Genomic DNA, 141,164 nt, shown 5'->3' with positions numbered 1-141,164 from the left:
AAGCGCAGGACAGAAGTAGCACCTCCTGCTGGAAGGTGCTAAATGGAGGTAAGCAGGATCAGTAAGATTTGAGCTACTGCTTTGTTTTAACCGACAGAACATTTACTGCTTTCAGCAGCTGTATATATAAAAAAGTAGAAGTCACAGGTAAGGCTTTCTTCAACACTGTGCTTCCCCCTGTTGATTTCTACTCATTAAAAGCAGAGAGTTTCCGTCCAATGAAAAGTAAAGGCCACAAACCGAGCTGAATCACAGAGATTATCCCAGGAGAAAGTGGGCAGGTGGGAGGTAATGCCTTGGGGGAAGTATTCTATAGACAGGAAAACTGGACCCAGTGGAATTAAAGAACTCCTTCCCACTGCCCCCCGGTGACCATGCAACAGGCAAACGCTCAGCGTGCGGAGCTTTATTCAGTATTCAGGTGATGCAACACTAGGGAAAGCTTCATCTGTTGAGTTTGGGTTTATTTAATCATGCAACTCTTAAAGGCACCCGGTCTTCCAGAAAAACGTAAAACACATTGATCGTCCAAGGTAGAACAGATTTGGAGCAGGGATTTCCCCAACCCCATCATACGGTATATATATCTGCCACTCTTTCCTACAGTCTTTTCCAGACTTTGGTGCCTTTGGTGCACAAGACAGTTAGGCTTTTTACAAGGCCCAGAAGACTTGGGTGTTTTACAAGCCAAGCAGCTTTTTATTTTGTCCATTAAAAAAACAACAACAACGGACTAGGTGCCAGCTTTTCTGTGCTCTGTTGTTTGACAGTGTTGCTTTAACCAGGCTAGGGGATGCATTATAAGGCTTGCACTCACCTAGTGGCCCCTGGGCGCTTGTTGTCTCTCTCTCTCTCTCTCTCTCTTTTCCAGCCAGGTTCCTATGCAGGTGAGAAAAAGCACATGACTCACAGGGGGAAAGAGCCCCACCTTTTCCTCCTCCCCCATCCAGCTACCCACCATGTCAGGCAGCAAGCTGGGAAGCACAAGAGGCACCTATAAAGGCACAGTGGTGGCTGGCTAAGGCTACTGCAGTCTAAGGGACTCAGGCCTGGAATGAAGCAAAAGTACAGGGCTTGCAGATGGAAGAAATGGTTCCTGCCTCCTCAGACAATGGAGTTGTCCTAGACTAGCAAAACCCCAGCACTAGGGGTTGGTAACTTTTTTCCCTGGCAGGGAAACACCTGCCACCCCATCAGAAGTTTCGTGGGTTAAGCTTTCCTCATCCATACATCAGGAAAAGCTGAATTTCTCCTTGTCACACAGGTATTAAAGGCACAGGAGCCCTGCTAGGGGGAAAGCTGGCAATCCCACCAGTCACTAGTGCAGGTATGTGAAGAGATGCTTGCAAAGGTGTCTGCAAAGCAGGATGTTTGTTTTTTCTTCCCAGACTGAAAATATGCCACAAACAACATCCATTGTTAAGCCTGTGCAATTTGAACTAGTAAATGTTTATGGGTTTATTCACATGTCTGAACTAGTCCCTATTCTCTCTCCAAAATTCTCAGCTAACGCAACACATTTTCCATTCTCCTCTTGGAAAATCACGCAGCAGAATTCTGAGGTAGCAAAGTGGACTGGACCACTTTAGACTTGTGGGCAGGGGAAAGGGGAGAGGGAATGCAATGGTTAAGTGCACAATGGAAAAAAGGGGGGGACCATAAGGAGGAGACAGTTTCTAGCCTAGCTTGGTACCTGCTGATGGATACTAGTTTCCTACCATTTTGAAACAAATGTAAGGGAGCATTCAAAACTATGATCCACACCTGCAGTGGCGCAGCCCAGCTTATCACTTCCTTGTGCTGCCTGAGTTAGACTACATACCTACCAGGTTCTTCACCATTTCTCTCCCAAAGATTCCATACTCTGGTAGGCATCTGCCCTTCAGCTTCCTAACCTCCAGAAAACTTAGGAAGTCTTTCCTTGCCTGTTTATCTACTGTCAACTGCAAGATCCCATCATACCCCCCCAAAGTAATTGTGAGTCTGGGTCTCTCACCTCACCCCTTCAGAAACAAAGCTTTCTTCACAAAGAGGCATCAGTAGACCAACAATAAGGGTGAATTTGGGTAACCCAGGAAGTTCCTAACATTTTCCTATTCCAAGCAGGAGACCTGGGTCAAAAGCCAGCTCTGGAATAAAAGCAACTTGGTTCGGTGCATGTCTACTCAGAAGTAAGCTCCACCAAGTTTGAAGGGAATTATTCTCCAAGTAAGCATGCACAGAATTGCAATTTTTGGAGTTTCCAGGTCCTCACTTGGAGATGGTACCTATACCTCTTACCTGCTGTGGAGGGAAATCAGAATCTCACAACAAGCTGGGGAAGCGGGCAGGGAGGGCTTCACTGGAAGAACTGGGCATTTTTAAGAAAATTAACCAGATGCTGTTCCAGTGCCCTTAAAGGCAGGTTCATCTGCAAACATCAGCAGGTGGCTATGCTTCTTTTCACACTACGAAAAGCTTCACCTGCCGATTTCTGCATATCAAACTGCCATTAAAGGCACAGGAGTCCAGGCCCGGCCCTCTGATAACCTTAGACCAGGGGTGGGGAACCTGCAGCTCTCCAGAGGTTGCTGGACACCAGCTCCCATCAGCCCCAGCCAGCACAATCAACGATAAGGGAAGATGGGAGCTGTAGTCCAACAGCCTGAGAAAGAAGAAAAACAGTAGTGATTTGCTCACTGACAGGAACAGCTTGGTGAGCAGAATCAAAAGTAAAACAAAACCCTTACACTAAGCAATGGTGACACCAACATCTAAGATGGCAAACTTGGGCTTTTACTGAAACTATTGTAAGTTATAGGATTCCTTCTGGGTTTTTGTTGTGGGTGTTTCTTTTGGTTTGTATTCTGTTCCTGTGGCTGTCATAAAACAGATATTTACAGGCTCATGTCGGTTACTTACATCTGGCATACTGATACAGCTCAGTGTCTACATTTTCTACATTCAAGGAACAACCCCAGTTTGCCAAGGAAGCACTGCAAAAGATTGTGGGGCATATTCTAGAGTAAACAATTCAGTTAATGTGAATCACTGCATCTTGAGCAAGGGATTCATGTAGAAAGCTGCCCTATACAAAGTCACACTACTGGCCCATCTAGCCTAGTAATGTCTACACTGACTGGCAGTAGCTCTTCACAGTTTCAGACAGAACTCTTTCCCAGCTTGGAGATGTCAAGCCTTGAACATGGAGCCTTTCACATGCAAAACATGTGTCCTACTGATGAACTACGAACCTTGTGTTGTATATAAGCAACACTTTCTGTTGTCTAGCCCAACTGATTTCATTGCCTGAGTAACCGAGTTGTAGTGTTTTGGGAAATAAAACTCTCTCGAGCCGCACTGTACATATCAACCTACCTAACGCAGCCCCAACAGCCCTCTGACTTGCTGCAGAATATGTCCTACATGCTTTCCAAAGGTCTGGGTTTTGCTTGATGTGGAGTGACAGGGGGTTGGTGGAAGGAGGCATATCTGGAGAAGACTTACAGCTGGATCCCATGCTGTATCTGACATGGAAGTGATTCCCACTTTGTCCAATAGGACTGAAAGCATGTTTAGAATTTCAGCCTTAGAGGCACTACCCTCATGAATAGTGACCGCTGCAAGTGTCCTGAGGCTTTCGCTACATTTATGTCACAGTTCACTGGGCTTCAATTCTGGAGTGTTCTAAAGCTATCTCTGCGTTTATGCATCCTGTAAAGTGCACCCCCTGGAAATATTTATTTTTATATATCCTTTATATTAGTTTGTAAAAACTGCTCTGTGCAATCCCCATAGGATTTTTTTTTTTGGGGGGGGGAGGGAATTGCTGCAGAGGAGACCACAGATAAAAGAAAAACCTAGATTGACACACAGTCCTGAACCTCTGGTACCCAACCGAAAGGTCCCATTTGCAGAACATGTACCCAATGTGTGAGTGGCCCCCACTAATTTGTGACCGCCTGAAGGAGGCAGCCAAGCTTAATGCAAACAGCCTTGCTTCTTTAAGTGTGGTGTAGAAGCTAAGAGTCTGAGCTGCGATTCAGAAAATTCAAGATTCGAATCTCAATCTCAATTATGAACTCGCTAGGTGGCCGTAAGAAAGCCACTTTCTCTTTGCCTCACCTGGCATCTGCAATATGGGGATATTAGTATCAAAGGAATTGGATGAAGTGGGCATGGCTTTTTCTTTTTAACACATGGGGGGGGGTTAACCACAGGAGAGAGGAACACACAAACCTTTGGAAAGTTAAAGAAAAATCAAGGAAGGCAGGAGACGGCTCGCAAAAAAAGAGATTGGAGATGCTTTGGCATTGATGCTTTTTTAAAGGGCTAGATGAGTGCTACTGCACTTGAATGATGAACAAGCTCAGTCCCAACATATTTATAGACCTTAAAAGAAAGAGAACTTTTACTGTGATTTATGTCACAGGTAGTGACCAAGAGATAGCTAGGCCCATTGAACAATTCATACGTAGATGCAATCGATACTCTATATGGAGGAAAATGGCAATTTCCGACCTATAGTTTTGAATGCTGGGTAAATGCAGTTCTCCTGCAAAAGGACCACAATTTTTTTTACAGGGACATCTGAATCCTGTGCCTTAACAACATCTGGAAAGCCCCCTTCCCACCCCCTGTCAGCAATAGGGAACACTGTCATCAAACTGTTCAAGATTAACATTTACTAACAGAGTTGATATATTAGCATTTTCCAGAGTCAAAGGTTTAAGGACAGCCTTGCCATCAGGTTACCATAAGCTAATGTGGTCCAATCCACCTAGGAATTCAAATCCCATTTCAGTTGCGGCCTCAGAGTGTTCCCCACAGATGAGTCATTACCTCTCAGCCTCTAGTCCCTGACCTAGTACTGTCTATTCCAATGGGCAGTAGCTCTCCCAAAGCCTCAAGCAGTGGCCTTTCTTAGCCCTGCTATTAAGGGATAATTTGACAGTCACAATTGAACCTGGAACTTTTATGAACTTGCACATCCATTTAGATCATTTGGAGAGGCCCTTCTCCATCTCCTGCTGTCATCAAGAGATTGGGCTGGTGGTAATGTAGTAAGCAGTTATAGAATCTCCTGCACCAGGAAATGTTATTCGCTCCTACACTGCTGGTATTTAAAGACCACCTGAAGACATAATAAATATTTTAACAAGCTTTTCAATTTCTGCTTTTTTTTCCTTTTTAAAAATCTGGTGTATTGCATTTTTTTAAACTATGTTGTGTTTGATATTTTAAAATATTTTTGTTGTAATCTACTGGACAGCTTTTATGAATACATAAACAAATGCACATATACTGTATAGGCTAAGTGCATTTTCTACCTTCAAGCCTTCAACATGTCCTGAACCCAAGACCTGAAAAAATAATAATACAGGGATTCCACCTATGCACATAATCACTGAGCTATTATGGTACAATATTAATGGTGTGCCTTACAGAACAGAAGAAATATTCCAAGTTCCTAGGATCACACACAATTTTTAAGCATCAACCCTGAGGAGAAAAGGGAAATTCAATATCTTAGGTAGTAGCCTCAATTTGCAAGCAGCTTAGTAGTAAAGCACACGTTCTGCATGCAGAACATCCAAAGTTTTATCTCCAGGTAGGACAGAGAAATACTCCTTTCTGAAAACTTGGGAGAGCTATGACAGGTCAGTGTAGACAATACTAGACAGACCAATGATCTGATTTGATAAAATATGGCTTCCTGTGTTTCTGCCAAGCTACTGAGATTTCACTAGGTCTAACAGCTGTAAGGCTAACCAAGGTGTGACCTGTAATGTACTTTTTACATTACAGTCAGTGACTGGCTATAGTACCAGGCAAATCTGGCACTGGGGGCAGAATTCTGAATCTTAAGAATCTTCACTTTCAATGGGGTGGGGGGGGAATGTATGTTTCTAGCCCTTAAGTCTGCAAAGTGTGCAGGTAAAGGCCAATGAAATCTCAAAAACCAGCAAGCCTTCCCTTGGATAAGAGGCGGCAGCTTCATGCCTCTGCCTACTTACTGCCTTGTCTCTGCCCACAACTAGCAAAAACCAAAACCAGTTAGAGAAAAGAAGCAAATAGATATACAGACTTGTTGACAGCTAGCTACACATTCCTCTAGTAATTCATTACGAATTCTTATCACTCTGAACTCTTATAGTTAAGAGATGCACTTATATGCTCCCCAGGTGCACAGACGCCCCTACAGGACTCTATAACACACATCCACACACAAGCGGGGGGGGGGGGAGAGGTGGCTTTATGAAAGCAACGTGTTTTTTCTAACGGGTTCCTTTATTTCTTTTAGCTACTTCAGCAACATAACAAGCATTGTGGAACCTTAAAGACTAACACATTTGATTACGGCATAAGCTTTTGCAAACGAGAATCCACTTCATCAGATGCCACAATGCTTATACTATAATGAGATCTGTTAAGTCTTTAAAGTACCACAATACTACTTTGTTGTTTCTGCCTAAACAGACTACCCCCTATAGGAATCGTTTCAGTAATAAAGATCTCTCCCTCTCTCATACACACACACACGCGCGCGCCTCTCTGTGGACCTCTCCAAATCAGGTATAAACTATACAGTATGTGCAAGTTTTCCAGGTGATCACAAGGACCCACAACCCTCCTTGGCTCAAAGTAGCCCTCATCACACGGCGCCCGCCCCACATCCTCCTGCCAGAGGCTCTCGCTCCACCCCAGGCGCCTCTTCCCCACAGAGGCATGTGGGCCTCACATCCTATAGGTGCAGGTCCTACCTGTGGAACCGCATCGTCCCCCCGCATCCTCCCCAGCAGGGCGCCGTTCGTGGCCCCTGCGCACCGCTGCAACCCCAAACACCTAGCCCCCAACAGAGGCCCCCTCCGCCTGCAGCCCCTCGCGCAGCAGCGCCTACGGAAACACCTTCCCCCTATACAGCGCCCACCTCCTATAGAGCCCCCTATAGACCTCCCATTGGCCACGCCCCCTACGGAGCTCCCGTAGGTACTCGTAGGCCCCGCCCCCTAGGCTAGGCCCCGCCCCTTCTCGCTCTCTCACCGGCGGCTCCGGAGTCTCCGGGTCTCTCTCTCTCTCTCTCTTTTTCCCTCTCTCTCTCCCTCTCCCCCCTCTCTCGGCCTCCGCGGCATCCAAGATGGCGGCAGCCTCCCCCCCCTCTCCTTCCGCTCGACCCGCCTCTGGCTAAACTCCATTGGACGAGTCACCCGCCCTTCAGGACAGTCTCTGTTTCTATTGGGTGGTGGGGAAGGGGCTGGTGGAGGGAAACCGGGGCGGGACGACGCGGCGCAGCCGCAGCTGTCATTTACATAAATACCTTTCATTTATTGGTTAAGGGGAAAAGTCCGTCAAAGCGTATCCGTATACTGATTGGCTCAGTAGGTACGGATGTAGCCAGTGTGACCACGCCTACCAGCCCGCGGAAAACAACCCGAAGGGGCAGGGCTTGTGGCAGAACAGATCGCCTAATGGTCATAAAAAACGTCCCTCAAGTCTTATTCGTTCATGATTGGCTATACTTCTTCCAACGAGTGCACTCGTGGGCATAGAATCATTTATTGGATAGCAGTTCTGCCACTCAGTCTAATAGTATTGCTGTTTGGCTGCTAGAGGGATTCGGAGACGAGGGATATTTCCAAGCGGTAATTCTCTATTGGCTGTAGCGAAGCAAGGCTGCACACGTTGGCCTCCCATTGGATGGCTGTTCTGCCCCCAAAAGCCCTTCTTCCTTTGTACTGGCTTGCATAGTTTGAGGCGGGTCACAGTGAAAAAACGTGAGGCGGGGGCGAGGCCAAGGAGTTTTCCCAGAATCCTGATTGGTACAGGTAAGTGAGGTACCCTGTCACTTAAAATCACAATAGCCAATAACACTGGAGGGAATGAGCTCACTCTAAGGTGGGTATTGATAGACTTCTGTCTCAGCCAACATTTGCCAACCTAGCGCCTTCCAGATTTGAACTACAGTTCCCATCAGGCCTTGGGAGCCTTGTAGTCCAAAACATCTGGAGGGCGCCAGGTTGGCGATGGCTGGTCTAGACATCACTATTTTCACTCCTAGCTGCAGCTCACCTCTTTTAGAGGGATAGTTGTAGCCTTACTAGGATAACCTCACACCCTTCATCATTCACTGCCATGCAACTGAGACAAGTCCACCCCTCACAAAATAGGATGTTCTATTAAAAGACGCCTGCTCCTTGGGAGAAAAGCAATGACAAACCTAGACAGCATCTTAAAAAGCAGAGACATCACCTTGCCAACAAAGGTCCGTACAGTTAAAGCTATGGTTTTCCCAGTAGTGATGTACGGAAGTGAGAGCTGGACCATAAAGAAGGCTGATCGCCGAAGAATTGATGCTTTTGAATTATGGTCTGGAGGAAACTCTTGAGAGTCCCATGGACTGCAAGAAGATCAAACCTCTCCATTCTGAAGGAAATCAGCCCTGAGTGCTCACTGGAAGGACAGATCCTGAAGCTGAGGCTCCAATACTTTGGCCAGCTCATGAGAAGAGAGACTCCCTGGAAAAGACCCTGATGTTGGGAAAGATGGAGGGCACAAGGAGAAGGGGACGACAGAGGACAAGATGGTTGGATAGTGTTCTCGAAGCTACCAGCATGAGTTTGACCAAGCTGCGAGAGGCAGTGGAAGACAGGAGTGCCTGGCGTGCTCTGGTCCATGGGGTCACGAAGAGTCGGACACAACTAAACAACAACAACAAATTTAATAATAATAATAATAATAATAATTTTATTATTTATACCTCGTCCATCTGACTGGGTTGTTCCAGTAACTGTAGGTGGCTTCCAACATATCAAGGAAATAAGAAAACATTAAACAGGGCTGCCTTCAAATGTCTTCTACATGTTGAATAGTTTGGCTCAGGGGCCGCATAACTCCATAGACTCTGATGAAAATAGGGAAACCCTACTATACCCTTCAACATTTCTCCGATTAAAATAGGGATCTCCTAAGGAAAAGTGGGGCATTCTGGGATCAAATAAGAAACCGGAACAGCTTGTGTAAATCTGGGACTGCCCCTGGAAAATAGGGACACTTGGAGGGTCTGTAATCACTCCCACAAGAGCCAGCGGTGGTCACCAACTTGGACTGCTTTAAAAGATGAATCAAATTCATGGAGGATAAGGCTGTCAGCCTCCATGGCTATGCTTTGCTTTCACAGTCATGCCTCTTTATGCCAGTGGCTAAAGGATGCTGTTGTGCCAATGTGCTGCTTGCGGGCTTCCACAAGCATCTGGTTAGCCACTCTGAGAACATGATGCTGAACTATATTATTATGACCGGCAGTGATGGCCAAACTTGGCCCTCTAGCTGTTCTGGGACTACAACTCCCATCATCCCTAGCTAACAGGACCAGTGGTCAGGGATGATGGGAACTGTAGTCCCAAAACAGCTAGTGGGCCAAGTCTGGCCATCACTGTGTGAACCCCAAGGTCCCCGGGGTGGATTACAACAATTAAAGCACAATATTAAAATCAGTTAAAATGACACAAATAAAAAGAGGGTCCTAAAAATATACACTTCACATGTTGAATGTGGGCTGCTGGCCTGATCCAGCATTCTCTGATGTTCTTTGAAAGAAGCTTCATAGTATTAAGCAAATGCATTGGGGGTCCCTGAACCATTCACCTGAAGAAAGAAAAGGGGGCATTCACACTTGCACCTCTTAACACCTGCTTGCCCCACTTTTGTGAACACTGCAGAAAGGGGCCTTGCCTGCGTATCTGAATGCATAAAGCTGCCTTATACTGTTGGAGGGCACCTAAACGTTCCGCAGCTCAGCTCTTTCCCCCATCCAGGTGGTTAAGAACAAGAAGAGAACCCTGCTGGATTAGACCAGAGGCCTGCCTTGCCTAGCATCCTGTTCGCCACAGTAAAGCAACCAGATGCTTGTGGGAAGGACGCAGGCAGAAGATGAGTGCAATGAGCCCTCTCCCGCTGTTGTTCTCTAGCAACTCTGCTGGTGGGGGGCAGGGAGGTAGGAGGGTTAAGCACATGGCTTTTTCCTCCATGAATTTCTCTAATCCCTTTAAATCCATCTAAGTTGGTGTCTGTCACCCACATCTTATGCCAGCAAATACCATAGTTCTAACTATCTGCTGTGTGCAAAGTACTTTCTCTAATACCACACGTAATTCTATAAACCTCTATAATGTCTCTCCTTCCTGATTTTTTTTAAAAAAAACAACCTAAAAAGCCTCCAGTGTTGTAGCCTTTCCTCATAAAAGGGAGCCGCTGCAGCCCCCTGATCATTCTGAATGCACCATTTCCAGTTCTGCAATATCCTTTTCAAAGCTGGCATAATGAGCTATACACACTATATCAAGTGTAGTCACACCATAATTTACATCACGGTATTATGATATAGGCAATTGTATTATCTATCCCTTTCCTAATGATCCCTAGCACTGAATTCATAACTTTCACAGTTGCCATTCACTGGGTTCAATTTTTTGTTGAGCTTTTCCCTACAATCCCAATACAGTACCAGTCAGTGAACATCTATGTGGTTAGGATTTTTTGCCCCACACATTTGCTACTTTAATGTTCACCCCACCCCCCACAACCTCTTTATGAACTTTAACATCACTGGTTCTAATACAGATCCTTAGTAGATCCCACTTATACCCCTTTTGTCAGAACTGTCAATTTCCCCCCAATTATCTGCTTCCTATTATTTAACCCAGCTACCAGTCCATCCAGTCCAAGGCCCTTGGTGAGGGGCTTTGTAAAAGCTTTTTGGAAGTCCAAGAATACAACATCTAGTGGATCACCCTGCCCACATAGCGCTTTCAAAGAACTCCTAAAATATTAGTGAGACAACTTACACCCACAGAAATCATGTTGATTCTTCTTCAATACTTGTTCTTCTAAATGCTTGATCATTTTATATTTAATGTTTTTCACCAGTTTACCCTGAACAAACATTAAGCTAACTACTCTGTAATTTCCTGCATCCCTCCTGGCTCTTTTTAAAAATTAGTTTTACCTTGATTGCTTCCCAGTCCCCTGGTACAGAAGCTGATCTTAGGAACCAGGTAACTTTTGTTGTTGTTAAAAGACTAATAATTTCCACATTTGAGTTCTTTAACAACTTGGGAGGTGAGAGAATCCCATGGTAGGTTAATTTTTTAATTTGCTATTAAGGCCTAGAACTTTGTCTCTTGCCACCACTGTTGCGCCTAGTTCTTCCGACTCGCCTTCCTGAGGAAGTCAGCTCCAGCCCTGCGGTGAAAACGAATGCAGATACGTAATTGATTCAGCTTCTCTACAACCTCCTCGCCTCCCGTTTAAGAGCAGGAATGAAAGTTGTGAGATATCCCTTAGGGTGTTTTGTGGGGGGGGGGGGGATTGCATCCCTTTATTACTTGCTTGTGTTTCTTTTGCCAAAGTTTATGTTCCTTTTTGTGTTCTCATTTGGACAAGGCTTCTATTTTCTGAAGGGAGCCTCCTTGCCTCTCACAGCCTCCTTGCCTCTGCTCATCAGCTATTGCTTGGGCATTCTTGCTGTGAGGCCGTTATGGGTGCAAAGCAGGGATGGAGAACCTGAAGGCTACATGCCCTTTTGGGCACCTTTCCAGCTACCACATGCCTGCGGTAAGTGGAGCAATATTATGTTTTCCCTTTGTACTGTAGATTGGCTTCTACACACGTCCCTCTTTATCCTCCACCCAGACACCAGAGTTCAAGAACACATTCCAGCCAGACAAAAACACTCAAGGAGAGTGTGGCTGGGTAGGGAGCGTGGCCTGAAAGTCTAGAGGGCTGGGTGGAAAGGTCTGGAGCGCCACACTCAGACCTGATGTTACCCATGTGCTCTAGCACTAACTTGTGGCCTATTCCTTCCCCAGGGAGCTCAGAATACCCAACAAAGTATGATATGTTGTTGTTGTTTAGTCGTTTAGTCGTGTCCGACTCTTTGTGACCGCATGGACCAGAGAACGCCAGGCACTCCTGTCTTCCACTGCCTCCCGCAGTATGATATAGTCATGACAAGATACCAAGTTTGGAGGAGCTTGGTGCAGGACAAGCACAGCAATAGCAAAGAGCTGATTTAAATCCACAAAGGCTGAGCTAATTCGCCCAGCTGATTTAAATCCACAAAGGCCTAGTCCTCCTCCTACCTTTGTCCCACCCCTGCAGCTGCTGGAAACTTTATGTAGGTCCTTTAGGTAAAGGTAAAGGGACCCCAGACCATTAGGTCCAGTCGTGGCCGACTCTGGGGTTGCGGCGCTCATCTCGCTTTATTGGCCAAGGGAGCCGGCGTACAGCTTCCGTCACGTGGCCAGCATGACTAAGCTGCTTCTGGCAAACCAGAGCAGCGCACGGAAACGCCGTTTACCTTCCCGCCAGAGCAGTACCTATTTATCTACTTGCACTTTGACGTGCTTTCGAACTGCTAGGTTGGCAGGAGCAGGGACCGAGCAATGGGAGCTCACCCTGTTGCAGGGATTCGAACCGCCGACCTTCTGATCAGTAAGTCCTAGGCTCTGTGGTTTAACCCACAGCGCCACCCGCGTCCCATGTAGGTCCTTTACCACCTAGCAATAAGACAACTACTTAACAGGCTGTTGTCTAATAGGCATCACTAATTCTTCTCTAGGCAAGCAGGGGTTAAACAACAAGCCTAGAAAAAATAGCAAAGAGGCAAACCCTAGAATGCTTTGCGGTTACTGGGCAGAGCAACCACAGCCTCAGCTCTGGATTGTTGTGCTATGGAAATGTAAACAACCTGTTTAGAACCAAAAATAAGCTTGTTTTAGAAAGGCAAATTCTATGCCCAACACAGGAAAGCAAAGCCCTGCCTGAAAAGTAGAGGTGTGGTATGGAAAGGGGTGGAGGAGGCCTTTCATGCTGCAAAGTTATAAAAAGCAGGCTCCTGCACAAAAAATCTATATGGAGTTTCCTTAGGAAGTACTACCCTCCCCAACCCAGAAAGATCACAAACACAGACTCCAAAGGTGCCATTCTATTTTTTCCAAAAATGTACAGGTTACAGACAATGAAGTTTCATGCTCCCACTGTCAAAACAGACACCCCATAAATCCTATATGTCTCTCCCCACACCCAAGGCATCCAGAAATCAGCATGAATTTAGAGTTTTTTCTAGACTGCAGAGAGAAAACATGGCATCTATACATCAAGTCTTCCTCGACTGTGCTGGCTAGGGTTCATGGGAGCTGTCCAAAACATCTGGAGGGCATCAGGTTAGGGAAGGGTGTCCTACATGTAGCAAACATAGGGCCAGATCTAATTTACCCTCCAGCAAATTACATCTCCCTCCTGCCTCCCTCCCTGCAGTCCCTGCAACTGTCTCACCTATGGAATCAACCAGTCACTTCTCTCTCACAGGAGAAAAAAGTCTCTTATTCTTTAATAACTATTGCTTTTTCCTACCACATTAAAACACATCTGAAAGTCAGACACCATGAGAAAAGTGTGATTCCCTTAATGAGCCACTCATTTACACAGTAAGAAATGGAACCAGTTACCTTCAGATCCCCCGAAGTTGCCAGTCCTGCACTCAGAGTTCCATGTAACTGCAAAGCTATTTATTCTACCACTCCAGCACATTCATACATAGATATAACCTTCCATAGAACTTGAGCACAGAGCATTTTGAAATTTCAGTTCCTGCCAAATGACAGCACACACACAGCACAGTCCTTTTACAGGACAAACTTGAATCTACTTGTATGGGGAGAGAGATACACGCACTATAACCAGTAAATCTGTTGTTTAGTTCCAGATCGTGAAACAGGACGAAGGGTTAGTAACTCCTAAACCAACACAGCAAGGGAGAAGCGCTCTGGTACTATCCCAAAGCATTACATGTATTCATGCTGGTATTTTTACAACCTCGGTTTCATTTAAAACTTGGGCTAACAGTGAAGAGGATCGTACCCAGGATGATCTAAAGCCATGGTTGGGATGTTGTAAGTTCATTCAAGTTACTCCTTTAAGCTAACCACTCCATGCCCTTATAAACAGCTCACACCTTCAATAGCCTGCTTCTGAATACTGCATGAGACCAGGGAAGAGAACTAAATTATCTCTACTGCGTGCCTCCCCCTGCCAGAATACTAGGCTCCCTGACAATGACGTTTCTCAATAAAGAAAAGCAGGGTAGGGAGAGAACCACAAGGTACCACTTGGGCCCGGGAGAATGGAGAGTTCTGAATGCCAGGCCGCCTTTGGAACTCCAACAAAGGCCTGTTTTCTGTGCAAAGGCTCCTCTTCTTGAATTTGGTTCACGGTTCAAACTGCTAGTCAAAGGGGAGGGACAGCGTCCACGGCAAGAGGGCTATGTGGTGGACATGATGCCACTTTTCTCGCTCTTCACCTTCAAGAATTCAGCCATGCTGGAGAAGTACTTCTGGTTTGCTTCGGCTACCTTCTTTTCAGCCGCCTGAGGGTTCACAATCTCCAGACCCTGGAAACAAGAGGAGGGGGGGAGGTGAATGTGAGAGAGAGAGGCTATTTTTTTTTTTTTTTTAAATGCAGAGTCCAGAGATCTTGCTGCTTTTAGAAAGTAGGAGAGGCGCTGAATTATGACAACACACGCCCTCCAAATCTCCAGCTTCTACGTCTTGGACAGAAGTAAATTGCTTGGTGTGCTCCTAGTTGGTGGAACGCTTTCCCAAGAGAAACCTGCCTAGCACCATTGTTGTATTTTTTTAAGTGCAAGGCAAAAGACATTGTTATTTACCCAGCCTTCAGTTTTTCACTGGGAGGGTAGTTAGCTATGTCCAGGGCCATTTTTGCACTCATCCATGCTGTGGGTACGATTTCTTCCTTGAAATAAATTTACAGTACTGTATTTAATTTTTTCTGTATTGCTGTTTTTATATCTGGCTTTAAAGTCCTGGTCCTTTTTGTTTTTACTGAGACACCTTAGTGCAAAAATACAACTACCGTTGTTGTTATTATACGGGGCCTGGCAAGGATGCTGTTGTTGTTATTATACGGGGACCATTATTATACAATAACAACAACCGATATTGCACACATGAGCTTATAATCTTTCCTCCTCAAGTGCTGCAAGCAGAACAGTGAGGGTGGGGAGACAGAGAGGGATTAGGGTTTCAGCCAAGAAAAATGTATTATAGCATTTTATAACCCTCATTTTTTATAACCCTCATTTAAAAAAAAAAAAGACTACAGCAAACAAAAAAGTATTTAAGAACCAAAGAACCCTGCTGGATCAGAGGAAAGAAACATAGCCCAATATCCTTTTCCCAGTGTAGCCATCCCGATGCTCCTCTGGGAAGCCCCAAGCAGGACATGAGCACAACAGCACTCCCCACAAAGGTTCTTCTTTCATCCATTGGACTTCTCAGCATCCTTGCCAGGCACACACTCAGTTCTCCAAAACTCCTAGAGCCCAGCACACCCAGCTCTTTGTACACCCAGCCCCCTCCTTCAAAGACGTCAGTGCCACTTACATGTAATTCAAGGAATGCAGAGCCAAGTGCGGTGCTTACCTGTAGCGGAGTGAAGGCCACGCTGGACGCAGTGCCCGAGGAGCGGTCCCGGATGGTGGACTTCCCTCCATACACCATGCTCTGCTTCTGGAGAGTACGCTGGTTGGGAGGACAAATGCAAAAAGGCATGGGTGTTAGGCCTTTCATAGAGGCGGCAGTGGAAAGAGAGGGAAGTGATGCTAAAGCACGGGGACCACCAAATGGCTGGCTGTCCAAAGGCACGCCCTTCATTTGTTACCTTCCCTAGAACCAAAAAGCATGTCAAACGCACATGACACTCATATCCTGTCCTCCCTGGCTCAGTAGCCACTCCAGTAGCCCTGGCACATTCTTTCGCCAATCACAGACAAAACCTAGTGTGGCACCCTTCACCTCAACATTAAAAAGCCACTTGGAACAGGGAAATTGCCTACCCTTATCAGAGACTAATGGCCAGCAATGTGACCATAGAATTAGTCTAATTCTGTGCCTGCTGAAGCTCTCAAGGGCTGCTCCACACGGAGCTTGTTGGCCTGGGAGTATTTTCTGAGCACTTTGAGTAACAATAGGACATACATGCTCGGCATAATTAAACTGCAGTAAGAGCTCTGATCTGGTTGCTCAGTGTAGCTGTTTGCCGAAACCTCAAGAGGACAATGTGATGCTGCCTTCAGGAATGAACAGCCCCTGCCCAGGTCCAGAGGCTTTGAAATACAGCCTTGATGGACCCAGTCATAAGATGATTTACAGCTCCCAGCACTCCACATCCAGTCCCCATTTCCTTACTTGCAGCGTCTTTGAGATGCGGGCCTTCGTGGCCTCGTTGACTTGTGTCTGGCGGACTCGGCCGCTGCCTGACTTCCCCAGGTGGCCCAGACTGAAACCAAGGTCTTCCTGGTAAGCATCTTCTTCAATCTAGCAAAGGTGTGGAGAGAAGAAGCGTAGCACAGAGAAGAAAAGGCCAAGTTTGGATTAGATAGTACAGGACCAATGACCAAGTTGACAGTCTCAATGAGAATGCAACCCCTTCCCTCCCCCCCCCAAGTGGCTCAATAAGGGACAACAGGTGCTTTTGAAATTTCCTTTTTTATTTTAGCCTATAGATCCAAAAGACAGCCCCACCACTAATCCTGCAATCTAGGAAGAGGCAAATTGGTCCCTATATTTATATCCAAGAGTGCTCACTGGAAGAACAGATCCTGAAGTTGAGGCTCCAATACTTTGGCCACCTCATGAGAAGAGAAGACTCCCTGGAAAAGACCCTGATGTTGGGAAAGATTGAGGGCACAAGGAGAAAGGGACGACAGAGGATGAGATGGTTGGACAGTGTTCTCGAAGCTACCAGCATGAGCTTGACCAAACTGCGAGAGGCAGTGGAAGACAGGAGTGCCTGGAGTGCTCTGGTCCATGGGGTCATGAAGAGTCAGACACGACTAAACGACTAAACAACAACAAATTTATATCCAAACTTTCTTCCAAGGTGGTCAAGTTGACATAAATGGTTCTCTCCCTCCATCCTCACAACAAGCCTGTTGTAGGGTGATCGGCACAAGGTCATGTGATGCACCTTATGACTGAGCAAGGATTTGAATCCTGGCCTGAGTCCAGCACTCTGATCACTACACGAGAGCGACTCCCCTGGCCACAAAGGTAATTGTGTGCCAAGGTGAGCCTCCCTGAAATGGCCTGGGTTGGGTCACATGCAAGTACATCCGAAGCAGAGGGGAAAGAAAACTTATTATTAGTCAAGGCTATAAATACATCTAGTTATCTGTCTGTTCCATCAGCCTTCTCAGAACCACTTCTCATCCTATTTATCTAATTTAAATTAAATTTATCTAATTTAATCTGTGCACACATAGAAGAAGTGTGAAGCCCACCTGTGGCCATATAACACATAACCGCCACCCAAACTTAAATATTCCTGCATGTAGATGTGGGCAGACGTGCAGCTTCTGTACACAGCAAAATGCACATATCGCTTGTCAAGTTTAATGTTTTGTATTACTTGGAAGTACTTACTTTACATAAAATGTAAAGCAACCCGGAGATCCCTGCCCCGCAAAATATTTCTGTTACTTCCCCCATTCCATTGTACCAGTTAAAAAGGCACAGTTGGGGAACAGAGTCTGAACTGTCCGAAACTCCCAGTTTCTACTCCTGCCCTCCTGAGGGATTAGACAGCCCCCCAACACCCAAAGACCAAGAGAAATCCTACACAAGGAGACCTTGCAGGATTCCTTACCTCTCCAAAGCTCATCCGGTTTGCCTGCTTCCGGATTTCCGTTAGACCGAGACGCTCCTTCATCTTGCGATATCTGAAGGAGCAAGGAAAAGCACTTTTAAGATTGGCAGCTGAGAACTGAATGATGCCAGAACAGAGTGTTGCTGCCAAGAATGAAAGCAGTGTTTGGCATAGAGACAAAGGGCTGAAATGCCAGGATTCCTGCGTGCATCTCAACGAGACACACAAGTTTACAGAATTCTGATACAACCTGACCTGACCCTCTCCTACCTCCATTAATGTGGAAATTGAAACTTTCTTATACTCCACACCTCCCCAATATTCTGGCATAATTCTGGGCTCAAGAAACATACCAGTGACTGTATTATGAGGAAAAATAAGTTTTAAAACTAATGTTTTGAAAAAGCAAAATGAATTGTTGCATTAAAATCTTTTTTTCCATGAGAAAAGAATATTTGATGGAAAAGATAAAATGCCATTATTCTGGTTTGATTTTAACAGGTGTGTATATATTAAAAGTAGATCCGGGATTCCCTAATACAGTCATACCTTGGATCTCAAATGCCTTGGCTCCCAAACAATTGAAACCCGGAAGTGAGTGTTCCGGTTTTTGAACAATTTTTGGAAGCCGAACATCTGGCGCGGCTTCCGACTGGCTGCAGAGTTTCCTGCAGCCAATCAGAAGCCACACTTTGGTTTCTGAACGTTTTGGAAATCGAACGGGCTTCCAGAACAGATTCTGTTCGACTTCCGACTGTACAGTTCCAACTGTACTTATTTCCTAGCACGCTTAACACCACCCTCCTGGCTGCCTCAGCCAGCTCAGCCAACTCTCCCGCCCACCCTGCCCCTGCCGCAAGACATCTCTTCAATTCTCTCCCCCGCACCTGCGTCCTCCACGTTTCTTCCTTTGTCCATCCAAGGGTGCTGGCAGTGGCTTCACTTGCTTGACAGGAGGTGGCTCCTGCCACTTGTCAAATTTCCTTTCAATTTCCTCCTTGAGGTCATAGCCAACCTGAATGGTAGCAGAAGGATAAAAGAGCAAAAAGTGTTTACAAAGCAGCCACCCCCTTGGGGCCCTCCGTTATGCCTCTCACACCAGCCACTCCCCCAGGATCCCGGAGCTTTTGCCTTGTACCACATACCTTCCCTTCAGAGCTCTCGTGAAAGCTGTCCACACGCGCTGCCAGCGTGCATTTTGCTGACACCAAGCGAGCTGCCTTCCTTCGCAAGTCCTGCAAGGAGGGAATCAAAGGCACATGTTGGCTGGTTGCTGTTAGGAAACCCCTGCATCGACTCAACAGAGAAAGCAGGAGGGGCAGACTCACTCACACCTACCGGAGGCAACGACTGTACAATGTCGCTGTGATAGATGTAGCCAGTGTGAGGCAGCACCGAAGTGCTGGAAAATCCAGACAGAGTCTTCCTCTGTGCCCCCAGAAGCATGATGTTGCAGGCTGGCATCTTGGAGAGGTTTGTGAGGCCACCGGCAATGCCTTGAGAGAAGGGAAGGCAATATAGAATGAATGCTAGTTGTGGGACCAAGGGCCAAGGTGGTTCAAGGTTTTTGATCAGCCAAACCATGGCTTCTCCCTGTCCTGTTGGGATTTGTAAACAAAGTTCCTCTCCTTGTGCGCAAGAAGAGCTCTTTGCTGTTCCTGGCCACAGAGACCTGCCAGAACTGATCATACATCAACAACATGACAGATGCTGCTAAATTTCTTGGACCGTTTCAATTCATGGCTTCAAGTTTATAATTTTTTTACACTAGCACTCCACTGTTCTTTTGTGAAATACAGTACTTTGGCTGTCTTTGGATTTGGAAAGATGAATTGTAAAAATTGGACGGGTGTTTGACCCTTTCAGAGAAGGCTTTACATTCCTTTCAGAATCTAGGGGCCTTTGTGTCCCTCTCTGCTAATGACAGACTTACTTATACATCCAACTAAATTACACTAGCATAGACCCATTTACATTAAAGACTTAAGCTAGTCACATCCATCAATTTCAATGAATCTGCTCCAATTCCGATACAATCCCAAGTTTCCATATTCTGATACGCAAGGACCCAAGCCCACAGAGCTCCACTGAGAGTCTCACCCATTATTTTAGCAGCAGTGGAGGCCCCCACAATGATGGACAAGTTGGGGGCGATGAAGGACATGCGGGACTCCACATATTCGTAGATGCGGTGTTTAGACTGGTTCAGCTCCAGGGCCATGTCACAGGCCTCCTCAATCCGCTCCAATTCTTCCTCAGTTAACTGTTGCCTGCAGCAGGAGAGAGGCAATGCTTGAGGCCGAGATACATAGGTCATCAGGTCTGGTTCACTACATCCGCACCATCGCTCCATGCCAAGAGTGTGGCATTTGTTTCAAAGCTCTCAGGACCACTCTGTATGTTAATATTCTATCTCTGAGCATGGATCCTTACATAGCCAAAAACGACACCATCCACATACACAAAATGGGAGATATCTGTAGATGTTGAGAGCCCCACAGTTTGCAGTCATACAGCAAAATTGTTGGAAAGCCCAAAGGCAGGGGAGCCCCAAAACCAGCCCTATAAAGACTGAGCATGCTCAGTGGTCATGGAATGCTGGCTAACAGTTGAGGATGGGGAACAGATGGCTGGAAACCTGAATGGGAACGATTTGCATTGCAATGTTTTGCTGCAGGTCCCCCCTGCGTATTTTGATTTGCAACCCCACACTCTATCTCCACCAGCATATGTAAGCCGTGAGTCATCAATAAGTTAACTCATACCATTTATCATGTGATCTGGCAGGTGCATCCTGTCTCTTCATGTGATAAGACAGACCGTAATTGTCTGAAGGCCACTCTCTTGACAACCAAGCAGTGACCTAAAAGCCACTCTCTCATCCGAAATCTATTCTCTGTGCTAAAATCCCATAAAGGGAAAACTGCCATGATTCTGGGCTTGCTCTATAAACAGTGGAACAAGTGGTACAGTAGACTGTAGTACTCCATACTGCCAGAGATAAGATATTATTTTTCAATGCTCCCCTATATATCAAGAGAAATCTGTAAAGGGAGGAAAAAGCACTAGCACACCAAGGGGAAAAGGGCTAAGCTAGACACTGTCCCTTCAACATAGGAGTATTCTTCTTACAGGGAATTTTGGAAAGTAATCCCCCCACCTGCAGCCTGGAATGGTACAGCACCATTTGCAAATCCAGTCTATATCCCTCTCCCAGTCCAGATGCCCACCAATCTCCCATAACCTTCCAAAAACCTCCTCTTTTTCCTGTGCAGAGCCTTACCCCTGGGTAGTGGATGCGGTGACACTGACCACCATGATTGTAGCGTTGGTGAGGATCTGCTGAAGATTCTCATTGTTCTTGCATTTGTCCAAACTGTTCCCTAGTTCCTGCAAGGTTCAAATGTTTTAAAACAGAAGTTAGCCATTGAAGAAGACAGAAAGCACCTCCCCGAAATGCACAGGTGGGAGGCACTGTAACCATGTTTAACTGAAGCCCCAAGCTTACTTAGAGAATCCTGGTCTCAGTGCCAGGTTTTGTTCGTTACTGAGAAGGACCAAGGCTGCTCGAGGGTCAGTTCTAATTTGCGTCAGCAATTCTCGGAACGATTTGTGGATCACATGAATATTCTTTTCCTCCAAGGGTGGAATATTTGGGGATCTTCCCCCGGCCCTCCACACACACAATCCTCATTTTTCCTAACCTGGAAGCTAGTTTAAGACTGAGCAATAACAACTTCTCAAAAGCAGCCATGTGAACTTCCCGGCAGGATAAATATTTGAACACAACTCATCTGCTAGCTTTACCCACCACACCTTTTAGGTTAAAGGTTGATTATGACATATTAAAACCATGAATTAACTGTGGACTTGAAGAATACTCAAAGAGATTTTTGGTCACTGTGGTTTTTGAACAGTCGGTATTACTGTGTGTTTACTTACCATATTTTTCGGGTAAAACACGCCCCCCGTGTATAAGACTATTTTGGGGGATGCAAAATTGAAAAAATGGGGGGAAACTTCCCTGAGTTGTTGAGCTTTTTTTAGGGGGAATTGTCGAAAATTGCTCACCTGCATAACCTACGCTGCCACACGCATGCATCGTAAAAGCCACCTATCGTCTGTCCCCGCGCTGGCAAAAGCTGCCAATAGCCCGCCCTACTGCCACAGTGGCAGCCAATCAACAACAGCCGTTGCCACAGCGACCAATAACATGCAAAATACCCGCAGACAATCTCCCCACATCAATCAATCCCACACACCCCCTATGCACAATCCGTGTATAAGACGACCCCCAATTTTTAACTTAATTTTTGAATTAAAAAAGGTTGTCTTATACACGGAAAACTACAGTATATATTATCTGAGTTACAATCTTAATAGCCATTTGAACATAGAGCACCTCCGCTAAATGTGGCAAAAGTTATATGAGGGTTGGGCTAGTCATCGATGCAAATGTAAAGAATTGACTTTGCGAAGTTCAAGACACGGACAGACACAATACCTTGACAGTCCGGATGTAGTCCAGTGCATTTGGAACAAGGGATTCTAGTTCAGGAAACCGCTTGGAGTACTTGTCTCGAATGAACTTGTGAATAATATCTGAAAAGAGAGAGGCAAAGACAACCTTTTACAAAACAGACAGAAACGTAGAGCGTCATTACACTAGTGAGAATAAAAGTAGGCCTCCCAGAATATACTAGCTCAGAGACATTTTAATGCTGAGCCGTATAGCCTATTCAGAGATTGGCCAGCCTGAACCTTTTCTCCTGCCCAAGAAAGAAAGTGCTCTTATCAAAACAGTCCCTGTTCTACTGTGACACCAACACACAAATGTCCTTTGTACCCCAAAACTCCTGTGAAGGTTTGTCTGGCCAGTATGTGCCCTTCTATTTACTAGATCGCACCCCCTGCACCAATGAAGCCAGCCTTTCCCAATCTCACTACTTCCCTAACTCAGTGTTTCCCAACCTTGGGCCTCCAGCTGTTTTTGGACTACAACTCCCATCATCCCTAGCTAGCAAGACCAGTGGTCAGGGATGATGGGAATTGTAGTTCAAAAACAGCTGGAGGCCTAAGGTTGGGAAACACTGCCCTAACTCATCATCTGCCACCCTCACAGGGTAGCAGCTACTGTATTGTTTTCAAAGCCTTCTCAACCTCCCTCACCCCAAAGCGAGTGGCTAAGGTTTGCACTTACTTAGCTCGTTCTCAATCTCCACTGTGAGGTTATTGGCATCCACAATGACTCTATATTCGGGAGCAGCCTCTACTGGACCTAGAACTAATAAGAAAGGAACATGCAAAGTCAAAATCCATACAGGGCACCTCACTATAAGGTAACAGGGGGATGAACATAAGGGGTTCATTAGCTCTGTACTGCAGGACAAGGAAGTCCTGTAGCAGACTCTATACTGCAGGAATCAGACTGGGTGATGTGTGCATACACATCTGTTGGGTGACCTTTTTTCCAAAGGAAATCTCAGCCAGAGACTCTCAGTACCTTCAGATGCTTTGGGCTGTTTGCTGATGTATTCCTCAATCTTCAGCAGGATTTCAGCAAACTGCACAAGAGAAAAAACAAAAAGTTGAGTCTTACTTTTTGAAGAGGGCACCTTTAAAGGGTTAATTTCCCCAGAAAGAACTACACCCAGAAAGAACTACACCCAAAAAGGAAAAGGCAATTTATAGAACCAGTGGACCCCAGGTTGAACACTATTTTGAAAACCATCGCTTCTATACATTTTGGCCCGGCAGCCAAGCTCATTTTCTCTCACCGTCTTACTGTCCCAGAGCTTGGCAATACTCTTGACTGAATCAGTTGCCAGATCCACTTGCATTTCCTCCTGGACATCCTCAATGGGAGGCTCATCCTCTTCATCTGCAAAGCTGCCATCCTCTTCTTCTGCTGCCTCTTCGAGGTCAGCCAAAAGCTCATCCGCCAAAGACATGATGGATCAGGCTGCAAAGGAGAAAAAGGGAGGGACACAGGAGAAAACCATAGTAAGTGACATAAATATCCAGACTCTTATTGATCTGTTATTTCCCGCAGTACTAGACCAGGAGAAATTCTAACCACTATCTAACCCAAGGGTAGCCAACACAGTGCCCTCCACAGGTTGTAAACTGTAACCCCAATCATTCCCATCCATTAGCGAAACTGGCTTGGGCTGAAGGCAGGTGGAGTCCAACAGACTGCTGGAGGCCACCACACTGATCTAATACAGTGGTACCTCAGGTTACATACGCTTCAGGTTACATTCGCTTCAGGTTACAGACTCTGCTAACCCAGAAATAGTGCTTCAAGTTAAGAACTTTGCTTCAGGATGAGAGCAGAAATTGTGCTCTGGTGGCGCAGCAGCAGCAGGAGGCCCCATTAGCTAAAGCGGTGCTTCAGGTTAAGAACAGTTTCAGGTTAAGTATGGACCTCTGGAACAAATTAAGTACTTAACCTGAGGTACCACTGTACAACACTTATGAGGTAGCAGCAACCCCTAGAGAGCCACACACAGTTGCTAGACACCCATCAACACAAGATCCAGATCCACTGTGCCCCTCAGTTGAAATGTGTCCTTTCCTTAGCCCCATCTCCAAAAACATCTCTCCCTTTCCACAAATACAAGTGCTCCATTGGAAGCCCCTTCAATTTAAGAGACCTCGAGTTAGCTCTTCAGTTTCTAATTCACCCACCTTTTGCCTTATAGAGATTTTCTTTTTTAAAAAAAAACTGATTCGGATTTCAGCACTATTTCACAATAAGCATAAATACTGAGGTACCATGTCAGTCACCAAAATTCTTCGCTCCAGGTATCTCAGCCCAAACATCCAAGTTTCTAATTTCTGTCACTTCAAGGGCTACATCGCCTTTGCCCATATTCCACCACTATCAAGACAGGCTTCTCTGTGTTCTCTCTGGTTTCAGAAACTCTTACAGTGAAAACTTAACCATGCCTATGCAGAAATAAGTCCTACTGGGTTCAGTGGGGCTTAATTCCAGGTAAGTAGGACTGCAGCCTTATTTAGTACCCCATCAAACAGAGAGCAAGTCCTGTGGCAAAGGAAGCGCACGCCAGGAAGTCTTAGTTTCAAGTCTCAGCTCTAATGTGAACTTGTGTGGTTGCCTTAAGAAAAGATCCATCTCAGAGTTCTCATCTGCCAATGTAAACCTACTTTGCAGGAATTAGCATAATCTTGGAAGCCTACTGCAGCATCTAAAAGGCTAACGAATTTATTGTGACATACATCAGATACACAATGAAATGCTTATAATCTGTTAACAAAGTATACATTCTCAAACACAGGATACAGACAGAAAAGGCAGTGTAGGTTTAGCAATAAAAAGTGCCAGAAGGGTCCTCAATGGAAGAAATATAAGTGTTCCATGACTATGCAAAACACAAATGAAAAACAAGATACTGTCCAAACAGCAAAAAAGCCAACTAGAAGGATGAGCCATGACATATTCCCAACCGATAAGAGTATGGAAGAGAGTATTACTTTTGTTATTTCTACTGTATTATTATTATTGCCGCTACCACCACCAGAATAGGCCAAACCCATCTAATCCGAGAGCCACTGTAGTGTAGTGACTGGGGAGACCAAGGTTCAGATCTCTGCTAAGCAACCAAGTTACTGGACAACTTGGGGCTAGTGGTTATCACTGAGCTTGACCTCCCTCACGGGACCCTGAGCTTCTCAGGGAAAAGGCAGCACAAGTGGTGCAGCAAACAAACAGACAGACAGACAAACCTCTCCACCTTTTCTGCAACCACCGAGAAACCTCAGTCTACAGCGCAATCCTCACCGCGTTTGCGCAGGAGGAAGTCCTATTGAATTCCATGGTGCTTACTCCTAGGTAAACGGGTTTAGGTTTGCAGCAATACTGTAGCGTCTCTCTCTCTCCCCCCTCCGCCCCCCAAACCTTAAACTTCTCTTTACCCCTTAGGAAACCAAAGGCCAGGGCTCCTTTTTGGTTGCTCCCCAGTTAACCTCTCTCTCTCTCCCTCCCTCCTCACCTTCTTTTTCTTTCTTCCACTCCTCCGCCGCACAAACGAACTCCTCACGTTCCCTCTTTCAGGCTCACAAAAAGTACGTCATGCACCGGGCGCCCTTAGTGACGTCATCAACGAGCGCCTTCGCTCTGCCGGGCATTAAAACGCATAGAGATAGAGAAAAAGGAGAGGTTACGAAGTGAGTTCGCGTTCAGCTTCAGCCCAAGTGCCGCCATATGCGTGGCACCAACCTAGGCCAGAGTTGGGGTGCCGTTCTAATTTATTTCTCTATGGCATTGCCTATTGCGTCATCTCTTCGCACTGGGTGACCCACGCATATGCCAAGGGGAGCCGGAAGTGTCTTTAGGGTTTCGAGTCAATTTCTTTTGAAATACAGTACTATTTATGGCAGCACCCCAACCGTAGGTTTCTAAAACGCTATACTGAACTATGTCACTATGTCAACTGACGCTTCCGTCAGTTTTTCGTAATTTTTCCTCTGACTTACCTATTGGTCATAGAGCTAAGAGAAAGGCAAAGAATCACCAACGGCAGCTTTCGATTTTTACCGGAAGTTTACTCTATTTACTCTGTGTAGAGTTTACTCTGTGAGTTACTCTATTTTTCCTATCTCTAAGGCCAGGACGCATCCAAACGCTTGATGACGCAACCGTACTTCACCGCGCCTACCGGAGAAACGGCGACAGGGATGCGACCACTGTTTACGTTATCACGGCGCGACGAAACGCTAGGACATTCCACAGTGGACTCTTCTGTAATACGTAATAAACGCGCGACACCTTCTCTTCTACCCTGGCTTACTGTAACCGAGGCGTCTCGATAACTCAAACGCTTTTGTTGTGGGCTTACGTCACCGGTAAGCGACCGCCCATCCCATTACCCTCATTCAAGGGTTGCTCATTTCGCCTATAGGATCGGAAGGTATAAGGTACGTCTGATGTGCTAGGAAATCCCATTGCAAAAGGAATCGGGCAAATTAAAATCGCCAATTGCCATCCTCCTCCTTATTGGCTCTGGAGCCTTCTTTCCCTGGAGGTTCGCCAGAAGCAGAGCCTGAGCTCCTTTAATTGAAGTCGAGGTGCTAAAACCAAGTTTTATTCAGCTTCTTTTAAGCCTGTTCATGTACTGCATTGCAGTCTTTTCTGAACCATAGAGATGGATAAACACGGAAAATAGTGTGACCAAAGTATCTTGTATTCTCCAACTGAATAAAAGGAACAGTTGTGTCTGCTTTCTGGCAGGTAAAGGCACCCCATATTCGCCTTTGCCTGGACTTAACCATCCGGGGTCCCTTACCTTTTACATTTACTTTCTGGCAGTATATTGGAGATTGTGAATAATACATTTTTAATTTTGCTGGGACACCTACTCATAAAATGGGATTGCGGCAACAGCAAATGGCACAGTGCCTACCCATTTAGATAACATGCTGTTTCTCCTACTTGGAAACTAGAAATCTCAATATTTTATGGGTTGATGAAATGATTTTTTAAAGGAACTTTAGTATGTAAGGAAAATTTAAACTTCTGAAAAAATGAGTATTTTTGGAGATTGTTTAGGAATATAGATTATAGAACATTTAAATATACATTTGTGCATCCACAGAGAGCCGTAAGAAAAGGCATCTTAAGGCAGCCCTGTTCAGGGATGTTTTTAATATGTAATGCTGTATTGTTTTTAATACTGATTGGGAGCCGCCCAGAGTGGCTGGGGAAACTCAGCCAGATGGGCGGGGTATAAATAATAAATTATTATTATTATTATTATTATTATAAAATATATTTCACTGTTTGCTTTCCCCCCCCCCCCTTTTAATTGCAGGTGGATTATGCTCCCAAGCCCATAAAAGTGGCTGCCCCTTTGGTCATCTCTTGTCATACTAATACCCTTGTCCTTGTTAATCAGCAGTGTGGAGCCTGTGGCCCTTCAGATGTTGCTGGACTGGAACTCCCATCTTACGCAGCCAGAATGACCAGTGGCCAGGGAAGATGGGAATTGTCATCCAGCAACTTCTGAAAGACCACAGGTTCTCCACCCTTGTTGTAAATGTACCTGTTTCCTGTCTCACATGACATAGGAAATTGGGGTGTAAAGGGAATGTAGCTTTTTGAGTACCACCATTAGATCTTCAGATGGGGGGGGGTTTAATATTGGTTAGTATGTCAGTTTCTTTCTCTTTAAATCTCCAGAACACAATCATGGCTGGTGTGGGCTTTGAAGAATTCTCTGTGCCCCCTGGATCAGAGCTGGCACTGCCTCCTCTTTTTGGTGGCAATATCCTCGAGAGTGAACTGGAGACTGAGGTGGAGTTTGCCGATGGTGGAATACCAGAAGAGGAGGAGGAAGAGGGGGCACTGAGGCAGCAGGAAATGACACGGCGCAAATGCCAGGCTCTTGCTCGGCGCTGCAAGGAGTTAGAGCAGGTAAGGGATTGGCTGGAGATGGGGCATCATTTTAATACACCAGCTGGAAAAATTAACAAACAGCTGCCACAGTGGGCTGAGCTCTGCTTTGACTTCAAGTATGAGCTCATGGAGCTGCCTTTTTATTCATTTATGTAGTCCAGGACTGTCTGCTCTCATTCGCAGGAGCTCTCGTTCTTTCCCAGCCAGGGACTGGACCTGGGACTTTCTGCCAAACATGTGCTCTTCCAAAGTATTTGGAAACCAGGGACACCTTGGGTACAAAGATCATCCGAAGATCACAGGGTGGTTCACAACATAAAAACACACAATGAGAACACAAAATGCATAATAAAAGAAAAACAAACCAATAACCCCCTCCTACAAAGACATTTAAAAGGTCATAGAATGTTAATCAGCCAAGTGCCTGATTATAGAGAAACATTATCACCTGGTACCTAAAGATATGTAATGAAAGTGCCAGGTGAGCCTCCCTGGGGAGAGCACTCCACAAACAGGGAGCCACCACAGAAAAGGCCCATTCTCATGGAAGAGGCACACAAAGAAAGGCTTCAGATGGTGATCAGATGAAGATATTAAATTTATTCCCAAGAATCCTCTGAGCAAGGTAAAACAAGAGACAAGCCCTAGCCCAATGTCCCCCAACATCTTTGGGGGCTGAGTAGAGTTTTAAACTTGGGTCTGTACTCTACCCACTATGCCATACTAGCTGTAGGTGGACCAGAAGGAAGAAATTCTTGGCCATGGGATGGTAAACTGGACCAAATGAAGATCCAAACAGAGACCAAGGAGGAGTTATAAAATAATATGTTTAATACTAAAGAATATTTAAAGTTGTTAATGTTTAATTTAAAGGGTATAAAAATTGGGATTTGGAAAACCGTTATAAGGATATGCAATGAAATTCAACTAAGGGGAAACGAGGAAGTCACTTTACAAAGTTAATAACTGTTATTTTCAATAAGGTTATGATTTATGTTTGTTATGTTTGTTTTGTGTTTTTGTTTGTCGTTAATATTGTAAAAACCAATAAAAAATTTTGGGGGGAAAAGAGACCAAGGAGGAGGGACCACTGCGTGGGTGAGTGGAATACAAGGCTGGGTGTGGGAGAGGCAAAAGTCTGATGTGTTTTGGTGACATTACCCACAAATACAGGTGAATGAGAAGATGTTAAACCGACTGCACCAGGTCCAGAGAATAACACTTCGGCTTAAACAGGAGAGAAGGTATGTCTGGTAGTATGTCATGGGAGTAGGAGGGGTGGGGAGATTTAAATACCTTTCCCTGAACAAGGAGGATCTATTAAATTTTCATGCTCAGCAGACAAATTCTCCATGAATTCGTCGGATCCCTCATTTAGAGCCATCCAAACTGACAGCTGTTACCACATCTCATAACAGTGAATCCCCTACATCAACAACACCTTGCAAAAGAACAGTTATTAAAGAGGATTAGTGGGGATGTCTTGTCTGCAGGGTATCTTTCTAATGGACTCTTACTTCCCTTCAGGTTCCTCATGAGGGTCCTTGATTCTTATGGTGATGATTACAGGCAAGGCCACCTCGATATTGTCCTGGAGGTAAGAAACACACAGCTGGTCTAAGGAAATAAGGACATGTCCATGTTACCTTCTTATGGGTGGAAGGAATGTTAGGATGGAGGAGTTCTAGCTGAATCATTTTCTCTGTCTAGGATGAAGGTAGTCACAGCACTGATGCTCCAGCTCCTGGCAACACAGAGAATGAGCCCCCCGAGAAAGACACCCCCAGGTGTCTCTCGGGTCCTTTGCCTGCCCCAGAGGCTGAAAGCATCTCACCTACTGAGGGCCCCACCAGTAAGAAGCGGCGGCGCCACATGCGAGAGGAAAAGGAAGTGAGGTTACGCCGAGCAGCCCAAACGTTGCTTCCTATGGAAGAGTTTCCTGTGCAGGTACGGGAGAACTTAAGAGGCTTTCAACTTTGAGAATATATAGATGACCATACAAACTTAACCTACACACTACCTTTGGGGGTTAGGCGGGGAATGTGGCCAGATATAATTTTAGACAGGCATATTACCAGGTTATATATTCTCCAGCTGTCGGCTACACAGAATCTGCTACCATAATACAAATTCAGGAGTTAGTCTTCTATTTTTAAACAAGCTTCTAGTCCTGCTGGTTTATCACACATAACAGTTTGAAAGCATCCCCTTTCTTCCCACATCGTGCAGAGCGCTTCTGTTTAGCTTGAAACTGTGTTTTGAATCACTGTTTTGGTTTTTGTGGCTGCAGATAAAGTCTGAAGAGGATTTCCAATGTGAGCAAGAGGATGTCCTCACTCCTGCCTGGCAGCAGTCTAGTCCTCAGGATAAGTTACTCCATTATTCAAAGTTCTCTAGCCCAGGGGCCTGTTCTGATTTTGACTGAGGCTGGCCACTCACCGGTCCTCACGAAGGAGACTCTATATGTATATCTGAACGTCAGCTGCCTCCCTCCTAGGTTAAAGAGGCCACTGCGCTGTCATCTGGGGATGTGTTTTGGACTGAAAGGAGCACAAGCACATTTTAAGAGCCAGCAAGAGACGGACTGTGGAACTCTCAGCCACTTGGAGTGCGCTCAATCTGAACTGACACTGGGCGGCTGAGGGGCAGGCGCTGGAAAACAAAATGGACTGCACTAACTTAACAAAACTTGAAAGCCAGTGTATTAATAGTGTTCAAGCCCATCTGCATTAGGGAGATGAATAGATTATGCTACCAATGTCCAAAAGCTTAAGTATGGGGTGGGAATGGGTATGTATGTAGAATTTGTATGTCTTACATGTCTTGGGCTGCCCAATTTGTGAGTTTCTGAAGGAGTTAAGTGATCTCTGACTGAGGCCGCATGGGCACCATATGTTTATAAGCACTTTTATGCCATTTTAAACAGTCTTGGCTTCCCCCAGAGAATCCTGGGGACTGTAGTTTGGTAAGGCTGTTGAAGTTGTTGGGAGCTCCCTATTCCCCTCCCAGAGCTACAATTCCCAAAATTCCCGGAGAAGAGGGATTTCTAAACCACCCTGAGAATAGTAGCTCTGTCTAGGGAATTGGGGTCTTTGGAGGAAGCCACAACTGCCCCCAAAAGTGGCATAATACTGCTTTAAATGTATAATGCAGATTGAAAGTGGTGTGCAGGAGCTGGCTTCCATGCACTGTTCAAGAAAGGAAACAGAAGTAGCTGCTGTTTGTGTGACACATGTTCTCAGTGAATGAGGAGTCTTCTTACAGCTGTGAGAGAACTCTGCTGCTTTGCTTTCCAAGCCAAGATTTTTATGTGTATCTTAACCATGAGGCACAATATATTAAAGCCAATTCTGTACTAAAAACAGTAGACTCCTACAACGTGCAAATTATGCAAGATTAGCAAATTTGTCAAGTGTTTGCTTATTTTCTCTGCCAGTCAGAAAGAGCAAGGCACTAAATCCCCCTCCCTCATTCTTTTCCGAAGCAACAGAGACCAGGCACTTCTTCCAGATCTACTGCAGAGCAGTGGTGCCTGGATTAAATTCTGCCCACCCGTTAAGTTTATTTTCATGTTTCTTTGAGGGCTGCAGAATACTGCACACTTTGTTTTGGGGGAGGGGGGTCACAAAGAGAAAGGCTGAGGGAGCCTGCTTTTAAGTTAGCAAGTTTATTATATCCTGAAAATGTTACACATGTACACAAAAGAGCAGAGAGCAGTGCAGGCCTGGGTTGCCCCTTCAGTGTTGTTCTCTAGGCCTGTTCATCACAAGGGCCCGTCTCAGAAGTTCTTTAGCCATTCAAGACTTGGTCCTTCCTTGTCACAAGGGTGGGAGGGAATATCTGGCATATTGCCATCATCCCGAACTGGAACTGGAGAGAGGAAAAGAACAGAAATCAAGTGTATCTATCTCCCAAATGCAGCTTGGATACAATCAAATACTTCTGTTAGGGAAGGACACAACAAGCATTTGACTAAGAGACCCTGTACAGAACAAAATGGTGCCTCAACACAAAGTAGACCACTGGCTTGTCAGAGAGCCACCTCGCCAATGCATCTCCACTCTCGTTTTTGGAAAGTGTGTGCGGCCAACGCTGACATTTTTCTTCCTGACAAAAGCTGTGCTACAGGGAGAAATGCTAGAAATGCTCCTACTAGCATAGAGACACAGTGATGGAAAAACTATGCCTATTCTGGTTTTGCCAGCCAATCAGCTTGATTTATAGGTGCAGACCCTCTGCCCACAAGTCAGAGTGTAGGGTGGTAGTATTTAGCGGTACACTGCCTCTTAGTTACCATGGATTCATTTTCAAGAATGTGTTTGCCAACTTTCAATTCTCCTGTAAGGAGGCCAATTGTAGTGAAAATTTGACTGTTTTGTTAAAAGGTGAACAATATGACAATTGAGCTATTTTGTGAGTTCTCTAGTACGTGCCTTCCAGACCTCGCAGTCGGTTATTTTATTTGGGTGTGTATGCTTTCGTTTTTTATTTGTCAAGTATCCCAACAACCACATCACATATCACTTCTATTAGATCTTCAGTTGCCTTGCTCCAAAGAAGTGGCTCAGCAATAGATTCCTGTCTAACATCAGCTGCACTAAACATGGAGTCAAATATTTCATGCTGCTCTTCTGCTAAGGAACTGCCTTTAAAGGGATAGGTGTTATACCTGGATATGTATATGGTACAGCCTGGGTCATCATGGAACTGTATTTTGTTAACGGACTGACCCACGGTGCCACCAAAGCTGAAATCGGAAAGGAAAACTTAGATGTGAGTCAGAAAGAAACTGAAAACATAAATTGCACACCAAGCCACTAACAACAAAAGAAATAAACTCAAGAGTACTGCTCTCTCTAGGTCAGTATAGGGATGGGCAAGACTTTAGCCTCGAGGACCTGCTTTGTTTTCTAAAACTCGAGATCCGCCAACCAGAGTCCAGTGCAAAAGGCTTCAAAGTCAAGAATTCTGAGTCCAGGAATTGGTTTCTAGTTCCAGAAACGAGCCCTTCCATAGAAGAGTTACCTCTGGTTACCTGCTTTCTTGGCTTTCTACATTTCAACAGTATAACTTGGGCAGGAGGTTATCTCAGAGTTGTCATTTTTAAGCAACTGGGAGTAAGAAATAGTCGCCAATCTACTTCAAATTACACAAAATGTGAAGGAATTTTTAGTTGTGCTTTTGAAAAAAATATTTAAAAATCAAAGCAACAAATTTTAGCCCTTAGCTCTTAATGACATCATCCACAAAGGCCCTCATTTGCTACACCAAAAACTTATAACCCTACTGCTAGAAATTGTGAGTCATTGGAGGGCCACAGGTTCCCTGTCCCTAGCCTACACAAAGGATTTCTTCCAGTTTCCTGGTAGAGTATGCAGTCCCAAAAACATCCCCACTGCACTCTCTTTGATCTGGCTGCACCTTTCTGAAAGTCTGCTTGATATCTCCAATACCTGAAAACAATCGCTACGCATTAGTGCACACATGGAATAAATTTGGTATGTTTCTGAAAAAGTACAATTTGACAGTGATGCCACTGCAGTATGGGTTGTATGCTGCAAATTGTGTAAGGCCAGAAATTGGGGGCTAGGTCAGTAACATACCAAGGATGTGGTCTGAAGACCCATAGTGCAGCACCCTTTCTAAAGCTAAGCAGGACTGGCCCTGGTCAGTGTCTGGATGCAACAAGCTCTGGGACCCCATACACAGCACCCACAAGCAAACTGCAAAAATGCATTAAGTAAGAAAGTGGATTCCTGGGCTGCAGGGAAAAGTAATGCAAACTCACCCATAAAACCAATGCCGAAAGAGAGAACGACAACTGGATCCTTTCCCCATGCATTTTTCAGAAATGGGATAATTTCTGTGGGATAAGGAAGCATGCACACTTATTAGAACTGTTTTGAATTCTTGCTTCTCTGACAATGTTTGGAGGCCTAATAAGTTAGAACAGGAGAAGGCTATCAGAGTATTTGGGAGGACAGGAATTTTTCACATCTAATATTTGCCTGCCCCTGCAGCTTACCAACATGGCAGGACCAGCACCTCCTTTTAAAAAACAGTGTCTTCTTGCTAGTGGCAAAGTAGGGAGTTGGCTTGTGCAGGCAGATCAAGGACAGATTTTGGGGCATCTTTTATTCATAATTTAAGAGGGTTGGGAACCAGGAGTTGCACGAGGCACTATGGTAATTAGGCCTCAACTGGGAGACCGTGAGCAGATCTGTCATTCAGCGCCTCACTTTTCCCATCTGAAAAATTGAAACAACAGTGGCATCTTAAGACTTTAATTATAGAGGCTCTGTTCTAGGTACCCCAACTTTTCTAAGGTGGTGACCAGAATTGGAGCCTTTTCTATGTAGGCACTGCATCTTTCGAACAACAAGATACTTGCTTGGTGCCTACACGCCAGATGAACACTTTTATTTCTCCGGAGCTATTCTTGCTCCCGCTTCCAATGTTTGCTCTTGGTTTTTCTGATCATTTATAATACTGCACACTGCTTAGACACATTATTAATGGGAAAGCTGAAACATATTTTTTTTAAGTAAGTAAAAATAATGGATGCACAGTGGAACCTTATGAAAATCTATTCAGAAGTTAAGTCCCACCAAGTTCAATGAGGCTTAACCCCTGGTAAGTGTGAAAGGGGTTGCCACCACACTTGGCTCACAAGATAGCTGAGAGAACAGGTTTTGTAAGGTGTCTTGTGCTCAGGACTGAGCACCTACAGGTCGCTTTTCCTTCATTAGGGGTTTAAAAGCAGAGGGAATGTGGCTGCCTATCAGAAATGCTTCTGTAGCGGATTTTCAGTATCTGCAATGGGTTGAGCTAGATGCCTCTTGTGATCCCTTCCAACACTATGGTCGTGGTAGACTGAAAATACACAAAGTACTCGTGTACCACCTGGCAACCCTCCCCCGTGCACACAGTTTGCACGAGCCCTAAAGACTCCGCCACGTTCCTTCTCCACCGACCCACTTAAGAAGGTCATCCTCTTCACAATTTGAATGTCCTTGTTTATCTTTACAACCCGGCCAAAAACGGATCCCCACTTAACACTCATTGCCATAACTCTGGCTCCCTCTAGCAAAGGGGGGAAACCCCTCCACGAACCCCGCGCCACTCAAAAGACACGAACCCACCAGCCGAATAGGTAGGGAGAAAGAGAAAAAGAGACACAGTTGGGGCACTTACTGCTCAGCGCAGCCATCTTGAAAGGAAAGCGGAGGAGGCGCAACGCATTGTGGGAACTGTAGTTTTATAGAATCTCTCTCTCTCTCTCTCTCTCTCTCTCTCCCCCCCCCCATGCATTTCCAATTTGATTTTGCACCCTTTATTAATACTTGTTATTATTATTATTATCGCTACTTTGTTTCTTTAAAACTGTTATAACCCGTTTTTCTTCGACAAGACTGGACGTTTGCAATGCAGGATAATGCACGCCGGCTTTTTCTCACATCGTTAATGGATTTCTTACATCTCCGGATGTTTTCATGCAGGTGTTGCTTTGGATTGTAATATGAATGGAGAACACGGGGGTGGGGAGGAACCCTAGTAAGTTGCCCAGTGCATCCGTGCAATTTTACAATAGTTCAAACTCTCGGCTCACCCACCCCGCGTTTCTTTGCTGCAGTGCGTTCACACGTGCATATGAATAACGCCAGACGGCCAATCACGTCATCCTGAAGGTGCTTTGCTAGGGTAAAGAAGGCATAGGGGATTTCTTTTCACTTGGTGCACGTTTGCCCTTTAGTGTCTGGCTGTGAATCCAGGTGGCTAGAAATGCATACACACACCCCCAAAATCCTGGGAACCGTGGTATGTTAGGGGTGCTGGGAAATGTAGCTTTGTGAGGAGTAAACTACAGGCCCCCATATTCTTTTGCAGGGGGTGGGAGATGTGCTTTAAATGTATGGCGTGTCAGCTGCAGAGAAACCCTGCTGAAGTTAATAAACTTAAGTTCATCACGTTCATTGGTTTCAATGGGCCTGCTCTTGTTTTGACTCAGATACAACCCAATGGGCATTTGATTGATGGCAGGTGGGGGGGGGGAGGCAAGTAGCGGAGTCAGATGCTATACAGTGGTACCTCAGGTTAAGTACTTAATTCGTTCCGGAGGTCCGTTCTTAACCTGAAACTGTTCTTAACCCGAGGTACTATTTCTGGGTTAGTGGATGTAACCTGAAGCATATGTAACCCGAGGTACCACTATACTTTCTTTGAATGTCCTGAAAAATGTGAAGTTGCATGATATTATCATTGCTAATGTAGCGGGAATGATTTGATGACTTAAAAGAAAAAACTTGCAACAGGACACTCTGCCCCAGAGCATGTGCAGAGTGTATTTCCCTGACCACTGCATAATCCCCTTTACAGCCCTGGGGATGGGTTGAGCTGTGGATGTGGCATCCTTTTAAAAAATTAGCCTCTGAACTTCTCTGCGATTAATCATTCGGGACCAATTTCCTTCCAAATAGCGATATTTCCACCTCCTCGGTCAATGCCAAAGACACTGTCAGCCCAACTAACACACTGGCAGCTGCTTCCTTTTGAGTCACCTCAGGGACTTTCTGGGTCTAAGATAAGGAAGCTTTCGACCTTGTTTGACCGCAAAACTCATTTTTTGACATACTGTCACGTTCAGTTCCCCTTTGAAATGACCAGTCTGTTGGATAAAAATATATTCTACAGGGGTATATTCTAGAGGCAAACAAAAAAAGGGTGGGGGATCTTTTTCAGCCAGTAGGTCACATTCCCTTCAGAACAAACTTCTGTTCTGAGGGCCACCTGCTAGTGGTGGATAGGGCCCGAGACCAAAGGCGGGGGGAGCAACCATCTTAAAGGAGGCTAGTTTCTATACGCACACATGCCTCCCTTTCTATTACTCATACATTATGAGATTTGCCAGTTTGGGCAAAACTACTTCAGAAGGGAGGCAAATACTGGGAGAGTCTACATTTTGTATCTTGAGAGCTCTGCTGCTGTTTGCCAGATGTGTTGCACAGCTGGCTCAAGTAACCAAGAGGCCCTTCCTTATTATCACTTCATTTATTCCCAGGTTGAAGGCCTGGTCTGGCACCCAGCCATCAGGCAAACTCCAAGTTTCACATGTGACATGCTTCATAACACGTTTGTAACGCATTTGATATTGTTACATGCTGCCTCAGTCTCCACCGACGGCTGCACGGGGTTTGTGTTTCCTTCAGAAAATTGGGCACAAGGGAGGCTATAGTGTTTTATTATTCTACAGTGGTTGTTGTTTAGTCGTTTAGTCGTGTCCAACTCTTCGTGACCCCATGGACCAGAGCATGCCAGGCACTTCTGTCCTCGGGTTAAGTACTTAATTCGTTCTGGAGGTCCGTTCTTAACCTGAAGCACCACTTTAGCTAATGGGGCCTCCTCCTGCTGCTGCTGCTGCGCCGCCAGAGCACAATTTCTGTTCTCATCCTGAAGCAAAGTTCTTAACCTGAGGTACTGTTTCTGGGTTAGCGGAGTCTGTAGCCTGAAGCGTATGTAACCCGAGGTACCACTGTACCACACAACCTAAAACTGTTGCTGGAGGGGCTCACAGCTACAAAACGGCAACAAAACATTGGCAGAGGTTGGGAACGGATCCCAAATTCTGGGGTTTGTAGTTAATGAATCTGCCCCTGACTTGAGTATCAATTACTCAGTTGTGGGGGCACAACAAACTGTGGGGTTTGAAATGACTCTAAAACATTGACACAGGTTGGAGTGAATTGGACAATGTTGGATTTCTGGGTGTTAACTACAAACTCCCATTTGATGTTTGCTGTGCGGAACAAAATACATGGATCATTCTACAAAACGCTACAAAATGATTACAAAACCCTACAAAAGTTTGGAGAGGATCCCAAATTTTGGGGTTCATAGTTAATGATGCTCTCTCTGCCTCCTGGTTACATTACTTCCCCCCTGCTTTATCTACAGAGGGAGGACTCCATTCATTTGCATTCTAACACCCAAGGAAGTTTGTCTGACTTCATTAACACTTGTCAAATTAGCTAGGATTACACTGTCCAATACACAACCCAGGAAAATTCCTTCCAGTAGCACCTTAAAGACCAACTAAGTTAGTTCTAGGTATGAGCTTTCGTGTGCATGCACACTTCTTCAGATACACTGAAACAGAAGTCACCAGACCCTTCTATATAGTGAGAAGGTGGGGAGGGGTATTACTCAGCTGCTGAATTGCAACTTATTACCAAACTTAAAACCATGGAGAGACCTGGTCTGAACAAAGACATTGGATTATTATCTCATTATACATGACAAAGCCATTTTTCACCTTCTCACCCCTTGCTTTTTCCTGTAAGACCTATTGCAGTTGTTAAGAGTCGTCAACAGGCTCATCACAGCTATCTGCCAATCACCCATTCCCACCACCCTTCTGAGTAATACCCCTCCCCACCTTCTCACTATATAGAAGGGTCTGGTGACTTCTGTTTCAGTGTATCTGAAGAAGTGTGCATGCACACGAAAGCTCATACCTAGAACTAACTTAGTTGGTCTTTAAGGTGCTACTGGAAGGAATTTTTTTATTTTGTTTTGACTATGGCAGACCAACACGGCTACCCATCTGTAACAACAACCCAGGAAGTGTTTCTACTTAACTAGCTTTTAGTGTCCTAATAACACAAGCTTATCAGTGGGTCCATCACACCTCTTACTACCCCAATGCACACTTGGGTCTAGCTCCGTGGTTCCCAACATGGGGCACATGCCTCACAGGGGGGCAATTTGATTTTAAGGGGGGGGGCAATTCGAGAATGAGTTATTAACAGTTAATGGCCTTTTAGGCTTCCTCCACGTGAATAGGAGTTTACTTTTTGAATAATAAGAATTACAGTATATGTCATGGTGGGGGGCGGGGATCAGGATTTTAGAGATGCTTAGGTGGGGAATGGCCAAAAAAAGGTTGGGAACCACTGTTCTAGCTATTTCCCAGTTCTAACATACCAGTTTCAATTAAATTCTAACATTTATTAAATACAAGCATTTAGCACCCACAGATCTATAATGAAATATGAAAGTCGGTGTGTGTACGTAGGTAGGCATGGGTTTATTTTTAGATAGCAGTCCATACTGCATTGTGTGAACAAAAGTTGGCAATAGTGTGCACAAAGGCAGAACAAGATATTTGTTGAAAGCAGACTGCTGCCAAGATGTTGCCTTCAGGGATGTGCTGCCGTGCTGTTGTTGAAACAACAGACAAAGGAACAAAAGGCTGAGTGTGTACGATGTGTGGCAAAATTATTGCAGACGCATATGGCATGAAGTTTTCCTTATAAAGCTACCTTGAAGCAGAAGCAAGTTGGGGAGGAGGATACTGCAGCTACAGAAAGGAGCCAGTGTACTTTTACTGAATCTCTGGCTTCCAATTTTTTGCTGCCTCTAGGCCACACAAACCACACACTTAAAGCACTTCAAACAGTCATGGCTTCCCCCAAATAATTCTGGGTGCTAAAGTTTGTTAAGGGTGCTGACAGTTGTCCGGAGGCCCCTATTCCCCGCAGACAACTACAATTTCCAGAGTTCCCTGTGAAGAGGAATTGACTGTTAAACCACTCTGAGAATTGTACCCCTGTCTTTAGAGCAACTGAAAACATCAAACGAGAAGCCATTTATTGCTGCCTTTGTCAGAAAGGGAACTGTCCTTTTCCTTTTCTCTCTCTCTCTGTCTCTCTACCCCAGCCCAACATTATGACTGATGATGGATCATCGTTTCCTGGGCATCATATTTATATACTGGGATGTCCAGACACTCGGGTTCTTATTTGAAGACTGCGTGTTTTAAGGATGCCTGTTACTCTCCCCTTCTTACGATCTGTGAGTATAGTTTAGCTTAATGGGGCGGGAAGTAAAATCAGAGGGGCATTGAACTCTGGGACTGCAGCGGCATCAGCAAGGAGAAGAGAAGTGGCTAGGGCTATCTGAAGATGTTTCTTGCTGCCTGATGAAACCCGGGTGGGTGGGTAGTTAGATGAGAGCGAGGATTTGAGTTGCATAGACACAATGCATTTAAAGCGCATTCAAAGCCCACATGCCTCAAAGAATCCTGGGAACTGTAGACATGGGATCTTGAATCAGCATTCCTGGGTTTTGGCAATCGGCCCTTCTCTCTTTCAGCCCTGCCGAAGCCCTCTATCTTCTGGCTCCAGGCTCCGGATGCAGATGAGAAGCACCACCTCCGATGTACAGCTCAAGGGGCATATTTCGGCAGCTGGTTCTACCTGTACCAGGGAGGGAGCCCGGAGGCCGTGGCTGAAAAGAAAGCCTTGCCCACCCAATCTGAAGTGACCTTTGAGGTGCACAGCTTTGGGCCCAGGGACCAATTCCGCTGCAGCTATGAGATCTGGGAGAAAGGGAAGCCCATTCGCTCCCCGCTCAGCAGCCCTGCAAACATCACAGAGGGTAAGTGTTGGGCCGTACAACTCAGTGACCATACTGGGAAGGTCATGCGCAATAATAGGCCCAAGTGGTGCATGCAAGGAGAGTTGGTGTGAGAACCAATGGGACTGGGACTCGTCTAGGAATAGGACTTTATGGTAGTGAAGGACTTAGGGCAATGATGCTGGCCTTTAGCAAGGATGAGGAACCTGTGGCTCTCCCAACGTTGTTGGATTCCATCAGTCAGGATCTTGAGCTTGATGGAGATGACACCCTGTGAGGAAGGCTGATGAGAAGAGGTAGATTTTTTTTGAACACTTGTGATGATTATTTAGGCTTGCCATACGTCAGGAAAATTCTTGACGTGTCCTGGTTTTCGGGTGTAAAAATGGCATTGGCGGAATTTTGCCGAATCTGCAATGACAGGGAAAACCTGTATGTATGGCAACGCGAAGGAAAAAGCAACAGAAACAGCTCCAAAAGCTTAAAATCACTATTTTGCGGGGAGGTTTCCCTAAAAAAGCCCAACAAGGGTTTGTTCCCAAAAAGCTGAACAATTTTGGGTCTTCCTTAAAAAAAGGTCAACTTACTTTGAGAGTGTCAAGAATATAGCAACCCTAGGATTGCTTATACTATACCCTATACTTACACGATCAAGCTGCTATGAAATGTGTGCACTTTTAACTTTTAGTATTTACAAATCATTTGTACACTTTACAGTATAGATCTATTTATTACTATGTATTTTATAACATATGTTCAAGCTTCTGGTCACTATGGAAACATAAACATTTAAGCCTCTATGAAAATTTTCACATACATCGCTAGTTTTTGTACCATTTGGTCCTGCCATGCAGCAGCTGCTGGTTATATTATTATTGACATGCAATTGCACTGGAATGTGCATTATATTTGTAATTAATTGATATCTTTAATGATTGATTAAAGGACGCAGGTGGCGCTGTGGGTTAAAGCCTCAGCGCCTAGGACTTGCCGATCGAAAGGTCGGTGGTTCGAATCCCTGCGGCGGGGTGCGCTCCCGCTGCTCGGTCCCAGCGCCTGCCAACCTAGCAGTTCGAAAGCACCTCCGGGTGCAAGTAGATAAATAGGGACCGCTTACCAGCGGGAAGGTAAACGGCGTTTCCGTGTGCGGCTCTGGCTCGCCAGAGCAGCGATGTCACGCTGGCCACGTGACCCGGAAGTGTCTCCGGACAGCGCTGGCCCCTGGCCTCTTGAGTGAGATGGGCGCACAACCCCAGAGTCTGTCAAGACTGGCCCATACGGGCAGGGGTACCTTTACCTTTACCTTTTTAATGATTGATAGTTCATTTTATGATGGCTTTAAAATGTTGCAATGTTCATATAATCACACAGAGTTATTTGCTGGATTGTCATACTATATTTTGAAGAGATTTAGTATTTGAGCTATTCTAAACATATACTGTACTGATTTGCATTTTGTTGTTCTGCTGCAAGCTGCTTTGAGCACATTTATAATATAAATGTAAATAATAAACAGAAGCACACAAAGGCAGTATGTTTGAACCCCTTCTCTTTCCAAAGGTTTGTCGCTACTGTTTTTACTGTTATAATTTTGCAAACACACTATGTACCTTTAAAGCACATTCGAAGCACGTTCTTAACCTACAAGAATTCTGGGCACCTTAGTTTACTGCTTACAGAGTTACAATTCCCAGCACCCTTAACAAACTACAGTGCCCAGACTTCTCTGACGGTGTGTGTGTTTCAAACATGCTTAAAAGGTATAGTGTGTATAGTGGTACCTTGGTTCTCAAACTTAATCTGTTCTGGAAGTCTGTTCCAAAACCAAAGTGTTCCAAAACCAAGGCACACTTTCCCATAGAAAGTAATGCAAAACAGATTAATCCGTTCCAGACTTTTAAAAACAACCCATAAAACAGCAATTTAACATGAATTTTGCTATCTAACAAGACCACTGATCCATAAAATGGAAGCAATGATCAATGTGCTGCACTATAAGATAAATATGACAGTATTGTAGATGATAAAAATTAAAATTATTTCCCCCCCCCCCTTATCTGCATTGATGATAGTCATTGTTTGGATGGGGGCGGGCTTTTTTCCATTTCCACAGTCACACAATCAATCAACCAGTAGCTGAACTGGGTTCCACATAGTCACAAAAAGAAATTAACTGGAAAAACCACAAAAACGCAAAATAAACAGCAAAAACAAAAGCACCAAATTCAATCCATTCTGGAAGTCTGTTTGACTTCTGAAATGTTCAAAAACCAAGGTGCAGCTTCTGATTGGTGCAGGTGCCCCAGAAACAATAGCCGACAACCACATCGGACGTTGGGCTTCCAAAAAACATTTGATAACCGGAACACTTATTTCTGGGTTTTTGGCGCTTGTATGCAGCTTGTGTATTTTGATATGAATTGGTTTTTGTTGTTTTATGGGGAATGTTTTAAAAATGATATTGATATTTTTTTCAGCCACCTTGTATTACTATGCAAAAAGAAGCAACCTATTATTATTTTTATTAACAGCAGAGAATAAGGTCTGAGGCCCAGTAAACAGCTTTTCTCTCCCACTCACAGACCATTACCCCAAGCCATCCATCTCTGCGAGTCCCAGTACTGAGGTCCTTGCAGGGCAGGACTGGACTGTCTGTTGTCAGGCTCCATTACTAGGGGTCAACTTTGTCCTCTACCAGGCCAGGGACTTTCGGATAGAGGTCACTCCTCGAGGGGACTCTGACACCGCTGAATTCTCCTTGAAGAATGTCACCATGGCCGATGCAGGCCGATATACCTGTTATTACCACAGCACCATAGAGCCCATCATCTGGTCAAATGCCAGTGACCCAGTGCAGCTGAGAGTTATCGGTGAGGAAACCTTTTGCTATCTTGGGGGCAGAATTTCCAACTTTCTTTTTCTGTGCCTTCAGCAGACATATGGTAAGCAGAAATTACATTGGCTGAGTTTTCCTTTCTTTTTCTGGCATGGGAAAAACCAGAACCCATTGAACTTTTGCTTGTTGTGGAGCTGCTAAAGGATCCCTGCCAGGAAAAAAAAGAGAGAGAGAGAACCTTGTTAGGTGGAGGAGTGGTTTTAGGGATGGGACTTGCTGGTTTGGGAGTGAAATATACAGTGGTACCTCAGGTTAAGTACTTAATTCGTTCCGGAGGTCCATGCTTAACCTGAAACTGTTCTTAACCTGAAGCACCACTTTACCTAATGGGGCCTCCGGCTGCTGCCGTGCTGCCGGAGCACGATTTCTGTTCTCATCCTGAAGCAAAGTTCTTAACCTGAAGCACTATTTCTGGGTTAGTGGAGTCTGTAACCTGAAGCGTATGTAACCTGAAGCGTATGAAACCTGAGGTACCACTGTACTTGGAGTCAAGTGTGGATTTCATGCTCTTTATTCAGCTCATAGTAGTGAGGAATGCCAGTTTCCCCAAAATGTCTGCTTTATATACATTATTTACACAATGGGCCCCTTGTGATTGGCTAATTCCGGGATTCTTCTGTAGGCCAATCAGGTTGTGGATTCACTCCCACTTGGAGCTGGATTGGGTGGCTCCTGCGGACCAATCAGACTGCTGCATTTTGGATCCTATTCAACTCAGTACATAACAGTAGACAGCAGAAGTTGAGAGGAAGGGAACTGAACTGATGCAGATATGGGACACCATCCTTTCTGGATTGAGATTTAAGCAATATATTCACAGTCAGAAAGCCAGTGTGATGTGTTGGATAGAGTGGCAGATTGGGAACAAGAATGCCCGGATTGAAATCCGTACTCAGCCATGATGCTCACTGATAATAACCCTTCGCCACCCACTTTGTCTCAGTCTAATTTACCTCACGAGGACGCCATGGGAATAAAAGGCAGTACAATGTGCATCAGCCTGAACTCCTTGGAGGAAGGGCAACACTGGGCTAGCTAGACACCTCTCTTCAGGCATTATAATTAATACATGAGTGTGGGGTACCAGGGATGAGCACAATGGTTCAACCTCCACACACACCCATTACTGTCCCTGTTGCCCTCCAACTAATGGAGAGTGCACTTCTGAAGCAGAAAGCCACCCCCCTCCCATGGAGGTTCCTCATGTGCTTTAGGACATTACAGAAAGTTCCTCCCCACCGTATATAATAATAATAATAATTTACTATTTATACCCTGCCCATCTGGCTGGGTTTCCTCAGCCACTCTGGGTGGCTCCCAACAGAATATTAAAGACACGATAAAATATCAAACATTAACAACCTCCCTAAACAGGGCTGCTTCAGATGTCTTCTAAAAGTCAAATAGTTGTTTATTTCCTTGACATCTGATGGGAGGGAGTTCCACAGGGTAGGTGCCACTACTGAGAAGGCTCTCTGCCTGGTTCCCTGCAACTTCACTTCTTGCAGCGAGGGAACCACCAGAAGGCCCTCGAAACTGGACCTCAGTGTCCAGGCTGAACGATGGGGGTGGAGATGCTCCTTCAGGTATACTGGGCCAAGGCCATTTAGGGCTTTAGGGCATCTAGTGCATCTTCTACAAGTTGGAGAGTGACAAGGAATGCAACCTGGGAGTTGAGCTAGCAACAGTCATCTTCAGTGCTCCCCCAGCTTGCGTACTTAACTCCTAATTATAATGCCAGCAGAGGACTTCTCATCTTTCTATCTGCAAATATTTTCCCAAATTCCCACAATCAAGGCACAGGAAGAGTTTCAGCATTAAAACTCATGGACTTGTTACTTTTTACATAGTTTGGAAATAGAAAACTCCAGAGAATCCCAGTAATCAAGAAAATAGGTCTGCAAAAGCATTTCTTGACAAAAGCTACAGCCACCTCATTTGTCCACTGACATTCCAGGACTCCCAAGCCCGAAAAGCAGATGACAGCTAAAAATAAATTATGAGTTGTATTCAGCTAACTTTTACTCAGGATAGGCAACCGAAAGCAATGGAACTTAGGCATGGTCATTAATTTTAATGGGCCTTTGTTGAGTAAAAGGCAGTTGAATGTAGCCCTATAACCCAAAAGTGAAACATTAATATTAATTGAACTGTACTCAGATTTTACTAAAATGTCTGAACTATCCTGATCCTACAATGGAGATTTTGTGCGTTTACACTTTTTGTATCATTTAGTGTTGAATTCCCAATTTTGCACAAAGTGCCAAAGGTTGCGGGGGAGAGAAGGATAGGTTAGGGAAAGACTGGACTGGTTACATTTTAATCATGCCCATTCTTTTCTTTAAAGAATTGCAATTTATTTTGCTTACGCATTCCTTGCCCTTCCATTTATCTGTTGTATCCTGGGGCATTCTGAGAGTCCTGCTTGATTCTCAGCCATCAACCTTGAATTATGGGAAATTCCCATAATCTTTGCGGTGGCTGTAAAGTACTAATCTTCTACTTAGAATATGTATCTATGGCCACAAGGATTACAAATGTGTTTTTAAAAAAAGAAAAAGAAAGAAAGCCAGATCAACACTGAGCATCCCTTAAGCTATATATTTTCGTTTTCACACTTCTCCTCTTCCAGATGCAACTGTGGTCCCCAATTACCTGGAGGTGTTGGTGGACTCTGCAGGAAGATATCGAGTGAATTGCTCAGTCCCTTCTGCTGCTGAGGGCTGGTTTTATCTTTACCAAGGTGGGCAGCTCTTTGCTGAAACCAAAGCTTGGCAAGATGGGGCGATTGCAAGCTTCAACCTCACAGAAGAGGCCATTAACATTACCGTAGGAGAGTTGAGCTGCCAATATAAGGAATATCAGCTCAATGACACTGAAGCGTGGACAGAAGGTGAGTCCAGGGGGGATGGGAGAAGTGTACACTAGCAGAGAGCTAGCCTGTGTAGCTTTGAAGCACATTCCACACACATTCTGCCCTCAGAGAATTCTGGGCACTGTAGTTTGCTGGGAATTGTAACCCTGCAAGGGATAAACTACAATGCCCAGAATTCTTTGAGGTAAATAAAAGTGGTTTGAATGTGCTATAAAGGTATCGTGCACAGCCTTAGGTGATGATGATAATTGTACCATTCATGGTGCTTTACAGAGTAAAAGAGGATAAGTTCCTGGTCCCAAGGAGCTTCCAATCTAAAAATGGATTTGAATATGGAAGTATGGAAGATATTGTGAGGTTGAGTGGATGCCCACAAAATGAACGACTGGCTGGAGAATCAAACACAAGCATATTCCCACAGAAAATAACTTGGATGGGTGTGGGGTGGGTGGGACGGACAACACATACAGTCCTATGTAGCAGCAAAACAAGGTTTGCCACTCCGTCCTTTGGTGCTACCCACAGCTGGTCATTGGTATGCAATCTGATTGATAGGTCATGCTGCATGTCTCCTTTAACGTCGCTATTTTCCCTACATGGAAAACTCTGTAGGAAAAAGCAACATACAGCTGTATGAAAATTTTCATCTGTGGCAATCACATGGGCATGTGTGTGGTTGAAAAGCTTACAGTCCTGCACAGTAAGAAGCCACCATTAGTTGCTGCTTTTCCATAAAGGAACACAGCACTGGAATAATTTCATGTGATGTTTCACATCTAGACGTCACGCCACTTCTCTTCCCCCGCCCCCTTGCACTCGACAAGTGCTTTCAACGTATGTAAAGGATTGCTGTGCGATGGTTCTGGTGGTGTCATTGTCGCCACTGGAATGTTGCCCTTTTCAGATTATATTAGCACAGATGATTCAGGCTGCAGTGATAAGCACACTTAGCTGGGAGAAGCCCTTTGAACAGGATGGCACTGCCAGTTAATGGCTGCCAAGGAAACCAAGCACAGGCAAGTGGATTCAAGGCGGCTCCTATAGTGCTAATGCCCCATTCATTTGCTGCCTGCTCAGGGGCAAATCCATCTTCATGGGGGCAGTTCTCAGGCTGCGTAGTGATTGATGAAAGAAGAAAACCTGCTGTATACCGAAAACTATTTTTACATTGATATGCGTTTTCTAATTTCTCCAGACTCACATTCCCAGGCCATGGATTTCACTGCAGCCAACTCACTGCGACTTGGGATCGGGGCCTGTGTCCTCTTATTAGCCCTGTTCTTCATAGCTGAAGCATGGTGGAATGAGAAGCATCAGGAGAGCTGGGCCAAATGAAGGGATCCTGGATCAGCAGGATCCCACTAAACTGACCGAGTCTGGTTTGAAACCGCAGGTTCCAGTGGCTGCTTTTGATGGGAAGGAACATAATGATGGATTGGGAACCGCGCACAGAGATTGTCAGACTGCAAGTCCTCACCCAATTTACCTCACAGTCATCACATCATGGCTCCTCAGAAACAGGAGCTTTGGCCTACAGGAATAAGGAACATGCAGGCCACCAGATGTTGTTGGACTCCATCTCCCATTGGCCCCAACCAGTATGGCCATTGGTCAGGGATGATGGGAGCCATAGTTTGGCAACATCTGGAAGGCCACAGGTCCCCTACCCCTTGCTGAACCTGAGGCAGAACTCGGAACCAGTTTTGACCAGCATAATTCAGCCCTAGATCATGTCCAGTAATTATCAAGAAGAATTTGCTCCTGGGCATGCACAGAATGCCTTTGCCTCACCAGTGAGTAATCACAATCTGGGCCTTGATTTCCGGAGTGACATAGACACTAGCACCTCAGGCCAGTGATAGGATAGGAGCGGAAATTCTTATTTGTTTAAGTGTTTTCATCATGAAGTGTATTGCTTTCATGCATGATCCTGTAGTTACGGTATATACAGCTTCTGTTCTTTTGCATTTTTTTGCTGTAACTCTAGATGCTTTATTCATTTTCAATGTTGTTCAACTCCTGTTTTATAATGTTATATCATCCAGTGCTCCAGAACAGACAAAGGGCAGGATATAACAATAAATGATTGAATGAATATTAACTGAAGGGAGGGACAGAATGAAATGTGTGTTCTTTGTTGTTCAGAATTGGTCCTTTGTCTCCTTTTGGAATCCTAGATAAACAACATACCACTATGTTGGCACAATATGAATTATGTGATCATTTTTTATCATGTTGTTAATAAGAACCATTTAGAAAAAAGGAGCAACTCCAGAAGAGGAGAGTTCTCTGCCTGAAGGTAGGGGGGCAGAGCAAGAGAAGGGGCAGCTGCAGCATATTAAAAATGACTGCCTTCTCAGGTAAAAATGGTTTGCCTTTACTGTTTGAGGGGGCTGGTATAAATTGCTACTTAGGGCACACTGGTGGATAGAAATACTGTAATGATTGGTTGAAATCACGACTGTGCAAGTGAGAGGAAGGAAAATGCCTGTTCTGTCCTTTTAGATGCAAAATAATGGTGTGTCATGCCAACTTAGACAATTGCCTGTTGGGCATTTGGGGGAGGAGGATGGAAGATAAGAACTAAGAAATACATGCCTTAACAGCCAGCCTTGCTGTGAAGTAGCCTGCTTTGGCACCACTGCCTGGGGAAGGGCATGACTGGTATCAAGGGTTTGTCATGGTAGGGCCGCTGCTGAGGGACCACGCTCCTGCAGGGAACCCACTGACAAAGCCTCGTGGAGTGGCTGTATTGTGCAGGTAGACTTAACTGAGTAGGGGGCGGGGAGGGTCACCTGGAGGTGACCCGTAGTGGTATAAGGTGAAGGCAGGAATTAATATCTGAATTGTACAGTGGGATATTTTTTTTAAGTAAGTGTTGGTCCTGGAGGCAGAGGCACTATTTGGACTCTCCTTCAGGCGGGATATTGAGCTAAAAGCTGTTTTAAGCATTACCTGCACCTCTGTGCCAGTTTGTGAGGTGGCACTTAAATTTGAAAGCCTCAGTTCTATTAAGCACACTTCAAAAACACTGCCTCCTCCTTCCTAAGCTCAAATGTCCAGAACTCCCAAACATTTCTTCCAAAGGTTAGAATTGAACCATCTGAGAATTCCCCATCTATCCACAGGTCTTGTATGACCTATAGCTCCCTCTTCAAGATTTCTCCTCCATAAAGGGGCAGAGGCAGAAGAAACTTGCTTTAGATCTCCCTAGTCCGATTTCTTCTGAACCGGATTCTGATTGCAACTCTTTTTTTAGACAAGCCTATCCAATTTTATAGACTGCTGATATGTGTTTAGTTTGTTTTCTGAATGTTTTAAATATTTGTTTTAACTGATTTTACTGATAATTTTATTCTCTTTTTTCATGTGTGTGTGTGTCTACCATCAAGCGGTGTAGTTTCTTTTTCCAAACGGTATATAAATTTTGTAACATATATAAATAATTATGAAGTCCTTCTGGTATGTCCTATAAAAATAAATATGTATTAACCTACTAATGAAAAGAATGATATGACAGCACCAGTTGTTCCTCTTTGGAAAGAGTGTTCTAAAGTTGGGATATATGCATTGCAAACTTGTGGTAGGAAAAGCATGCAGAGAAGGTCTTCAACCAAACATATTAATGCATTAAAATGAATGACAAGTGACTGGAACATCAATTGATAGTAATATTTGATAATAATTAATTGTACATGACAGCAAACGACTGGACGAGGTAACTTTTAGGTGGATTTGTAGCTGGTTGACTGACCAAACCCAAAGAGTGCCCACTAATGGTTCCTAGTTATCCTGCAAAAAAAAAAAAAAAGGGACAAGCGAGGTGCCACAGGGTTCTATCCTGGGCCCATTGTTGTTCAGCCTCTTTATAAACGACTTTGATGAGCATCCCCTCAATCCCTTCATCCAATTTCCAGGTGACACCAAACCGGGAGGGGTAGCCAATGCCACTCAACATGGAATCAGGATTCAATATGACCTTAACAAACTGGAGAACTGGGCCAAAACTAACAAAATGAATTTCATTAGGGGCAAATTTAAGCTTCTACACTTAGGTAGGAAAAACCAGCTGCACCAATATAAGATGTGGGACACCTGACTTGCCAGTAGTAGATGTGAAAAGGATGCTCTTTTTTCCCTGTAACAGCAGAGGGCTCAGCTGCTTCCTATCTACGTAGCTATTGCTTGTTATGCAGGTAAAGTGCCCCCTCTATTGCAATGGGCTGAGGAGGTGAGGCTATGGTTTTAAATAAGTTGTGATTGGGTCTGAGTATGGCCCTTTTTCAAGCTACACCCTTTTGGGTTAATTGACTCTTGCCACACCCATACAAATGCAGGTTTATTAAAGGGGCATTGGTAGTGAAGCTCATCCCCCGCCCCTTTAATTGTTTGTGGTTTTCTTCAGCTTGAAAATATTTTACTTTTCTTTGCTTTTAAAGGAATAGATTTGTCTGGCTTGGAGGAGAATGCAGGTGGGCTTTGTGCTCTCCTCCCAGTACCCTGACTTGCAAGGGTAGCTGAATTTTCTGGAAAAGTGTTGAGGGTTAGGCAAGCCTGGGGAGGGAGGTGAGAGGATGTTATGAGCTGAGGCCCAGATTAGGACCATGGAAAAACCGCTCCTGGAAGTTGTGGTGCGATCCACAGAAGAAGACCTCTGTCAGAAACGCCCAGCGTCTGAGGAAGAACCACCTGTTTATAAAAGACTACGGATGGATTCGCCAGTTCATCCAGTCCAGTCAGAGGCCTCTCTACCACCAGAGAAGAGTATGTGGAGCTATTCTAATTGTGGGGAAACTGTTTTCCCCCCCTTTAAATTTGATTTAAAGATGGGGGATGCAGCAGGAGTGTGATATGGGTGTTGCAAAGAAGGATTGTCTCCATGGAGGTGGTAACTCCTATTGATTAACGTGTATTCAAGATTACTTAACGTTAGGCCCCATCTGCGCTAAACATTTGGTTTCCAGCAATGACTCTTTGAGAACTGTAGTTTGTTAAGCTTGATGAGAGTTGTTTGGAGACACCCCCCCCCTTCTCCTTCTGAGCTACAATTCCCAAAGCTCCTTATAAAGGGTGATTGAATGCTTATTTATTATTTACTTTGTACATTTATTATCCCGCCTGTTAAACCACTTTGGCTTTGTTAAGCCACTCTGGGTTTAAAGCAACCTACTACTGTGCAAATGGGGCCTTCGATTAGTTATTCATAACAGCAGCCTCTGGCTTAGGGGTCAACAGACCAAGGCCTTGGAGCCAAATCCGGCCCCTGAGCTGGGACACCTGCAGCTTCTCCAGAGGTAAGAGAAGTTGTGGGGAGATGGGTTTGAGTGGCGATGTTTCTGTCGCTGATTTTGCTAGGTGAGAGGAGGGCCCCCAGTCCGCATTTGCTCCTCACATAAAACTGGCCGTGCCCTTTTCTCATGCTATGTCCCCTTTTCTCATGCTTTGGGTGGCTTGGATTAATCTAAAGAAGCGTAAGCGGAAGGTGAAAATGCATTTGTGCTCCTCCGGGAACAATTGTGCCAGAGTTAATGGAAGGGTACTTAGGCTGTAGTGCCATAATGTATGGGGGAAAGCAGGGTTGCATTTTGGTATAAAGGAAACAGTGCATGAGGAAAAGATAGGCCGCACTCTTTGCTTCCAGGTCCCGTTCAAGGGTGCTCACATTAATGCTGAAAGCCCCAAATGACTTGGGCCCCAACGACTGCTTCTTTCCCTACAAACCCTCCAGGGGTGCTAAGATCAGCAGATGGGGCCCCCTTGGTAGTTCCACCTCCCTCAGAAGTTTGGGGTGGTTTTCAACATGGAAAAATATTAAAATCTTATTATTGAATAATAATACTGTAATTAGTTTGGGGTGGTGGCTCAGGGAAGGGCATTCTCTGTGGCAGCCCCAAGTTGTTGAACCTCCCCCCCCCCCCCCGAGGTGTTTCTGGCTTCTTCACAATTCAGCTCCTGGCAAATGCTGCAGACACACTTTTTTACCCTGGGCTTTGGCTCATGAGATGTCTGTTCCCAGGGTCCACCCTATTCCTGTAATTTTAATCTGCTTTAACTGTTGTTTATTTTGAATTTTAAATAGTGTAGTTGTCATTTGCCCTGGGATCTGCTGGTGACGGGCGGGGAATAAATTTAGTAACGATCATGATGTTTAATAGCGAGCAAGATGTAGAAGGCCATAAAAAAGGTCTCGCTTGAGACTAAGCCTGTGTGCAGTTGGAGGAACTCGTGGATTTGGTGTTGGTTTTCCTCATACAGCAGTTTTCTGCTGAGGAAGAAATAGGCCTCCTCTGACAGGAATAGGTTTTCTGCTAGTGGAAAGACACCTTTAGGATCCAACTCAATACATACGTAATGTGAAAATGGGGATTCCAGACATTCTTGACTTTTTAATGTTTTGTATCCAAATGATTTGTAGCTTCTACTCCAGCCTGCCCCAAAGTGCCCCCTCCAGCCTGCTCCACACCTTCGCCTTTGTCCACACACCAGTGCAAGAAACCTTCACGCAGGGCTGCTTATCATCCCTTTGATTTCACCTCAGACGAGCTGGACCCTGCCTATGAGTGGCCAAGGGAATCTTCTTCTGCAAGGCAAAGTAAGATGCATGGAGGAGCTGACTAGTAATGTTTGTATGCTCTTTGGAAGAGATCCTGGTATGTGAGCATGGAAAAACAGGAGATCTAAAACGTGTGGTTTTTATGCTAGAATGGGAGAGGTGGTGAAGGTAAGAAAAGGAGACTGGTCTGTTTGAGAAGGTGTGGCCTACTGCTACACATTTAAGGGAATGAAGTGGGGGAATGGACTGCATCAGATTACAGGAGGGTGGGGTTGGTTGTCCACTTTTGCATACTTATCCTTTAAAAAACACCCACCCATCCCAGGAAATAGAACACATAGACTCTAAGCTGTGTGCTACCTCAGCCCTTTCCTGCTCTGCTGAATTTATCATCATGTAGAAATCTTAACATGAGGAAACTTTCAAAAATGTGATGATTTACTTGCAGTGTGAAGAGGTACACTTTGTCCTCCCTGTTCAGCACACTCGTTTATCACCTCGTTCTGTGTAGAGCAGGCTGGCCATACCTTCCCCACCTTCAGCAGGAAGAATATCATCCAGCTTTCTGAAGAATACCCTCATCCTAATGAAGCCTGTTTCAGTTTAATATCTGATCGGAGGTTCTGTAAATACTTCCTTAACTGGAGAGAGGCCTCCAGCAGTTGCAATGGGAACTGAAGCCTAATGAGGCTAAGGGAAAAGAAATATAATAAAAGTCAGGAGTCCTGTGACTTTGACAGTTTGTAGTATAGTCGAGAAATAATCAAGAGGAATTTGGCATGAAGAGCACAAAAACTTGTGTGCAAGTAAAGCACTGGTTCCACACTTAGCACCCACTGACAAATGAGCTAGCTGTTCCAGGTAACTGAGATCCATTCGAAACAACATTAAAAAGTAGGGCTGTGGGGCCACTCTGTCCGAATTCTAGATCCTGAGCCAAATTGGGCTGATTGAGGCAGCCCCAGGTTAGGTCCACCCAAAGTGATCTAGAGCTGTTTCCAAAGGGGTGGTAATCGGGTGGCAAGGAGCAGGATGGAGGAGAAGAAAGAAATGCAGGCAGCCTGTCTGTGTCTCTTCCCCTGCCCTTGAACCATCTATAAAATAGGGTTTAAAACCACAATTAAACAATGTGCTAGGGCCCCAATTTGGGGCCCAGATCCAGGTCAAGTCTACCCCAGAACGTATCTGGAACAACGGATCAGGGGTGGGGCATGCACAGTCCTACTTAAAAGCCTTTTCATCATCATCAAGGCCTCTTTGTATCTTTCAGGTGGTGTGGATGTGATCCCTCTCCTCCGAAGCACTCTGGGCCAGTTTCCTTTAGGTTTGCGTCTGGATAAGCTGGAGGCCCTGGTGTGGAAGGAGCACAAGGTCAAGCTGTGGAAACTGTGCTTGGAGCGAGGCTACAGTGACAGCCTGAAGTTCTTGGAGGTGTTACCTGGGATCAGGCTGAAACCCTCCGGCAAAGGGACTTTCCGGTGCCTTGTGCTGTTGGACCCAGGTGAGTGTTTCTCTCCTCCAGGCTGACCTTGTGTTCTCTCAGGGGAGCTACGGGACCCACAGCCTGGCAAGCTTTGGCCTTAATTTTATGCTTTTCTAGGTCATTGAAGGTTTGTATCTGAACTCCAAGAAGCAACTTGCAAATAATCTACAGGCCTAATTTTATTCAGAGGTTGTCAATGCGGCACCTGCTCGCCCCATGGTGCCTGCCATAGCATCATACGGTTCCTGCAAAATGTCTCAGTAAATATCATCTCACAAAATGTCTCGGTAAATATCACCTCAAAAATCCATAATGCATGAGAGCCTGATTGCTGTATCTGCTCATTTCCTGTTTGGGTTGGCTTTGTTGCTATCTTACTTCGAACACACACCCTTAAATGTGCCCATATTTTTCGGGATGCCAGGATTGGACACCCAACTTCCCATCCATTCTGAGCAGAGGAAAGATTCAGTGAGCTTTTCACTGTGAGTGTATATGGCAGTGGCTGATACACATTCTTTTGTGAGGCATGCCCACTGCTTTTTGTGATCTGGGCTGATTTTATGCTCCTTTGGATGTGGCATCCCTTTCATGTTATATCACGCCGTGACAACACTTCCTCATAATTCCACATGTGCCCCCTGGCCCTAAAAGGTTGGTGACTCCTGTTAGTCTGCCTGATTTAAAGGGATCTGGGTGGGAAGCAGTGGGTGGAGCACATGCTGTAAACGAAGAGGGTCCTGTGATCAGTTCCCCAATATTTCTAGCACAAAGGAATCAGATAGCAGCTGATGCAAAGGCCTCTGCCTGAGATGTGGAAAGGCCACTGCAGGCAGTGTAGACAATAAAGGGCCTGTAGTCTGACCTGCTATAAGGAGGCCTTGTTTTGTTTTGTTTTGTTTTGTTGTTTTGTTTTTTAACCCTCCTTTTGAACAGTGGGAAAGGGCAAAATCAACAAACTCCAATATTTAAAAGCCCTTCCAGTCCCCAAGATTAAGAGTACTCTGTAGCACACCTCACTCCACTTGCTTTTCTCAAGTCTTGCTTTTATAACCTGCCTTTAGTACAGAATGGAGCTCAAAGTGGTTTGTGTGGGGTTTCAAAGTGGGCCCCCATCCAGGCACTCTCAAGACCAAGGTCTGCTTAGTTCCAGAAAAGCTGCTGTTGATGCTGTCTGGAGGTGGCAATATCTTTCTGCTCAGCTTTTGTACACCTCCAGGCCACTTCTCTCTGCTGGTTTCTCCACTCTGCTTTTCCCATGTTGCTTTAGTCTTCAGTAAGTAACTCTCAGTCCCAGTGGATTTGCACCGCCCATTTTGGGAAACTCCTGAGGCTTAACTGTACGTGGGCAGGAATGATTTTATTCCACTGGGTATTATTGTTGCAAAGGCTGGCTTAAAAAAAAATGAGCTTGGTGAAATCTCCAAAGCTACTGGCTGTGTGCATGCTATATACATTTAAAGCGCTTTCGAAGCACATTCTTTCCCTCAAATAATTCTGGGCACTGTAGTTTGCTAAGGGTTGCTGGGAATTGTAACTCAGAGGGGCAAACTAGAGTGCGCAGAATTATTTGAGGGAAAGAATGTGTGCCGAATGTCCTTTAAACGTTTAGTGTGTGCATAGTTGTCAGGAGGCAAGGCTTCACTGTCCCCCAGGAAGGAAGCTGCCTTAAACAGAACCAGACCTGTGGTCCACCCAGCTCAGCATTACCTGCACTGACTAATAGTTGCTGTCCATGTTTCAGTCAGGGGACATTCCCGGTGCTACTTGGTGTTGACTTCTAGAACTTCTACCTCACGGTTGGCCTTGTTTGCTGCATGGCTCTCGGTTGAGCTGGCAATGTTTTGAGAGTTACAGTTGCACAGAAGGAGGTGACAGAATTCTGGTTATTCTTCTTGATGTAGTTAAGCTATCACTGGAGGGAGAAACTGTGTATATACATATATACACAAACATGAATTATTATTTTTTTAATGCAAGGGGAGCGTTGAAATTTGGTCCTCCCCCACCTGCAGTCTGAACTGGTGTAGTCCAGAAAATTATACCATCTCATTCTGTGTTGAATGGCTGTTCTGGTTTAAAGGATATAGTGCATCCTCAAAGAGGAATGGTTGCAACACAGCATCACAGCACACATTTTACATGCAGAAGGTCTCAGGTAGACAGTCCTGGTCTAAAGGTAAAGGGACGCCTGACCGTTAGGTCCAGTCGCGGATGACTCTGGGGTTGCGGCGCTCATCTCGTTTTACTGGCCGAGGGAGCCGGTATAAAAAGCAGCTTCCTACGCGGGTGGATCACTAGTCTGAAGGTAGCTTCCTATCTTTGGATTTCTGTCTTATGACCCTTGGATATCTTGAGTGTGTTGTCTTCTGCCCCTCCCTTTTATAGCTGGTCCTTATCGTTTGTCCTATCAGCCTGCAAACACAGCAAGCAAGGAACTGTGTGGCACTGCAAGAACCGTAATGAGTTCTGCTTTGCCTTTGCAAGGATCCTGATGCCGTGAAAGAAACTGGATTCCAGCATCAGGTGGACTTTGTTGAACGGTGCTGGTTTCATTATGACCAGCTTCTCCCCCCCCCCCCCAAAAAAGTGAATGCATTGGGTGCCCTGCATTACTACCTTGATTCGTCAGACTTGGGAGTTGTTGGTCTTGAAAAGAGGTGCCTTTAGGGATCAAACCTCTAGAGGGAGCAACTTCCATATTTTTGTGTGTAAACCCCCCCCCCCCCCATTTCTTTGGCATCTTAATAACCTAGTGCTTTTATGCCTGGTGTTAATAGCTAATGGAGGAAAGTATTTAAAGGAGCTTTGGAAATGGATTCCCAGCACTGGAGCACACCAAACATTTATTTAACAGTAAGGGAAAGGAAGATAACTTAAATTGTGAAAGCCTGTGTCATTTGTGCTACTTTGTAAGGAACACTTAGTATGCAGCTGGTAGGCATCTTCCCTCGGGGCTATTGGCTTTATCAAAAGGGTGGGGGAAGATAGTGTCTCTGATTAGTGATGCAGTCATAGGTACTAGCCAATAGATTTGTGCAGCCACAGTCTGAACTGCACTAAATACTCGAATTGGTGCAGTGATGGGATGGGGTAGACGTGTTGCATGATAAAATATCCTGCATCTTAAGTGCTGGAGAACTGCTTTCCCTTTGATGCAGACATTTCTTTGAAAGAAGGCTTCTGAAATCCTAGGACTGGGCCACACTGCCGCAAAAAATGTGGACTTGTACCTGCCTTTCTCCCCAATAATGGGAGGGGCATCCAGATGAGACCCTTCCCATCCCAGTGTTGTCTTAGAGGGGAGACAGGCAGGAAGGTTGTGTGTGTGTGTGTGTGTGTGTGTGTGTGTGTGTGTGTGTGTGTGTGTTCCTTGCAAAGTCCAAAACAGCCAGGATCGAAAAACCCTGCATTTAAAGGGGGACGGATGCAGGACAGCATCATGTGGGAGGCTCTCCATTAGTAGAGAGACGGGTGTAAGTCCAGTGTAAACAAACCCTGAGATTCTTATTGGCGTCTTGATTTCCTGACAAATATGAAGCTGGGGGTTCTACCTGCAGGATACAAGATCCAGGCCCTCAAAGGACTCGCCTGCCCTTAAAAGGGGCACAAGAGCGAATATTTTGCTGCCTCAAGCTGCTCTTCCACTATCAGCATAGACGAAGCAACTGGAGAATCTGCACCTTGCTGGAATTTTCCCTTCTCCACAACAACTGAAGAGATGAGAGCTCTCTTGAATCTGGATCCTAGCAACCATAATTCACTTCAATCCATGCTGATAAATTGTTCTATGATGCAACAGTATGTTATTTTTTCCCTTTGTCAATGAGTCTCAGGCATCTCTTCCCACTTGCTTTAGGACACTGCAGTGGCAGAACACTGGAGCCTTTGAACAAATGGGTAATAGTCACAGATGGACCGGCCTTCAATAAATCATCTGGGTTGTGTCTGTTCTCCCTTTTTGTAGCTTAGGTTCAAGCATGTATGAATCTCTTTCCAGTTCCCTCTTTTAATTTCCATTTCCTTTTTCTAGATCCAATGAGGGAGGGAAGGATTTCCTTGCCTTACTTTACTTTACAGAAGATGTCTTTTGCATGCTGTTTATCATCTGCCCTGGGTCAAAACCTCTGGGTGTGTATAAACCTTGGAACAGTCACTCTTCCTTTCTAAACTCTTCCCTTTACCAAACCAGTGGGGTTCAGTGCAATTAGTCTAACCTCTTAAACGTCAAAGCATTTTCTGCAGGCTGCTTTGATCTAGTGCCGAAATACTGTATTTTGATCATGGAAGGAGATTTTTTGTAATACAACCTAGTGTCTATGGTTCAATTTAAGAAAAAAAAAACCACAGCACGAACTGTTCTGTATGAATGTCTTCTATTTTTACAAACATTGATTTGAGGGCTGGAGAAATGTAATTCCAGATTCTGCTAGTATAACCGTTTATATATTCTTTAGTGTCTCAGTAGCTGCACCCAGCATCCCTTGAGCAGCTCATCAGTGTAAGTTTACAAACCTCCTGCTTGTTCCCAGTTCATCCTACACAAACTTGAATTGCTCTAGTGTAGTTGCATTGAAGGAAAAGTGTTTGGCTTCCCTCATTGGCAGATGAAACTTAAAATCTCACTAAAACATGCTTGTCACAGTTTAGGATCTCATTCTGCAGTTCACTGGGGTCAGTGTTCATCAGATAGAAAAGTCTCCCAGTATATTTTATTAAAAGCTAGAAACCAGTCTTACAGCCATCCCTGACTATTCTGTCCTGTCACATGAATAATCTCTCTGTAAACTGTTGTTCCTCTAGGAAATATTCCAGCCTGTTCCAGATTATCCTCTCAGTATTTTTTTTTCCTGCCTTGAGATTTTCAGAGAGGTTTCAGTATCGTAGCTGATGGCCGTACTGGAATTGTCCTGGGTGTGGCCAAGCCCGGGATAGACCTGTACTGGCAGGATTATGATACAGCTGTCCTTGTAGTCTTCCTAGAGGCAAGTAGCCAGAGGAAGGGGTCATACGCCCATGTGCCAGGTAAACGGGCATCCTTGGTTCTTCTGGGGCATAGCCAGTCCCTCGCTGTTTCATCAGCTCTCTTGCTGGTGTGTCCTGGTAACCCCATTTCTGTGGAAAGGTTGGAAAAAAACAACACCTCCGAATTAAGAACCAGTGTGATATGTGCACAAGCTCATGTACAAGTAAAATAGGCAGTACTTGCCATGCATTGTAGAACTCCTCTTCAGACATAGATTTCTAGTTCTTATTGTTAAGAGCACCTGGGTTTGCAACATGGCCTAGGTTCTTTCATGTTGTTCTCCACAACCTTCAAAAATATACTTGCTGGTACAAATGAAATGAACATCTTGGCAACCCACATGAATTACAACCAGGACTTACCAAGGAGTCCCTCCACCCCTGTATCTGTTCTGAACTATGTGAAATAGTAGAAAGATGCAGCTTCTGAGCATGTACAAAGTAATTTCTCCCACTACCACCTGCATCTACAGATCCTAAGTTGAGGGGCAGGGCTTCTGTTTCACCCTGTTTGGCTTCCAGGTATGGTTAAACCCTAACTCTTCTCTACTTAGAAATTTAATCACTGCCTATGAGAATCCTGAATTTGAGGCAGAGTTCTAACATTTATGGTGTTGATGTTCCTAGATTCCCTGTGGAGACTGCTAGGCACAATAGCTGCAGGAAAGAGGAAGCGAATTTGTGGTAGATGAGGAAGCTGTGGGGGAATGGGGAGGATAAATTTGTATTTTCAATATTGTTATGCTCCTTTCATGATTCTCTCTCCAAAGCATTTAATATTAAAGCTATTAAAGTTACAAGATGTAACATTATAAAAACATGATTTCAAACATACTACTGCACCTAAAAGAACTATATCTACAAGTAGTGTGAAGTTCAAGTGGAGGAGAGCAACTTCTTTTTTTCCTGACAAGGTGACTGTGCCTTAACAGTTCCTGGTACAAGGCATGGCGAAAGCCTTACCTGTTCAATGGCTGGCTGCCCTGCATAAAAACATTCAGGGTATAGGAGGGAGGAACCTAGCTGATAAGTACAGAGGGACCTTCATGCTTCTAAGGCTCGTCATTCTAGAGTTCTCCCTCCCTATCATAGGTGTAGCCTTGATCAATATTGACCGAAGGTGCTGTCTACAGCAGTTCACCCAAGCTCAAAGCCAAAGGAAGCAGAGTTTTCTATTAATCTAATTTGTCAAAAAACTCCAGAGGTAGGCCTAATGCTTCCTCGAATCTTCTGCTCTAGGACCTGCCTCCTGTCCTGTGCCCAGCTGTTGCTGGTGGCAACCAGGCACCCTATGAAAACAGGGACATAGGAGCTGAGGTCTGGGTACCACCAGCAGGGTCTGCTCAACACAATTTAGTACTCAAGGCAGAAAATGCCCATTACCCACTCTCATTATGGAGTATAATCTGTCATCCTATAATAACCAGGCATTTCCTTTTCAACAAGGTTTGTGGGTCAGATTAGTCTGCCTGCCACTCTTCCCTCTTTAACAGTACCAAGATGATATCTGCCACTTCTCTGGCCACCAGAAAGTGCTAAGAGCTAGTGTTTGGTCTGTGTGTGGGACTGAAATCTAAGGTTGCCATATTTTTAACAGGCCACGCATTGTTAAAGCTACGCCGCACCTTGTTTTTAACCACCTGTTGGCCAGCTGTTAAAGTCACGAATTCTGTCAAATAAAACAGCTGCCCTTCCCTGAGGCCTGGAATTGTGGTGCAGAGGTTGAGCCATGATTCCGGAAGGCCCCACTTTCAAATATGGCCTCATCAAGTGGCTCTGGCAAACCCCACTCAGCCCCACCCCAATCCCTGCAATCTAAGGATGCTACTGGCCCATCATTTCAGGGCCATTGCAATGATTACAAAAAATGTATGTGACATGCTAAGGACAAAGTCCCATCTCAGCCAGAGGCTTACAGCTAGGCCTTGGGGAAGTCATAACCTTTTAGGGCTGTTTTCAAGCACCCTGGCTCTGTCCTTACACAATCACCAAGTACCTACTGGGCCGCTGGCCTCTTCAGAAACTTGATTTTGGTTAGGAAGTAGGGACATGCATAATTTATTTTTCTGTGACAAAGTGTAACCTCAGGGGTGTTCTGACAACATGAAAATGCTCTCATGTAAGGGAATTGATATCCTCACTATCCTGTAAATGAAATGACTGGGTTTGCTTTGTTTTAAGGGAACAGTATTATTTATCATTTTTCAACCTTATTTGGTACCTTTAAATTTATATATTCAACACCCCTTTGTGATTGGAAATCAAAATATTGATCCTACCCAGCCATGGAAAGCTTTGTGGGGGGGGGAGGTTGCAGGGCGAGACAGAACAAGTTGGTTCCCACAGTAACCAGGACTCAAGATCAGGAACTGGTTTCTGTAGCAACTGGAATGTCTGAGGGAATGTTGAGTGCTGGAATTGATGGAGAACAAAACATCTGGAATTGATGGAGAACAAAAACTTTTTTTGTTTTAAAACCATCCAGACTTCATGGGGAAAACAGTGCTCGAGTCCCCAAAGTGACTAGAAGCGATCATCACGGCTTTTTCCAGGGCGTGGATTTACAGAAATGTACACTTTGACCTCCTGCAGCACAAAGCAGGATCAGAGAATATTGAATTCTTTTGTTCCCATGGAAACCTAAATTACTACCGAAATGTTGATTCGCGAGGGAGTCAGAGTTTAGACTGCACAGCAAAAGGAATGTCTTGAAAATCAAATGCGTTTTTTCTCACAGAAAGAAACACTGGGGAGGGAAAACCAAATCTCCCTCTGGAAATTGGTTCCTGCATCTTTCCACAGTGGCTGTTAACATGGGGGGCAGGTGTCTGGGTTTTGCTGTGTTGCCCCCAAGTGAAAGTCTTGTAGGCAGACCTGCAAGCATTTAATTGTCTGGTGCAGGTGGGGGTTGGAGAGACAAATGGGCAGGTAAGAGAAAGGTGCTTACTCCTCCCCCCACAACCCCTCCCCCAGGTTATTCTCCCCTCCCCACAGCTGCGTTTATCCCTGATCTTAGAACAGATCTGGAGAAAAAAGGAAGAGACTCAGGATAATCAACAAGGGGGGTGAGAGAGCTAAGTTCCCCTGGCACCGACCCCACCAAGTCTCTCCCCGAGAGACCCTCTGCCATGTAATGCTGCTGTAGGTGCAAACATGCATTTAGAGGGCCAGCTAGAACGAAGACCATAGCGGCCATTGTATGTACCGCCCTCTTGTTCCTGCTGCTGAGAGCCAGTCGCTAGCCAGGCTGGGTTCTGAACGGAATGTGAAGGTTACTCACAGTAAAAAGTCATGAAATGCATGTGGCAACAGAGAAGTTTGTTGCGACATCTAAAAATAGGTCTGCCGGAAAAAAGGATCTGGCTGAAATGGACTTGGGCTGCCGCCAGGCTCATTGCCCTCTTGTATTTTCCCCTTCTTGTCAAGCAACATGCAAGAGGGATCAAGCACCTGCCTAATTACTATGGCTTCTTACCCAGCTGCTTTAGGAGTAGATCTGCTTACAAGGAAGAGCTCCAGTCTCTTAATTTGAAAGACGGGGTGGGGGCAACTCAAGGCAGTCCCTTATTGAGTAGGCATGCAAGCCTACCAGTGTGGTATAGTGGTTAAAGTGTTGGACTAGGACCTGAGAGACTAGTGTGCAAATCCCTGCTTGGCTGTGGAACTCGCTTGGTTGACCCTGGGCTGGTCACTGCCTCTCAGCCTAACCTACCCTGTAGGGTTGTTGTGAGGATTAAGTGAGGAGGAGGAGAACCACATGCGTCGTCTTGATCTTTGAAAAAGAAGTGGGATATAAATGCAGTTTATAAACAATACCACTTGATGTGTTAGTCCGGGATACCTACTTGTGAGTCGCATGCCAGCCCTCTGTTTCAAGTGCCACATAGGCAAGGCAGATTTTTATTAGATGGTTGGGGTTGGGGGGGTTGGGGTGCAAAGCCTGTCCAGCCATCAAAAGGACAGGTGGTGGAGAACGTACAATACAACTGCAATAATACTGCGCTGTGGGGCCTTAAGCAATGACAGTGCCCACTATCAAATGTGGAGTACACTTCAGATATCTCTTGGGACACAGAACAGGAAAGATGGTGTAGATGAGAACTGGATGTACTGTGGGATGGAGACTGGGTTCTTAGGAAAGGAACTTGGAAATAATTGGTTTGGAGCATGAATGGGGCTGTGCATTGTTCCGTTTCTAAGATGAGAAGGCTCAAGTGTGGAAAGACTTGACCCCTAACCTTACACAAAGAAAGGCTGGCTGATGATATGCAATGATACAATAAACACACTCTGCACATGCCTAGAAACACCCTCTTCTTATTCAAGGGTTCCAGGATATACTTCTGGTGTTTTTATTTTAAGAGGGTTAAAGGATCCCAGGATCCTTTCCTCTAATGCACAGGACATCTACTTCCCAAAGAACCCTAATCTCCTGTCTTGTTTCTGTCTTGTATCCAGGGGAGAAATGGTGTGGTGAAGCAGACAGAGGATCAGACAGAGAGACCTGGCTTCAAATCCCCAGTCAGCTATGAGGCCCCTCTCACATGGCTGCAGTGCTCTGTTTTTAATGTTTGGTGCTTTATTATGTTTTATATATTCTGTAAGCTGCCCAGAGTGGCTGGGGAAACCTAGCCAGATGGGCAGGGTATAAATAATAAAATTGTTGTTGTTGTTACTTTAGAGACAAATGGGTGACCCTTTTCTGTGTATGAGAGGAAGGTTGTTGTTGTGTGTGAGTTGGGCTGATGCTGTAAGCTGGGAATACAGACAGAAGACTGCTCTGTGCTGGGCTTGGTTACCCTACTAACCTAAAGGAGAAGAAGGATCAGTTGGGGTGTGGGTTCTGCAAGCCCCTCCATCTTTTGCTCAGGTTGTATATATGTGTAAATAAAACCACATACCCCAAAGACACCATAGTCTCTCCCGACCTCCATTCCAAGGAAACTGAAGCCTGGGGAAAGCGCTTGGAGCCCGTGGAGTTTCTTGCCACTGGCCAATTGGGGTAATGTGTAACAGTATAATGGACAGCTTTATAGTATTGGCAGGGTTTCCCTCCCAAGATATGTGGCCACTCTAGAATGTACCGGGTCCTAGAGTTGGAAAATATAGGTGAGGCTTACCTTGGCTTCTTCTGCTGAGTCTATCCCATTCCACCCCCTTCCTGTTGTGCTGGTTCCAGAGATCTGGCTGAGGTCCCACAGGGACTTACTAGCACGAGCCCCTGTGGTCTTGGCTGCTGAACGCCGAGTCCGATGTACGCTCTTAAGTATATCGCTAAGAGCATTCTGCCCATCGGGGGATCCGTGCAGGCCTCCTCCTGAAAGGTCTGTGCCACGCCATGCTGCCAGTTTGTTTCGAATAGACACCTCTGGAGGTGGAGTGGGTAGCACAGGGTCTTCTGCCGTAGCAGGGGAGGCCAATACTAACTCCCACTCTCCAGCATGGCTCTTGGCCACGGGTTGAGGGGCCACGGAGCGTCGCTCTGCAATGCGGTTGGACAGCTGCACCCCATCCAGGACGCTGACGTACGGAGTGATATCTGGCCCATTGGTACTTGGTAATGGAGCCAGGCTGGAAGCAGGCTGGAGTCTAGGTGAAATTTCTAGGGCTGGCAGGGGACACGAGGCAGCATATAAGATGCGGAACTCCCGGTCAAATGCCCCTGTCACTTCTCCTGTAAGCTGAGTGACCAGCTGGCGGTTCAAGCGAGCATCTGTCCACGTGAAGCTGTTGAGAAGAAAGGGGTTGGGGGGGGGGAGATAGGAAAGGGGTTTTAGCCATGGATCATGTGCAGTGTTAGAAACTGAGATATAGAAGCCTGGAGCTAAATGGCCCCTTAAAACTAGGTTATGGGCACAACAACGAAATGTCTAGGCGCGCTTTTTTATAGCAAGAATACAAAGCTGAAAATGAATGAACTGCAGCTAAAATATTATGTTCATTTTTCACATGCTCCAGTCCTTCCCCTGCCCACCCCCTAATATTCTTAAGAGGGTCTTTTCTCCAGTCTTCAGAGAGTAGCTGGAAGTGGAGAGGCAGAAAAAGGTCTTCCTTTCCTTCCACCTGGCAGTTTCAGTCTGAAATTTTAGGCGCAGTACTGCGCCCAGAACTCAGAAACTGCTCGTGCTAATGAAATTCCCTGCCACAAAATGCACCTAGAACAACGGGAGTTTCGAACACTGATCATGTACATTTTGGGCAACTACTGTCTCTTTGTGTGGAATCATGAATATAAGAAAATCCAAAAAGCTGAGATTCCAATGACACAATAATGGACAAGCCATGCTTACTTTGTATCCATGTGGAGCTCAACAAGGACATTTCTAGGTCCTTGAAAGACCTGGGAAACAGGTCTCTGATGCAAATTTGTGTATGCTGATTTATATATGGTAATTTAGGCTGTCTTTCAGAGGGAGAAAAACAAGCTCTGGCTGTCTGAGCTATGAGCTAGCAACAGGATTTTCTGACCTCGTGTGCACTGAATGCTTGGCCTCACCTGCAATCGATTGGCAAGAAGGTTGCTTCTCTGTGTACTGCAGCTAAAATGAATGACCCTGGGCAAATCAAGAGGGCAGGTAGAATGGCAGGTAGAAAGGGGAAATGGGGAGGAAAGCCAGACCTCAGCACAAGAGACTTGCGGCTTGGACAGACCCCCGGGGCCATTGTATAACAATGCTATTTGAGCTCAGTCTGGAAGCTAGGGTGGCTCTGTGTCCTGCTGTGTACAGAGGCAAGACCTCTGCTTGAAGTGCTGTCTGATGTAAGTCTGGTTTAAGGAGAAAGAACCCTAAGAAGGGAGAGCAGGAGGGGCCTTGAAGTCTTTCATCCACAGTTTTAGCAACCCTGCTCAGTCGTCCCTACTACTGTACAAGGAGATGTGTTGTACAGTGGTACCTTGGTTTAAGAACAGCATAGTTTATGAACAACTCGGATTAAGAATGCTGCAAATCAAGAAGTAGGTGTTTTAGTTTGTGAATTTCAACTTGAAAGCAGAACATGCTCCGCTTCCTGTTGAGTGTGTTCCATTTGTAAATTGGGTCCCCTACTGCTATGGAAAGCACGCCTTGGTTTAAGAATGCTTTAAGAACGGACTTCCGGAATGGATTAAGTTCATAAACCAAGATACCACTGTATTTTTGTCTTAATTACAGTAATTATTTCTAAATTTGCCTCTAAACTTATACATTTGCATATGATATGCTTTCTTTTTTAGGGTTGCATTTTCTCTCTTTGGGGGGACATGTGTGACCAAACTAGAGGTGCCCTAAGGGCATATCTACATCTCAGGATTTCTCAGTTTCATGCCAGTTTAACTCTCATCGCTTACCCCACAGAATTCTGGGTATTGTAGTTTGAAGGTGCTGAAAATCTCCACCCCACCCCCCAATGCCTTACAGTTCCTCAAGGAGAACTAATGACTGTTCAGCCAGTTGAAGTTTGTAGTGAAGATAATCTGGATGTTGGCCACTTTTATATGTGGGGCAAACAGATCAATGGGCAGGGCTATTGGATACTGTAGCATGCTTAAAAAACCCCTGTAGAAAGTACAGAGGCCAATTATTTTACTGTGTTCCATTCAGCCAGCTAGGAATGTGTGGTACTAGGATGTTGGCGAAAGTTGCCTGATCATCTGACTGGATTCAAGAGGTGCTTGACTTCGCACATGCTTGTCATCGCCCTGTAGCAAATTTATGAAGCGAAAGGCCTTTTGTATCTAGGCCCAGAACACTTGTAAGGGATAGGAAGATGCTAGCACCACTCTAACTTATAATGTGAGAAAACAGTTTCTGGACTGTACCAGCTACCTCAGAACTGAAAGCTCTTTATATATATATATAAAATAAAACAACAACAGGACATGGAAAGTAGATGTCAGGGAGAAGGGTTGCAGCCTCTCTTTCCTGACATGCTGGTTTTCTACAGAGAGATATTTTAGCATTCAAACATGTTCCGCACCCCAACTCAACTGTGGTCTGTAATGGTTTCAGTAACACTGTTTAGGAGGCAAAATGCTTCTAAAGTATTGTGACAACATACATAGAAATTCCTCATTTTATCTTCAAAACAACCTGTGAGGTAGATTAGGGCTTAGGTATCAGCCTGCCAAGCCATGAGCTTCATGGCCAAATGGGAATATCTTAGACATGTTTTCCCCACATCCAAACCCAGCGTTCCAGCCATGACACTGCATTGATTTTGCTATACCGAACCTCAGTGCTACAAAGAGCTATAGCTAGCAATAAAGAGATTAGAAAAAAGATGGTTAGAAATGAGAAGTTAGAAAAAGAGAGGTTAGGAAAAGGTAACTAAGAGGAACATAGCAGAGATTTACAAAATTATGTATAGTGTGGGTAAGAATTTTTCTCCCTCTCTCGTGATGCTAGGACTCAGTCATCCAGTGAAATGAATGAGAAGTAGATTCAAGACAGACAGGCATAAGTATGCACAATTAATTTGTAGAATTCAGTGCCATAGCGTGCGGTGATGGCTATTAGCTCAGATGGCTTTAAAACAAAGCACAGTCCTATGGCCCTCCAGATATTGTTGGACTCAAAGTCCCATCAGCCTCAGCCCAAATGGCCAGTGGTCCAGGATGATGGGAACATAGAATGGGACAATGGCCCATCTGGTCCAGCATCCAGTTCTCACTGTGGCCTCCCAAAAAATCCAGGAATCATAGTCCAGCAACAGTTTGGAAGGTCACTTCTTCTTCCCCACTCTGCATTTGATAAATTCATGGAGAAAAAGTCTACCAGAATTATTAGCAGCCATAGCTGAATAGAACCTCAGTGTTCAGAGGAAGTAGGGCTTTCAATCTGCTTGGGGAGAAACAGGTGAGGGCTGTAGCCTTCATAATGGGTTGTCAGGCTTCCCAGAAGGGTTTGACTTTTTTTTTAAAATAATATTTATTCAAAGTTTTGAAAATTACAAAAAGAAAAAAGAAGAATAGAAAAGGCAGAAAAAATACAATAATTTAAAAAATAAAAAGAACAAATTAAACCTTTACATAGCTTTCTTCCTTTACTTATTTCCTTGACCTCCTCACACCTCCCATTTTTGTATTCTAGTTCAAATTGTTATTTCAGCAAATCCTTCCAACCTTGTTTTTATCTTAATAATTTGTTTTAATATACTGTAATTTTACGTTCTCTCTTTCATCAATTCATCAAACCCAGAAGGGTTTGACTTGCCACTGTGGGAAATGGGATGTGAGATCAGACACACCTTTAGTCTGATCCGGGAAGGCTTGTCTTTGGTCCTTAGGAAGGATTAACTAAAAACCAACCACACATCTCATTGTTTATCCAACTCATTGTTAAACTGCCCATGAAATGGGGTGGGGACTCTGCACCTTTTCTGTGTAACTTGATCCTGGCCTTTCACACTTATCTTCGCATCTCAATTAATTTCCCAAAGGGTGTATTGTGTGTGGTGCTCCCTGATGCATGCCTAAGACTTTATCTTCAATTATGAGGTGCTAGTGTGGAGTGGACCCATGTGAGTGACAGGCGCCAACTTAAAATGCAGTTGTGTGTTTTCTTAGTATGATCCAGTTGTGCCCAGAGATTGAAGGAAATTACCTTCAGCACAGGTAAAATTTTGGACAAGAAAAGTAAATTTATCAGAAACAGCAAGCAGAAGTCCTGTTTGGCCAGCTTCAGTATATCTGTTTGAAGAACCAGGTAGCAAGCGATAGAAAAGTCTTGTGCCTGAAATGTTGTAAAGCAGCTGAGCTGGATGAACCAATGGGCTGGATGAACCAATGGGCTGGAAGGCAAGCTTTTCCATTCATTGTCGTCTCTGCTTCTTAATGTCATTGTCCGTTTTGCCATTTCAGCATATTCCATTAATTTAACTTGCCAATCTTCTTTAGTTTATTGCATATATACAGAAGCATTGTACACAGGTTAATGCATTAGCAGGATTTAAAAAGTACTTGTAATTTTACAGTGAATGGATAATAGTGATTTAGATATGCTATAATTTAATAATGGACATGCAGCATGTTGACAAATAAGGGACTAGAGGGAAGTCAATTTGTTTTTCTTTGTTTTTGTATTGTTGGGGGGGTTGTTATTTTTGGAAAACCAATAAAATATTATTTTAAAAAGGCAAGCTTTTCACTGTTATCTTGCCATCTGCTCACATAAGAATTAGAGTTGCACACATGTATGTCTCCTGAGAGACCCTGCCCCATGTGGTACTCAAATCCCATGTATTCTAAAAAGCAAGGGACTTCCTCCTTCTTTTGAGATGCGCAGACCTCAATCAGACCCTCATGGAAGGCTGCATACAAAGAGGTTCAGGGTGCAAAACTGAACCCAGGGAGGAAGAAGCGTGCAGCTGGTAGGACAGAGGATAAATCCACCAAGCCAAACTCTGGGAGGCAGAGAATTAGGATTATATTGCAGGCTGCGTGATTCATTGCCATCAAAAAGCGACGAGGAGAAATTGTGCCTGAACTTGGGAGACTGCAGAGGTGGCATCGTTCCACACAGCAATCTGCTGCAGCCACCACAGGGAACAAACTGTGATGTCTTAATGGACACAGAGGACTGAGCCATAAACATGGCATCTACATGTTCAGGATGGATTGTGCTGTGCTAGAGAATTCTCGGGTAACTCTTTTTGGCATCCCAATAGTGCTGCTGAATTATTAGTGTAAGGGAGCAGCGTGAGATACGCCATTATTTTTCACACAACTGCCTAGATGCAGCCATTTCTGAGTTGGGACGCACCATCATACCACAGGCACAAGGACTCAAGATTCAAAAGTGTGTGAAGGATTTTATTGCTTGCAAAGTCAGAGGAGACCCAGCACAACAATGGCGGGGAGGGCAAGCTGGAGCAAAAGAGGAGGGGCTTTCAGGAACTGAGCTGCATTGCACAAATTCCCCTGGCAGCAGTTGGTGACCAAACTGTAGGTTACCCCCATGTGGGCAACAGGTTGCTCTTTGCCACAGTTGATGGAGCGAGTACAACCCTTGTTTTGGATCATTGATACCCCCAAAGCAGCTCCTTGACCCACAAAGCAGTCTTCATCTTCGGCACAACTCATCTTGGTGCCTGGGCATTTGGCTGAGGCAGTGATGTCACAAAAGTAGCATTCCTTGGAAAATATGGAGGGCAGCACACAGACCAGAAGATATACAAGGCCCAGGTGCACAGGATGCTTCATCACTTGCCGCTTGAGAATAGGAGAGTTATTTCCTAAGTAACAGAATTGAAGATGCTCGTGACTTTCTAAAATCCTCTCCTCCACCAGCTGTTTTATTTTATTTCTCCACCTCTCTTTTTTGTGGCTTCAGAGAATTTAGAAGTAGAGTTGTCTTGTTTTTCAAGCCCTGTTTTCCAGTAAAATGAATCGTCTTGATTTCCTGGTCCCAGAAAAGAAAAAAATTCTCAGCTGGTGGCTGCAGGTTTTCTGAAACGCAGAAACTTGTTTTTTCAACAGGTTGGATCCCAGCTTTCTCTTCTTTCAAAGGAAGCTCTTAACCCAGGTTTCCTCTACCATGTGGTTTTCAAAAACCAATAGTACTACTACCCAGCTTTACTTTATTCATCACTAAACCAGATTCCTTACATTTTGTAGATCTGGCTTTTCTTCAGATACAGGAATCTTACACAGAGGAAGAGGAAGCTTACTTAGCTTTGGAAATGAGCTACAATGTCAGATCAGTCTGTGCTTCCCAAATAGCAGCTTTCTTTCCAGGAGCAAATCACAGAAACAGCTTTAGATCTCCTAGTTCCAGAAATGTAAGTCCTCACTGATGAACGCATAACTCAAAAGTCCTTATGACTGTCTGGCCTCCAGTGGATATACTCCATGCCCTGCAGCTTCACAACAAATATTTTGCTTGATCTGCATAGGATTCCCAGAAAGTCAGTGTCAGATGGGGGGTTTTTTTGAGCTTCAGTAACTCAGTACACAAATCTCCAAAACCAGGTCCTCACTCTTGTGTTTCTCTGTCTACGAAGCACGTGGTACCAATAAATCACCAGCCCTGCAACTCTGACCCACTCAAGGGATAGAATGAACGTTGGGCATCAGCCTAGCAGAATTTGATGGCTGCTTAAGCAACAGCATCACAATGGATGCCAAAAGCTCATTGGCAGATTCCATGGAGGACTTCCAGTTTAAGCCTCTTGAGGTCATAGGTGGTGACATCACTTTGATGACGTTACAGAAGGAAGGAGAACAACACATTGCGGAAGTATCACCATACATGGAAGACCAGGCAGCGGTGTAGGGCAAGTGTGGTACTGCTTCACCAACTTCAGCCTCCCCCTCAGCCAGTTCCCCGCTTTCTGCCTGCCTATATACAACAACCCCAGATGTTGGTCCTGACTGTCAGCTTCCTTCTCTTTAGTAAAAGGTAAAGGGACCCCTGACCATTAGGTCCATTTGTGACCAACTCTCGGGTTGCGGCGCTCATCTCGCTTTACTGGCTCCCTTTTACTGGCCAAGGGAGCCGGCGTACAGCTTCCAGGTCATGTGGCCAGCATGACTAAGCCGCTTCTGGCGAACCAGAGCGGTACGTATTTAACTACTTGCACTTTGTCATGCTTTGGAACTGCTAGGTTGGCAGGAGCAATGGGAGCTCACCCCATCGCGGGGATTCAAACCGCCAACCTTCTGATCAGCAAGTCCTAGGCTCTGTGGTTTAACCCACAGCGCCACCCACATCCCACCCTCCTCCTCTTTAGTTTTACCTAAATTCAGCAAAGCTAGAATCATTTTGCTCTGCTGCCACCTGCTGCTGGCCTCCTTGCCTTCTGCGCAACCAGCTCCAATGGGCAGCAGCCACCACTGTGTCCTTGAGAAATGAGATACAGTGACTTAATTCCTGGGCTCTTAGGGCTCTTAAGCACCATCTGTGGTTTAGAGCTGAGTGGAATGTGGAAGAAACTAGGAAATGAATCAGTTTCTGCTGAAACTAAAGATTGAACTATGGCTGAGTTGTCACTCTCTAGGAAATCTGCTAATGGATGCCAGCAAGTCCTGGAACCAATTAGGAAGGAGTCCTGTCAAGTAATAATCCCAAATCCCTGGCCCAAATCCAGCTGAATTTCAGCACCGTCACAGGCTCTCTCTGATGACAACTGAGAACTAAAGCAGAAAAGGCCGTATTTCCAGTCACATCAAAACAAATACTAAAGTTTCACTGAAACAAACAATAAATCATATGATGTAATTTGAAGTCCCTGAGAGAAGGACGCTTTGTCGGTGGCAGGTATTTCGTGCCCCAAGACATGCATCAACCCCTCATGTGGGAGGTTGTAGTCACAGAGATCCATCTCCTATATGGGATGCCATCTTTTCTGCCATGCAAAGAGAGGCTCTTTAACACATTAAACATGTGTATGACAGGCAGAAACGGAACAGAGGCAGCGTTCCCCAGCAGTGTGCTGTCAAAAAGCATCGCTTGTTGTATTCTTGCCTGTCATGTGGCTCGTTAAAGACACAGAGGCTGCCTCTACAAAAGGTGGTAACTCTAGTTTTCTACCGAGTTTGGCAGTCTTCACTGTGAGTAATTATAGGGGGATCAGGAGCTGAGTATGTAGCATGAAAATAGAATGAGATGCAATTATTCCAGGAAAGAAATGGGGGAGGGTGCAACATCCATGCCAGCTCCAGATTTTAAGGGCCCATGGACAAGATGTACTCTGTGGGTCCCCTTAACTTGAAAGAGGCAAAGTGTGGAAGCCAAAACATGGTCTCAGGCAGCTTCCAATCTTGGAGTAATACACTCAGAGCAGGCGTAGGAAACCTTTGGCCCTCCACATACAACTCCCATCAGCCTTAGCAAGCATAACCAATGGAGCAGTAGTTCAGGAACTTCTGGAGGGTCAAAGGTTCCTCACTCCAGAGGCATGATGGGGACACTTTCTCCAGTGCAGCCACTAAGGCCAAACCACCAGGCGTAGGTGCAGGACCTTGTAGCCCCTTCCCTTTCCCAAGCAACAGTGCCAAAATAGCCTTCAGTCCCCTCCATGCATTTTCTATAGCAGGCTCACTTCTGCAAATGGAGCAAAGCTCAGAACAGCTGCAGCTGCCAACTTTAGCTTCTCAGAGTGGGGATGGGTGAATCTGTCAGCCTCTTAGTTTACAACAGTTTATTATGTTTATGTTTATTAAAGTCCTTATGAAGATTCATTAGAATTTAAATGCAAATTTATCTCAATATACACATTTTTGTATGCAATTTTGCCTGATGTACACATTTTTGCAAAAAAGTTTTGCCTAATGTAATGCATTTTTATATCTTATTTCCCCAAACGCCTGCATTTATCTACACACTTTGCAGTACAATGTGCAATTTTTGTATACGTTACTGTCTGGAGAAAATTCAGAGGAGTGTGAATTTTGAAGGCTGCCTGTGTTTTGGTAAGGGCAAATTAGGTAAGTTTGACTTTCAATGCAAACTGAATCAAATTCCCTCCCCCATCCCTTCTCCAAAGTGCCTCAGAGTCCCACATGGGTCCAGAGGCACCCTGAGTATCAAAGAGTGCAGGTGTGACTCTTTAAAGCTTTGCTCCATTTGCAGCAGCTCACGCACTGCAAAAATGCTCTTTAAGAAGAGGTAAGGATAACTCCTTACCTGTAGCTGCCAGTGATCACGACTTCCCCATCAACCAGGACAAATTTCTCCTTCACGGTCCCTGTGACCTGCTTCTGTTGTCTGCTTTGAAAAGTGCAACCCCGGATGACTCGGACTCTCAGATTCTAAAAAGGGGTTGAACAATTATATAGAAACAGCCACTACATTTTCCCTGCACTTCATTGTTCAGTCGTGTCCGACTCTTCGTGACCCCATGGACCAGAGCACGCCAGGCACCCCTATCTTCCACTGTTTTCCTGCACTACTTCTGGGCAAAAGGAATGCTTGCATCCCACTTACAAAAACCCAACTTGAGTAAGGAACTGGTCCTAGAATTCCCCCCAAACCAATTAAAAAATACCTGCTTTGCTGCTGCTGCTTCTTTTGAGGCTGCAATCCTGTACCCAGTTACCTAAGAGTAAGCCCCATTGAATTCTGCGTGTCTCACTTCTGAGTAGACTATACAGGTTTGCACTGTGTATCTAAATAATAATAATAAAGGCGGTATCCCTTCTGATGCACCTCCTTGGGGACCTCATTCCAAAGGCACCACAAACCAACCTTTGCCCCTATTATTTTAGCAAAGTCGGCTAGTGATTCCTTGTTTTTGGGAAAGCACAGGAGATGAGAGTCAACTGAGATGCAGCTGCCTCTGCCTCTGGGGGTGGAGAGACCTGCACAGAACCAAAGCCCTCCCCATCTCACCTCTGTGTGACGGACATTAAGGCACGTTTTCTCAGCCATGGTGAGGAAGGAGGCAAGATGCTCTCTGCTGAGAATGATGTAGACGGGGACTCGGCGCCTGAGCGCTGCATCATACAGATCTAAGAGGATGTCGGGGTCCGTGAAAACATCCATGACAATGGCAATCACCTGGAGGACAAACGGTTTGGCTTGTGGGATATATAACTAGACAGAAGTCATGCAATTTTGCTTTCAGAATTAAATATCCCCAAATCAACAGTGATGAAGAGCCAAGTCAGGTGTGTGCATTGTATACACAGTGACTCGATTTGCATCCTTACTGTTGAATGAGCAAATATATCGCTGGCTTTTGTTCTGAGTCTTCCCCCTCCCTCGTGAGCCTCCCTTCTGGTTGCTTACTGAATAAGGAAATTTGAGATTTCTTTCCAAGACGGGCTTACAAAGAAAATGATTAATTCAAGCATCTGGAATGCCAGTTATGTCCATTTATAGTGGTGTTGCAACCCTTAAGTGATTGATCGATCAGATGCATTTATTTAAAAAGCATTCCCCTCTTCACTCTCACACAGGAGAGAATATCTCTTTTAAGATGGTGCCTGCTGCAACATATATGTACATTGCCTAAAGCAGTGTTGGGGAATCTGGCCCTGCAGGTGTTTTTTGACTCCAGCTTCCATCAGCCCAAGTCAACATGGCTAATGACCAGGGCTGATGGGAGTTGTGGTCCATTACCATCTGGAGGTCAACAGGTTCCCCATCTTGAATCTAAAAACAAAAATATAATTTCTTTCATTAAACTGCCATTTTAACCTTGTATAGATTTTATTTTTGTATTTAATTTAATGAGATTTCTTAATTTGGGTGGTAGTATGTTGGTACTGACATTGATGCTGTGTGTGTGTGTGTGTGTGTGTGTGTGTGTGCAGCTGGAAAGCAATACTTAGACGTGATTATAATACTAACATGGACTGCATGTTTGCTTCTGACCTCTGTCCTATTTGCTGAACCTGTAAATCTGTAAATACACCAGTACAGAGCACCATAAATCTCCCATCCTCTCACTTCCAAGGAAATTGATTAGGGTAAAAATGCTCTGAATTTCCCTCCACTTTGTGAAGGGGGAACACAAACATAGGAATGATGACAATAAATAAATAAACCCCTGCACAGACAAAAATGGCTCTCAGCATGCTTTGAGGAAACTCTCTAGAGGTGGAGTGGAGTGGAATTTAGAGCAAAATCATGTATGTGTCTGTTTGGAAAGTAACTTTACCAAGTTCAGTGCTGCTTACTCCCAGGTTAGTGATTATAGGATCACAGTCTGCATCTGCTCAACTGAGCTGCAGCAGAAAAGTTCTCCCAAGTGGTGGTGTTTTAATTTCATTTCCCAGAGATAGAGCTTCCTTGAAGCACACTGAGAATCAATACTATTTGTGCCACTGTTTTTGATCCTTTTTTACTGTGGATCACATATCACACTCACAAGATAGGGGGGCAGTTTTGAGAGAGATGAGAGATAAAAAGAGAAAGAAAGCGGGGGTTGTTGTGAAGTACGGTAATTATGTGGAAATGTATGTTTTAGAAATGCACCTTTGGCTAATGTGGCTATTCTCCTCCATATCCACAACATCTAGAAGGATGCTGCTACCTTTCCTCAGTACCTTGTTGGCTTGCTGGATGTATCTTCGCACCAGCTCCTTGATGTGGGGCGCTCCCTCTCCTGGTGGGTGGGTATAGACCTCCACACGGGTAATCCCTTTCCAAACGCTGTTCTCCGGCCACCCTAGCTCCAGCTCTGGAGTAGGCTCGTCCGAACGTCCAGGCCAGTAGCTGAGACTTGATCCCTTGCCCCCGTGGCCGCCATTGCCAGTTCCACCTGGCGAGGGAGCCCGCGAGTCTTCTGCAGCTGCCTTCAGTTCCTGCAGCTCTCCATCTGACAGAAAGGGGCGCAGCTTTTCCTGGGAGACGCACTCCTTAAACGCCTCTTCGCCTTTAGCGAGCAGCGCTTCGAGAGCTACCCGCTGACCCTCACAATAATAAAATTCAGGGTTCGATTCCGTTACTTTAGCATACGGCTCTTCGCTCTCCAAGCAGAGGACCTGGGAACCTGCCATGGCCTTTGGGGAAAGGGCATTCAATTATACAGTACCCACAACTCTACCCTGTAACCAGAGCGGGCCTTTCCAAACCCTCTGGGTAAGCAGCCATATAATCTTGCATCCTTAACCTAAAATTCTTCCGTCATGTCGAAAAAGAAAAAGCGTGCCCTGTTCCTGCCTCTTTAACAGAACTTCTGTGTGTGGATTTTAGCCTCTGCAGCTGTTGAGGGCATAGAAATAAGAATGATCATTGTTCATGGGACAGCCCCAGTGGCTAGTTCAACCATAACTTTCACCGTTTTCAGGTGACCTAAGCACCTTAGTTTCACTTTCTAAACCCTGATGGCACACTGGATTATTCTAATGCTGGATACCAGGACTCAGGACCTCCTTCCACCCCTTGTTCAGATAAGCCTAACGTTGACACTGCATCTCAGTTTACCACATCCATAACTCCTTATCACCTGCTCTCTATTTACATTCATGGGAACTATCCAAAGGTATGAGTAATGGTAGTTATCCTGGTAATCACTGCTCAAAAAATATGTCCGGGGGTGGATGGAGAACAGCCGTAAAATACAAAACAAATGCCCAAAGTACCAGTTGTACTAACCAGTGCTAGAGCTGGTGGCCACACAACTGTTTGCCTGTTACTCTAGCATCCCCTTGAATCATAATTCAAGGTTGTGCCACCTTTACACAGGACACAGGACATTTACAAACAAAAATAATCTACTAGAGCTGTCACCCACTTCAGTTTGTGAATTGTCTTCATTCCCACTGGTGAAAATTATGGGAAATTCATTTGAAACTAAGAGCCTATGGAACAAATCTCTAGTTGGGCTATCAGCTCTCTTGTATGCAACTGGACTCTGCAATCTTTATGGGGGATGACGAGATTAGCAGAATGTGGGGCAGGAGGAAACTCTTGCTTAGTAGGCAAAGACTAAAGGGAACCAGCAAGCTGTGTGACACTTGGGTGGGCAGGGAGGTCTAGAAGGTTAGAACAGTGAGAATAATACAAGCTGGGCTCTCTGACTGCGGGTTGAGCCTATTGGGTTTAAAAAACAGCATCCAAGAGCATAAATCTCCTAGGTTCTCTTGTTGAGTTTGTGAAACTGTGCATCAACCGGCATATTATCATCTTGTCTTGCCAGGTAACCTTTCAAGGCACATCTCGAGAACAGTAGTTCTTGCTCTGACGTCTTCTGCCAGTCTGTGCAATCCTCTTTTTTGCAGCTTCAGATGATTTTTTTTTTTTTACAAAAAGGAAATACACCTCCTACACATTCACAAAGCCAAAACCTTCTTCCCAGAAGTTCATTTGGAAAAACCACTACTTGTCCTTCCACTTGCAGACACTTTCCCACACTTGCAGAAAATGGCTGTGTGAGAGTGTAGAAACATCTCAAAATGATTAATCAAAGAGTTCCAACTTTCCTAGATCCAGTTGTTTCTGGTGAGAAGTTTCGTCTTCTGTTACGGGCCAAAAGTCAGAAGTTATCCTCACCTAGGCAATGAGAATATTCTGCACCAGTTATCTGCTAGGATGATGGCTATTTTCTGTGAATAAACAACTGGGAAATGTCTCTGGCTTTATTACTTTCCTTAAGTGATTGAGCAGTGGGAAGTACTTGGCTAAAGCAAATAATGTGTCAGCTTTGAGGGTCTAGGTCACCCCAAAGGTAGAAATTCCCACAGTCCTTGGTCAATGGCAGTCTGTCAGTTCCTGGAACAAGTGCCTTAAGCAGACCCAATGAATGAAGAAGAAATTAAAATCCCATGCTGGCCAGACTCTCCAGCCAATCAACCAGTGAAATAATATTCTGTTCTTAGCCTATGAGGATGAAGAGTGCATCCCTGCTGACTGGTGAATTAGCATTATGAAATCTTTCCTCCTTTTATCCAAGGAAGAGTTTAAGGTTGCCGATTCTTCTTAGCCAATCAGCTTTCGAGATTAAGCACTGGGATTTTCATCCAATGAACAGGAGCACGTGTCCTCTTTTTACCTGCTCAGCTTCTTAGATCTCAGCCATTCAGATGTGTGACAGGTTCACAACTGTACAGGTACATATCTTCTGCAGGCTGATTTTCCTGTTATGCAGTGGGTGGGAATTGCTTTCCCAGGGAGGTGACGAGGAAGCCACCAGTTTAAAGAAGGGTGTCCTTTCACACCTGCAGGTGCATCTCCTCGGTTGAATTGGGGGCCATCCCTTTGTACAGCCACAGTTCCTAAAGCATACAAGAAGAGTGGAGGAATAGTATAATGAGATTGTTCTGCTCGTGTTTCTCCAGAAGAGTGAAGGAAATAGTACTTTACAAGGTTGTGGTGGACTTCCTTGAGAAAACAGCCACTCCTGTTTCACTGCCTGTCCAACCCAAGCCTGCCAGGTACATTAGGTGCCACACAGGAAATTGCAGATAAGATTATATTACGTTGTTTATTTAGAACCCCACCTTTATGGTGAGTTAGAGGGCTATATAGAAACCAAAGGAAGCAGAGACTCTTGGGTCCTCTACAAAGAGAGGAGGGTGTAACATACAGTGCGGTGGTTAGACTGCTGGGCTACGATCTGGAAGGCCAGGGTTCAAATGCCCACTCAGCCATGAAACTCAGTGGCTGACATGGGGCCAGCCACCATCTCTCAGCTTCTCCTACCTCACAGGGTTGTTGGGAGGGTGAAATTAGGTTGGGGAGAACTTGGCACACCACTTTTTAGCTCCTTGGAGGAAAGTTGTGATATGAAAGCAATGATAAAATAAATATTAATTAAGGAGCCGTAAGTCAGGATGATTTTTTTTTTTTAATTGTAAGGCCATCAAACCATCCTGGAGTCATGTTCCCATGCCACCCATTCATTTCCAGAGAAAATCCTGGACTATGTCCACCCGCTTTAGAGACGCCACACTTTTCAGTCAGGAGTTTTCTCATAATCTGTCTCTAAATGTCTGTGACAGGAACTGATGCAGCGATAGGGAAAGTTTGCCCAACCTGTTGAATTTCTGCCAGCTTTAAAAGCACAAGAGCCACCCAAGCAAATGGGGAAAGGCAGGGAGGGGGAAAGCTGTGATTCTAATCCATTAAAAAGCCTCCCCCTAGGGTGATGGATTATAAGAAGATGTAGCATAGATGCCTTTTACAATTGCAGAGAAGGCCAGCAACACAACAACTTATGTCTCTGACACAGCTATTAAAGGTACAGGGTCCCCTACCTATTTTACAACTGGGTCACATCACTTTCCTCTCCAGCAGCCTGTATTCTTCCATCCTTCGTTCCTCTCCTTAACTCTGTAGGACTCAAACCTCCCTTCTCCACAAACGCATGAGACCTAACTTAATAGCTGCTCCCCCAAGTTGCTTAGGTGTTGTTGTTTTTCGCCTTTACCAACACAGCAGGCACCAGCTCCTTTCCGAAGGAGTAACAAGCAAAAACCTCATGCTCTCCACCCACCCTTTCTTCTAGGAGACCTCGCTAAACTATCCAGTTCATTCTTCCTTTTTCACACCGCATACCTGCTTGCTTAGGAGTTCCGGGTGTATATCCTCTTTTAAGTCCCCTGTTTATTGCTCTTCCTCATGAGATACTGTATCCAGGACTGTGCTCAGAGGGGAGCCATGGAATGCCCAACACACACACACACTCTCTGTCCACACCGACTTATGGAGTTGTCTTCAGCAGCTTCCCTTCCTGCGCTTGTTGCCAGGTGGAGAGTAGAAGCAGCTCACCGATCCCGGAAGCCCAGGGATTGATTATTTGCAAAGCACCTGTTAGGAGTCTGGCTGCCAAGGTAGCTTAGAGGAATCGCCCTCCCCTGTAAGCAAACAATGCAGCCTGCGGAGAATTTTAATTAATGAGACAATTGCATACCAAGCAGGGGTGGGGTGGGAGAGGTGAGCTCTGGTTGTCCCCTTCATTTGCATGACTAGGGGTGTAGGAAACACCCCCTATTTTCTACTTGGCTCTTGGGATATCTGCATGATCAGATCACACTTGGAGCCATGTCTCCAGACACAGGGCATTTATGCACAAACATTGCTTTGGAGTGTGGGTGGTAATACGCATTTAGTTCCCATTTGTTGCACCTGTATGCACTGTAGCCCTCAAGGCTGCATGAAGGTGATTGTCCGCTTCTCAAGAGCACCGATTGGCTGCTTTCTGTGACATCATTCATTGTGAGTGATATAACTTCCCCTTTGTCCAAGTACCCATACGGTTTTGGAAATTTTAAAAATTTAATTTACATATCCTTAATTCTGCAGATGTTGTGTTTTCTCCTAGTCAACGATTTGGTGGTTGTGCTCATCTACCATTTCATTATAAATTGTGAAAGGGCAGTAAATCGACCCCACTCCGATGCTCCACCAGTTTGGGAATTTTAAACCTCTTTGGAGACTGTGCACAGGCCATAATTTGATGGCAAAGCATCTGCTTTGCTTGGAGGTCCAGCTCTGAGGGCCTTCTGACAGTTCCCTCACTGTAAGAAGTGAGGGTACAGGGAACCAGGCAGAGGGCCTTCTTGGTAGTGGCTCCCGCCCTGTGGAACGCCCTCCCATCAGATGTCAAGGAAATAAACAACCATATGGCTTTTAGAAGACATCTGAAGCAGCCCTGTATAGGGACGTTTTTAATGTTTGATGTTTTTAACATTTTGTTGGGAGCCGCCTAGAGTGGCTGGGGCAATCCTGTCAGATGGGTGGCATATAAATAATAAAATTATGATGATGATATTGATGCAGAAGATTCCAGATTCAATTCCTGGCCTGCAGGTCGGGCTAGGGGACCACCCTGACTGAAATCCTGGATTGCTGCTGCCAGTCAGTGTATACAGCACTGAGCTAGAATGAGCAACAGTAGCAAAGCAACCGTCTTGCGCTAATATGTCGCTTATATGTGCAGATAGGGATAGTGTGTTACTGTTATAAACAACTTTTGCAGAGACCTTTGCAAAAGCAATTGCAACATTACCAGCATTCTGGTTTCTCATGTGGCCTCCCCATTTCCCTTCTCAACTGTTCTGTCTGCCCAGGGAGATGTCCTACTACATAATTTGTTAATCAAATGGATCATCCTTTAAAATTTCTCTCTATCTCACACACACACCTGTGTTTTGAATATATTTGGGCTTCATCTCTCTTCTACCTCCCTCCCATTTATCTCTTCTATACACAGGGTCCTTTCTCAGAGGGAGACCAGCAGGCTTCTTGCTTGGGTGCTGGCTCTGTTTGCCCATCCCAGGATACAGCAGATAGCATTCTGCAATAAACTGTGAAAAAATACAGCAATTTGCAAGAGCCCATCTGAGCCCAAGCCATGAATAACTTGAATGGGAGCTGGCTTTTCTGCCAATGTTCCTGGTATTGAAAAAAACAAAAAATTATTCACATTTGGGGTTACTCACTGGCATGAGGAAACTATGCCCCGATCCTAGTAGAAAGAACACGATACTCTCTGTTTGTGGCTCCAAGGAGGTGGATAATTGTCAACATTGCATACCAGTTTACTCTCTTTGGAAAGAATTGCTTATAGATCTTCTGTTCAAACAACCACCACAGTTCTGAGCTTTTACTAAATGGCAAACGATAATGTTCAAACTGGGTCTGTTTGTGGTGGCAGCTGCAAAAATCAGATGCAATTTTGTTAAATTAAATCTGTGTTACTGAGAAAATCATCTAAAGTAATCAGCTGCCTATGTTATTCTTCATTTGTTTTTCTAGTTGCTGTTATTTGCATCATTATGCCACCTGTCAAAACTGGATTCTTTCTATTTATTGTTTTTCTGTCCGAGTTATTTGTTACAGCAGTTTTTGCCATTTAAAACAAGGTGTTTGTACAGGCTGTTTACTTTGGGATTATTGCTCAGGTTTAATTTTATTTATTTATTTATAAATGCACTCCTACAATCTGTTTGTTTTCTGATCATTACTCTGGTTTAGATTGGTTTTTTATTTATAGATGTATTTTCTGTCAGCAATCCTACAGGTGCAGGGAGAGTGTTCAGTGCCCTTGGGAGAGCGTTATAAAGTTCAGGTTGAAAGTGTGTTTTGACTATATGCAATTTTGGTTTTATGCGCTATTCCCAGAACGTAACCCCTGCATAAGTTGTTTCTTTTGAACCAGCCTGCAAGAAAAGCAAAGGACAAGGATGGTTGTCGTTTACACACCTTAAGTAATAATATGCCATTATACTAGTTTTTGTCTTCCGCCACAGATAAATGACACTGAACTCCAGTCCAGGCCCTCTTGGTCCCAGAATATTTCACATTTACATTTCAACAGTTTCCTTATCCTGGTACTTACTGGGTAGATATGCACATGGCTAGGGAAAGGGGTGGGGATTGTGAGGTTAGACTGAGGGAAAGGAAATGCAGAAAAGTACAGACATTGTTAAGTAACGAATTAGCAGGAGCAATTTGCAAATCATAAAGTGGAGTGGCTGTACATGTCCCAGAATTCTTTGCAACTCTCTAGGGCAGATGTGTATAAGTTCCTCCACAATGAAGTTGATGGATGGCTGCAATGATAACTGGTTTTTCTGAGATGGGCTCCATGATAGTTATATACACAACATCCAGGATTATAGGCAGCATGCCAGAGAATACTGACTGCTGGAACAACAGGAGAATTTGTCCTGTTTGTGGGCTTCTCATAGGCATCCACTGACCGCTGAGGGAAGATAGATGCCCAGCTGGCTGGATCTTTAGTCTGATCCATCAAGCCTCTCCTTAAGTCCTTACGGCTTCCCCAAATGAAGTCTGAAACTCACAGACCTAAAGCACTGATTCCTTGCCAATGCTATAGGGACAAAGAAAGCAGCATGACGTGTTCCATAGAGATAATCTAACCAGGAAAATGAGAAACGACCAAACCCAAATCTGACCTTTAATCCTAGTGGTGGTGAAACAAAAATGTAAAACTATCTGGGAATCTGGAAGCATTTTTATTGAGTTTTTTTTTTTTCTTTTTTAACCAGCACCAGGAAGCAAACTGCACCCCCAGCAAAGGAAAAACAACACCACCTAACTAACTCCAAGGCAGGTAGAACCTGTTGTGTGAAATCTTTTCCTTCTACGGCCGCTTCCTGAATCTTCCAAGGAACTCTAGTGTTGTGGTTTCAAGACATACGTGGCCACTTGGACTTGCTGGACTTGGGGACTCTCTGCAAGGACTCACAAATCCAGTGGCCCGCATTTGTTGCAGGATTTTTTTTGCTGAATTTAATTTATTTGGACAGCAGGGGTTTGGACTAGATGATTCTCAGAGTCCCTTCCAAATCTATGATTCTATTATTCTTAGTAAACCTTTTAGATGGATATTGGCCATTGGGATGGACGCTGCCATATAATATAATGCCATATAAAATGCTTGTACTGAACCACCATTTTAATTTAGAAGAAGAGGAGTTTGGATTTGATATCCTGCTTTATCACTACCCAAAGGAGTCTCAAAGCGGCTAACATTCTCCTTTCCCTTCCTCCCCCACAACAAACACTCTGTGAGGTGAGTGGGGCTGAGAGACTTCAAAGAAGTGTGACTGGCCCAAGGTCACCCAGCAGCTGCATGTGGAGGAGCGGGGAAGTGAACCCGGTTCACCAGATTACGAGTCCACCGCTCTTAACCACTACCAGCAAATTGCAGAAAAGCAATGCATCAGTAGCCCTTAAAGGCTTTAGCCATGTTAATAGGCAGGGAAAAGTGCATGACCTTTGGTGTCTAGCTATCTGGCACCCAGATTTAGCACATCACACACACACACACACACACACACACTATAATTAACTCGCAAAGGAGCCCAACTTGCCAGCTGCCTTCCTTTGATCTAGCAGTTCAGGTGTGGCAGGAGTTATTTTCATGAGTTTGCAGCAAGACTGTCCTAATTATGAGGCGGGGTAAAGGCACTGCAGGTAGAAGACTGTAGCAGCAGTAAATTTTATCTCGAATATGCATCTCCTGGGCCCTAACTTTCCCAACTCTAGTGGAGGGGGGGGGAATAACATTCATGATAGCACCTTGGGCATGCTTACTGCTCAGCACTCCCAGGTTTCCTAGAGCAGCTATTTTTTTTTAAAAAAAAGCCGCTTCCTTGAAGCAAATATAAGAGATGGGCAGGCAACAAGGTATGGGTGGGAGAGTGAGAATACGAGACAAAGGAAGGTTTCAGACTGTCACTATTTCTGGGTGGGATTCAGTCATACACCAGCAAATTCAGGTTGCACAATTATAGTTGATTGGAAGGGCTTGTGCAACAAATCCACTTCTCCAAAAGATCAGTCTTTTTGCAATAAGGAATGTGAGCGGGAAATGCACTGGAAAGTGCGCAATAACACTGAACCTCGAAAACAAATCAGAATGAAAACTCATTAATTTTTTTTAAATGATATTTATTAGAGTTTCCAATTAATACAGAAAATAAACATACACACAAAAAATATATATATAATAAAAACACAAAAATACAAAAGCAAAAAAGAACAATTAAAACAAATATAATTTCCATTACTCATTTCCATTAACTTGTTTCCCAGACCTCCTCTCACCTCCCCTTTTTGTATTCCCGTTCAGATTCTTAGTTCAGCAAATCCTTATTATAACTTGTTATAACTTATCATATCTTATTGTTCAACCTCTACGCTACAGCTGGTAACCACTTAATTTTTATCCAACATCACACTAATGTCCATTAATTTTATAATACTTCTGCAGATAGTCTTTGAATTTCTTCCAATCTTCCTCCACTGTCTCTTTTCCCTGGTCTTGGATTCTGCCAGTCATTTCTGCCAGTCCCATATAGTCTATCACCTTCATCTGCCATTTTTCCAGAGTGGGTAGATCTTGCGTCTTCCAGTACTTCGCGATAAGTATTCTTGCTGCTGTTGTTGCATACATAAAATAGTTCTGTCTTTCTTTAACACCAATTGGCCGACCATGCCCAGAAGAAAGGCCTCTGGTTTCTTAAGAAAGGTATATTTAAATACCTTTTTCAGTTCATTATAGATCATTTCCCAGAAAGCCTTAATCCTTGGGCACGTCCACCAAAGGTGAAAGAATGTACCTTCAGTCTCTTTACATTTCCAACATTTGTTATCGGGCAAATGATATATTTTTGCAAGCTTGACTGGGGTCATGTACCACCTGTACATCATTTTCATAATATTCTCTCTTAGGGCATTACATGCCGTAAATTTCATACCGGTGGTCTGAAAACTCATTAATTAGCCACTGTTGTCTCATCTCCCTGAAAACAAATCAGAATAAATGCTCAATAAAGCAGGTTGTCTGGAAGCATCCAGAGGCTGGCTTGGAAGAGTCAGGACAGAACAATGGTTGTACCCAGATCTAGATCTGAAGCTAAAGGGCAGCAAGAGGAAGATCACACGAGTCCAGAAACCTACCAGTTATGGGGGCTGATGTTACATGCTGCTTATTCCTTACCATGCACAAAGAAGATTGTGAGGTCAGCTTCAAGTACCAGATTAAGGTGTACAGCTCAAGAGTCCTTTTTCTCTGGAGGGATACCCCTAAACATTTTGTGAATCTAAGTTTGGCCTTATTGAGGGGCAGTATTTCAATATGAGTAGGAAAATGAGAGGACCCCTAAACATTGTTTTGTAGCACCCTGCTTGTGGTTAACGCTTAGCTGGAATGAAATATTCAACGCAGCAATAGAGAAATTAAAATAGTAATTTATTTGTCAGACAAATAAATAAGAGGCACAGTGGTACATGGTTACCAAGCTCTGGCCTGGCCTCCTGCCATTCTGGCCAGCACTTATATTCCCTTAATCCAGCCCCCTTTGCTCCTCCTGTGGCTGCCTCTGTCCAATCAGCCTGGTTGAAATTCCTATTGGCTGTTTGCTAGAGCCAATCACAAAAGATACACCCACAAAAGATACACCCACTTCCTTGCCCTTATATGGGAGACAAAGAGCTATATATAAATGACAAATAAGTAATAATATATCTTACATGGAATCTTAATTACCAGCTCACCTCTTGCCCTTCTTGCCCTATTGCCTTCTAAAACAAATGGTTTAATCTTACATTTTATGTTCAACAGATGTCAAGGATCTTGAGTTTCACATCAACATTGAAAGATTTCCTTCATTTAATGTTTCTAAACAAAATGCCTGACAACTATATATCAAGACTGCCCGGATGGCGTCTTCTGTCTGGCAAGGGGGGGGCTGGTGGCTGACTTAATTTCAGGATAAATACAACTCTTACAACCATATGAAATAAGAATCTAGCATTCCTTAAATCCTTTGCATAATTACATTTAAGCCAATATATTTAAGCTAATATATTTCATACATTTATCATAGGTAGCCTCTTAAAAGAATAAAGCTTTTCAAAGTAAAAAGGAAGGAACTCAATAAAACACAGCTTTTAAAAGAAGCCTCTTCAGTTTGCACCTCCCCCTTTCCCCCTCCTCTCCAGCCTCAAAATAAAATAGGAAGAAGCTGCTTCTTCTGCCAAGCCAGTTGCCTTTCCAACATTTAACACATTTTAACCTTTTTTAACTCTCTTAGTTTAAGAAACAGCTTTAGAAGAGACTTCCCCAAAAATGTTCTCTTTCCAGCTAAATGTTTCTCCCCATTGCTCCTGGCCTTTTAACCTTAGAAAGAAGATCTGGCTCATTTTACTGGGAGGCACATTAGTATTATCTTCCCCCATTCCTAATGGTGTTTTCTCAGCCTTGGGGCAGCATATGTAATTCTCCCTTTTTTATGACTTTGAGAATTGTTTTTCTACTATAAATCAATGGGGCCCTTCTTGTTTTAGGAGGAAAAACATCTTGCCAAGGTTCTTTTAGGCAGCTGGTCTTTTGCCTGGCATGAAACATTTGAAAATCCCTTTTTTAAGCTCATTTTTAAATACAAGCCTTGATTGAAATATATAGAAGCTTTGATAAAAATGCAGGCTTATGATTAGATGCCTCATTCCCCCCTTTCAAGCTCAAGGACCTTCATCCCAAGTGTCCTTGATAGCTTGACCTTCATCATATTCCTGAGGTAAAGCTCTGTATAGGGCCATGATATGAGGTAGAGTTTCATTTGAAACCATCTTGCTAATTGTACTTCTAAAACATGAAATGATACATGGCATCATACATAAAACCAATACTACTACTGTCAAGAAAAACAAGCAAGACAATAGTATCCCTTTGAGTCCTGTGACATTAGGTAACCAATTGGTGAGCCATCCCATATCCCATCCTTCCCATGTTTGTACTGGGACATGTGCTATATTCTCCATCTTTGTGGCCAACACACGGATTGCCTCACCATTATCAGAAATGTTAAAGCAACAGGCATTCCCTGTCAAGTTCAAGACTCCACATAGGCCTCCCTGCCTGGCAAGTACATAATCCATTCCCATTTTCAGCTGCAAAATGGCGGCTCTACTTTCATCCAACTGTTGTGCAATAAGTCTCAAACTCTGGGCCGTTGCATTGGTTACAAGTTCCACTACTGCTTGCAATCGAATTATTCTGTTTAGATTATAAATAGGATCCCGTGCCCCTTGTATGAGCTCACCAGGATTCCAGGAGGCAGGATCATAATAGGCTATAATGCGCTCTGGCGGCCAATCATCAGTACCGCTCCAACTTTGGGTACTTCCTCCTGCTATATGAGAAATATCAGCATTCCTTCGTGTTCGCCTGGCCGAACTAGTGGGCATAATCCACATTGGTGGTAATACCCAACCCAAGAAACAAGTCCCACTCCATTTGGAAGGGAGTTTCTTGTATGCCCATTCTCCACATATCCACCACAACCATCGGGTCTGAGGTTTTTGGTACGGGGAATACAGAAGGCGAAATACCAAAAGGGGTAGAGAGTTCACAGTGCAGTATGTTAGATTGCCTTCTTCTGTCACAGTTATGTTCCACACCACTTTCCATGCATGAATAAAAGGAGGTGCACAGGGCAAGGCATTCCGAGTTCGATAGGTAGTACCGTGTGCCCAGGTATGACTATTCTTCTTATAATCCCAAGTATAGTGACAATGAGAAGAGCCTATCATGGGAGAATCAGCTGCATCTGATGATTTATGTACACAGAATTCCCCTTGTACAGGTATAACTCGTAATGGTTTAGTTGAGTTCCATCCGGGGAAATTCTGTATTTCAGTTTGGTGTGGCATTTCGCTTACCATACCAATAGCATCTAATGGTATCGGTAATAACGGCATACCTCCCTCTGAATCATCTGGCCCAAGAGAGCAAACAAGGCAATTGGTCCTATTTGCAACATTAGCTACCATTTCAGCTAAACCTACCCACATATTGTGGTCATGGCTGAATCCATATTTAGCCAATTTGGTCAGATTCAAGGACCCTTCCCCTTCCCAAGGGATCAGGATTAATAAAATCATGTTGATGTCTAGTATATGCATTCCTTCCACAAAAGATTACCTTATTGTGATAGCAAATAATTATTAGCCCCAATATAATTCCCCCAGTGACAGAAATGGGGAACCACCAAGACCAAAACATATATCCCGAGGATCCCCAATGAGTAATATCTCTGATAATTGTTCCACAAGGGGGGCAGTCAATCAATTGTATTAGAGAATCTTTCCGTTCACAGTCGCTGGTTCAGACGCTCCTCAAGCTTCAGGCGTGCGCAGGTCAGCCAGCTTCCAGGTTGTGGCTGCAGCAGGCCGGTCGTCAAATGTTGCCCGTGACCTAGCCCGTTCCCGGTAGGGCTAGATACAGGGGTTTTTGGAGAGAGTTAGTTTTAAAGGATTAGAGGGGTCACCTTTGCACGTCCAACTGCCTTCAGACTTCTTCAAACGAGAGTGATGAATCCAGGGGGTCACCTCAGCTACCTTCACCGCTGTTGGAGTAGAGAGCAAGACGGTGTAAGGTCCACGCCACTTAGGTGCAAGTGGATCACGTTTCCACTCTTTCACCCATACGCTATCGCCAGCCTGGAACTGATGAATCGGCTCGGCAATGCTGCACGGCGTGCGCTCGAGGGCCCACCTGTTAAGAGAAACAAAAACACGGGAGAGAGATTGCACTTGTCCCTGTGTCACATGATCTCCTATTTGTTTAAGGTCAGCTGGAATATCCTGAACAAAGGAGGGCGGTCTCCCATACAGGAGCTCAAAAGGTGACAACTTAAGTCTTTTTGTGGGTGCACACCGAACACGAAACAGTGTTATGGGTAACACATCTACCCATCCCAATCCCGTTTCCTGGGTTAATTTTGCCAATTGGGTTTTCAGAGTCCGATTCATTCTTTCAGTTTTCCCTGAACTCTGAGGCCTATATGCTGTATGCAGTCTCCATTTTACTTGTAGGACTCGACATACATCTTGTACTACTTGATCAATGAACGCTGGCCCATTATCACTTCCAATGCATCTAGGTAATCCAAACCTTGGGATCAATTCAGTGAGGAGTCTTTTAGTTACCTCTCGTGCCTTTTCAGTTCGGGTGGGAAAAGCTTCAACCCATCCGGTAAAAGTATCTACAAACACAAGGAGATACTTGAATCCCTTAGAAGGGACCAGCTCTGTGAAGTCCACAATTAGGCTTTCCATGGGGACGTATCCCACATGCTGAATTCCAGGAGGTTGTACCGGTCCCTGCCTGGGATTGTTTTTAGCACAAAGAACACATTTCTGTGAAATGCAAGTTGCTAATTGTGATAGATTAATAATATACAACTTCCGACTGAGACTCTCTCTAGTTGCAGTACCGCCAAGGTGAGTAGATTCATGATAATTTCTTACAATTGTGCCTGCTAGATGATGAGGTACATAAATCCTATTGTCCGGCAGGATCATCCAACCGTCCCTCACAACCGCTCCTTCCTGTTCAGCCCACTTCCTCTCTTCTGGGGTATAGTGAGGTTTAACTTCTTCTGGAACTACCTCTGGTATGAGGGCTGCTATAAATCCTCCCACAGGCTTTTGGGCTGCCTCTCGGGCTGCTTTGTCAGCAGCATGATTTCCTCTGGTTATTGGATCCCTTCCTCGTCCATGACCTTTGCAGTGCATTACAGCAATCTGTTCTGGAGCCCATACTGCTTCTAACAGGATTTCTACTTCAGGTCCATATTTCAAGGCCTTCCCGTGGGCTCCGATTAGACCTCTTTCTTTCCATAGAGCTCCATGTGCATGCAGGGTTAAGAAGGCATATTTTGAATCAGTATAGATGTTTGCCTTACATCCGGCTGCCAATTGCAGAGCTCTAGTTAAACCTATAAGTTCAGCCTTTTGTGCTGAGGTGCCAGCAGGCAAAGCCTCAGCTTCCACAACTTCCTCATTGGTGACCACAGCATATCCTGCTCGTCTGGCACCTTCATGCAGGTAACTGCTACCATCAGTATAATATACAACATCTGGATTTTTTAATGGTTCATCTTTCAGATCAGGTCTACTGGAATAAACTTCATCCATTATTTGGAGACAATCATGTGATTCCTCATCATCTACCTCTGGTAGGGGCAGCAAAGTCGCTGGATTGAGCATATTCACTACTCGTAGATGAATCCTGGGATTTTCACACAATAGGCCTTGGTATCTAGCCATCCTTGGGTTCGTTAGCCAATAACTACCCTTATATTCCATGAGTGTCAGAACAGCATGAGGTACATTCACATACATCGTCTGGCCAAAGGTAAATTTATCAGCTTCTTTGACAAGGCTCGCAGTGGCCGCTACTGCCCTTAGGCATGGAGGCCATCCTTTTGCTACTGAGTCCAATTGTTTAGACAAATAAGCTACTGGACGGTTCCAACTTCCTAATCTCTGGGTCAGGACTGCCGCTGCAATCCCATTCTGTTCATGTACATACAGCTGAAAGGGTTTTTCCGAATTAGGCAATCCAAGGGCTGGTGCCTCCATAAGTCGCTGTTTGATAACTAAAAAGGCTTGTTTCTGCTCAGGTCCCCATACGAATGGGTCCTTTTCTGCACCTCGAGTGCTTTCATGTAAGGGCTTGGCCAGACTACTGAAATCAGGTATCCATAGTCTACAAAACCCTGCTGTTCCCAGGAATCCCCTAAGTTGTTTTCTTGTGGTAGGTTCCTTGATAAGGCAAATAGCTTCTTTCCTCTCTGGTCTCAATGCTCGTTGTTGGTGTGAGATGTCAAAGCCCAAATATTTGACCTTTTCTAAACATAACTGTGCCTTTTTCTGGGAAACTCGGTAGCCAGCTTCCCAGAGCAAGTGGAGCAGTTCCTCTGTCCCTTCTTTACAGGTATCAAAATCCTTTGCAGCTAGTATAAGATCATCCACATATTGCAGAACCACCTTTTCTCCCGGTATTGAGGGGTAACTTGTTAGATCCCTCGCCAAGGCAGTGCCAAATAAAGTTGGGGAATTTTTGAATCCCTGGGGCAATCTTGTCCAGGTTAGCTGGCCTTTTGTTCCTGTCAAAGGGTCTTCCCACTGGAAGGCAAATATAGGTTGGCTCTGTGGTGCCAGCCGGCAACAGAAGAATGCATCTTTCAAGTCCAATACAGTAAAAAATGTTGCTTCTGGTGGGATCAAACTCAGCAAGGTATATGGGTTTGGTACATTTGGGTGCAAGGTCTCGATAGCCTGGTTTACGAGCCTCAAGTCCTGCACTGGCCTGTATTCATCTGTCCCAGGTTTTCGAACAGGCAAAAGGGGTGTGTTCCATTCTGATTGGCAAGGCTTAAGCAGACCATATTTTAATAGGCGGTCCAAATGTTTCTGGATGCCCTCCGCTGCTCGCCGGGGTAAGGGATATTGCTTTACAGATACAGGGGTAGCCATAGGTTTTAGGGTTACTACAATTGGAGCTATATTCTTAGCCATTCCTGGTGGGCTATTTTCGGCCCATACTCCTGGTGGCACCTGTAGAGTTCGGAGGAGCTTGTTTAATTCTGTATCCAATGTGGGTTGGACTTGCAAGGCTGACATTAGGCGCCATGATTGTTCCTTAGGTACTGAGAGGGTAATTATTCCTGCTGCTTTTGATGGCAGTTTCATTTCTGGACCTCGAGGAGTGAAAGTGATTTGGGCCTGCAATTTGGACAGCATATCTCTACCTAAGAGAGGTATTGGACACTCAGGTATATACAAAAACTGATGGGTTAAACGATGTCCCCCAATCTGGCATTCCAAAGGTTGGAGGAAAGACCTCTTGGCTGACTGTCCAGTGGCACTTTTAATGATTACACTTTTGGATGCCTTTTTCTGCAATAGTTCTGGGAGTACTGAGTATTCAGCCCCAGTATCAATCATAAAATCTATTAAATGGCTTCCTAATTGAATCGTGACCGTGGGCTCCTGGAAGCCTAACTTTATGGAGTCCGGTCGTTCCTAGTCTTGGGTAAAATCCTCTTCTGCCAGTCCAATGAAATTGTCTCTACTCCGTCCCTGTCCTGGTCTCTGATATCTTCCATCTCGGATCATTCCCCGTCCCCGTCCCTGGTTTCTTGGGCCGGAGCCGGAGCCTGGGCCTGGGCCTGGGCGTACTTCTTCCAACCTCAGGGGTTCAGGACACTCCCGCTTCCAATGACCCTCCTTCTTGCAATTTGCACATTGATTCCTTCCCAGTGGTGGATTCCTTCCTCGCCCTCGCCCTCCATTTAAGGGGCGGTGGTCTTGCTTCACTGCTGTGGCTAGCATTACCATCTTTTCCTTCTGCCACTTCTTCTTCTCTTGCTTCTCAGCCTCATCCCTATTCCGATAAACTCGGCGTGCAATGGCCATAATTTGGCTCATCAGCATCCCTTCCCATCCTTCTGATTTCTGAATTTTCTTACGAATGTCAGAAGCGCACTGGGCCACAAATGTAGCAGTAATCATTCTACTGTTTTCAGGGGCTTCAGGGTCAAAAGGAGTCCATATACGATAGGCTTCTTGCAGCCTCTCTAAAAAGTCTCCCGGACTCTCATTTGGTTTTTGTTCTACTTCTGAGACTTTAGACATATTAGTGGGCTTCTGGCATGCCCTGCGGATACCTTGCACAAGTGTCTGGCGGTAGGTGGTGAGTCTGGCCAGGTGAATTGCATTGTTTGGATCCCAATTAGGATCTTCCAAGGGAAAGTTATCTTGGAGATGACGGTCAATATTATAAATATTTCCCGCTCTGGCCTGCTCACGCAAATATATCTGTGCCTTTTCAATTATGTCTCTCCTTTCCTCAGTGGTGAACAGAGTATTTAGGAGCTGGCGACAATCTGTCCAAGTAGGGCTATGAGTATTTACTATTGAAGTCACCAAGTCCATCATAGCCTGAGGTTTTTCTGCAAAAGATGGGGTGTGTGTTTTCCAATTCATCAGATCTGTAGTTGTGAATGGAATATATTGCAGGGTCGAAGTTCGAGGTGGCCGTGGTCCGGGTTGCCCATTAACCAGTGCAGGCTCCTCAAGTGCATCAAATACTCTTCTAAGAGGGGCTACTACGTGATCTTTCTCTTCACTTTGCTCTAGGGGCCTCAAATCATAGGGGATGGTATCTGTCGCAAGGCGTTCTTTTAGCAGCTTTATACGCCTGGCTGTATTGCTTGCTGACCGAGCAAGGTCTCCCTGTAACTTCTGTAATATTTCTCTGGGACTTGGATGCACAGGGGTTTGGGGTGGGCAATCAGTTGTTCCACTAAAGGAGACTGTAGATGGAGGTCTATTAGGAGTCACAGGTGGAATAACCACTTCTGCTTGGGCTTTATTATAGAACTCCAATGCCTCCTGAAGATATTTATCATAATCTATCAAGGAATCAAGCTCTGTGACTCCACTCCCATTATTCATTCCAGTTTCTTGCCTTGGGGTTACAACTGGTGGAGTGTTTGGATTAAGCTCCCTTCGATGTGGAGCATAGGGTGGAGGTGGAAGCACCTCTTCCTCTGGCCCCTCAAAAATGGGTTTGAGTTTATTTGGCAAGATTCCTTTCCTAGCTTCGGCTTTTACAGCCAATAATTTGCATCGTTTGACTTTGCATTCCCTTATCCATGGAGGATTTTTATTTAATGTGCTCAGCCAGGAATCTATATATGGAAATTGTTCTGGGCACCCTCCAGTTTCTTTGGCGATATCAGTCCAAAGTTTGCTTACTAAATTTATATCAAAGGTTCCCTGGGATGGCCATCCAGTAATTTGTTTTGGCCATTCTAGTTCACATAACGTTCTCAAGCGCTCTGGCGTCATTTTGACACCATATGCCCCTGAGAAGGCTTTCTTAAAATTATTTAACATACACTCAAGAGGTGTATTTTCCCCCTTTGAACCCCCAACTCCCATTGTATGGCCCTGTGAAGTATCCACTCAGTCACTCACAGACGCGCTTCGTGGGTTTCCTTGCCTAGTGAAGTCGCCTTACTAGGAACCGAAGTACTGCCCACTCCACACTCGGGTCAGCTACAGATTGCTCTGTACTTTCTCACACATACAATGCGCTGGATACTTCACCACACTCTACCTCCCAATTTTTCCCTTTCCCTACACCAGATCACCATCTGATGTACCCAACCACCTAGCGTACTCAGTTTCCCCTTACTGAGACGCAGAAGTTTGATCAAGACTTCTCTTCCTCCTAATTAATTGGAGGGCCAAAAATCCCTTTGTGCACTTACCCTTGGTTGGTTCCCTGTTTCCCCCGGTCCGTCGCCGCCAGTGAGCAGGGTATCAGACAGACGAGTCTTCTGCGTTCCCCCTGGAAAAATTTACCAGTGCGCGCTTTGGGTAAGCAGTTGTCCTCTCTCTTGTACCCTGCCCAGTAGGGCGAAGGGGCTGCGTTCCAGCAGACCACTTATCCGAGTCACAGGGCACCATAAAATGTAGCACCCTGCTTGTGGTTAACGCTTAGCTGGAATGAAATATTCAACGCAGCAATAGAGAAATTAAAATAGTAATTTATTTGTCAGACAAATAAATAAGAGGCACAGTGGTACATGGTTACCAAGCTCTGGCCTGGCCTCCTGCCATTCTGGCCAGCACTTATATTCCCTTAATCCAGCCCCCTTTGCTCCTCCTGTGGCTGCCTCTGTCCAATCAGCCTGGTTGAAATTCCTATTGGCTGTTTGCTAGAGCCAATCACAAAAGATACACCCACAAAAGATACACCCACTTCCTTGCCCTTATATGGGAGACAAAGAGCTATATATAAATGACAAATAAGTAATAATATATCTTACATGGAATCTTAATTACCAGCTCACCTCTTGCCCTTCTTGCCCTATTGCCTTCTAAAACAAATGGTTTAATCTTACATTTTATGTTCAACAGATGTCAAGGATCTTGAGTTTCACATCAACATTGAAAGATTTCCTTCATTTAATGTTTCTAAACAAAATGCCTGACAACTATATATCAAGACTGCCCGGATGGCGTCTTCTGTCTGGCAAGGGGGGGGCTGGTGGCTGACTTAATTTCAGGATAAATACAACTCTTACAACCATATGAAATAAGAATCTAGCATTCCTTAAATCCTTTGCATAATTACATTTAAGCCAATATATTTAAGCTAATATATTTCATACATTTATCATAGGTAGCCTCTTAAAAGAATAAAGCTTTTCAAAGTAAAAAGGAAGGAACTCAATAAAACACAGCTTTTAAAAGAAGCCTCTTCAGTTTGCACCTCCCCCTTTCCCCCTCCTCTCCAGCCTCAAAATAAAATAGGAAGAAGCTGCTTCTTCTGCCAAGCCAGTTGCCTTTCCAACATTTAACACATTTTAACCTTTTTTAACTCTCTTAGTTTAAGAAACAGCTTTAGAAGAGACTTCCCCAAAAATGTTCTCTTTCCAGCTAAATGTTTCTCCCCATTGCTCCTGGCCTTTTAACCTTAGAAAGAAGATCTGGCTCATTTTACTGGGAGGCACATTAGTATTATCTTCCCCCATTCCTAATGGTGTTTTCTCAGCCTTGGGGCAGCATATGTAATTCTCCCTTTTTTATGACTTTGAGAATTGTTTTTCTACTATAAATCAATGGGGCCCTTCTTGTTTTAGGAGGAAAAACATCTTGCCAAGGTTCTTTTAGGCAGCTGGTCTTTTGCCTGGCATGAAACATTTGAAAATCCCTTTTTTAAGCTCATTTTTAAATACAAGCCTTGATTGAAATATATAGAAGCTTTGATAAAAATGCAGGCTTATGATTAGATGCCTCAGTTTTAGAAAACACTGCAGCTCAAGCCCCAGAGAGCACCAATTTAATAATAATAATAATAATAAATTTTATTTATATCCCGCCCTCCCCAGCCGAAGCCGGGCTCAGGGCGGCTAACAGCAATCAACAATCAAACAATCAGATATTCACACATTATAAAAATATTACATTATAAAAATCAATTAAAATCAAATTAATGGCAACTAATTAAGCAAGATTCTAAGCAGGTTGCCAGAGGAGGGAGTCAGACTGCGCCCTGACCAAAGGCCTGGTGGAACAACTCTGTCTTGCAGGCCCTGCGGAAGGATGTCAGGTCCCGCAGGGCCCTAGTCTCTTGTGACAGAGCGTTCCACCAGATTGGAGCCGCAGCCGAGAAGGCCCTGGCTCTAGTTGAGGCCAGCCTAACCTCTCTGAGGCCTGGGACCTTGAGGATGTTAGTATTTGCAGACCGTAGGTTTCTCTGTGGGGCATACCAGGAGAGGCGGTCCCGTAGGTACGAGGGTCCTAGGCCGTATAGGGCTTTAAAGGTTAAACCTGATCCTGTACTCCACCGGGAGCCAGTGCAGCTGGTGTAGTACCGGTTGAATGTGATCTCGCAGCGAAGACCCCATAAGGAGTCTCGCCGCGGCATTCTGCACCCGCTGGAGTTTCTGGGTCAGTCTTAAGGGCAGCCCCACGTAGAGCGAGTTACAATAATCCAGTCTGGAGGTGACCGTCGCATGGATCACAGTGGCTAGGTCAGGGCGAGAGAGATAAGGGGCCAACTGCTTAGCTTGGCGGAGATGAAAAAATGCCGCCTTTGTTATAGCTGTAATCTGCGCCTCCATAGAGAGGGAGGTATCGAAGATTACACCCAAACTCTTAACGGACGGTGCTGGCACTAATTGCACCCCCGCAAGAGATTTAGGCCCAGTTCATGTTTTACCGGTGCAGTTTGGCATTGGCGGTGGAAGCAACCTTGCTGCTGTTATTGGCGGTGGTGATGATCTGTCTTTACTAAATTTATATGCTGGCTTTCACCACAAGGTGATTTACAGAAGGGTAAATCAAAACAACATTAAAAGCTATGAAAACCAACCCAAATAAAGCAAAGAACAATGAAAACACAAAAAGGGACAGAAAGACAACAGTGACAACAGACCCAGACTAGCAACATGAAAGTGTCCATGCCTGTGGAACACCAGAAGGAAAGGAGCCAAGCACACAGCTGATGGAAGGACATCCCACAGTTCTGGGGTGGCAGTCGAGAAGGCCTTGTTTATTTGCATGTAGTAGCATGACCTACTGCTGCAATATGGATCCCCTACCAGACAGCAGAAGTTTGGGGACTGCTGTATGCTCAGCCACCAAGTCCTGAGAACCAGAGCTCTTAGGACGTGTTTTCATGGGGCTATTGACACAGAAATGTTGAGAAACAGAATCAAGGGAGTTGGCAGGCCTAACCAAAAGGGTTCAGTAACTGACGATGGGATTATGCCTGTCTCCTTAAGCATTTTAGCAACACAAAAAACGTTTCCTCAGGGTAAAATATTGTGTGAACATAACCAGAGAAAAGATTGGCTTCTTGGGCCTCCAGAGGGCTGCTAAAAGGAGGAGGAGGTGGAGAAAGAGGAAGTGGAGAAAGAACTGGCACTAAATCCAGGGCAGGCGTTACCTAGGTGTCAAACGCCCACGTGCCCATGATGGCAAGAAAATTGTCCTTTCAATGGCACTTCCTGCTAAGACCTGCCTAATTTACTTCTCACTACAGGATCTGAAGACGTGTGCTGAAATTTCTTGAGATGAAAGGGGAGAAGGGGGTGGGGGATTGATTTCCCCTGTGGAGGCAAACGAGCTAGGCCCAGCCCTGTTCCTGGGGTCTCTTCCCACTCCTGTCCTTGTGCAACTCCTCATGCCAGCATGGCATGGGGAGAAGTAGGTAGCGAACAAGAAAAGAGGCCCTGTTGGTTACCGTGGCACTCCCATCACCATGGAAACTGGATGATATTGCACACACTGGGAAACATCAGCTAATTGAGCAAAATTGCCAATACCCAGCCCCCCTCCTCCAGGCCGGATAAGCTCAGGGTGGGAGTGAGGAATCCAATGTGGAACTTGCTAAAAAGCAGGGATCCCTCGCCTGGCATTGCCATGTGGCTGCCTCTGGGCTGGGGGCGGCTGTTTATATGCAGAAAGAGTGTCATGAAATGCGATCTGGGGCCTTTCCTGTCTCAGAGAGATGGCTGCAGTCCAGGGTTGGCAGAGAGGCAGCCTAGGAAGAGCAGGGAGAAAGCCTCGGATTGGAAGGGGAGGGGGGCAGTGGATGTTGCTTACATGTCATATTTGAGGGTCCGAGGGAGAAGGGCAGGCATGGCGACTAGGCTGCAGCCTTTCCTACCCTGGCACCTCAGCGGATTCACTCTGGGAGCCCTTGACCTGAAATGTTGCAGCTGCCCTGCAGCCTGGAGCTGATCAAGAAGAGATCAACGCAGTGCATTTTCAAAGGTTACCCAGGCCCCCCAGGGGCACAGAGTCTCTCAGTGCAAGCAGCCGATTGCAGCTGCCATTCCAAAAGACAGTTTTGCAAGCGGGGGAGCGTTAGGGGAAGTTCTTTGGACAACACTTGTATGTTGGGGGCCATCTGTAGCTAGGAGAGACAATGCTTTTCAGCAGATAAATGTACATCCCTTCTTATGCACAGTCTGGTTGGGGTAGGGAACCGCACAGCAGCTCAAGGCAAGGAGCCGGCAACATCTGTGAGCATCAGATGCCATTTTGCCCTCTAGACTGGCATCATCCCTATGCCAAGCTGGTACCAGGATGTCAATTGACTTATCTTTATTGGCCAAGTCTCAGCCACCTACCAGAATGGTGACTGTGTGAAGTCCTTTCTCTGCGCTCGGCTACTTCCCACTGTCACAACTGGGATGAAGCTGCAGGAGTAACACACGGCGGCCTGCGGTTGGCTTTTCCTTTAGAGGAGCGAATGACTACATTTGGACAACCCAGGAAGCTAGAAACTTAGTGGGAGCGGTAGCCGTGGAAGTACAAAACCAGTGCTCAGTACTTCTTCTCCTTCCAATAAACACAGGCTGAAGCCAAAGTTTGTTCTTGGCTTCCTGATTGATCATGGTTTGTTTGAGAGAAGCAAACCATAAGCACTGGTTCAGAGGCCACAGCAAACCCAAGGCTCATTATGTTTTGCTCTTGCTCTTGCTAGCGGAGAAGTGAAGCAAGACCATTCCGGCACATGCAATAGCACTCTGCTTGTTCACAGTAAACCATGGTTCATGGCTTACTGCAGCTTTCCCCAACCTTATGTCTTCCAGATGTTTTGGACTACAACTCCTATCCATTCCAGCCAGCATTGTGCCTTTGTAATACAGTGGTACCTCGGGTTACATACGCTTCAGGTTACATACGCTTCAGGTTACAGACTCCACTAACCCAGAAATAGTACCTCAGGTTAAGAACTTTGCTTCAGGATGAGAACAGAAATCGTGCTCCGGCGGTGCGGCAGCAGCAGGAGGCCCTATTAGCTGAAGTGGTGCTTCAGGTTAAGAACAGTTTCAGGTTAAGAACGGACATCCGGAACAAAATAAGTACTTAACCCGAGGTACCACTGTATGTATCTTTCAGATATTGGCTTTATTTACATATTTACATGTATGTATTTATATACAATGCAAAGCACAAACAGAAAAAAGCAATATGCACACTCCTACCAGTTTGTAGATGTGCCAGCTCATGTAATATCTCCAGGCAGAAGCATCTTGTACCCTAAGATGCTTTAAGAGACTTCAGCTCACACCCTGCCTCTTTTCTGCCTGTCCATAAAACTGCTTCTTTTGTTCCTTCCTTATACACACACACAGCTGGATAGGATGTGTCACCCCTCCCAAATTCTATGGCTTTCCCATTCCAAACATTCTAGAGATATACCAAGAAAACAGATGTTGGCGGTCCCAACAATAGGGGCGTGTGTGTCCACACCTGCACAATGATGTTGTGGGTGGACGTCTACCAAGATCAGCCACCACCTCCTTCTTCATTCACCTGGGGTATGTGCAGGGAGGAAAAGGAGTGGGTAATTTTATAAAGGGGAAGCTTTTCAAATAAGTATCAAGTAACTTCACCCACCCTTGTGGACGGTAGGACCTAAATCTAGGTTGAAAGCAGCCTGTTGAGGATGAGCATGAATAATTCCACTGTAGAAAAATTACGTTTTTGAACTACAATAAATAAGCTGTGTGTAAAGAGCCTGAGATGGGGAGGGGAGACGAGTACAAATAGTACCAAATAGCTCTTACCGCCCCCCAGCTTGTCACCATGCCTCTAGGCTTGTTGTCACTTGCCATTTTGGGGGCTATTGTAGGACACTTCTGCTGCATACGCAGGCAAAACATTTTGCCAGATTCTTCCACTTGAGTCAGTCTACGTGTGCCTGAGCACAGGTGCTTAAAACTTGAGATTGCCTCTGTGTTCGTGAGAAATCCATTTCTTTTGGTGAGAGTTATTAGCAATGCTTTCAAAATGTACATCCCAATGTAAGACTTCAGAATTCAATTCATCCCCTCTACCTGGAACAACCAGAATTAGATTTCTAACTCAATAGCACTAGCCAGCCAGCTTACCAGAATCCTAATCAAATCCAGATAATGGTTTGCATGCCTATGAATGCCATATGATGTGTCATATGAGATGCATTGCTACAGGAAAATTAAGTGTGTGGGAATCGGTGGCCCAATTGGTTCTTGTTTTTTGGCACCAATTGAAAATGCAGAGGTTGATAGCTTTCACAGGCCACGCTCACGCCATACAGTTAAATCCCTATGATGCCATACATAGTAACGGCTTCCGGCAAAGACTTATGGGAGTTGCAGTTCCTTAAGGGCGTTGAAAGTTGTCAGGTTACCCCTGTTCCCCTCACAGAGTCGCAGTTCCCAGAGTGGTTTAACAACCAATTCCTCTTCCCAGAGAACTCTGGGAATTGTAGTCCTGTGAGGGCAATAGGGGGTCTCCTAGCAACTCGGCATGCTTAACCAACTACATCTCCCAGAAATCTTTGGAGAAATACCTGGTTGTTTAAAGTAGTATCATACCGGTAGTTTTGTCAACATATGTGGTGTCAATGTGGGCACAGTTCTATGTCACAGGTTCCTCTCCCTGATTAGGAATGCCACCATGTTCCCCCCCACCCCAAGCAGTCCACTTGTACTTTTAATAGCTGCAGAAATTCAACTGAGGCTTTTTTTAAACCATCGCTGTATCTCAGTTTCTTCTGTTTCGACTGCCATTTGGAGCTACCCTCAGTGCTCGGTTCCAGAACTAACTGTGTAGCAATAATAAAGAGAAGGTAGTCTCTGAGCATGCACAGTCTGCATTTCCCTCCTCAATGAGTAATGCACCCAGCAGCCCGCATGCATCTGGGGCAGGGGGTTTTCCAGGCAGATTTCAGCCCCAGCACTGCGTTTAATTACAACTCATATAAGTAAGCATTGGTTGACACTGGTTGACAGCCCACCCCACCCCAAATGTTCTGCAATGTTTTGATTCTAGCACCAGGGAGCTTCTGTGCCCTCCTGCCAGATTTCCCTAATTACCCAAAGAAGCCAACATCAATTGGCAGAAATTCTGATCTGTTGCCAACCGGGAAATGGAGGGAGCCAAGAGATATTTATGCCAGTCACGGAGTTGGCGTGAAGACTTAGAAAGTGAGAGAGAGAAAGAGAACACACATGTAGAAGGAGCAGATGGGGACACTGGGGAATAGCAAGGGAAGAGGGATACACCATAGGTCGTTCCTAAGAGCCATTATTTGTTCCCTTGATCTCTGTGGATGCTATGAAACAGTCTCCATCATCGACAGGGATGTCACAGGGCTGGGTGCCTACAGTGTACTGCAGCCTTCACAGAAACACTCTCCCGCATTTTACAGGCCAGGAGGTAGGAGTCCACTTTCCCACACAGAAGTCTGCCTTCTACAGATGCAGACCAATGGTCCAACTGCATAGACACCATACCTTTAAAGCACCCCCTCCTCAAAGAATTCTGGGAACTGTAGTTGGTTAAGGGTGCTGGGTGGGTAAGCTGCAGCTCCCAGAATTCTTTGGGAGGAAGTTATGTGCTTTAAATGTCTGGTGTGTACACAGGTGGCATTAACTGTTGAAGAAGGAAATGCGAGAGTCAGAGGCTCCCTCTATTGGCCTGGCTGAGACACCAGTTGTCATTTGGCGCCTCCTCCCGCCCCAGAACAGCCCCCCATTTCAACCATTTTTAAATAACAGTTACGTAACTTTATTAGGAATTGATATCTGAAGTTGAATTACAAGTCCTTTGGAACCTGGCAGAGGGGCAATTTAACTAAAAGCACTCAGGCTGGCAAAATGTCTAACGCTTCAATACTGGAAAGTGAAGTCTACCTCCCTGATGGAAGGTTTTCCTGTTTCTTGTTGCAAGGTTAATTGGTGTTCCTAACACATATCCAGTGTGATTGATGGGTATTTTGTCATTTGCTACTTTGTATTGTATTATATTGATGGATAGATGGAGTGATTGTATGTGTTGTACATTTATCATACCTTTTAATCTTTTGTATTAACAAGTTTTCATAGCTGTGGGAACATTTGAGCGAAAAAGCAATATCCAAATAAACTGTAGCACAGAGCTTTCCAAACTTTTCATGTTGGTGACACACTTTCTAGACATGCATCATTTTGCAACACAGTAATTCAGTTTTACTAGCAAACTGGAGGTTAAACTAACCCCTTTCCAGCCCCGGGAGGAGCGCGGGGAGTGTTTGCATGATACACCTACACACTAATAATAATACTGTAATAATAATAATAATAATAATAATAATAATAATAATAATAATTTATACCCCGCCCATCTGGCTGGGTTTCCCCAGCCACTCTGAGCGGCTTCCAGCAAAATATTAAAATACAAAAACACTGCAGCCGACACACTAACGTGTTGCGACACACAGTTTGGAAAGCTCTGCTTTAACATGGCTCCCCTGCTGTAAGTGTGCAAATGATGAAGTGTGCATGTATACTTGTTCATTTACTTGTCTATCCTTCCTCTTTGATCTAGAACAGCTTTCTCCAACCTGGTGCTCCCCAGAACATTTTGGACTACAATCCAACCAGCATGACCAATGGTTGGGGAATTTGATGGTGGAGACTAGACTCCAAAACATCTGGAGGGCACAATGTTCGGGAAGGCTGATCTGGAATGATTTCCAAGGTGATTAGGTAACATCTAATTACATTAGGGCTGTGTCCAGTCCTCTGAAATTCATTACAGCATAAATCAAGGGTGGGGAAGCTGTGGACCTCCAGATCTTGTTGGAACTTTAAATTCGAACAACCTCTGTTAGCATCCTCTTAAGCATATGCGGTGCCAAGGTGCAAAGATTTGCCCGGTGCCCACCCCCCCAGGTTGCCCAGTCCCAGGCAAGCAGGAGGGCGGAGCTGGCCGGCCGCCTCAGCGTCTCGCTGGCTTGGTCACTGAACTCACGGCGCAGAGCCGCCCGCAGCAGAAGAGCCCACCACGGCACTCTGACCAATGGGTGGGCTCTTCCCCAGACTCAACTCTTGGGCCCCGGACTCTCGGCCTGGCGCCCCTGAGAGCCTGGTGCTCCACACCCCTAGCGCCTATGGGTAAGATGGCCCTGCCTGTTAGCAAGGCTAAGGGTCAAGGATGGTAGGAGTTGCAGTCCAGCAACATCTGCAGGGCTACAGCTTCTCCATTCCTGTCAAAAAATACCATTACAAAACACCCCTAATCTCTGCCGAGCAGTGACATGATTCCAGAGCGTTCCAAGTGCTCGCCCAGGGTTTGTGTTTAAATTGGAAACTAGGCACAGCAGAGACTGCAGTGTCTTTATGAAATATGGTTTGTTCACACATATTTACAACCTGCGTCTAGATGGAGAGAGACCTTTGTTGCTCCCCTAAGAGCAGACAGCGGAGAAATCAGCCATGCTACCTGTGCCCCTGCGTCATGGCTTCTCCTCAGCCCCGCATGCGTTTTCTTACTTCCTCCTTCTTCCCAGAACTACTTGCTGAAATATCTCCTTCCCCTTCCAGCATTGCCCACTGTCACCTTGGCAACGTCCCCCCTTTGTGCTGAGGAGAGGGTCTTACTTTTTTGCAGCTGGCTTATCACTACAAGTCTAGCTTAATGAGGAAGCTAGCTAGTGTTATTTCCTGCCCTTGCTAAATTCATAAATTTATGAGTTTGCTCAAATTGTAACCCTTTACTGAATCTAGAAGTTTGGGGGGCCTTGTCCGTCGTCGTCCCCCCAAACGTATTGCAATACATTGCAAGGACATTCACCCTGTTGTTTGTGGTTAAGCAGAGGAATCTATATTCTAGATGACAAGCAGGGTTCGGCAGGCTAAGGAGAGACTAAATTTTATAGGAGATAGGAATTACAGGTTGGGAGTCTGGGTGGTGGTAAAAGTTTGTTCCCATACATATCCATAGTTATATTTCTTTATCATTCATCATAATTATACTTGACTACTGTACTCTACATGGGACACAGGTGGCGCTGTGGGTTAAACCACAGAGCCTAGGACTAGATTGGTAGTTTGAATCCCCGTGCCGGGGTGAGCTCCTGTTGCTCGGTCCCTGCTCCTGCCAACCTAGTAGTTCGAAAGCACGTCAAAGTGCAAGTAGATAAATAGGGACCGCTCCGGCGGAAAGGTAAACGGCGTTTCCGTGTGCTGCTCTGGTTCACCAGAAGTGGCTTAGTCATGCTGGCCACATGACCCGGAAGCTGTCAGCGGACAAACGCCGGCCGGCTCCCTCGGCCTATAGAGCGAGATGAGCGCGCAACCCCAGAGTTGGTCACGACTGGACCTAATGGTCAGGGGTCCCTTAACCTTTACATTACTGTACTCTACACTCGCTGCTTAGGAAGCTGAATGTGTGTTGGGGAACTACTGTTGCCTATGCTCTGGTAACCTCAGGGTTAGATTACTGCAATGCATTATACATAGGGCTGCCTCTAAAGATGGTTCGGAAACTTCAGCTAGTGCAGAATTCAGCAGCCAGGTTGCTCACCTGAGCAAGGCGGTTTGAGCATATTACACCGACCTTGGTCCGACTGCCCTGGCTACCAATGAGTTTCCGGGCCCAATTCAAAGTGCTGGTTTTGACCTATAAAGCCTTAAACGGCTCAGGACTGCAATACATCAAGGACTGCCTCTATCCATATGAACCTACCTGGACCCTGAGATCATCTTCTGAGATCCTTCTTCGTGCGCCTCCTCCTTGAGAGGTCCAAATGGTGGCAACATGAGAATGGGCCTTCTCTGCAGTGGCTCCCCCTCTGTGGAATGCCCTCCCTAGCACCTGGCACCTTCATTATACACCTTTAGGCGCCAAGCAAAAACATTTCTTTTTAACCAGGCCTTTGGTTGGTTTGATTGCCATCCTATGCCCTTTTTAAATGTGGGTTTTTTGGTGTGGGGGGGGTTGTTTTTATTTTGGTCATGTATTTTGTGGTTTTATATTTTGATTTTATTCTGTGAGATCTCTGGGTATAGGGAGGAATATAAATTCTATTATTACTACTACTACTACTACTACTACTAATAATAATAATAATGGAAGAGTGGTAGCTCAGTGGTAGAGCATCTGCTTTGCATGTAGAAGGTTACCAACTTCAATTCCCAGCATCTCCAGGGAGGGCTGGGAGAGACTCCTGTCAAACTACGGAGAGTCGCTGCCATTCAGTGCAGACAGTTCTGAGCTAGATGGACAAATGTCTTGATTCAGTATAAGGCAGCAGTCTGTGAAATGATTCACAGTTTGTATCCCATATGAAGTATATGGACCATTGCTGGAGGCCCTGCTCAATGTTCCCCTGCCTTCGGAAGTGAGGAAGGTGGTTATGCGGGACAGTGTCTTTTCTGTGGTGGCACCTTGCACATTCCCTCCCAATGAAGTTCATGTAGTCTCTTCTCTGCTTCTGAAGGCAAATGAAAACATTTCTTTTTAGGAAAGTCTTTGGAAGAAAGTCTGTTCACTGAGCTGTGTTGTTGGCAGAGTATTGTTGTCTATATACTATTATTGTTTTCATACCATTGGTACTAATCGGTTAAGTTTTATTGTAACTGAAAAACGTTGAAAATTGTCGTCTTTTGTACACAAATACATAAGAAGAGCCCTTCTGGATCAGTCCAGAGGCCCATCTGCCCCATCATCCTGTTTCCTAAAGTGGAACTCTAGACTTGGGAGAGGGTTGGAACATTTTTAAAATGTAGAGAACCAAGGCAGAGAAAGTGGAGCAGACATAAAACATTTAATTGCTTAAAACTATAATCCGCCTTGGATATGTTGAGATCTAGAGAAGGTTATATACTAACAGAGTGGTGGGAAGCCTGTGGCCATGGGCATATATCAGAGGGGCAAGGGATCTACTTTCCCTCCTTGGAAAAAACCTATAAAGCCTTAAACAGCTCAGGACCACCGCTTCTCCACATATGAACTGCCCCAGACCCGCAATCATCACCTGAGGCCCTTCTTTGGGTGCCCTTCCCACGAGAGGTTCAGAGGGTGGCAACAAGGAAACAGGCTTTTCTGTGGTGACTCCCAATTTGTGGAATGCTCTCCCTAAGGAGACTTGCCTGGCACCTTCATTACATATCTTTAGGCACCAGGTGAAAACATTCCTATTCAACTAGGCATTTAGCTGATTAATATTCTGTGGCCTTTTAAATGTGTCTGTAGGAGAGCAGAGGGCTTTGTTTAGTTTAGGTTTCCTTACTCATTAGTGTTTTCATTTTGTATGTTTATGTTGTGAACCGCCCCGTGATCTTTGGAGGAAGGCTTGTGTACAAATTCAATAAATAATCTCCAGATCCCCCACTTTCATGTAAAGACGAGAGATTTTTTTGTTTAGTATTTGGAGAACCTGAGATATAAGGCAAAATGTACAGGCACTATTTTTCTCTTTTTTTGTGGGAAATTAGCCAGCTCCCCCTTTCTGCTCTTTACTCCCCACCCCAGAAAACATTTCTGCGGACACCCATGCCTATAGCCCTCAAGGTGTGATTCAATGGGCCCCAGCCAGCATGTTCAGGGATGTGGTTCTGCAACATCTGCAGAGGAAAGGGCTGCCCACCTTTGCATTAGCAAGTAGGCAGCTGTGCAAAGAGCCCATACCAGACCCTGTGGCAAGCAGTGTGGTCCAGCACAGCATCCTTCTTAAAGCTAGAACTGTTTGAGGATAACGAAGAACAGCAGGACAGAGTGGGGCATAGGTAAAGGTAAATGTAAAGGTACCCCTGACCATTAGGTCCAGTCGTGACCGACTCTGGGGTTGCGGCGCTCATCTCGCTCTATGGGCCAAGGGAGCCGGCGTTTGTCCGCAGACAGCTTCCGGGTCATGTGGCCAGCATGACTAAGCTGCTTCTGGCGAACCAGAGCAGCGCATGGAAACCCCATTTACCTTCCTGCTGGAGTGGTACCTATTTATCTACTTGCACTTTGACATGCTTTTGAACTGCTAGGTGGGCAGGAGCTGGGACCGAGCAACAGGAGCTCACCCTGTTTCGGGGATTTGAACCGCCGACCTTCTGATCAGCAAGTCCTAGGCTCTGTGGTTTAACCCACAGCGCCACCATTATGATAAAACTCAGCCCTTGCTCTCCCATATCATGCCATGGGCAGCTGCCCCCCCCCTTCAAGTAAAACAATAGAAATACTTAACTAACTGACCAATAACATCGGTTCTGCCTCCCTAACAAAGTCCTGCCCCCAAATCCTGGCTACGCCCATGCATCCTGCTCTCTCTTCTTGTACCTGCTTAAAAACAGGAGCTTTGGGGGTGGGGATCACAAAAGGAAAGGGAGACAGCCCTGCTGTCCTCCCTCTATAATTCCTGCATGTACAAAAATATGATGAGCAGCTTAGTCTCTTCCTCCTACTGGAGCAGAGTTACGACTCCTGGGTTACTTTAGGAAGCGCAGGGCAGTGAGGTCTGTCAGCCAGAAGGACTCCTAGGTTCCTTGAGCAAAGCGCCCTGGAGTCTAGTGTATTGAACGGGACAGCAACTAGGAGGCACTGCACAAACTTTGCCCCTCCTTTTCTAAAGCAAAAAGAGAGAGAGAGAGAGTCAGAAAGAGAGAAGTGGATGAAGTAGTGTTTTTGATTGACAGCCTTTCCAGTCCAATCCCATGCCCCTGCATCCCACTCTCTTTGCCCCTTCTTGGCGCTGGATGCTCTCTCTTTTTGTTAATGAAAGCTCTTCCCACTCACCCTCTTCACTCTTCTGGGACTTGAAAGCAGTTTGGAGGGAGGGGCACAGGTTTGGGTGAGGGGCTGTAGTCACCCACCGAGTTCATCTCCTCCGCCAATCAAAACAGCTCCCTGCTTGCCAGCCAGCCAATGGAATTCCTCAAGCATCATATCTAATTCATCCATTGCGTTTCCTTTCCCAGAGTGGAATTCTATTTTTTAATAGAAAGTACCCACTTTTTGAGGTGGGGTGGTTTTTTTTCCTATGAAGGAAAATTAAATATTTCCTTACTGAAGGTGGAGAAGAACATCTGGACTTTCAGGTGCTCCCTTCACAAACAGAAAAAAAGATTTTGCCACTGACGTCTTGCAGCAATTTTTTTTTTTTAAAAATCAGCATCAACAAGGGAAGTATTTTGTATGGGATTTTTTAAAACAGATCAAGGTAAGCAGTGGATTTATGCAACTTGCTATGAGGCAAGCTGTATATTTTAGTTACCTGGGCTGGGTGTTCCAGATGAAGCTAATGAGACTCCAGAAGGTGGTGCTGGCAAGTGCCTAGTGATGATGGATAAAAAAATAAGAAACATCTTTTGAAAGAGTATGTGCATGTATATTATATATAGTTATGACTTTCAGGCTCCCCCCAAAGATTTAGGATTATGCACATGTGTGTGTGTGTTTTGAAAATAGACATTTTGGGCTCAGAATTTTACCGCATGTACCACATCTGTGAAATATGAATAGATCTGTTGTTAAAATTTATCAATAGGGTTTTTTTGGGGGTGGAGTGGGGAGAGAGTTAAGCATTCCATGCTGTAAAAGAGCTGTTGTGTTCTGTAGTTTGTTCACCACCCCCTCTGCCCCAGGCAAGTGCACCCTGCTTTGAGTATCAGGTGGAATGGGTTGTGCTGGAATTCAGATGAAAAATGGCATTGCTCTCAGGGTGGTGTGGTAGAAAGGTTTGTGTGTGTGTGTGATGAAACACTCACTTTGCAACTGAGTTTAGCTGTGCATATGGGTTGTTGCAGCATGCGTGTTTTGTGATGCTGCTGGTTTGTGAGAACAGTGTTTTCTGCCCCTTTAGTTGAGTTTGTGTACGAGCGCACACACGCTTTGGACTCTTTTGGTGCAGCTCTTCTTTGGTTTACGAGCCGAGCTTGTGTATGTGTGTGACATGGAGGATTTTGTGTGCTGCTGTTGTATGCTGAAAACTGTGTGCTTCTGTAAGGGGTGTGTGTGTGTGTGCGTGTGTGTGCTTGCGCTTTACTGCTGCAGCTCTGGGCATGTGACAGTGCCTTTGTGTGTATGTGCGTATCAAGTCATAGACTGTGCATTACACTTCTTCCTTCTGCTTCTTGAGTGTGGCAGCTTCTGAGTGCGTTACTCTGTGTGTGCGTGCGTACAGCTTCCCTTCTGATTGCTTCTGTCTGAGTGGGATTATGTATATTCCTATCACATTTATACACGAGAATTACTCGCCTGCTTCTTTCTCGCCCTGCTTTCATCTCTCTCTCTCTCTCTCTTACATGCACACTGAATGAAGATGATATAAGCTGACTCTTCTGATATTTCACCGGCTGGCAAAGCCAGCACAAATTAACCACAACGCTCCCTTTCTTACCAATCCTCTCCCCGCACCCCATCCCAGGCTGCCGCACTGCACTTCTGCCTGGATCGACAGAGGACAGATCCAGCAGAAAACAGGTGTCGGGTGCGAGTTTGTGATGCGCATATGAGGATGTGCACATGCGGGGCAAATAACGACTGTGCCTTTGTGCGTCAATATGCGTTTTTCTGGGTGTTTTGTTGGTTTGTATAAGGATTAGCTTTATATACGCATGAGATCGAGTAAGGACACGTGTGTATCAGGCGTATACGCTCATAAGTCTCTCTGTGTGTGACAGAACAAATGTATGTATGTGTGAATATGGGTTGGATTGCAAACGCATGCATGAAAGTACAATGCACATGAAAGGAGCTTGTTTATGTGTGAAGTGCTGGTTAGGTGCAGCACTTCACAACTAAGTGGAAATGTACATATGTTTCTGAGCCTGCATACTGAGGGATGTGGTGTAGCTAATGTGTGTGGATGAAAGGGAGAGTGGTGTGTGTTTGTGTGTGTGTGTGAACACAGGAGGTGAAAAACCCCCACAGAAATGGCAGCCTCTTCCCCACCAGGTTCCAGGGAAGCAGACAGTGAGTCTAGATAGGCCTGTGCCCACTCACAGGTGTCTGGTGGTGGTGAAATCTCATAGTCGGCGGTGGGGATGGGGGTGGGATTGTAACAGAAGGTACATGGGGGCACTCCAGGTAGTCTGCTTGGTAGGGTGCGTGTGAGGAAGGATGGGTAAAGAGAGAGAGAGAAAGAGAGATTGAGGCTAGATAGGAGAGGGTATATGAGGAAGGGAGAGGGTGATATGATGCGGTAAAATGATAGAATGAGGCACTTTAAAAGAAAGGAGAAGAGAGCTAGCTTGCTAACAGAGACCAAGGAATTGAGGAAGGCATGGTAACATGAACAGAGTTTAGCTATGCCTTTTACAGTAATTACACACACATACACCACGGACAAGGTGCAAAGGATGAGCTATGCTAAACAACCATTTCAGCGCTAGCTCCCAGCCCCCTGCTCTTTAAATCTTCCTGGTGGTATTGCCCCAGGAAAGGGGGGGGGTTTGTGGTTTTGAAGGAAGGATGGTGATAAGGGGGAGGAGAGAATGGTCTCTGCAGTTTCCATGGCAATGTTGCCATGGAAACAGCAAGGCTGCCTGGATCCCGTCAGATGAATGAGGACCCGTCACTGGGGGGGGGGGGGAAGGAAGTGGGGAGAAGGTTAGATATGAGGGGCTGCCTGCCGTAGCCAGGCATTGGTGTGATGAGAGGTGTTTCGTATAAGATATGTATCCTTTAGGCTCAGAAGTGAATACCTGTACACTCTAGGGAAGGGAAGTGGATCTTGGGGTCTTCTGGGTTTGAGCAACTTCTGGATCTTGGACTCTGAGGTCCTGGGGTGGTGGGGAGTATCCCTTCGGCTGGAGCTGAGCACTCAACAGATAGGGAGTCATGACAATGCTTTGTAACTGCTTCCATTTTTTAAGCCATGCATTCCAATATTAGGTGTATTGACGATGTAAAAGTACAGTTGGATGCTGGCAACATGCAGGTGGATGTTGTGTGAAAGAAAAAAATCGGCCATTCATTACAGCCAATTTGACCGCAGACACTTGTGGGTCATATGATCAGTATCATGCACAGCATTCTGGGTAGTTTGCTCATAGACATTGGCCCCAGTTCAGTCATAATGCCTGCCTGACAGCAAATGCTACCTCACCTCCCAGGTACCTCAGTATATATGAGTTAAATTCATGCTAGGCAATTCCCCGTTTCATCACATTCCTATATCATTACAACCATCTCAGGGGCACAGTCCTGTGAGCCCATTGTCGCTCAGTGACCAGATTTAGATTTGTGAAGAATTACGTATTATTTCTGGCAGCATGTGTGGAATGTCAGCCATGACGGAAGCAAAGATTCCTGGGTAACTGGTTTTGACAACAGATGACTTCCCTTCCAGGGCTATGTTGAGAGTCATTCGTAGGATTTACTGTGGACTTGCTTTTGGTAGAGAAACGACCAAAAAAGCTAGAAAGCAAAACTGCAGACTTTAATTGATTAAATTAGTAGATTAGATTAATCAACTAAAGTTTTAGTTGATTAATTAATGAAAGTCCATTTTAATCATCATGGCTGCAAGTTAAAAGCATTGCTGTTTATTTTTTTGAAGCTATTGGTTCTGCAGTAATAAAGAATGAAAAAGAAGGTATTTGAGGTGTCTTACATTCTAATAAGGAATTTTAGCTTTTGCTTATTAAATTATTAGTTATCTTCCTTCAGAACCTAAAAAATGCAACTACGGTATATTGAGATGTATTAAAATTAATGGATCAAGAATATACTGTAAAAGGAAGATTATTAATTAAAAACTATTGAATCTTTAAAAAATTATTGAATATTAGAGGGTAATCCATTAACTTGTATTTTTAATGTTAAAGAGCAACTCTTAGCTGTGATAGTACCTGACTCATAGTGGACATGTTGGCCACAAAGGATTGTGGGAAGCTATGACCCGGCATTCTGGGTCATTTGCTGGCCTTGAATCAATACCCCTTTATGAGTGTGTTTCAGTAATTTGCTGCTCTAGTGTCTGCGTACGAAGTGCACCCTAGGAGTAATTGTTCTAGCAGCTGATCTTCAGCACCTTTAATCATCTGGGCCTGATTCACATATGCACACATTAATATGGCAGCTGCTTACAAGTCCAGTTCCAGCGTGCAAAAAAGATTGACCATTATCTGAAGTTTCTGGTTGGATAAGGATTCCATTTCCTCGTGTTGTTGCTGAATAAATAGCACAACTTGGAGAACTCTATGCTGGTGTTACGGAAGTGTGGTATACTGAACATATATTGTACTGTACTCAAATACTTAACAATGTTTGGGAATTTGTTAGCAACTTAGACTCACTCTTTGGTGCTCAATACCATGATTTCCACCCTACTTTTTAAAGCATACTTGTGGGTACAGTGGAGATTCTAATATGTTTTAGTGACAATGAGTGTGGAATGAGTGGTTGGTAGTTACTCTGGATAACAAAGATCACAAGATTATGATCTTGTATGCATCTTCTCATCTAATCTAGGCCAGTAAATCTCTTACTATTTTTCAACAATCCAACCCCCCACACTTGCATCTGGCTATCATTGCTCTTGTATGTACAGCCACAAAAGTAATTAGCTAGCCTGCCTGCATATATCTAAGTTGGCCTAGAATTTTTTTTAAAAAAATGCTTTTGTAAGATGCCTTGATCGCTTGAAGGCACTTCTGACTCGCCACAGGCGACCAGCTGAGCAGCTTTTTACCAGCTTGAGTTAAACCACTCCCCCTCCCCCCGCCCTGAATAATGCATCTTAATAGAACTGACTCCTTTCTATAAAAGAAAATTAAGGGATGTTCTCTCTGCCTCTCTCTTAATTTCTCATTTGAATAACTCTGACTTACAACCAGATGGAGAGGAAAAGATAGGCACCTGCTCCATGAAGGCAAAGGCACACAGTGAACTGCACAAAGGCAGACACATGTTTCCACGGACACACACAGCACATGGCTACACAGGCGAGGAAGAGAAAGGCAGGAAGGAAGTTAAGGAAAGATCACATATTGCGACGGACAGAAAGTTGGTACATAAAAATAGGAGGAAGTCCTTGAAACTGGGCAGAATCTTGCGCATCCACGCAATCGTACTGAAAGACAATAAATAACACACACTCCTAGGAATACCTGCAGAGTCGTAGTGCACGATGCAATGTAAATTTAACATATGCATAAGATGGCTAGGATCATTCACAGATATGCAAAACAACCTCCATCTCTTTCTTGCATACACACAGAGACTTCTATCCTCACAGGCACTGAACAGACTGTTATAAATGCAAACTACAAAAACCCCTACACAGTCTAGCTGAGGGGGATTGGAAATCTGCATGGCTGTCATCAGACTGTAGAGAACAAAATGCAATTGAGCTGGGTGTTGGGGGAGAGAATTAAGTAGTTTATTGTGGTCAAGGGGGAAAATCTTCAAAATAACAAGACATTTCTGTTCAACAGACCAAGGTTGGGCAGGTTAGACCCTGTGCATGGGACTGGGGCTGGGTGCAGGATATTGCAGTACCCTAAGCCAGAGATCCTTGGTAAGGCAAATGTGGGATGAGGTACATACCGTAATCTAATAGTGCCCCAGAGCCTTCTGAGAAATGCTCTAACCCTTCAGTCAGCACACCTTATCCTTGCATGCTCCCAGAGTCTTTGGCATGTGATATTGCATTCAGGAATGCAAATTCACTCTTGAAAATTTACTCACGTAACAAAATACAGCCTTTCCTGATACATAGTATTAGGTTTTATTTATTTTTATTCTAAGCACAATAGTGGTCACAGTCCTGGCTCTATAGGCAGGGCCGGCCCTAACAAAGCAGAATGAGGCAGCTAACTCAGGCAGCTGGTTTTGGGTATAATGAAAGGGGCAGCAAATTGATTATTTTTACTGCATTTTTTTACTGTATTTTTACTGCCAAGCAGCATGAGAGGGGCCTGTGGGATGTTTTGCCTCAGATATCAGAATAGCTTGGGCTGCATACACACCATACATTTAAAGCACAGAGAATCCTGGGGGAACTGTAGTTTTCCTCTTCACAGGCCTACAATTCCCAGCACCCTTAACAAACTTCCCAGGATTCTTTGCAACATGCTTTAAATGCGTGGTGTGCGTGCAGTCTTGGATTGCCCTGGGTACTTCTGTGCACTTTCACCTGGCACCATTACGCCGCACACCATTTGCTGCCCTGTCTCTTCAGCCTGCCCAGTTCTCAGTATCCAACTGTGTAGACATGCCCTTTGGTCGCACGCAAAATCAAATCAGCATTTGGCAGTGGGAGAAACAGGAAGTCTTCTAAAACGATGCCTGTTGCAAATGACACATGCATGCATCCTATCTTTTCTTCTTTAAAAGCATTGTTGTGAGACAGCAGGTTCGTTTCAGGGTTATAGGAAGCTGCTGCCTTATACCAAGTTGGTTTCTTGGTCAATCTAGCTCAGTGTTGTCCACACTGGTTGGCAGCAGCTCTCAAGGGTTTCAGGAAGGGGGTTCTCCCAGCCCTACGTGGAGATGCTGGGGATTGAAATGGGCTCCTTCTGTGTGCATAGCAGATGCTCTACTGCTGAGCTGTGGCCTTTTCTCTTTTTGCCCTACTGATGATGTGTTGTTGCACCCATAATCTGGCTCGCTGTGAAAAAAGTCATAAGAAGGGATGGAGGTCAATAGCAGAGCACAAAGTCCCAGATTCATGCATCTCCAGATAGGGCTGAGAGAGACTCTAGTCTGAAAGCCTGGAAATGTTGCTGCTACAGTGGTACCTCAGGTTACATACGCTTCAGGTTACAGACTCCGCTAACCCAGAAATAGTGCTTCAGGTTAAGAACTTTGCTTCAGGATGAGAATAAAAATCGGGCTCTAGCGGCGCAGCAGCAGCAGGAGGCCCCATTAGCTAACGTGGTGCTTCAGGTTAAGAACAGTTTCAGGTTAAGTACGGACCTCCGGAACGAATTAAGTACTTAACCTGAGGTACCACTGTACTAGCATTTTTCTTCCTAAACGCATTTTTGGACATTTGCTCTATGTTCTTTGCTGAGGAATCGGTGGGAAGAAGCTACCATCTGAGGGATTAGGACTGAATGCCTCCAAGTCAGAATTACCACTAAACATCATGAGGGGGGGAAAAATTAAGTATCATTTTTCTTATTATGCAAATCTATACAGATTAGGCTGCAGTCCTGTACACATTCATCTATGTCCTACTTAGAGGGTTTACATCTGAGTGCTCTGTTGGATCGATGAATTAAGTTGATCAGTTGACTAAAACAAATGCGACTTATTGAGACGCTGGCGACAGGCCTACTGTTTAAGCAGGATTTTCTCATATATGGGGGGCTGCCCTCAAAGACTGTAGGCAGCTGAAGTGAAAAGCTGCTACCACCCCAAAGAAATCAGTACAGTATCACGTTAGGCTTTAACTGGATATATGATTTCAGTCAGTTGTGTGCGTGTGCTTAGCTGATTCTTAGTTTTGCGTTATATGGCATGTTTTGTACCATGGGTCTTGGGTGAGCTACACGCTGAAGTGAAATAAACACCAGAAAAACCCCTACCCCTGTGAGTGCTAAGACGAGCCACCGAATAGGCAAAATCCGTGCAGGAGACATGCCCCAGGTGGCCACAGCAGGGAATATGAGGTTTTATTCCGTTTTCATCCCCCACCATGCTGCCCCCTCTTTATTCACCCCGCTAGGTACCTGACAGGCCAGACAAATCCCCTTGAACCATGTCAGATCATTTTGGTTTCTGATAGCAAGAGACAGAGCTGCGTTCTCCCCTCGCCACAAACACACATGCACTTGCTGCTGCCACAGGCCTTTCACAGGCCTGTTACCTTGATGAAGTCAGTGAGACCACATGTTCCAAGCACACTGCAGTGTGTCACTGCCCCGGGGGGCTCCCTCACGCTCTGTCGAGGAGGTGGACAGGGAGACAAGCAGCGGTTACATGAAAAAGGCCCCGGGGTTCAACAGAGAGGGAGATGTTCGCTGCGCAGAGCGAAGTTGCGATGGTTGTAGCGAGGGATGTGTCATCAAGTCTCTGGGGTGGCCGTTCTCTGGCAAGGGGCTAATATACAGCAGGGTGGGTCTGTGGGAAGGTAGCGTTAGTATAGTATGTATGTATGTATGTATGTATGTATGTATGTATGTATGTTTGTATTTTTACCCTTCTTCTTCCCCTGATGGGCTCAAGGCGGTTTACAGATTAAAAATATGCTCTTGGTGAGCGCCCTCCATTTTTCATTTAACACAGATTTCTTCTCAGCAAACTCAGAACAAAAGGAAGAGGCCTGCTGGATCAGGCCAAAGGCCCACCTAGTCCAGCATCCTGTTCTCACAGTGGCCAACCAGATGCCACAATGGGAGGCACACAAGCAGGACTTGAGTGCATCAGCGCTCTCTGCATTTGGGATTCCCAGCAACCAGCATGCAGAGAACACTGTGGATGTCACTGAAAGCCCGACAAATTCATTCGCCATGACTTTGTCGAATCCTCTTTTAAAGCTACTGAGGTTGGTGGTTATCGCTGTATCTTGTGGGAGCAAATCCCATAGTTTAATTATGCACTGGAATTCTTTCTTTCGTCTGTCCCCAATCTTACAACATTCAGCTTCATTGGATTGGCCTTGAGTTCTCGTGTTACAAGGGAGAAAATCATCTCTCTCTCCAATTGCTCCACACCCTGCAGTTTATACAGCTCTATCATGCCCTTTCTGCCTTTACAGTGGTACCTCGGGTTAAGAACTTAATTCATTCTGGAGGTCTGTTCTTAACCTGAAACTGCTCTTAACCTGAGGTACCACTTTAGCTAATGGGGCCTCCCGCTGCCACCGCATGATTTCTGTTCTCATCCTGAAGCAAAGTTCTTAACCTGAGGTACTACCAGGTTAGCGGAGTCTGTAATCTGAAGGGTCTGCAACCTGAAGCGTCTGTAACCTGAGGTACCACTGTACCTAAGCAAAAAGCCCCAAATGTTTTAATTTTTCCTTTTGGTTACTCCAACCCCTTGATCATGTTGGTTGCCCTTTTCTGAGAGGATTTCTGTGAGCTCAGGCTGGCACAGGAGGACCTCCCAAACTGAAGCGCCTTTAGATCCCTGCTTAGAAATAAAACCACCTTTTCTATAACAGCTTTTGATTTTGGAGCTACTAATCAATGGCGTGGCTGTGTTTGGAATGCTGTGTACTTTTCTGCTCGCCTCATCTAAAAACGATATTGTGGTGCTAGAAAAGTGCCACCGAGATGATCAGGGATTTGGAGCAGCTTCTCTACCAGGAAAGGCTGTAGCTCTGTGACAGAGCATCAGCTTCGCATGCAGAGAGTCCGATCCCTGGTATCTCCAGGTTCAGATAGAGTTAAAGCATTCCCTCCACATGCACCATTACTCTCGTTACAGAGCTGCCTCGTAGTTTCTTGAGAAATAGGGCTGTTTGATGCATTTCCCCCTCAAACAAAACTTCACTCCAAAAGGCAAAACTTCAAAAGGTGCAGTGAAATAGCCATTGCGCATGCATGGATGACATAGCAGCTTTTTGGATGCAAGTTCAGGGGTGTGTGGGTAAACCAAACAGGTCATGTGCATCAGAGGAAGACATTGCCGCCCTCTCTCTGGCGTGTGCAGCAACGTGCAAATGCAACTAGAAATGGGGGGGAGGGAGGGAACACCCTTGCTGTGTTTGAAAACACCAGTGTGTTCGTAGTCTTAGTGTCTGGCGGTATTCTGGGTGCAGCGGAGGGGTGGGCGAGGGTCCCTTATCTCCACCCCCCACATAATGTAACGTATGCTGATGACCATTGAGGGATTTCCCAGCCCCATTAAATACCAGCTTCAGAGGAGCCAGGGAGGAAATTGTTAAATTCCCCACTCTGCACATCCTGCGGATCGCAGTAATTATCACCTCCAGCTCATCCTATTTACGTTTTTAAAAAAACAACCTGCATGTTAAATGCAAAGACATGTTGTGATGCGGATAATTACTATGGTGAGGGCATTTTACGTAGTGGCACGCTGGGTTTTGAAACAGACGTCCATGGCATTCCAAGGTGTTCCTCTTCCAGTCTCCACCCATGGGTTGATGCTGAATGTGCAGGTGGAAGTGCCACCAGCAGAATGCCTGCCAGTGGCAGCCCATGGAAGGCTTTAGAAGGGGGTGCTCTGGCAGGGAGGAACTGGGTCAGCCTGGGATCCACAAGGTCCCAAGCCAATCCTTCTGCCATCACATGAGAGCATCAGACTTGATCTCTGAGCCTGAGTGAGCTGCCATAGCCATTTGCCTCTCCCCATTCCCACTACCCAGCCTGCAGAGGTGCGCATGCGGCCATGGCCCTGCCATTTAACGAGCTATGTTAAACTGATTTTCATTTGTGTTTTGTGTTTCAGCTTTTTAATTAATTCTCTATAGCTTTTATTGTTTTATATGTAATATTGAACATTTGTGTGCTTGTTTTCTGCTTTTCCGGCTGCCCAAAGAACCAAGGCGATTATATAAATGCAGGAAATAAAGGAAAGAGCATTCGGCGTCACATCTAATTTGGCCCACAGGTGCCCAGTTCTCTTCGTCTTCCTGATGCTTCTTCCCATTTGGGCAGAACTTCTTTTTCTGCCACCTGTAGTGCTAACCATAACCTGTTGCCTGCTGGGCTCTTTTGAACTACAGTACTATAATATTTTGGTGGAAGAAGCAGCATTTGAGGGAGCTTTGGTAGAATGTTGCCTTGGAGGGATGCCCTCTGCTTCGAAGCACCACAAAGAAGGCTACCCAGCTTATTGCTTGAAGAGAGTGGTACTCCTTGTTCTCTGCTCAAATGTGAAAACAGATTATTGTGTAGGAGAGCAGAATCGTTAAGGCTAGCTTGAACATGGGAAAGAGGAAGCTAAAATAAAAATCCCTAGTAATTTAGTATGGTTCTGCTGGCTGAGCATGATTGGGATGAGGCCACTTCCCTTAGGCGACAGGTTTGGGGATGCCATTCAGTGGGGTACCTGCCATTAGGTGGAATTAGTTGGTGGTGGCTGAGGCAGTTGATTTTGATACCACAGAAGGAGAGAACATTTATAGCTATTTCATTTATTATTACTGTATATTTATTCCTCTGCAGCTGCTGTGTGTGAAATGTTAGGTCGGGCGCTGCGTGGTGCCTTAGTATTCATGTGCACATTTTCGCATGCATGTGCACTGGAGACGAAATGTATCCATTTGAAGACTGATGTCTGCAGGACGGCAAATCGGTCAACTCACGCAAACAGAACTTTAACCCACCATCTCTAAAATGCAAAAAGGGAGGACGGGACAGATTTATCAAGAACAGACAGCAGAAAATTGGAATGCTTCTTCATAAAGAGGGATAATTGGAACATGAGAATGCTGCTGGATCAGGCCAGTGGCCCATCTAGTCCAGCATCCTGTTCTCACACTGGCCAACCAGATGCCCATGGGAATCCCACAAACAGTACCTGAGGGCAACAGGCACCCCTCCTGCGTTTTCCATCAACTGGTATTCAGAGTCCTAGGGTTGCCATACGTCTGGAAATTCCTGGACGTATATGGAATACTGCAGTCAGCAGCAGTGCCTGGGCGAAAATCGTTAAAAATGTCCGGGAAAATCCAGACATATGTCGGCAGACATATGCCCATTTTCCATAAAGATAGCTCAAAAAAGCTCAATAACTTTTCTGTCTGGATTTTTTCACTGTTTGAAATATGGCAACCCTAATTCAGACACATGAAGGCAGAGTATAATAGCCATTGACAGGACAGGCCAAGCTCCAGGTTTTGGGGGCCCTGATCAAGCTGCCCTTGGTCCGTCCCCCCAGGACTTATTAGTTGGTGGGCAAAATGCCTGTGGCAGCGTTGTCTAGCTGAGATCTTCATCTTAATGATGGCTGCCAGCCTCTTTCCCAATCCACATTCATCGGGGTGATGCCGGCATAAGATGGTGGTTCCAGTGAGTTCAGTCGTATGCATGCCTCAGCCACCCTGTCCATCCCACCTGAGTCACATCAGCAGCGGTGGGGGCAGCAGTCCTGTGGGGATGGACTCTGCTGGGGTCCCAGAGCCCCAGCATTTGCCCAAGTATGACGCATTGCTGATGCTGGGCTTATGTGTGAAACGGCATGTAGTAAGGACTGGGGGGGCAGCAGCGGCTAGTGGGGGAGCTGTTGGGGAAAGGGAAATTTTTGCTCAATTCAGCACCAAACTGCTTTGCATTTTTCCCTTCCCCAGGCGGTAGCAAATTCCAAGGAGCCCTAATGGGGTCATTTGCTCTTGAATAAAAGAGAGAGCACCTGGAGACTTGGAGCCCTCACTGTAACAATTCCGTTTATTTACAGATGTAGAGACTGAACAGGCATTACGGGGGGCAGACCCAAGCACAGGGGCAGCTGGCAGTAGCCCTAAAGCAACCACGGCACCATGCCAAAGCCAGCTTCCTGTCTTAGCTTCTGATTTAAAACACCAACAACCTGTTTTTATTGTGGTCCAAGTGGAGCCTAGAGCCCTTTTTAGCTATACAGTATAGGGAGCTGCCCTAGAACAAGTCAGGCCTTCGCTCCATTACCTCTGTATTTCATGCTCTCCCCTCTGCCAACCTGGTATTCTCCAGATGTTTTGTACCACAACTCAACAGCTGTGGCGGCCAGGGATCATTTACTTTACTACTGCATGGAATTTGCACATCAAATTTATTTGATGCCTCGTGTTAATCCCACTAGCATACGCTATTCATTTACTTGATATTGGACTATATATTATTTCTGTTACATGAAGTTTTCATGTTTGTTTATTACTTCCGCCATATATAGCCTTCATATTGGTTGTTCAATTTCACTGAGACTTAGTTTTGTATTAGTTTTGATACACAGGTCTTCCATTGTTTATTGATGGTTATCTATAACTGTATTATGTAGGGAGGTTTGAGTCCACTGCCGTATACATGTTTTATCATCCATTTATCATTTTTGTCCTTTATTGCAGATAGGTAGCTGTGTTGGTCTGCCATAGTCAAAACAAAATAAAAAAATTCCTTCCAGTAGCACCTTAAAGACCAACTAAGTTAGTTCTTGGTATGAGCTTTCGTGTGCATGCACGTGTGTATCTGAAGAAGTGTGCATGCACACGAAAGCTCATACCAAGAACTAACTTAGTTGGTCTTTAAGGTGCTACTGGAAGGAATTTTTTTATTTTGTTTTGTCCTTTATTGGTTATTTTGTTTGTGTTATTGAGAGATCTCCTCTTTTACGGTTTACCAAGTCCTAGTCTGAAAACATCTGGTGAGGACGAGACCCTTCTCCAGGGCTTCTCCTCAGGCAGAGATTTTCACCAGCACCTGCCACCTGGAGACAGGAAAGAATGTGTTTGGCCATGAAACTGTGGTCCCTCCTGAGTGGCTTTTCGTACAGGCTCAGCTCCTCCCGAAACCAACATTCTTTCTCATCACAGCCCTCCGTGGCAGGGATTGCGAATCCTTTTCAGCCCAGGGGCTGCATTTCCTTCTGAACCGCTTGCCAGTGGTAGGTATAGCCAGAGGGAAAAGTGGATGGAACAATTCATATAAACTTTACTTTGTTGGGTAGCCTAGTTTCTACACATACTCAGCACACCGTTCTCTAGCCTCCATCCAGGCAAGCAGGAAGCACTTTCAGAATTCAAGGACACGTTTTAGGCAAAAATGAGGGTGCAGCTGGGGGTGGTGTGTGGATTAGGAAAAGCCTTGTGGGCCAGATAGAGAGGTCTGGAGGGCCACATCCCCCAGTGTTGATCTGTGTGATGAGATTCTGCATCTCTGCCTTTTTATGTGAATCTAGTAACGTTTCTCAGAATGCTAACTTGGATGCTTTGGGGTTCACTTTCTTTGGCTTCCAGGACCTCATGACTCTCTGTCCTATTATCATTGGCGCTGACACATCTCACAGTCCCTGACTCCTCTCTCACACACACTGGATTACGTGAATATTATGCTTGATTTATCTCTCTCTCTCTCAAACATAAGCTAGGAAACAATTATTAAGAATTCATCTCTCCAAATCAGTTTCATCTTTACTTTCAGTAAACCAGAGTACGTGCTGTTTTTAGGGGCTCGGAAGCAAAAAAGAGAGGGCTTTTGGAACTTTTCAATTGTAACAAAAATAAATAAAATACAACTGGGGGGTGAGGGATGGGCTAATCTGCTAATTTTGGTATCTCTCATGTTTGCAACCTTAAATTCAGTTCTCTACGTTCCAACATCAGTTTGCAATTTTATAAAAAGAAGTCCTCATGGAAATCCATCAGCTTCTTAGTGTGAATTTCTCATTTTATATGCATATCTAGACAGCAGTGGGTGAATACAATTTGGGAGATTATGCTTAAACACAAACACACTCAAGGAAGTGCAGCAGGCAGTTAATCCTTATTACATACACAGCTATCTATCTATTGATTGTTCAATTATGGTGCCATAGTTTCCATTTATTTCCTATATGGGAGCCCTTAAAGCTTCTGATCAAATTTTAATAAAGTGCCCATATTTTCATCCATCTTATGAAGTGGGCTCCAAGTCTACAAAACCTTATGCGATAATAAATTGGTTAGTCTTTAAGGTGCCACGAGACTCATGTTTTTTTCTGACTACAGTGTATATATGTATTATGTATAACTTATATAGGTATTGTTAGTGAGCTAGTTATCTCACTGACATTATATTTGGATTATCAGAGAGTTTCTTTAGTCTTTTTAGTGATGTTGTTATTATATTCTCTCTCTCTCTCTTTCTGTGTGTGTGTGTGTGTGCCAAAATGTTGCCAAAATTTTGAACTCTAGTTCAAAATAAAATTGTATTAATTAAAAAAAGAAATTAAGCCAAACATGATGCATAGTTAAATCATGAAATTCACTGCTGCAATAGTACTATTTATCTTTATTATTTACATTTTTAGTTGCCTATTAACCTAGTCCTCTAGGCAACAATTTATGCCTACAAAAACTAGAGGACAAGTCAAAACAGGTATGTTGCAGCATCGCCACATGAAAAATACAAACACATAAAAGGGGCTTCTCAAATCCCACTTGGGTAAAAATAGATTTAAAATATGCCTGAATCCATCCTTCAAAACACTGGCAGTCTGTAGAGCTCTTAGAAAAGAGCATTACACAGCTTAATGCTCACCATGGAAAAGCCATGAGCTAAGATAGTTTTTAGACAAATTCATGATGGATAGCTCTATCAGCAGCTATTAGTTATGAGAGCCAGATGGAACCTCCATGGCCAAGCAGTGTATTTCTGAATCTCAGATGCCCGTGGTGGTGGTGGGGGATATAACTATCCAGCAGGGATGAGAGTGTTGCCTTCACATTCTTCCTGGGAAGCATCTGCTTGGCTACTGTGAGAAACAGGAACAGATGGGACCTCTTGTCTGATGCAGCAGGGCTTCTTTTCGTGTTCTAACAATCTCGTTTGCATCTTTTGCAGTGTTTCTTCCTGGATCTCTTTTATAAGCTTTTTTTTAAAAAAATATATCTGAACCCCAACGTTGGAGCTCCTCGGCACTCTCCCACCCACCATGTACCAGTTGCTGACAGTAATGCTGTACGCAGCCCTGGAAGCCCTGGGGGGACGCACCGCTCTGGCCGTCATCCAGGCCCAACATCACACAAACCAGAGCTGGGGCCTGCCCAACTTCCTGGCCCACCTGAAGCGCTTGACGTCATCCAGCAGCAACGCAACCACCGGCACAAGCCGGGTGCGGCCCTCGGAGACCTGCCAAGGCTACTACGATGTCATGGGGCAGTACGACGCGGCGTTCAACTGCACCACGGGGGGCTACCGCTTCTGCTGCGGCACGTGCCAGTATCGCTTCTGCTGTGAGGACCGGTCCAGGAGGCTGGAGCAAGGGAAGTGCCGCGACAGCCCGCAGTGGTTTGCCACCACCGTTGCCGGCACAGCCACCAACGGGCCTGATGTGCCAAACGGAAGCAAGCAGACGGGCAACAGCACCGTGTACGTGATCTGTGGGGTCATCAGCTTCACCTTAGCCGTGGGAGTCGGGCTCAAATTCTTCTTCAGCAAAGCCTCAAGGAGACCGCATGGAAGGGAGCTCAACGTGCCCAGGTAAAAAAGGCAGGCTGCAAGGTGGGGTCAAAAGTTGTTCTTCAGCCCTGTGGCGAGAACCTGGCAGCATTTCAGCTGGCAGTGGGGCTCAGAGCTGGACTGGGATTCTGTCCCCAGAATGGCTCCAGATTGGAATTCTGTGTGTCCTCGGAATTTTTGTAACAATTACTGTTCTAACACAGCTGTAACATTCTATTGATAGACCAATTTGATTTAAAGCTTTATGTTCATGACCTTTTCATTGTTTTTGCAAAATCATGAATTACCTCCCAAAAGTCCGTTCCTTTTGCAAATTCACACTCAACAAACAAAATAGGTGGGTGCCTTAATTGCTCTTGCCCCATAGTAGAATGCCTGCTGTAAATCCTACCAGAAACACCATCTCTCTCTCTCTCTCTCTCTCTCTCTCTCTCTCTCTCTCTCTCCTCTCTCTCTCTGGGATCAATGTCTTCAATTCCTGTGGCGTCTGTCCCTTTCACCACCAGCTGTCTCTCTCTCTTGCCTAAGCAGAGAGAACTCTTGGACTGGTAGTTCTTTAGAGGATGTTGTCTAGGGAAGAACAAACCTCTCTGATGAACTACAAGTCCTAATTTAACTGTACAAACACATATCCTCTGTTCTAGAGAAGGACCTGGGCCAGTAACTCGCTGTGCTCTAACACTGCATTGGACTGAAAAGGGATTGCAAATAAAACTCCGTATCAGAATGCCGCTACACAAATCTATGGTGAGGCCACACTTGAAAAATTGTGCTTAGAGGGCATTGTAGAACTAGAAAAGGCATGAGTTTCGTTACACAATAATAATTTAAAAAGAATCAATTTTTTAAAAAAAGGAATAAAAGAACCTGGAGTCATCAAATGAAGCTCAGAAGATTCACAACAGATAAGAGGAAGTACTTCATATAGCACACAGTTAAACAATGGGGTTTGCTAAGTGATGCAGTAATGGCCCCCAATTTGGTTGGCTTTAAAAGGGGTTTTGGCATGCGGGTGGCACTGTGGTCTAAACCACTGAGCCTAAGGCTTGCCGATCAGAAGGTCGGCAGTTCGAATCCCCGCGACAGGGTGAGCTCCCGTTGCTCGGTCCCAGCTCCTGCCAACCTAGCAGTTCAAAAGCACGTCAAAGTGCAAGTAGATAAATAGGTACCACTCCGGCAGGAAGGTAAACAGCGTTTCCATGCCCTGCTCTGGTTTCACCAGAAGTGGCTTAGTCATGCTGGCCACATGACCCAGAAAAACTTTCTGCGGACAAGCATCGGCTCCCTCGGCCAGTAAAGCAAGATGAGCACCACAACCCAAGAGTCGTTCGCGACTGGACTTAACTGTCAGGGGTCCTTTACCTTTTAAAAGGAGTTTAGACATGTTTATGGAAAGCTGTCAATGGCTGTTAGCCACGATGGCTCTGTAATACCTTGAGTATCAGATGCAGTATGCCTCTGAACACCAGTTGCACAAGCGGGGAGAGCTCGCTTGCACCTCCGCCAGCACCTGGGGCAGAGTTTTTTTGCCACAAGGACAAGCAAGTGAAGTTGGATAAACCTTCACTGAATCATGCTATACTGTAAAGATACTAAGGTGGGATGATAGCTCAGTTGGTAAAGCATGAGACTTGGGGTTGTGGGTTCGAGCCCCGTGTTGGGCAAAAAGATTCCTGCATTGCAGGGGGTTGGACTTGATGGTCCTTGTGGTCCCTTCCAACTCTACAATTCTATGATTATATGAATGAAGTGCCTCAATCCAGCCCAAACACGTGCCTTGTTGTCCCTTTCACTAACACTTCCTTTCTTTTCCTGGCCAGGGCACTGGTTGACATTCTCAGGCATCAAGCAGGCAGCAGCTCGTGCTCTGAACGCAACAACAGCCTTGTCATTAACTCAAACTTCCAAGACAACGGTTCAGCTCGTCCCCCGAAGAACCTGTACAACACAGTGAAACCATCCAAAAGCAGCCATGGTAAGAGAGGCAGTGAACTGCAGGCAGCCTGACAAGGCGAGTGATGGTTTAAGATTGCTAAATCCTGGATCAGCTACCAACCTTCCCCAACAGCTTGATCTGCATAATTTTTTATTAGAATTCGAGGAAGGATTTATTTAATATCATCCATCCTAATCAACACTGTCCCCATCTCCGAAAAAGCTTCACCCTGATTGAGTTGCTGTTAAAAGCACAAGTACAGGCCAGGATCTGTGTTTCTTTCTTTCTGGTCACTTGGCAACCTAAGTGGCGCATGGGGCTCAATTGCCGGGAGGGTGACTGTGCTAAAGGAAAGTGAGGGTCTCCATGGGGGGTGCCATGGGGAGCAAAAGAGATGGTTCTCTTGGACTGTATAACCAGGTACTTGACCTCCAACCCCTTCTGATGGCAGCATCATGGCTTAAAAGAGATAATAGGCCAATACCTTGGCTTAATCCAGGCATAGGCAAACTCGGCCCTCCAGATGTTTTGGGACTACATCTCCCATCATACCTAGCTAACAGGACCAGTGGTCAGGGATGATGGGAACTGTAGTTCCAAAACATCTGGAGGGCCGAGTTTGCCAATGCCTGGCTTAATCAATACTGTGTGAGTGCACTGAATATCTAAGTGAGATTATTTGGTTGTAACACCAAAACTATGCTTTGTAGAATCCCAACCAAGGCTTTGTTATACTGCATGAACCAGCGCTTTTCAACAAATCATGGTTTGTGAGTGGCAGCCAGATCAGAACCTGAAATCACAAGTTTGCAAACAGGTGTCACATCTGAATCAATGACCATGGTTACGTTGTTCCACTCTCAGAGGCTTCAGTGTGGGATAGCATCCAGAAATATCGAGGAAAGTGGAGGAGGGAAGGGAATTGCATCAACTATGGTAAATCTTGGAACACCAATTATGGTTTGGAGTCTCAGCTAATGTTAGCACAAACCATGGTTTCATGATAACGTGTGTGCCAACCCCCATGAAGAATCACTTGGGAACTCCCCTTCTCAGTTCTCTGAAGCAAGGAACGCCATATAAATGTAACAAAAAAATGTCCTCCCAAGCCAGCAAAACTGGGATCAAGAACAGGGCACCTTTAAAAGAGATGAAGGCCTCACACCCCATTTTCTAACAGCAGCCTGAGCTGGCCTCTCCATGGACCCCAGGAATCTTCCTGTAATCTATCCCCTATTTTCTTTGTGATCTACTTCTAGCCCCTTCTCTTACTATTTTTGTTGGAATATGTTAACTCCTGCTCTTTGGAGTGTGTGTGTGTGTGTGTGTGTGTGTGTGTTCTCAGCAGGAATTAAGCTGCAAAAGCTTGTGGGGAAACAGCCTGTTTGCCATAGCAACTGGTTCTAGCTGTCTGGCTGTCTTTGTGTCGGCTTGAAGATTAATATTAGGGTTGTGGGGGGAGGGCCTTATTGAGACATGAACTGTTTTCTTTCCAGGTAGAAAGAAAAGCCTTCAAGTGCTCAGGAGGCGCTTTTGCAGTTTCCCTCTTCCCTGCTAAATGCTCCATTCTCTCCCAGGAGCCCAGACACACCTGGCCTCAGTTATTGGTTTTAGTAGCAAACTCAGGGGTGGTGAGTGCCAACGAGGTTGTAGGCAAAGCCAGGGCCACTGGCAAACAAGGGTGGGGGGTCAGCATGCTGGGGAGGGACCTCAAGGTTTGCAGAAGTACAAAAAATATTTTGGGGGTGGGGAGCCCAAAGGCTGCACTTCCACTGCCTTCAACAAGGGGTAGTGAGAAAAGCGCAATGTCCTGTGTGGAAGGTATGGCTGGCTGGAACCTGAAACAACACAACTCCTTTTAGGAGGGAGGGTACACTGCAACATTTTGCTGCAGACCCCACTTGCCGTAGTAACAATGTAGTACTATCTTAATTGAGAGCCAGAGTGTGTCGGACTTTGACTGATTCAAATCCCAGCTCAACCTTGAAGCTCACTCACCTTTGGTCAACCATACTCTCCCAGCCTCACCTATTGCCAAGGGTGGAAGTTGTAAGCCTTACAGATGGCATGGGTCCTCCTTCCATGGCACCTTCATGCCTAGATCCTCAAATGGCTGTAGAAACAGAGGGAAGGGGTTTGGCAGTCCCCAGATCCGTCTCCTAAATTTATTGGGCTCCAATGCCAGAATCCAGGCTGTCCTCTTCAACCTCTCCCTCCCTCCCAACCCTCAAATAAAGCATGGTAGCCTTGCAAGATCACCTTTGCTTCTTTCACTAGAGACCTAAGGTCCACCAGATACAAGAAACATGCTGAGGATTAAGGAACAGGGTGCCTCTGAGCACATCACTCAGTCCCAGGAATCTATTATCGGTATCGGGAAGACCAACCGTTCCACAGAAAAATCCACTCTTGGTTTTCCCCCAAGCATTCTTTTTTAGTAGCTTAATTGGAAGGGTTTTCTCTTTTCTCTTCTCTTTTAGTAGCTTAATTGGAAGGGTTTTTTAAAAAAGGTTTCTTGCTATTATTTGTCAACTGGGAGTCAGAGAGCCCTTCCTAAACTCCCGCAAAACCTCCAGTAGATCCTGATCTACCTTCTGCTCTGCCTTGCTCTAGTTGCCCCCTTGCGCACATAGCAGGTGGGGAGAATGCTGTTGCAGTCAGGTTCAGCTGGGAAGAGGGCAGTTGCAGTTGGGTTCTGCTTTTGGGCTTCCCATAGGCACCTTTGAGAACAGGAGGCTGGACTAGAGGGGACTTTCACCTGAACATAAGCAGGGCCCTTCTTACGTTCAATATAAGCATGCATCATTCATCCCTTTCAAATGATGGTGTGATCAGTTTACATGCCTAGTTCTGATCACAAGCCCAGCCTGCACTGATATTCTCCCAGCCCAAACCCGGTTGTGAAATTTCCCAGCTACAAATAAATAAACTAGCTAATGTTAATGCAGCCACACTGGACCTGCAGACCAACGTTGCCAGAATTGTTTGCAAGTTCGGAGCGGACATTTTTAGTCTGTGTTGGGTGACCTCTAGTGGCTGCTCGAGGCAGATAAGAATGATCTCCAGCATTAGCAGGTGAAAGTTGTTAACATGGTCCGCTCCACCACATACACACACTTCTTTCTCTTGCTTTGTTTTTGCCTTGCAGATAACATGCATCATAATTACATCCACCTGAACGTCAACAGCCCCAAGCATCACACGGCCACTCTGGGTAAGTGGTGGGAGCAGCTAGGCAGATGTCACTAGGCAGAGTGACATCTTAGCAACTTGCTGATTCTCTATTGACTTACATATTTGTTTAAATTAAAAATAATAATGATGGTGGACTGCTTTTTGGATAAAAAACCCTCCTGCCCCCGAAGTGGCATGCAACAATTTCTAAACCCTGAACATTACACTTTTGAGCACCATAAAACAGAGAGACAGGAGGCATACAGCATAAGATCAACAAAGCTAATCAGGGAAGCAAACCAACTTTAGTTGGAAGCTCATTGAAACAGGATAGCCTTTACTGCTTTCCCATAAACTGGCAGGCAGGGGGGCTAAAGAGACCTTCCAACAAGGGAGGATGTTCTGGAGTGAATCTGGGTGCCCTACTAGAGAGGGACCATTGTTCAGGAGTAGAATATGCAAAGTGCATGTTCCACCCCTGACCAATGGTCCCTCTCCAGTGCAGAAGGACCCAGGTTAAAAAAGAATCAGGTAGCAGGTTATGTGAAGGGCCAAGGATGGGGAACTTGTGTGTCTTCCAGATGTTGTTGGACTCCAACTCCCAGTCAGCGGCAATGGATAATGGGAGTTGTAGTCCAGCAACATGGGCACCCTGCTTCCCCATCCCTGTGCTTTCTAGGTCATATGTACACCTTATATTTAAATAACTCTTACACTACTGTAACAGTCTTGGATTCCCGCAAATAATCATGAGAACTGTAGTTTATTCCTCAGCCACAGAGCTGCAATCCACAGCGCCCTTAACAAACTACAGCTCCCGTGATTCTGAGAAGTGGTATAAGAGTGTTTTAAAGGTAAGGTGTGGCTGTGAAAGAGAGCTGTCTTCAGTCAGAGTAGCCAATACTGGGCTATGTGATGGATCAATAGTTTAACCTTATATAAGATAGCTTCCTGACAGGACTGGGTGCAGGTCTGAGAGGGCCCTGAGTGCCCTCTGGTAGGCCCTATCCTCTGTTGGTTGGTTTACCTGGAGGAGGGCAGCAGTGGTCTGAGAAGTACCAGGTAGCTGTGTCTAGCCGCCATTTTTATTATGAACAATGCCCCCAATTAAGTGTCACTCTACAGCATTGTGGGAAATTTAAAAGGCAGCTAGACTCAAACACCTGGCATTGCCAGGCCATGAAAAAATACATTTTAAAGGGGTTCAGGGCAGGTATTAGCAGTGGACCCTGCTGCGGTGCTGTTGCCTTGGTAGCTGCCCCAGGATATTGACGCCAGACCTGCTTTCTGTGTTGCACAGCTGAGAAGGCCCTGTCTCATATACACATATGAGTCTTCCTGGATGATCTCAGTGGGGGAATCAAAAGCATGGTGTGAAGGGGGGGAGGGCTCATATCTGAGGGCTGTGTAGGCAGATTGCCAAACATGTCGTCCACCTGTTTGGAACTGCCAGCACTCATTGTTAGGGAGCCTAAGTTGTGGTGACTGCAGGTCTTGCAATATGCTGGTTTTTTATCTGGGAAGGGGGGAGGCTGCAGACCACGTGCAGAGTCTGCAACAGTCAAACGTCAGGTCCATCCTTCCTCCTGCTTTCCATTAACTTAAAGCCCACAGGGTAATTCCAGCAGTCAGGGCAGCAGGGAGAGTGCTCTGGTCACTTCAAAACGAGCTGTTTAATTCAGCCTGATTTGTTTGCGGAAATGTTAGACGATGTTGGTTAACTTATGAGGATTCGGTCTGATTTGCTTGTGGGGAGATTGCGTCAAGCAAGTGTTATCTTGCACTTTCTTCTGCCTTTTCCTGCCACTTTCCTTATTGCAAAAAGCCTGATCCTTTGGGGAAGTGGGTTTTTTTCACAAGAATGCCAAATCAGCTTTAACTGCGCAACCTGAATTTACCGGGAGGTGATTCAATCCCACCTGAAAACTGTGACAGTCTGGAAGTGGCCTCTGTCCTTTGGGTGTTACAAAATCCAGTGGTGCCCCAAGTTCCAAACTGAGTAAGTTTATTAAAGAAGATTATAAAGGGAAACGAGCAGACAGGCAGTGAGTATATAAAATAAAATAAAACAGCTTACTTGTCTACCTAAATATGTATTGAGCAGGATGATATTTCAAGCTGACTTACTTAAGGTGCTTCCACATCTGTCCATCATCACCCTGTCCTGTCCATTCAGACTTCTCAGAGTGTCCTCATGATGTTGTCCAACATTTGCACTTACCTTGGGATTTTTCCCAACTACTTAAAGTTAAACTACTTTGAGCTGCTTAATTTCCTGCCACAGAAAATCCAGTATGTGAGAAAATGGGCATGCTTCCTCCATGCGGATAATCTGGCATACACAAAGCAACACGTAGGCTAATAGTATTCTAACAATATTTATATAACAGTATAACTGTTTCTTAATTCACAATCAGAAAACATACAGTATGTACATGGAGTCACGAACTAATAAGAGTCAAGTAGATATTCCATGAAAAGAAATGATCAGATTAGTATTTGGCCGTAAAGAATCACTGAATATTGAGGCTAAACGCCTTCCAGAGTTAATATCCTATACAAAATTTTGATGAGCGTGAGCTGGAGCGAGATGGTGCTATAAGCACAGCAACACAGAAGAATGATGGTAGGTGCTCCAAACACAGGAACAGGGTGCTCTAAACAAAGCAACAGCAACAGAACAGTCCTTCCAGGATAATAGAATGTTTCTATAAAAGTTCTTCATCCGCTGGCAATAATAAAAAATAAAATCCATTACAATAAAATACAGTGATTGAAATGACATACCTGCGCATTCTATAATGGGTTGTGATACAATAACAGATACATCACCAAGTCAAATGTCCACAAAGGTACACCAAATAACCGTGGATCAGCTGTCACTCAAAAGTGTAGTAAGCTGATACTGTTGGCTAAAACCTAGTAGCATTGTGAAGGCCACTAGCAGGTGCATTGAATTACACAGAATTATGTAGAATTTAAAGGTACAGCATCCAATATATAGCAAGGAGAATACAAACAACAGCCATCTTAACAAGAAACTTAAACAGAACAATTAAAGTCTAATTCAGTATTTAATCCCCCAGGGTGCAGGAGTGGAGGAAGGGGTGTGTGGGCCACCCCAGGTGTCACCATTGAGGGAGGTGACAAAATGCCGGGTGGCACTCACCATGGGGCCTGCAGCGTGCCCAAGCCACACATCCCTCCTGGGAGAGACACGGTGGCTTGGGTGCACGCAGGGTCCACGCTGCCCAAATAGTCCGCCCACTTCCTCCCCTTCAGCTGTTTTTAAATCAGGAGGGCTGACATTACAGTTGTCCACTTAAAGTGGCCACCTGAAGAAGCCTCAGTTGATCCTGTACTCATTCTATTGCTTTTCCAGTAATGCTACTGGGGTTATGGGACATCCCATAACCATTCTGGGATTCTGTGCCATGTTCACCTGATCTGGAACTCAGATCGGATAAATGGGATTTTATCAGATGTGTCTCCCGCTTCACGTAGGTCATCCTTGCAGTTTCCTGGGAAAACAATAACAAAATCTATGGCTGCATTTAAGATGAGGTTTGAATCTTGTGTATCAGAGGAAAGTGGTTTACAAAAATGTAAATAACATCACACTAAAATGCTAGTGGGTTCTCATTAAGACAAAACTACAAACTGACATGGAAATGTGGATAACTGAATTTAAATTGGGGGGGGGGGAATAAAACGGATGGATTTGCCCATCTCTAGAGACAACACAGAAGGCAGAATTGAGTTGGGAACAGAGTGGGAGAGGATGGCCGGGTGGAATCGCCCCCCTCTCTCTTTCCAGCACAGTAGACAGGGGAGAGGAGAGGAATGAAGGGAGAGAGGAGAATGTCAGTTTCATCTCAGGACTGCTGATCCTGGCAGCCACTGTGCTTTGGCAGATGGAAGTGAATCTGCTCAGTGCTTAGCCAAGTGCGGAGGCAGGAGATTTCCCAGGCAGGCTCCCCGTCTCCCAAGCCTCCTTTGCTTTGCTACGGTCAGGACACCGCTTGACTTTTCACACAGAATCCAGCCCTGCATGGTTCGTATGAAGCTGCTGATAGGTTTTTAAAATCAAATTGTCAGCTTAAAGTTTATATGTATTTAGCAGAGTGGAGGGGTGGGGAGCTTGGAAGCTGGAGCTAACCCACCACCCGTCATCTGTTTTATTTGTACATCACTGCCATGGTTTAGAAGGCTAAAATAAAATAAGACAGGACTCCGATTGGTACAGAGAAAAGGTTCTTTTCTTTTTGTATCCACAAAGATGGCTTTTGATTCTAAGTCTACAACATGAGAGACAGTTTCATGGCTGCCCCGTGCAGAAGGAGAGCAAAGAGAGATAGAAGCATGCAGAAGGAAGGGTTATAATAATAATAATTTATTATTTATGCCCCACCCATCTGGCTGGGTTTCTCCAGCCACTCTGGGCGGCTTCCAACAAAACACTAAAATACAATAACCTATTAAACATTAAAAGCTTCCCTAAACAGGGCTGCCTTTAGATGTCTTCTAAATGTTTTTGCAGCTTAGGTTTCAGTGGGAAACCACAAAGTGTAGTTGCCCTATCATCTGTTAGACTCAACACTGCCCTCTACTGACTGGAGGAATGCAAGGTTGCTCATACCCAATACCTGCCTTATACCGAGTCATGTGCCTCAGTGAGACAAGTGCAAGTAGCTTGGCCATAATAGGCGTATATTTAGTGCAAAACAGCTTAAGAGTATTTTTTTTTTATTGTTACTGAGGCATTATTTTGTGTTTTACAAATTATTTAGCTATGACAATAATGGAGGATAAATAACAAAAGAACAAGCAATTCTTCATGCGGAAAAGAGTAAACGAGTTAGTAGAGAACCTGCTGTGAGGAAAGAGGAAATTGCCAATTAAGACCAGTTAATAATGCTACAGCCGGGAGGGAAATCAACTCATGGAAAAGCAGAATACCTCCTTAATAGGAGAGGGGTGTCTAACAAAACAACCTGTGGTGGACTCCCATCCATGTCAGTGGTCCCAACCCTCTGCTCACTCACCCACCCACTTGCTCCCCTTGTTGTGGTTTGGCCCTGAGAGAGGGACTGAGGCAAGGAAATAATCACATATCATTTTCACGTTCCAACAATGCTCTAGGGCAGTGGTTCCCAATTAGCTAAGTATTGCAAACTCCTTGTTTTTCAAAAGCCAAGCCATGGACTTTTGATAATTTTGATGTCTCTATGGTAGTTACTGTTATGTGAATGGTGCCATGGGCCCCCTGGGTGGGTCACGTGGACTCCCAATTGGGAACCACTGCACTAGGGCACTGTGGAAAAACCAAAATGGTGGGCAGCTTCCCAGCCACTTGCCTCCATGGCAACACTGAAGAGCCCTGCCAGGACACGTGGACCCCAGCAACTGGCAGCCCCAACACATATCCATCACATTTTGCAAGCCCACACTGGAAAGACTGGTGCTGCAATTATGTTTTAGTTGGAAAAAGCCACTCTGAGGGTGAGGGAAGAAAGAGCAAGGTCAGCTGCTCTTGGTTGTCTTGGTGTTCCACTTGCAGCTGACTTGATTGTAATCAGGAGAGGAAATGCCAAGGTCTTCTTGGTGGATGAGGTTGTCATGGAGGATAAGGCAATTGGTGGCTACTAATCCTGATGGATATGCTGTACCTGCCCTGTTGAAGGTTATATGCCTCTGAATATCGGTTGCTGGAAACCACAGGAGGGAAGAGTGCTGTTGTGCTCAAATTCTGCTTTTAAGCTCCCCATAGGCACCTGGTTAGATGGGCTACTGGCCTCATCCAGCAGGGCTCCCCTTGTGTGTGGTTTTTTTAATTTTTACTTATAATTTTCATTATTACCATTTCCAAAATCACATTCAAGTACAAATTTCCACCGTTAATATCTTTCTTTTAATAAAAACATGCAGTGACTTCCCTTCTTCCCCATCCCTGGTTCCTTTAATTTTCCCACCATTCCTGCATATTCTTATATATCCATTTAGATCTTTTTTCTCCCCTTTCTTCCTTTATAATATATTATACTGCTGAATTTACCTTAATGCTGCCAGCGTTTTCACTTGTTTACAATTATTTTCCAAATACTCCACAACGTTTCCCCACTCCTCTTCACATACTTCGTCTTCTTGCTCTCTTATTTTACCTGTTAGACCTGCTAACTCTGCATAGCCTATCATTTTTAATTGCCAATCCTCCTTTTTAGGGACCTCACTCACCTGCCATTTTGGGGGCTAACAAGATCCGAGCTGCACCCCTTGTGTTCTTATGTCCTTAAGGTCAAGGTGAATCAAGGGAGAGATTCCAGACAGCAGGCACCGTGAAGGGGAAGCTGTGTGTATTTCAGGCAGGCAGCCCAAGACATTTTGGCCCCTGCGGCAAACCCAAAAATGGTACCCTCTCCCCGCCAGGGAAGAAGGGGTGAGGGAAGATCTATATCAGGAACAAGGAGGCGGGAAGAAAGATGAAAATCAGGATCTGCTGTCCAGTAGATCCTGCCGCCTGAGGCAGTCACTTCACCTTGCTTCATGTGTGGCCTGGCCCTGAGTTGAGGATTAACTTGAATGCTGTTTGCAGAGCCAACAGGAGAAGCCTAATGATGAGAAGGATCCTTGCCTTTCTCAAAAGTTAGGGATTCACCAGGTACTGTCTGAATTAAGCACATGCTCTGGGGAACTTAACAGCCATCACTAACCATGTCCACAAGAGTGTGGGAGGACAGTATAATATGGGAACGCCAGAGGTTGTCAGCATTGTCACTTGGATGCTCAGTAAAAAATGACAAATGACTAAATAGGTAGTGTGGAAGCAACTCGTCTTACCAAAACTCCAAATGCCCTGGAAGTCAGTCTGAGTTGAACTAATATGCTTTCTCTTCTTTCTCTGTCCCCTAAAAGATTGGCATGTGAACCACACACCCAGCCACTCAACCACGAAGTACAACACCCTCAGCTGCTCTCGTTCTTTCCACAATCTTTCCCATCTGCCCCCGTCATATGAGACAGCCGTCAAGTCAGAACTTAACCGCTATTCTTCACTCAAGCGCTTGGGTAAGCTGGAGCATTTAGGAAGGGAATACTGGGATGATATTGTTGCTGATCTTCTCCAAAGGCTAATAACTTGAGCCTTTTTCCTCCACGATATAGCAATCTCTTGCTTTCTTTATCATCAACCCTGACCCTGTTTTCTCTATACTGAAAATTTTCACACTTGGGCTTACATTGCCATTGAGCCTCTCCTGGGCTCCTTATGTGACCTGCCTGGCTGTTGATAGCGCAGAAGAAAAACTGCCTTTATAATGCAAATGAGAATTTTAGCCAATGTATGTATTATAAATTGTTTGAGGGCCAAATGTGATTTTATTGCTTTGTCAGTCCATTTCACATACCGATCATGAGGTGTGTGTGTTTCTTGGGTGTGGCGGGTGTCTGTTTCCCCCTTCTCTTTCGTCATCTTCTCCCATCCACCAGTCCACCTTTTCACCATTCAGTGACATCTTACTTATCTCCCCTATCTCCCAGCAGCTGAGAAGGACTTGGATGAATTCTATGCCAAACGGAGGCATCTTGCCGAACTGACCCGAGGGACTCTGCCCTTACATGCCATGAAGATGAACTACGACACGGATGCTTACTCCGAGAAGTCCCACAACCCGCGGCGCGTCATGTCACAGGAACACATCCTTTCCGATGGTGGCGGTGGAGGGGGAAGCTACCGCCCATCTCACTACGACTACACCATTCCTCGAGAGCGCGTCATATCTCATGAGCACCTCCTCTCCCGTGAAAACTTGCATTCTCAGGAGCGCCTGCTGTCTCCTGAGCGTCTTCATCAGCGTACAGGTCCCTTCCAGGAGATGCATCTGGGCCACCAGAAGGCCCTCTCTCAGACCAACGTCTGCGCCAGCAGCACTCCCATGCTTGAGCACCACCACGTGATGATGAAGAACTCTCACCCCACCTCCAACAACTCCCCCAAGGCATCTGCTCCTTGGGACGGCAGTACTAGCCAGGCTGCCACCCGGCGCCAAGGCTTTGCAGCCAAGAGGCAAAGCACCATTGATCAAGTCCAGTTCATCCCTGGGCACCACCCAACCCAACACCTCCCTACTGGCAGCAAGAACGAGGTCACCGTGTGAGAGGCCCCTAATCCCCAACTCAGGTTGATTTGACTTTTCAAGGCCATATTTCTCTACCCTTTTCTGCTCCACCCCACCCTTTCTTTGGTGCTCACCATCTTGGGGCTCCTTTTGTTTTTTTAAAGCCCTATGGCCTCCATCTTGGTTGATGTCAAGTCCTAGTCTGGTCTTTGATAATGATACCATCTCAGTCTTCACTGGCTTTTGATGGTGTCCAACCGACCTGCCAGGTCTTGACAATCTTTGATGATGACGTTGGCTGTCAGTATTTAATGACATCAACACTATGGCTCATGGTCAAGATGCAATGGTGTCAAGGCCAGCTTGGTTTCTTAGAGGAAACCTACTGCACAATCTTGGTCAGTTTCTGAAGATGTCAAAATTAGTAGGTCTCATGTATTAGATTCTGCTGCTATCTCTTCCCATAGTCTGTTGACATCACTGCTGTCCAGATCTGATTACATCAAGGCTGAAAGAGACTAGGCCTGTGGATCCTTCACAGCATCAATAACGTAGCCTTGGTGATAGTTTTGGGTCATGTTATAATTGCCAGGTCCCATCAGTCTTTGATAACAACAACACTAGTGTTGTCCGTCAACATTTGATGGCATCATTTCTGTGGGCTTTGTCTCAGACTTTTGAAGACTGAAGACAACCGCTGTGGATTTATTATGAGGTTGGCAAACTCTGTCTCTGGTACTCCAAGCGCTGTGAGCATTGCCAACCCTTGTGGATGCTCCATTGACCAACTGACACCATCAACACCATCAATGGTGTCAACACTGTGGACTCTGTCAGCTGCAGATGATGTAAGCGCTGTGGGTCTTGTTGACCTCTGATGCCCACACCATCAACATTTGATGGTGTCAACACTGTGGACCTTTGATGACATCAACATTATGTGACTTGTCAGTTATAGATGATGTCAATGGAGAGAACGTTTTGTCAGTATATTGATTGTGATATAACCCATCAGGGCATCACATGGACTGATGACGTCAGATGTGTAGGTATTGTCAATACTGTATGATGTTGGGGCAAAACAGTTGTACCGATGTTTGAAAAGGCCTTGTCAACCATTTGATGATAGTACTGCCAATCTTGATGATTAAGAATGATGTCAAAGTTCCTGTGCCTGTCACCTATTGATGATTTCAGCACAATGGATTCAGCCAGTAGCTACCAATATCAAAAGTAGCCAGGCTCTGCAATGATGTTGACTTTTAGTGACTTCATCACTGTGGGCCTCATCCACCTTTGTTGACATCACTGACTGCTTTGAGCTCATCCACTTCGAACGAAGTCACCTCCTTGGGGCTTCATCTGTTTTATGGCTGGGATCAACACCTTGGACCTAGTTCATGCCAGCACCTTTGTAGGAGGGCCAGGGGCATCTGGCCCTACTGGTGCACAACATGAGGGCATAAATGATCTGATGGCATGGCCACACCATTTGTTCATGCCGTGGCAAAGGAAACAGATGTGAGCCCCCTCCCTGCTCCTTCCTGACATGCACTCCAAGACGAGAAAAGTGGGTCCTGGTGGGCAACCCTCTTGTCTTGTTGCATCCAATATTGAGTTTGGTCACTACTTGAAGGTGCAGGAAGTGGAGCTTTACACACACCCTTTGCAACTCTCATCCCACACATCCCATCCTTGTTTTATAACCTTGCCAGGACTCTGCCCGTAAGGGATCTAGGGCAGGGTCAGGTCCACCCTCTGCCTGCTTCTGCTGTACATATCTTTATATATTGCTAGCACTCTGTCAATTTTTCTAGTGCTTTTTATTTACCTCCCAGTTACTGGGGGTATCCATCAATGCCTGTTCTTTGGTTCTCGTGAGTGTAGCTTTTAAAGGAGTCTCGGCTCTTTCAAACATTATTCTAATAAACAAACTTCCCACTATCCCTCCCTTTCCTTGCCCCCAATTATGCTCAGGACTCTTAAAAAATCCACTTTTACATCTTCTTTCTAGTAACTTTTCTGAATATTTTTTGTTTTTTTTTAATTAAATGAGGAGATATAAAGAGTATGGCCAGCATTCAGCAGATGATGAAAGATAAAAGTATTTTTAAATGGAATTGGTTTTATTAATAGTATCCTCCCTCCTGAGTCTTAAATTTCGTTCTTGAAATATTTATTTCACGTTCTGGGCTGTTTTAGCTGAAAGAAGTGTGCCCAGATTGAATTTTTATTTTCAGATGCTACAATCCTATGCACATTTACTCAGAAGAAAGTCTAATTTAACTCAGCAGGGTTTACTTCTGAGTAGACATGTACAGGATTTAATGTAAATCAGTTTTGTTTCACCTACCTCTGTCAATGGGTGGAGTTTTGCAGGGGAACCTAATTTTCTTTTTTTAAAAAAAAGTATTTTTAAAATAACATGCTTGATAGTGGAAATATTTTTGTTTTCTATTTTTCCCCTGACTCTGAATGACTCTGCACATTCAGACTGGGGCAGAGAAAGGGACACCATTTGTACTAGAAAGGAAAAAAAGTGAAGTACTGAATTTATATCAGCA

At 45.1% G+C, this 141,164-nt stretch overlaps 7 protein-coding genes and 1 long non-coding RNA gene across 14 annotated transcripts in view; 4 read left to right on the top strand and 4 right to left on the bottom strand.

Moving 5' to 3' along the window:
* Positions 1-1,461, top strand: part of LOC309327908 — a 2,451-nt gene extending 990 nt beyond the window's left edge. The window contains exons 2-3 of the long non-coding RNA XR_014150670.1: positions 1-48; positions 1,265-1,461. The exon at positions 1-48 is cut by the window's left edge and continues 48 nt beyond it. This is a non-coding gene — a long non-coding RNA (uncharacterized lncRNA). The remainder of the gene's footprint in view (positions 49-1,264) is intronic.
* Positions 1-7,135, bottom strand: part of CNOT3 (CCR4-NOT transcription complex subunit 3) — a 22,240-nt gene extending 15,105 nt beyond the window's left edge. Inside the window, exons 1-2 of one of the 3 annotated variants that reach the window (XM_081837382.1) lie at positions 7,024-7,135; positions 818-879 (exon numbers count right to left, since the gene is read on the bottom strand). The gene's annotated coding sequence lies outside the window, so the exon portion shown is untranslated. Of the gene's footprint in view, positions 1-817; positions 880-1,822; positions 1,932-5,309; positions 5,333-7,023 lie in introns of those variants that run through there. The other 2 variants (XM_081837383.1, XM_081837384.1) reach the window with 2 other exon arrangements.
* A 5,814-nt stretch (positions 7,136-12,949) lies between these two features.
* On the bottom strand, positions 12,950-25,878 carry PRPF31 (pre-mRNA processing factor 31). The gene is made up of 14 exons (XM_081837424.1): positions 25,719-25,878; positions 23,481-23,665; positions 23,207-23,267; positions 22,904-22,987; positions 22,208-22,305; positions 20,987-21,093; positions 19,804-19,973; positions 19,042-19,199; positions 18,849-18,938; positions 18,591-18,718; positions 17,704-17,776; positions 16,245-16,373; positions 15,480-15,578; positions 12,950-14,428 (listed from the first exon to the last, which is right to left on the bottom strand). The coding sequence occupies exons 2-14, from the start codon at positions 23,652-23,654 to the stop codon at positions 14,300-14,302; spliced, it is 1,500 nt and encodes a 499-aa protein (XP_081693550.1). The 5' UTR covers positions 23,655-23,665; positions 25,719-25,878; the 3' UTR covers positions 12,950-14,299.
* Positions 25,879-26,385: 507 nt separating this feature from the next.
* TFPT (TCF3 fusion partner) lies at positions 26,386-31,482 on the top strand. Of its 2 annotated transcripts, none has more exons than XM_081837497.1 (6): positions 26,386-26,571; positions 27,905-28,138; positions 29,294-29,364; positions 29,648-29,717; positions 29,831-30,067; positions 30,411-31,482. In XM_081837497.1, the coding sequence occupies exons 2-6, from the start codon at positions 27,914-27,916 to the stop codon at positions 30,543-30,545; spliced, it is 738 nt and encodes a 245-aa protein (XP_081693623.1). In that variant the 5' UTR covers positions 26,386-26,571; positions 27,905-27,913; the 3' UTR covers positions 30,546-31,482. The 2 variants fall into 2 exon arrangements, with proteins under 2 accessions (XP_081693623.1, XP_081693624.1); XM_081837498.1 differs by having other exon boundaries at positions 26,386-26,643.
* A 289-nt stretch (positions 31,483-31,771) lies between these two features.
* Positions 31,772-35,345, bottom strand: NDUFA3 (NADH:ubiquinone oxidoreductase subunit A3). Of its 2 annotated transcripts, none has more exons than XM_081836958.1 (4): positions 35,315-35,345; positions 33,909-33,983; positions 32,790-32,867; positions 31,772-31,990 (listed from the first exon to the last, which is right to left on the bottom strand). In XM_081836958.1, exons 1-4 carry the CDS (start codon positions 35,328-35,330, stop codon positions 31,899-31,901), a joined length of 261 nt encoding a protein of 86 aa, XP_081693084.1. In that variant the 5' UTR covers positions 35,331-35,345; the 3' UTR covers positions 31,772-31,898. The 2 variants fall into 2 exon arrangements, with proteins under 2 accessions (XP_081693084.1, XP_081693083.1); XM_081836957.1 differs by lacking the exon at positions 35,315-35,345 and adding an exon at positions 34,146-34,266.
* A 4,595-nt stretch (positions 35,346-39,940) lies between these two features.
* On the top strand, positions 39,941-64,054 carry LOC309326898 (T-cell-interacting, activating receptor on myeloid cells protein 1-like; the record flags this gene model as incomplete). Its single annotated transcript, XM_081835928.1, has 9 exons — positions 39,941-39,970; positions 40,213-40,555; positions 43,117-43,404; positions 46,063-46,323; positions 47,501-48,665; positions 50,223-51,069; positions 52,721-52,897; positions 54,129-54,359; positions 63,825-64,054. The coding sequence occupies 5 exons, from the start codon at positions 39,941-39,943 to the stop codon at positions 47,638-47,640; spliced, it is 1,062 nt and encodes a 353-aa protein (XP_081692054.1). The 3' UTR covers positions 47,641-48,665; positions 50,223-51,069; positions 52,721-52,897; positions 54,129-54,359; positions 63,825-64,054.
* On the bottom strand, positions 58,701-80,556 carry FAM83E (family with sequence similarity 83 member E). Its single transcript, XM_081836935.1, has 7 exons — positions 80,288-80,556; positions 78,783-79,005; positions 76,336-76,791; positions 74,675-74,842; positions 73,970-74,094; positions 64,487-65,093; positions 58,701-59,456 (listed from the first exon to the last, which is right to left on the bottom strand). Exons 3-7 carry the CDS (start codon positions 76,786-76,788, stop codon positions 59,217-59,219), a joined length of 1,593 nt encoding a protein of 530 aa, XP_081693061.1. The 5' UTR covers positions 76,789-76,791; positions 78,783-79,005; positions 80,288-80,556; the 3' UTR covers positions 58,701-59,216.
* A 28,670-nt stretch (positions 80,557-109,226) lies between these two features.
* Positions 109,227-140,775, top strand: SHISA7 (shisa family member 7). 3 transcript variants are annotated; one of them, XM_081836936.1, is made up of 6 exons: positions 109,227-109,547; positions 124,759-125,397; positions 127,197-127,351; positions 130,461-130,526; positions 137,399-137,551; positions 138,023-140,775. In XM_081836936.1, the coding sequence occupies exons 2-6, from the start codon at positions 124,850-124,852 to the stop codon at positions 138,637-138,639; spliced, it is 1,539 nt and encodes a 512-aa protein (XP_081693062.1). In that variant the 5' UTR covers positions 109,227-109,547; positions 124,759-124,849; the 3' UTR covers positions 138,640-140,775. The 3 variants fall into 3 exon arrangements, with proteins under 3 accessions (XP_081693062.1, XP_081693063.1, XP_081693064.1); XM_081836937.1 differs by lacking the exon at positions 109,227-109,547 and adding an exon at positions 122,512-122,821; XM_081836938.1 differs by lacking the exon at positions 109,227-109,547 and having other exon boundaries at positions 123,920-125,397; positions 138,026-140,775.
* The last annotated feature ends 389 nt before the right edge of the window (positions 140,776-141,164 follow it).

The sequence above is a fragment of the Podarcis erhardii genome (assembly GCF_964252035.2).
Source record: "Podarcis erhardii genome assembly, chromosome: 13".
NCBI classification, from domain to species: domain Eukaryota; kingdom Metazoa; phylum Chordata; class Lepidosauria; order Squamata; family Lacertidae; genus Podarcis; species Podarcis erhardii.
The sequence above is the reverse complement of the archived record's forward strand: the minus strand, read 5'-3'. Positions and strand labels throughout refer to the sequence as shown.

Coding starts and splice junctions, on each gene's coding strand:
- PRPF31 (XM_081837424.1), bottom strand. CDS start 23,654: ATGTCTTTGGCGGATGAGCTTTTGGCTGACCTCGAAGAGGCAGCAGAA. Junction 23,268..23,480: donor AGCTCTGGGACAGTAAGACG/GTGAGAGAAAAT, acceptor TCTCTTGTGCAG/TTTGCTGAAATCCTGCTGAA. Junction 22,988..23,206: donor ACAGCCCAAAGCATCTGAAG/GTACTGAGAGTC, acceptor CTTTCTTATTAG/TTCTAGGTCCAGTAGAGGCT.
- TFPT (XM_081837497.1), top strand. CDS start 27,914: ATGGCTGGTGTGGGCTTTGAAGAATTCTCTGTGCCCCCTGGATCAGAG. Junction 28,139..29,293: donor GCTGCAAGGAGTTAGAGCAG/GTAAGGGATTGG, acceptor CCACAAATACAG/GTGAATGAGAAGATGTTAAA. Junction 29,718..29,830: donor ACCTCGATATTGTCCTGGAG/GTAAGAAACACA, acceptor TTCTCTGTCTAG/GATGAAGGTAGTCACAGCAC.
- NDUFA3 (XM_081836957.1), bottom strand. CDS start 34,251: ATGCCCCAAAATCTGTCCTTGATCTGCCTGCACAAGCCAACTCCCTAC. Junction 33,984..34,145: donor GTGCTGGTCCTGCCATGTTG/GTAAGCTGCAGG, acceptor CTTATCCCACAG/AAATTATCCCATTTCTGAAA. Junction 31,991..32,789: donor TGTACCATATACATATCCAG/GTATAACACCTA, acceptor TCCTCTCTCCAG/TTCCAGTTCGGGATGATGGC.
- FAM83E (XM_081836935.1), bottom strand. CDS start 76,788: ATGGCAGGTTCCCAGGTCCTCTGCTTGGAGAGCGAAGAGCCGTATGCT. Junction 74,095..74,674: donor TTAATGTCCGTCACACAGAG/GTGAGATGGGGA, acceptor ACCCCTTTTTAG/AATCTGAGAGTCCGAGTCAT. Junction 59,457..64,486: donor ACTCAGCAGAAGAAGCCAAG/GTAAGCCTCACC, acceptor ACCTTTCCACAG/AAATGGGGTTACCAGGACAC.
- SHISA7 (XM_081836936.1), top strand. CDS start 124,850: ATGTACCAGTTGCTGACAGTAATGCTGTACGCAGCCCTGGAAGCCCTG. Junction 125,398..127,196: donor AGGGAGCTCAACGTGCCCAG/GTAAAAAAGGCA, acceptor TTTCCTGGCCAG/GGCACTGGTTGACATTCTCA. Junction 127,352..130,460: donor ACCATCCAAAAGCAGCCATG/GTAAGAGAGGCA, acceptor TTTGCCTTGCAG/ATAACATGCATCATAATTAC.